This window comes from Lissotriton vulgaris, chromosome 1_1 (genome assembly GCF_964263255.1).
Source record: "Lissotriton vulgaris chromosome 1_1, aLisVul1.2, whole genome shotgun sequence".
Taxonomy (NCBI): Eukaryota; Metazoa; Chordata; class Amphibia; order Caudata; family Salamandridae; genus Lissotriton; species Lissotriton vulgaris.
This window is the reverse complement of record NC_141685.1, coordinates 1,840,380,628-1,840,524,806: the sequence shown is the minus strand read 5'-3', so window position 1 is coordinate 1,840,524,806 and position 144,179 is coordinate 1,840,380,628.

The following is a 144,179-nucleotide window of genomic DNA, read 5'->3' as shown; positions in this document are numbered from 1 at the left end:
CTCTTAATACCTTTCTTTCAGCAGGTGTAACATTAGCTAGGGGGGCCGTGGGTTCAATAGACTCTTCATTTGGATGTTCTTCCAGGGGTATTCTTTTACTTGAGTTTTTCTTTGAATTGTTGGTATAGAGAGTTTTTACGTGGGCTGTCCAAGTACTTGCATCAAGTGGGTTCTCTCTTTTGGAGGTTCCACGGGTTAGCTTATTTATGTATTGCCAAAACTCTTGGGTCTTGCTGGGGGCAAGCAGCTCAAAGGTCTTTCCCCATTTTCGCTCTGTTGCTTCACGTTTCACTTGCCAAACAACTTTTGCGTGAATCTTGGCCGCCTCTTTTAAGTCATTTCTTGCAGTCATCGATCTGGTTTCTCGATAGGCTCTACGTTTAGAGTTGAGTACTCTTGAGCATTTCTTAATTGCTGGTTGGAATCCCAGTTTGTAAGTGGAATTGTCATAGGGTCTTTGATTGTCGCTCCCTCGTGTTGGTGAGCGAAGTCATATGCGAGTGAGCCCCACTCTCCAATTCTACCCAGGTCATTACGGCCGGTCTGCCAACCTTTCCAGGATGATTTCCATGCGACAAACTTATGGGTCTGAAGCGGTCCCCATTTCATTCTTCTAAGGAGTCTGTGTAACTCATCTCCCTTGTGGCTCCAATACAGTGTAGAGTATACCGAATGCTCGCACTCATGGACAGCGCTATTGTAAGGGCGGCATGGTCGCTTTCAATCTGAAGTTGAACATTGTAGTTTGACATGTGATTTTGTAAGTGTTCGCTTAGTAAAATATGGTCAATTGTTGTCCAATTATTAAAGGTAGGAGGTATCAGTACTGTTAGGTTATTTTTTTTAGCTAGGCAGTGTGATGTTGCCAACTTACAGACTCGCATTAGGGCATTGAATCTTCTGGTGCTTCTGTTATGATGGTTTTCATCAATTGTTTGCCCTATATCGTGCATGTTAAAGTCGCCCAAGATAATTGAGTCCATGCCTGCATACTGTACCAGTAGAGTTTCAATCTCATTTAATAGGCGGGTCAGTTTGTCATTTGGGTCCGGCCCATGCCGGTTATAATAGACGTTGATGAGGAGAATTGGAGTCAGGCCATCAATCGTTATAAGGCCTTTCAAAATTACAGCCAGAAATATGTCTGAAGTGATCTGTATTGTTACGAAATATACTTTCTGTGCATGCTTGATATACGTTGAGATGCCCCCGGACGGTCTCTCAAAAATGTTAACCTTTTTTGCAGGGTTAAAGTATTCGGCGTACTTCCCTATTGGTGTAGAGGAGGTGGCCCATGTTTCCTGTACACAGATTATGTCTGCTCCAGCCATGAGTTCAACTGCACCTGGAATTTGCAAGGCTTTATGTATCCCGGTGATGTTTCAAGACACTATATTGATGATTAAATTGTTTGCAGTAGAGTTGTTATGGTGAGTGTGGCCAGTGTTGAAGTTTGTTGGTGCTAGATGGTCACCCAACTCATGAGCGGTACTGATATTACTCATAACAAACCCGTTATGCCGGGTATAGCCCGTGGTAATCTTTGTTGGTATCAGGTAATTATTCGGCAAATCGCCAATATTAATATTAGGAAGTAAAATTTAAGGCCTGCGCAAGCCAAGATCAATCTTTGCTACTCCGCCCCATAATTGAGCAGGAGGGATTACCTCCTTCTTTATGTTTAAAGATTTAGATTAGATTGCTACTCATCTGTATTGCTTGTGTGCCACCTATTGAGCCATGTAAGATGGATCCGGTGGCGGGTGGAGTTAGATGATTAATGATCATGTTTTTTCTTCCCTTCAAGTCTTCGTCTCCCTGTTGGTAATTTGGCCCTTTATTTTTCAGAATGTCTGGATATTTTGTAGGAAGAGGAGGCTTAATTTTTATGCCCCAATTGTCCAATTGTGTTGTATATCCCTTCAGTGCATTCGCCATATTCTCAGTTTATTTCTTTTTGTTCGCTAGGCCAAGGACCAGAAAAAGCCACCCTCTCAATGTCTGTTGATTTTATATTCTCCAGATCTGGAATGCTTTCGCAGAGTTTCAGGAGGTTCCCTCTATTGAGGATGTCCCAGCTCCCTTGCGAGATGTATTCAGGATATAGCAATACTATTGGGTTTTCGAGGTCTGGGCCAAACGACTGGACAGGATTAAGTGTATTGAAAGGAGCCGTAGGAGTTTCAAGAGGCACACATAAGTTCTGCGTGGGGTTGTCACCTAGGACCAATCCCCCCTCGGTCCAATTTGTATTTGCGATGCGGATATGTGAATCAATCCTAGAGGTGATAGTGCGGTCCGAGAGAAGTTGGCAGTCTTTATGACTGGCAGGGTATGCTCAGACATGAGTCCCTTGCTCACTTTGCCACTGGATTCAAGCAAGCCGGGCTGAAGACGGCTGGAATGCCAGAAACCGGTCCTCGGAAGCTTGTTTCCGGTCCAAAGAAGACATGGCTTGGCAGTTCGGGCTGGACTGTTCCCTTGAGGCACAGGGTCAGACTGATTTGCATATAGCCATGTCTGAACTGGGGTGGCAGAGTGGGCTAAAGAACGGTGATGGATTAAACCCAGATCTTTTGACTCAGCGTGAGTGTTTGATTGATTCAGATGCTCCGTCCATCACCACCCCCTTTTGTACTGCTTTTGGCCACCATAAGTGTGGCAGGGTATGCTCAGACGTGAGTCCCTTGCTCACTTTGCCACAGGATTCAAGCAAGCAAGCCGGGCTGAAGATGGCTGGAATGCCAGAAACGGGTCCTCGGAAGCTTGTTTCCGGTCCAAGGAAGACATGGCTTGGCAGTTCCGGCTGGACTGTTCCCATGAGGCACAGGGTCAGACTGATTTGCATATAGCCATGTCTGAACTGGGGTGTCAGAGTGGACTAAAGAACGGTGATGGATTAAACCCAGATCTTTTGACTGGGTGTGAGTGTTTGATTGATTCAGATGCTCCGTCCATCACCACCCCCTTTTGTACCGCTTTTGGCCACCATAAGTAAGGTAGGGTATGCTCAGACGTGAGTCCCTTGCTCACTTTGCCACTGGATTCAAGCAAGCCGGGTTGAAGACGGCTGGAATGCCAGAAACCGGTCCTCGGAAGGTTGTTTCCGGTCCAAGGAAGACATGGCTTGGCAGTTCGGGCTGGACTGTTCCCATGAGGCACAGGGTCAGACTGATTTGCATATAGCCATGTCTGAACTGGGGTGTCAGAGTGGGCTAAAGAACGGTGATGGATTAAACCCAGATCTTTTGACTGGGTGTGAGTGTTTGATTGATTCATATGTTCCATCCATCACCACCCCCTTTTGTACCACAGTCTTTATGACTTGCTTGAATAGTGTTTTCTCCCGTTGAGCGATAGATGTAGATTCCGTTTGGGGGTCCTTGTGGGAAATTATCTCCGCAGAGTCAAGTTTTTGCGTGATATCTTGTCCGGGTTCGTAGACTTGTGGGCCCTGTACGTAATTCAAGATGCCACTGGGCGCAAGAGATCATTCAAACGAAACTTTAATCGGATTTTCGCTTGAGGCGCATTGTAGGCTCTTGGGAGATATTACCATGGTAGATGTTCCATTTATTTGTGTGTCTCTATTTTGATCTGCAATGGTCAGACCCCGACCCTTCTGGTTCACACTGCTAGTAACGTTATTGTCCTTGTTCGTTGGCGCAAACCAATGCTCGATTTTCCCTTTTGTGTAATTTTTGTCTTTTTTTATTTTGTTTAACTTTTTCAGTTTTTTCTTGTTTTTCCTTGATGATTGTCACACTGAGGGAGATGGTTTTAAATCGTCCAGTTTTCCAGGACTATTATTAGTTATTTGATAAGATTGTGATTTTGACTGTAAGTTTAGGTTTGGAGCCGGAAAGTTGGCCTTCAATGGGCCTTTTGGCTAATTGATGTTATTGCTGGGAGTAACCTGGGTTCTCACTAGGCTGTCCTGGTTAGCCTTTGAACATTGGTTTAGATCCAAAATAGGCTGAGTGTCACTTGTAGTTGTTTTGTTTGTTGGATCTCCCCTTGGCCTTGAAGGTGCGTATGTGGCTTTTGTCATATTTTTCTCGTTGTGTATGTTCTTTGCTCTAGCTCTGTGCATTGAAATTTGAGGGGAGGAGCGAGTTGTATTACTCCTCCTTCTATTTGCCTCATGCTTGAGATCTATGACTAATGTGCTCATTACTTCCGGGAGTTTTCCCAAAGACTGCAGTATTGGAAAGCACCCGCAGTCATTAGGTTTCATCATTACCTCTGTGTCTGCCTGCGCTCTACATATTAAGGAGTTTAAATGTTCCAATTTTGAATCCACTCCGGAAATCAGGCTTGCTATGGACTGCAGAATGTTTATTTGAATGTCTAGTTTGTCCTCATGCATTATTGCAGCATTTCCCATTGATATCAAGGACTCGGTAATTAGTGCAAGGTGGTTTTCAATTCTTTGTGGAGCCAAGCATGTCATTCGTCCCACCTCAATAACGCTGCAACCTAATAATGAACATATAGAAGGTGTCCCTCTCTCTAACCGTTTTTCACCACTTTTGCCAATTGAAAATTTGGTTTGACTAGATAAGACAAATGTCACTAATCAGATCTTTAGTGTGCTTAACGGGAAGACCTGTAAGATCCTTAGCTGGAACATTGCAGGATTAAGATCTAAGGCTAAGGATGAAAATTGGTTGAGTTTTATCTCATCTTTTGATATCATTATATTACAGGAGACATGGGACACTGATAACAAATTTGAGCTAGATGGATTTATGCATTTTAATATTTTGGCTACGCCGAGTGTTTCGGGTAGAGCAAAAGGTGGCTTATCCACTTTTATTTCAGTTAACTTGAAAGGAAAAGCCAAACAGTTACAGTCTTGCTCCCCACATTTCTTGGTTGTAGAGTTATCAATGTCAAAATCACTTACTATTTTGTTGATTAATTTTTATAATTCTCCTGAATTTGTTAGTAATAACCAAGTTTTGATGTCACTTGATGAATTCTTGGAAAATTACAAATTAAGTAATCACGGTTATGAGATCATTTTGTTGGGAGATTTTAATATTCACCCTTGTAATATGAATTGTATGGTCAATGATAAGGAGGGCCCATCCAATGCACTCCCAGTACATTTTGAACACACAAAAGGAGGGGAGGGCTTGGAAAATCTTTTGGCCACCCATAACTTATATGAATCCAGCTGTTGCCCGCCAGGACCAAGACCATCAACATACAAAGGGAAAGACACAGGCTCAATCATATATTTTATTTTCACGTCCTTTATTTTGATTTATATTTTAAGTTATAGAGTTGTGGACTCTATTTTTAGCGATCACAATCCCGTGGTGTTAGAGGTTTCACAAGATGGACTGATTGATTTCAAAGATTCTAATGAACCAGGTATACAAAAAAGTGACAAATTTAACATCCACAGACAAGGGGAAAAGGTTGAAATGGTCTAATGTAACACCAATTAGCTTCTTACAAGAAGTCTTAACAAAAGCAGAAAAGGAAGTTGGTATTTGCCTAGACCCCCTTTCGACCAATACCACCATTGTACAGGCCTTCAATAGACGATGCCAACAAGTCAATAAGGACTTAACCCTGAAAACAAAAAGGGGGGGACAGAATGTTAGACGGTGGTTTGACTCTAATTGTTCAAGGGCTCATTTTGCCCTATTAAATGCACTAAAAGAGTCACCAAGAAATAAACCCGTAATTATCCAACTAAGGAAGGAGTATAAACAGGCCATTTGGAAAAGGAAGAAGGACATTAGGGAACAGGCAGGGCTGGACCTTCAATCACCAGAGGTCCTTCGGGATAGCTCCAAATTTTGGGAAGTCATTAATCACTCGTACTTCTCGGGAGCAGATAGCCACTCAGTAGAGTGTGTTATACCAGATGACCTGTGGTTATCCCACTTTGGTAACATCTATAAATATATCGCAACTAATCAACCACAGGATAAGTCCGACCATTTTAACACTGATCCAATTGAGGCCTTTCAAATAGATGAAATTGAAGATGCAATAAACGATACATCTATAAACAAAGCCCCGGGACCTGATGGGGTCCCGGCAGATTTGTACAAAGTAGCACCTACATTTTGGGCAAAGATTTTGACAAACGTGTTTAATGTTGCTAGAACAGGTACGATCCCACAGTCTTGGGCTACATCCATCATCGTACCCATTTTTAAAAAAGGTCTAAAGAGTGACCCTGCCTGTTACAGACCTATCTCCCTGATTGACTCTGCTGTTAAAATCTTGGGCAGAGTCATTTTAGGGAGACTAACATCTTGGCTGGAGGGCAGGGGAGTTCTATCTAATGCCCAATACGGCTTTAGGGCTAAAAGAAGCACATTGGATCAGTGTCTAAATTTATACCTGATAACTAGTAAATACACTGTAGTTAAAAAAGGGGCCTTATATATGGCTTTTATGGATCTCTCCTCAGCCTTTGACTTGGTCAACAGGTCAAGGCTGTGGGGGGTCCTTTTGGACATAGGTATTGAAAAATCCTTAGTAGGCTTCTTGGCTGATCTGCATCAGGGTTTGAAGGCCTCAGTCAGAGTCACCAGGGATGGCAGATGCACCAAACCTTTTAGCTCTGAGAGAGGAGTGAGGCAAGGACGTATCCTTGCCCCTCTCCTCTTCACACTGTATATAAACACATTGGAGCCGGTGCTTTCCGCCTTGGGGGCCGACGTTCCGCGTGCAGGAGAGACTAATATTCCGGTCATCCTGTACGCGGACGATGCGGTACTCTTGGCGAGAACAGGTGTTGCCCTTAACAAACTTTTGGCTTCTTTTGGGGATTTTATGACCTCTCTAGATTTAAAAATAAACACGTAAAAATCTCACGTTATGATCATGGGACTCAAGGGTAAAGGGAGGAAACCCATAACCCTGGATTGCACAGGAAAGGAGGTGCAGAGGGTCCCCTCTTTCACCTATTTGGGTGTCCTATTTGATGATAAAGGCACTTGGGGTCCCCAACATAAGGCCAAATCAAATGCAGTGAGTAGATCGGCAGGAGCCATCTTGAATTTTGCTAGAAAATTGGGTTCAAGACCGACGAGTGCGATCCTCAAAGTATACAATGCTAAGAGTATCGCGATCGCCAACTACGGGGCTTCAATCTGGGGATACACAAATCCTGTCCTTATCCAAAGGGCAGAGAACAGGTTTTTAAGATCATTACTTTCCGTTCCCCAGTCTACCCCCACTTTTACTATTCATTCAGAATTGGGGGTTGGGTATGTCTCAGACGTCATAAAATCTGCTCCTGTCATTTCCTGGTTAAAAACCTGGTTAAATGAAGAGATCTCTTTAAATCATAAAATTCTAGAAGATTGTTTAAATATGGATGGAGCACTTAAGATCCCATGGATGCAATATGTGAAACATATGTTAGCGCAGGTGGGACGTATCGACCTTTTTAATTCCCCCAAGAGCATACGGAAGGAGGATGTTAAAACAATCAAGGAATCACTGATGAACCTTTTTATAACAGAGCGAGAGGAAATTGAACTTAAGAAAATGACAGTAAGAAGGAACTTTATGCTCAAAACTGTCCCAGGTCCAGAACCTTACCTGGTATTTGTAAATAATCCATTCCACCGCTTTCTTTTAATTAGATTTCGTTTGAATTTAATACATTTTTTATTGGGCACCTACTATTGATGGGATACCCCTGATAATAACAAACCTTGTGATTGTGACAACTTTTCACCCCAGGACACTTTACATTTTATTATGTTCTGTGACCACTATGATAAAATCAGAAGGAAATATCTTGTTCCCATCCTTAGAGAGGCCCGCTTTCTACAAGTTAGGCCTGCACTCTTATTCCTGCAACTTTTGTGCAATGCACATGTCACTTTTCATGTTGCAATTTTTTTAGTAGCATGAGTACGCATTAACAAGAAGCGCAGCAAAAGCAATAATGGATTGATTATAAACGAAATTTCCTAAGTGTAACCTCAATAAGATTATAGATACATCGATGTTTTAAATGCTTTTACTGTATTTTTTAACTTTGTTGAATGTATACATCAATCGTTTATGCACATGTCACTTTACATCACTCTGATGATATGACTTATGAACTATTATGTATATATATGTAATTATTATTCTTGTGATTGTTTAACTTTTTGTATGTAATCTTTGAAATGTACCCTGTGTCTTTTTATGATTTTTTAAAAATCGAATAAAAGTGATTGATTGATTGAGTATCCAGCCTGGAGGCATTGGGAAATATATTAATTGATTTTCCATAGGCAATAGAATTACCTTGTTTTGGGCATTGTAGAAAATATTTCCTGATATCGTTGTTGCCTTTGGGGCTGTTGCTACTGCAAGTACTGATACTGTTATTATTTGTGTTTTTATTACAATCTGTTGTCCATTGTAACATGATTACATAGGCTTCCTGTTATACCTGGAGCCCCCTTTATAGTTGTGTTTGTGTTTTTAGTATCCGTCCTGGGAGCTGACCCAGAAACTGGGGTGGAGTTTATACATCCTTCTCCCGATTGTTTCCCATCATGTGGGGTCCTATCCTGTAGGGTTGTATCATATCTTGTGTTATCTTTACCCACAGGGTATAGCTTCCTGGCTTTTTGGTGTCTTGCGGACTTATGAGGGCGATAGTTGGGCTGGGGTTGTGTAAGACCTGCGTTCCTTGTCCGCATATTTATTCTGCACAAAGGATGTCTAGCAGTTGCCTAGTCTTTAAACTTAAAGAAGATGCAATGTCTAAATTTGGAAATGATATTTACAATATCTGCAGATCCTGTCCAATATGGGAAGGCGTGAAAAAGCAAGCTACTGCTGTCCGTTTGCAAGTGAGACAGTTATCCGGTGGTAAGGAAGTGCTGGTTTGAATCAAGGCAACAGAGATAGCGAGGTTGTGATAGCAGGAAAGTTTTTCTTGCAGGCACTATTCAGACCAACAGAAAAGGCTACGTAGGTACTTAAATAATTTTCCTCTAACTCACCCCTTGTCTCCGGACCTCCGGCCTCTCGCTCTTCCCTCCGACCTGACCAAACTCTGGGCCAGCTTGCTCGGATGCGTGTCAGAGATGGCGTCAAGATGGCGTGAGAGATGGTGCAAGGGTCCTGCAGCTTGAGGGCAGAAATGGTGCAAAAAAAACCCCGGCTCCCCTGCCCGAAACAAGACGCTCCACCAATGCCCTGCAATGCCACTGTGTGAGTCTACTGCCACTCCAACATAAAAAATGGAGGATTTGCCCTTCCCTGTGTGCGGTGGCGGGCTCAGTCTTAGTCCTAGTTGGCTCCTGGCCGCACTGTAAGGCACCTGTCTTGGCTTGGCACCTCCGGCTAGGCACCTCCACTGCGCCACGCTGTTCCATGGGTGGTTCCGTGCTGGGAAGTGCTCAGGCTCGCGGCTCTCCGCCACTTCTAAGCAGGGCCGGATTGGGATCACAATTCGGCCCGGGCACTGACGAAAAAAGTGGCCCACATTCAAGGGGCGTGCCCTTTCATGAAACACCATTTGCACAGACAAGGAATAAAAGTGGGAGGATACTGTTCTTGCACAGGACACAGGGCCAAGGTGACAATGGCCTACATGCTGAGCAACTAAAAAAAGATAGCAAGGCCCCTTTTTGGCACAAAATTATTCCAGCCCTCCAGCACAGGAGCACCTGAAAAGCAGCAAAGCCCCTGCTATTACTAACCTACTTAGCCCTCCCCAGACCTTCAGCTCAGGAGCACATGAACAGAGGTAAGGCCCCTGCAATTAGTAAATTAATCAACCCTCCAGGCCTCGGGAAAATGTCCTGGCAGGAGAGCACAAAACACAGCTTTCTGGGTCATCCAAGGTAGCCAGGTAGCCAGGTAGCCAGGGGGGAGGCTGAGTTGAAGCTGGTGCATGGGAAGTGCCTTCCCAGTGTGTTCTGGCAGTTTGAGTATTTACCATTTACTGTAGTATTACCCTTGTACCTGTCTATGGTACCCTTTTGTAACTTGCACACGTCACTTTTCTCTTGTAACACACTGTTTGCTACCTCTCACTTTTGTTTGCTTTAGATACTTGCACAAGTGCCACCATTGCCTACGTAACGTTTGTTCTTGTGCTGGAGTGTCTGCGATTAATTGCCGTATTATACCTCTACTTGTATTTTGTACGCTTTTGTAACCTGCACACATATCACTTTTTCCTCCTGTAATGTATCGTTTGCTCCTCTTGTATTTTGGTTGCTCACTATTGTCACTTTTGATTCATGTAACTTAACGTTTGCTTTTGAAATTTGCCCACTTATAATTTTCTCCTCATGTATTATTGCTGTTCCTAGTGTGAAGCGCTCTGACACCTTCGGGTAAAGTCCGCGCTATATAAAATCGCATAAATAAATAAATAAAACAAAAAAATTCCAAACATCACCAGACCCCCACAGCAAGACCTATTCTTCCTCGCCCACTATGCCCTGAATGTGAAGGGCTGTGGGCGAGGTGTTAAGACTAACACCGTTTCTGGGCTGCATGGGTGCCAGGGGGCCGAGGTGCAAATGGCTCAAAGGCCTGAGAAACACCTGGCCCCCAGGGAGGCCGATTATTTCAAACAATCACCCCTGCCCAGCCTCAGCTTGATTGCTTGGCAGGGTAGGGGTGAAGGAGAGGCCACAGCTGACAATCGCTGTCTGGCCGCACAGCGAGGCTGCTTTCATTTTCTGTGTCTCTGTCTCCGTGCACTCTGTGGGCCGGTTTTTTTCTCCCCTTTCCTAGTCCACTCTCTGTGGACTGGGACAGGGGAGAAAAAAAACGGCCCACAGAGGGCACTGAGGCACCGGCCCTTCGGCCCATGCCCGAATGCCTGCCTTGCCAATCCGCCCCTGCTTCTAAGGCACCGTCGTTTTCCTGGCATTTTCGGGCATTGCGGAGCTCTACTCCGAGGTTCAGCCCAGCCGCGCCGAACAGCCAGCCCAGCCACCACAGACCCGCAGACTCACAGACCTGCAGCCCGCCCACACGTCCACAGGCTGAACTGAACACACCGCCGCGGTAGCCTCCGATCTGGTTCGGCGGTTAGCGCCCACAGCGCCACACGTCCACAGGTTCACAGGTCCACAGATCCGGCAGTGGCCCAAGACCCGAAACGGAGCACTCTGCCACAGCAGCTGGCGGTCTGGCGGTCAGGTGGGTTATCGGGACCAGCAGGGGGAGCTCCACACCAGCGTAACGCATCTAGCAAGACTCCACGATTGACCTATTTCACTCTACTCACACTAGCATAGTGGGATGTTGTGCCTGTGTCAAATTCCTAGCCTACACTACATGTTTGTAGCCCAAATGGGTCGTTTGCATGTCCTTTATGTATACCGCTATGATGGCCATATGTGCTTCTGTGCATAACAGCTGTTAAACCACAGAGGCCAACCAGGTCGGTAGAATAGGGGATTGGTATGATGCCCTGCACGACATTAGTTGGATTTATTTGCACAATGCTGGTATTTCAGATGCTTTGATCTGTATGTTTTTTATTTATAATGAATTGGCTGGTTTTATCATGTTTAAATTGTGCTTTTATGATCTTTGTTGAGCTAAAAGAATTTTAGTGATGATGAAATGTAACACGGAAATCCAATGTTGTTTTATAGGAGAGGTAGGACTTACAAATGAATGAGGAGATTTTCACTACCATGACATGTGAAACTTAAAAAAACACATGTCCAACATTTAAAATACAATGCACCCAGCCCTTTTCGTGGTTTAGGGCTTACCACAGGGGTAACTTCTATGTATTATAAAGGAAGTGTTTAGGCCTGGCCTGGCAAAAGGTTTATATTTCCAGGTTTAATCAGCAGTTTAAAACTGAACACAGACAGTGATGGCAGACCTGAGGCATGTTTTAAAAGGCTACTTAAGTGGGTGGCAAAATAAGTGCTGCAGACCCACTAGTAGCATTTGATTCACAGATCCTGGGTTCATGTAATACCACATTACTAGGGACCTATAAGTACATTTAATGTGCCAATTGTTCGTAAGCCAAATTTATCAGTGGTAAAAGGCACAGAGTACTAAAGCCAATAAAAATTAAATACAGAAAGCTGGAGGGGTGATGGCATAAGGTTTCTGGGTGATCCTGCAGGAAGTGTCAAGTCCAACACAGGCTTAGTAATAGGGAAATTTGATCTAGGTCAAAGGATTCAGTAAAGGTACTATGAGCATTATTAGCAATAGCAATTTCACAGTCTGTAACATTACAAGCAATAAGACCAATGATATTTGTGTCTCAAATTTGGCTGTAGATTTCATTCGTAAACGAATGTCACAGATAAGGAATGTGCAAAGCTGCAGAATCTTTTTAAAAGTTTCATGAAATTCTACAAAAATTATATACAATTTTATAAAATTCAGTTACCTCCATGCCACATGGAATTTGAATGCAAGGGCATACCTCATATTCAAAGGTTACAAGAGATAATGGCAGGAGACTCCTTGTAAGCAGTTTTCTATACAATCCAGCTTCACTTGGGCGAATATTAGGCATAATTTTGAGAACTTCCTAAATATCACAAAGTCACTCAAAATTGGCATAATTTTTGCTTTCTCTTTAACAGAAATGAAAAAAATATTTGCAAATGCCTAGCACAAATATTCCCAATATTGCATTCTAAGCTCGCCCAGCATTTTGACCACATTTTCTGAAATTTCTTTTGGTTGCAGCTTTGGTAATGAATATCACAACATATCTATATATACACAAACTGTCCTCCATTCCCAATGCAGTTGTAAATTATAATCAAGGCTTTTATGATTTGCCAACTTGTCACTGTCTAGAACATGGATGTGTCACATTGTGACATCTGACCAGAACTTACCTTCAACTTTCTAAATAGAGAGAAATTATAAGAGTGATGATCATCTTCAGTTGCCATCTTGCAACTCCGAGGCAGCTTCTCCTTTAGGGCGGTGGAGCACAGCCTCCATGACACCAGCAGAAAATAAAAAAATAATAAAACATGTTTTATTTAAATCCCCTGGACCCGCGCCCAAGACTCTGACGAGTCTTGGGGGTGGGTCCAATGGGATGGCACTGCTGGTGGGGGAGTGATGGGCACTCGCATCACTGTGCATAAGGTGTTTGGTCGGCCGTCTCAGGCCGGTCAAACCCTTCATGCGCAATGAAGCTCTCTCCATTCCCAGCTGGGGCTGGAGAGAGCACGCACAAGCTCCTAGTCTGCCTGGGAGAGCAAGTTGCCGGCGCTCTGGCCAATCCCAAAGCTGCTCCTCATGCAAGAACAGCTTCAGGATTGGCCGCAGGGCATTCTGGGTGCCTTTGCCCAGGGTCAGAAGAAGGATGAGGTGATTCGTTGGTGGCGGTGGCAAGGTAAGTTTATTTTCGTTTTTCTTTCTTTTGTCTCCTAACCCTCCCCACCTCCCACATCCCTCCTCTGGCCCGGCTCACACCCCCACTTTGGTACAGGATGGGCCGCTACTGTTGCAACGTCTCCTGCATAAACAGGTAGATAGCAGGGTAAACGAGAGGTAGGTACCAAAACAAGAAGAAAAACACATCCACAAAAAGGCACCTTTAGAAAAACAAGAAAAAGGTCTCTCAAGTAAAAAACAATAACATAGGTAGTTACCATTAAGACTAAAACAAGCAACAAAAAAGCAAACAAGGGACAATAATACTATAAAGAAACAAGGTAATGCAGTGTGAAAAGCGCCTCTCCGACATGGGAATAGAGGGTCCAGCCCTGGAGTGGATAAAATCTTTTCTGGAAAACAGGAGTTTTCAGGTGCATTGCCCTCCTTATAAATCATCTCCTCGTAAGTTGAGGCATGGGGTTCCACAAGGCTCAAGTTTGAGCCCCACGCTGTTCAATATTTATATGGAGCCTTTGGCACATATCGTGGAATCCTATGGTGTGGATATCGTCACATACGCTGACGATACCCAATTAATAATTCAACTTGCCAACAACCAGCCTGAGGAAGCCATTAACTTTTCCAATTGTATGCGGGCTGTGGCTTGATGGATGAACAGCAACTGCCTTTGCCTAAATGGCGATAAAACCGAGTTGTTGGTGGTCGGTAAGTCCCCCTTCACCTGGTCGCAGGACTGGTGGCCGACGGAATTAGGGCCAATCCCCCGCTCAGCAGAGGTTGTTAGAAATTTGGGAATTATGATCGATGCGGAGCTTTCCTTCAAGCAACAGATTAATAAAATCACTGGAAAATGCTTTGGAATACTGAAAACTCTCCGCAAAGTTCTCGATCTGCTCCCCTTTGGTGCCAGGAAGAAACTTATCCACGCCCTAGTCACGCCACATCTGGATTATGGCAATGCCCTTCTCCTAGGCCTGAGTAAAAAAGGCATTCAACAACTACAATGTGTCCAAAATGCCGCTGCCCGCCTGGTACTTAACCTTCCACGCAGGGCATCCGGTAAGACGGCATTGCGTAAACTTCATTGGCTCCCTATTGAGGAGCGCATCAAATTTAAGGCACTATGTATGGCTCATCGTATTGCCCAGGGAAAAGGCCCAAACTATCTGCAAAGACTCCTCACCATCCATCGCCCCACTCGAAATCTCAGATCTGCCGGAGTGATGTTATTCCAACTTCCCCGTGTTCACAAGACCAGAATGGGAGGTAGTTCCTTCCGTTTCTTGGCTAGCAAACACTGGAATAGCCTCCCCTTGAACCTTCGGATGGAGCCCTCCGAAACAAGATTCAGACAATATTTAAAAACTTATCTCTTTCCCAAGTAAATAGTATCCTGGTACATTCTGCTTCATCTGGGAGTAGTAGCATTTCAGCGCGGGGACACACCGTCATAGGTGTAACCAGGCGCTTTAAAAATGGTTTTATTATTATTATTAATAAAGCGATTATCTCGACAAAGCCGACTCTGCAGTGCATTCAAGTTTTTACTAACTTTTATAGTGAGTTCTTGATGGCATTTAGTGGGGTGCCCATAGATGTAAGTTACTATCTTGATTTGACTCGCGAGCATGTACAAAATATTTGGTGTGTACAGAGCTCTTTTTCCGAGCTTTTTTTTCTTTGAAGTTCTCACCTCTGAAATTGTCAGAAAATTCAATCTCCTACTCTCAGTTCTCTGCAGCCCCTGGGGAAAACAGCAAGCAGCAAGTGAAGGACCTCCCACCCCATAGTTCCTAGGGCTTTGTGTTTGGCACCTCCAGATTGTGTTTCTGAGAATACGGTATTCAGGGGCAGATTAGTTTGCGCGTGAATATGTGGGTTCTACTGGCCCTTATTTCCAGTGTTTGATTCACAGGAAGAATCTGCTACTGTTTTTTGTGGTATCGGTAGTGAGTGCCTCATTATCTGCTCAGTCAATTAGCCTCTGTGGCACTTGTGTTGGGAGTGGGAGTAAATTGATGGGACTTGTTTCCTCAGTTTAATTCCTCATGGTATTCACTAGAGAATTTTGCTGTAGACTTTCCCTCTTTATGTTAGTTGGCTCTCTACTGGCAGGTCTGGCTTGAGCAGTTCAATTAGACTGCCATCATTCCTCCTGGTTGGATTTTCCTTGGGCGTTTGTCCCTGCTTTTCCTGGTCTAGTTGGCTTTGGGTGGGTTTCACCCTAACCTAGACCCCATGAGGGTCCTTCAGTTTTTCCTTCCTGTGTCATTCCTGTTGGTGTCTCTCCAGCTGATTCTGCCTCCTTTCTGGAAGGCGGATTCCTGACATCTATGGTTTTCATGATTGCCTCTCTCCATGTCCCAGTTCCTCTGTTTCACTATCCGGGACTTCCACTATCTGTTGCAGGGCCTGCGCTTTGGGCTGGCATTCACACTCAGGGTGTTATTCACGCTTTGGCTCTTTTGTAGTGGTATAGCTAAACCTTTGATCACATGGGGCTGTCCCTGCATTTGCCACCCCGCAATACTGAGGTGTGAGGGGTTCTTGGGGTGCAGGCAATTGTTGCCCCAAGACAGCAGGTAATAGCCACCCCTCTGCCTTCTTCTTACTATGTCACTGCTCAGTTGGTGGGTATTTTGCATTTACAGCTGTCCACCTCTACCATTCTCTGGATGGCTGGCTGGTTGCCTCCTGTTCTTTTTTCAAGCCCAGTTGGAGGTTCTTAGGATGACCGTGTTTTTGCTGGGGTACGGCTACTTCGTCAACTGGAGGAAGTCCCTAGTTCAGCCGTCGCAGGGTCCCCTCTTCATGGTGGTCTACTTCAGGATGGACTTTGGGGTGATCTCTGTGTCGGTAGAGCGTTGTGTTTGTCTCTGCTTCCTTTTCTCCTCCTGCCATATTTGCCCCTCGGCATCTGCAGGAATGTGGCTCCACAGTTTAGGGGTGCCGTCCTCTACAATCACCCCTTTTCCCTGTGGGGATGCCTATCTCCCCTAATTCACCATCTCCTATGGCTTCTGTAGCCATTGCTTAAGTGTGTGAGTTTCTGGTACCAATAATTCCTCAGATCCACAGGGGGCTCCAGTGATGTTTGGACCCTGCTGTTTTGTCCAGTGGTTTTGCATTGGTTCCTGTTCCTAGGCTGGTTCTCATGACCGATGCCTATGGGATGAAGGGGGTACCACTCTGGGAAATCCCACTGCTCTGGAGAGATGGACTTGGATGGGGTACTTCTGTGTTCCAATTGAGATGTGCTGGTCGCTGTCCTGATGGACTTTTTTTTATTTTTCTGCTTGCTGTTTTAGCACAGCGGTGTGTGTTCTGGCAGACAACCAGTTTGTCAGTTCCTATGTGCAACAGCAGGGTGGTATGTGCCCCTTCTTGTTTTTATTTTTCCCTGAGGTTTGTCCTCCTGGCAATTTTCCATCTGCTGGCTCACTGCAGTCTCTGTTCCAGGGAGGGTGTTTGGGCCTGCCATAGCCCTGAATCTGTTCTCTGTGATGTTACAATTGGATCAGATGTTTTTCAGTCCTTTTTTCTTCATTTCAGTCTCACTTGGCTGAATTTATTTCCGTCAGAGGTGCATGCCCTCCTTCCCCAATTTCTGCAGTCTTGTCCTGTCCATGAGAGCTTGGACAGTGGCTGTCCTGGCTGTTCCATGGCTGCCCAGGGTTCACCTTTATTGTTTTCTGCCTGTTCCACTTCTCCCTCTTGTGGTTTGGATGGTGGTACAGGACCTAGCACTGGTTTTGTAGCGTGCCGCTGATGGCTCAAGGCACCCTTGGTTCCCATGTCTTCTCCATCTATTGGTGTGACCACCTTGTGTTGTGCTGTTTCCTCCATCCCTGCCGTGCCTGCCACTGCTTCTTTTTGGACATGCTTTACCAGTTGAGGTTTGCGCTCTGGCACTTGTGTGGCAGACCCTCTTGGTGTGAGGGTGTTTGTTGGGTGTTATGGCCCTGGTCCAGCAGTCACAGCAGCCGTCTGCCATTGCGGCTTATTGATGTCAGTTGGTGGAAGTTTTACATCAGGTCTCCTGATGGGGTTTTGCAGCCTCTTTTTGTAATCCTACGGCAGTGTTGGAGTTCCTTCAGGGCGGTTTTCTGTAAGATTTGGCTGAGTCTGTTTGGCCTTTCACGGGGGCAGGTGTTCTGTCTGGCTTCCTGTGTCCGCTCTGTGGTTGCGCCCTTAAATTTTCTGGCATGTGGTTGTTTGCTCCTCAGTGCCTTTTTGGGTTGGCCTCTGGCTCAGCATGGTTTGCAGCTTATTCCGTTTGACAATTTGGGGTCGACTGGTTTCTATTTTTCCTTCAGCCTCTGGTGTGCTTCTTGTGATTGTTTTTCAGGTGCCAGGTGGAGGTGCTTGGGGCTCGTTCCTTTGTTTGTTTTATGGACTTGCTATTTGTCTCTTTTCCTTTGGATTCGCAGGTTGTCTTGCCTGCCTTTGGTCCTTGTCCTGTGTCTGGCGCTGAGGGGAGTTTTCATTCTCTTTGTGCCTCTATTTATTTGCTATGCCTGCTTTGTTTCCCTGGTTCAGAAGCTTTGTTTGTCTCTCATACTGTGACGGCGGCGGGGGGAGCGGCTCACGCTCTATGTACTTTATTCAATTGGTTTGAGTTGGCCTGTCCCATTCTGTTTCTAGGGCTGGCCTTCTTGTTCTGGCCTCTTTTTGATGGGAGTTTTACTGGGGGTGTTTCTGCCTTCTGGGTGGCTTTTCTGGGAGCTTCCATTCTGGACATTTGCCTTGTTACCACTTGGGTATTGCCTCGCCCTTTCATGACCCATGGCCATAAGCACTTGGGAGGAGATATGTTTTCTGATTTTGGGTCTGCTGTTTTGAGTTCTGTGGGTCCTCTAGCAGTGTAATGTGTGTGGGTCACGGCTTGGGTATGTACTCCTATGTAAGGACTGTGAGAGGAAGACAGGCTAGGAGGTAAGGCCTGGTTAATTACCGATAATATTCATTACTTCAATTCATGTCTTCTTCGTAATAAACCTGAGTTCCCTTTCACCGCTCCCTGTTGTTCAACTGATTTCTTTCTATGCTTTGTTATTTCAAGACGTCCTTTCCAGGAAGTGATGTATTTATACCTTTTGGTATGAGGTCATCTAGGATTGGGAAGGAAAAGTCAAGTTTGGTGACTAGTGCCCAGATGCATCAACCTTTTTAGGAAGTGCAAACGGTGCGATTCGCATAAATCGGCCTTTTGCACTTCCTAAATTGGTTACTGGGATGCATCAAGCATTTTTTGGAAATCGCTTTTTTTGCGAGTTCCAAAAAAATGCGATTGCTGTTAAGGAATCGCACATTTGCGATTCCTTAACAGCAATGCATCATCCCCAAAACATTTGCGATTTCCAAAATTGCAAATGCAAATTACCACGAAGTTGAACTTCGTGGTAATTTGCAAAAATGTTTAAAAACGCATGAAAATGCATTTTTTAAACGTGTACGTTACAGGCACACATGTCCTTAGGACATGTGTGTATGTAAGTCACATGTAAAAGTGCATTTCATGAGTGCAGGGGGGGGGTCCTTTGGACCCCCCTCTCCACCCTTGAAAGGTTTTGATGCATTCCGAAATGAAATTGCGAATTCGCAATTCCCATTCATTCCTATGGGCATTTCAGCCCATAGGAATGAATGGGAATATCGGATTCGCTATTTGGAACTCGCAATTTTATTGGAATTCGGTAAAAATTGCGATTTTTACCGAATTCCAATAAAATAGCGAATTTAATGATGCATTGCCATTTGCGAATCCTTAATTGCGATTCCTTATTTTTCGCAATTAAGGAATCGCAAATGACAACGTTGATGCATCTAGGGGTAGGTTCTGCATAATTGGAAATAAACTCAAATGTAAGGACTGTGGCGAGAAAGACATGGACTTGTAGTAATTATGATAAAAAAACGGTAAGTAACTGGTAAGTTCCGTGGGTCCTCTAGCAGTGTAATGTGTGTGGGTCACAGCTTGGGTATGTACTCATATGTAAGGACTGTGAGAGGAAGACAGACTAGGAGGTAATGCCTGGTTAATTACCGATAATATTCATTACTTCCATTCATGTCTTCTTCGTAATAAACCTGAGTTCCCTTCCACCGCTTCCTGTTGTTCAACTGATTTCTTTCTAGGCTTTGTTATTTCAGGACGTCCTTTCTAGGAAGTGATGTATTTATACCTTTTGGTATGAGGTCATCTAGGATTGGGAAGGAAAAGTCAAGTTTGGTGACTAGGTTCTGCATAGTTGGAAATAAACTCAAATGTAAGGACTGTGGCGAGAAAGACATGGACTTGTAGTAATTATGATAAAAAAAACGGTAAGTAACTGGCCATTCATGGCCATTATGGCAAAATCAACCTCCTTTTCTAGTTAAGCCCGCACTAGCACAAATGTATACATTGTTATGGCCTTATAGCAAGTATTAAAAAGGGAGGGACTGTGACAGGCATTCACTTACATCATATGGCTGAGATACCCGCCACCCCCTCTCAACACAATCCCCAAGGATGGGAAACCGGAAACAGTTCTGAAGTTTTTGGAAGACGGGAGGGAGTAACCCTCCCGGCCGTATTTATTAAAATATGAAACAAAATTAAAACATTAAATAAACAGTTTCATATTATGTACAATTTCATTACCACATTGCGATGTTTGGCTAACCTTAACAGATTCTCTAATACAAAGGTTCTCCTAGCCGAACTAACATCCTACAAAACATTTACTTGAAATTTTGAAATTGTACATCCTAACGTTTAAGGGCCAACGGCAAGGTCGTAACCGGTGTCAAGATCCCTAACCCAGAAATATCGCCCTCACTTGTGAGGGGCGGCCCAGAGGCGTACCTCAAGTGCAATTACCAATTTCCCTTGACTTGACGGGGGCCCCAATAAAACTCGACGCCACTTAGAGGTCGTACGAGGACTCGTGTGAGGTATCTAGAAGGTAGCGTAGACCCCCCCCCAAACCCCACACAACTTACCACATCTGCCGTCGCAGACGTCCAGGCCCCGGGAAATTCCCCAGGAGGGGGCTGTAACCCCTCCTACCCAGGAAGGGGCCTTGACCGCCTTTCCTTTTCTTTCGGCGACCCATCCTTAGAAGGGACCGCCTCCCCGTTGAGGGGCCAATGGCCACCTCCCCCGAGCGCTCCCATCCGTGCTGGGTGACGCCCACTCATAGGGATCTTCCAATTAGTGCTCACCGATCATGACCTTACCGCCCGACCAAAATAAATACGACAATGCTAACTAAATGACTAAACTAAAAAAGACAGTAGCAACTACACTTTTATTAAAAGCATGCTTACCGATGAACACTAAAGCAGAATTTCTTTATTTGCGAAACGTAACACAAATCGCCCATTCTTTATTACATACTCAAAATCATCACGATAATACCACAACCTGTAAACGAAAATCAGAGTTATCCATCAACTTTATTCAAAAACCACTTGCTGTCCTCAGGGGCTGGTGGGTGGGTCAAAATTGGCTCTTCGTTCCGTCTCGAGCTCACGTGCAGCGAGGAGGTGCAGCTTCAGAGCACAGGAACAAGAGGATGCCTTCTGATCTTGCTTCTCCTTTTATCCGTCTTCAGGGCGGGCGTAAACCCGCCCCGGCCTGCCCCAAGGGCGTGGCCAGCCGCGTCAGTGTCTAGGCCAACCCACTCTAGGGCGGGAAAAGGCGCGCCCCGGCTACGCCGCTTCGGGCATACCAGCCGAGACTCGCCTCCCGCCCAAGATGGCTTCCCGGGGGGATCGTGGTACTCCGCCATACGTTCGGGGGGACCGAGTGGTCGCCCCTTTCCATATGGCTGAGATACCCGCCACCCCCTCTCAACACAATCCCCAAGGATGGGAAACCGGAAACAGTTCTGAAGTTTTTGGAAGACGGGAGGGAGTAACCCTCCCGGCCGTATTTATTAAAATATGAAACAAAATTAAAACATTAAATAAACAGTTTCATATTATGTACAATTTCATTACCACATTGCGATGTTTGGCTAACCTTAACAGATTCTCTAATACAAAGGTTCTCCTAGCCGAACTAACATCCTACAAAACATTTACTTGAAATTTTGAAATTGTACATCCTAACGTTTAAGGGCCAACGGCAAGGTCGTAACCGGTGTCAAGATCCCTAACCCAGAAATATCGCCCTCACTTGTGAGGGGCGGCCCAGAGGCGTACCTCAAGTGCAATTACCAATTTCCCTTGACTTGACGGGGGCCCCAATAAAACTCGACGCCACTTAGAGGTCGTACGAGGACTCGTGTGAGGTATCTAGAAGGTAGCATAGACCCCCCCCCAAACCCCACACAACTTACCACATCTGCCGTCGCAGACGTCCTGGCCCCGGGAAATTCCCCAGGAGGGGGCTGTAACCCCTCCTACCCAGGAAGGGGCCTTGACCGCCTTTCCTTTTCTTTCGGCGACCCATCCTTAGAAGGGACCCCCTCCCCGCTGAGGGGCCAATGGCCACCTCCCCCGAGCGCTCCCATCCGTGCTGGGTGATGCCCACTCATAGGGATCTTCCAATTAGTGCTCACCGATCATGACCTTACCGCCACAGGCCGGATAGTTGACCGGCTATCCGGACCCCCCACAACACTCCTACCTAAAGGTCATGTCTTAAAGTCTTTAGCCAAGCTATCAAGTCTCCTATGAGTAACTCGTTCCCCACCCGGGACAAATGAACACCATCCCCCAAATACATACTGTCATCATTAATACACCCATGCGAAATAGAATGCAGTGTCTTGGAACGGAACAACCTACTCACTTTGTTATTAAGCTTTCTAACAGAATGATTTAAAGCAGGAACCGAAATAGCCCCCCGCCACACTTTTCGTGGGATCATATGGGACCACGCAATTGTGCACCCTGGAACTCTCCTCGCTAACCAACTTACAGTGGAAAGCATCGCCTCAAGAAGAAGTCGTCTACCAGTGGTGACCAAATCATTACCCCCAAGATGTACTATGACTACAGACGACGGTGACCTCGTCCGCCCTAGCAAACCCTCAAAAAATGATTGAAACTGGTCAATACAGAGACCGCCTCTTCCGTAGAAGGACACACTGTACCCGTATTCCCCAGCTACGTGAATCATATCACCTGCCTTGAATACGTCTGCGGCACGTCTCACGTATGAGTGGCCCACGACCCACACCTCCTTTTTCACAGCCGGTGATGTCTGACCGCTGGCCCGGTGTTGGGTCGACTGCAAAGCTCGCCCCGCCTCGTAGGCTTGCGCAACTGAAAACCAAACAAAAACAAGATGCGTGAGTACATTGTTACAGCTTCACAACATGTGCAACCGCACATACCTTTTATAACAATTGGAGGACCAACGCCCCACCCGTTTAACTTGTTCAACATTCAGACCCCTGGCTGTAGCTTCTGTAGCAGCCCCTATCCGAAAGGAATGGGTCCCAAACTCGCCGGGGTTCAAGCCCGCAGCGGCAATCGACATCGCAAGCACCCGCTGAAACTGAAACTTTGTCAGTGGGGTGGCGTCAGCGTGTCTCAACAAGGTCCCCCCCCATGATGCCACCCTTCGTGCTAAATAATCTTCTAGACACCTCACCGGGCACATGGAGGACCCGGGAATCCTGCGTATGATTACGCAGTCACCCATCCCACTTTGATCGGTCTTGGACCTGACAAATGAGACCGTCATTGTCTCCCCTCTGATTTGGACGTGCTCCTGGCACAATCCCCCTGTCACATCCTGCTTGTTCCTCGCCACTAGTTCGCTTACCCGCAGAGCCCCATGGAATGCCAGCGTAAAAGCGGCTCGGAATAACACTGTCTCAAACTGAGATGAACACGTAGCAGGGAGTCTGGATAACAACTGGGCCAGCCTATCCAAACCTATCGGGCGCCTCTCGTCTACTCTGCGACCCTCAAGGCGTTGCCACCCCCGTAGCGCTTTCTGTACAACGAAAGACGCTGTCGGGTCATGGATCCCATGAGCCCTAGCAACAAAGGAAATGGCAGCCCGATGCCTCTGAGCCGTGGCCACCGATTTCCCGACCCGATGTAAGGACATCAGAAAATTTACCACCCACTCCTCCTGGCCCCAAAGCTCCTCTCTATCAGTCCCCAAAAAGGCTAAATAGGACCGGAACGCCCCTTCATATGCCTTCCTCGTCCTGGGTGCTAAACTCTCTCCCACGAGGTTACGAAGTTCGGGGCACCGAGAGACCAGAGAGCTTCGGGAAAGGGTGCTGGCTCCGGGTCCGCTGTGGGAAGAAAACCCCAGAAAGCCTGCATACGAAAAGGAGACAGTGCATCAGCCGCCTGGTTCATTACCCCTGGGACATGTCTTGCTCTGAATAGCACATTCGATTGCATACACAGTAAAACAATTTCCTTGAGCAGTCTCAAAATCCATTTGCATCGTGCTGCCTGACTATTGATACACTCGACCACGGTCATATTGTCAGACCAAAATACCACAGAGTGATCTTTGAACCCTTCGGGCCAAGTTTTCAGGGCCACTAAAACGGGGAAAAGTTCCAGGAAAGCAATGTTACTTGTCAGTCCACTGTCATGCCACCATGTCGGCCACTTTTGTGCAGACCATCTTGTGCCAAAGATGGCACCGAAACCTATGCTCCCTGCCGAATCTGTCCACAGCCCCAGCTCCTCCGAGGACACGGCCGGTTTATTCCAGACGACTCGACCATTGAAATCCGCCAGAAATGCCAACCAAATGCGCATGTCCTGGCGGACCTCTGCCGAGAGCCTTGTGCGATGATGGCCCTCCTTCAGGCCGACCATGGCTTGAGCAATCGAACGGGAAAAGGGGCGGGCCATTGGTATAACCCTCAGGGCAAAATTCAACTGGCCAACTAACTGCTGTAATTGATGCAGCTTAACCTTAGGTCCACTTATACACATTTGAAGGGATGTCCTGAACTTTGACACCTTGTCAGCTGGTAAACGAAAACAACCTTCTCCGGAGTCTAACTCGATCCCCAGAAACTCGAGGCAAGTGGAAGGCCCCACAGTCTTACCTGGTGCCAATGGCACGCCAAACTGATTCATCAAGACACAAAATTGCGCCAAAGCCTGCCCACATTCCGGATCCCCGGCTGCCCCCAGGAACAAAAAATCATCAAGGTAATGCATCACACGTTGGAAACCCGTCTTCCTTGTGAAGACCCATTGTAGAAAACTACTGAATTTTTCGAAATAGGCACAAGATATAGAGCACCCCATCGGCATACACCTATCCATGTAATAATGACCCTGAAACATGAAACCTAGGAGACGCTGATCGTCTGGATGTACCGGGAGCAACCGGAACGCTGACTCGATATCAGATTTTGCCATCAGCGCCCCGGGCCCCAGGCGATTCAAAAGGGCTACGGCCTCATCGAAGGATGCGTACCGCACCGAACACACTTCCGGGTCTATCGCTTCGTTTACGGAAAGACCCCGTGGGGCTGACAAATTATGTATCAGCCGAAACTCACCCGGGTCCTTCTTTGGGACCACACCTAAAGGGGAACAAACAAAGTTAGGAACCGGTGGTACACTAAACGGACCGGCGACTCGACCTCGAGTAACCTCCTTCCTGATCTTATCCTGTACCACGGTCGTATGCTGGAAGACCGATAGCTGATTTTTACATTTCTCTGCACCTTGAAAGTCCCCCACTGGGATGCGGAAACCATAAGAAAACCCGTTCCGCAACACCCCAGCAGAAGTACGATCCGGGTATTCACTGAGCCAAGGAATCATTGCCAAGGTATCAATCGGGGTAGGTAAAGGCGCCCCTCGGACTATGTTAGACCTGTTTGGCGCCTCCTCTACCCCCGTTATCACCCGGTTTGGCTCTGCACGTGGACTCAGGATGGGATGATTGCCCACACCCACTACATTCGTGTCTAAATTTGCACGATCCCTGGGGCCTAGTACATTTACCCCTGTTGAAGTTCCAACAAACCCCCCTTTTTCCTGTATTGCCGGCAGGCCTCGAGTAATTGTCGGTACCCGCACCTGATCGAAAGGGCGTCCCCGCATACTGGCGGGAGGATTCGCCAACGTTACTCCCTACTAATGGCAATTTTAACATACCAGTATCCTTCATTTTGAACCATGACACAGAATCATAACAATCCCACGTTAAGTTTTTATCATGTTCTTTAGCCTTTCTAAACAGGTTATCATAGCAGAACCAATGATTACCCTCGTGTGATACCGAGTACCCCATGATTCGTGACTGATAAATCGGCAATTCGGGTAGCAGATCGGGCCTTCGTTCCCCCAAGATCGATGTAAAAACCCCCCACGCTTGGCCCCAATTGCCAATGTTTTCATTTACCTTAAAGGCGGCCATTTTTGCGCGCCAAACACTCGGATGCATGAGATCCTTCTGGCCCTTAACATGCTCCATCTCATAGTGATCAGTAAGCAACGAGAAGATGTTTACGTACTCCCCTGCCCATATCTTCTCTTTAATAGCCAAAGGAACATGCTGACCCAACTTCTCCCTACGAGAGGGTGCTGACTCATCCCTCGCAATCGGCAATGGCCGCTTACCTGAACCGGACGTTGTCTCTGCTACTGAACCCGTCCCCTGTGGCTTCTCTACTGCGGCAGCCGGCGTGGACACCTTCGCTGCCTCCCGTGACTCACGCAGTTGCTTCATCAGCTCCTGTGCGTCGACAGCCGTGGCGCCCTCGCTACCTTTTCCCAACCACGCTGCTAATTGTGCTGCCAGCTCGGGCGGCATATCTTCCCCGGACACGGGGGTGACCACAACGGGAATCGGATTCCCTTCCTCCGGCACGGGAGTGGGTGCCTCGAGCGGGGTACTGGGACCCGGGTTGTCTCCCCCAGCTGCTCCCCTCCTGGGCCTCTTGTTTTTCCCTCCCGGGGCTGCTCCCGCCAAAGGACGTTTCGGTCCCCCTTCCTCGTCTTTATCCATTCGCCTCTTTAGGTCGGTCACCTCTTTCATGAGAACGCGCAGCATCTGGTCAGTAGTCATGCGCTTTCCCGCCTTCTTCGGCATTCTCCGACAGAGTATCTGAAAAACAAACAAGAACGATTACAACGCTCAAAATTGGCTCTTCGTTCCGTCTCGAGCTCACGTGCAGCGAGGAGGTGCAGCTTCAGAGCACAGGAACAAGAGGATGCCTTCTGATCTTGCTTCTCCTTTTATCCGTCTTCAGGGCGGGCGTAAACCCGCCCCGGCCTGCCCCAAGGGCGTGGCCAGCCGCGTCAGTGTCTAGGCCAACCCACTCTAGGGCGGGAAAAGGCGCGCCCCGGCTACGCCGCTTCGGGCATACCAGCCGAGACTCGCCTCCCGCCCAAGATGGCTTCCCGGGGGGATCGTGGTACTCCGCCATACGTTCGGGGGGACCGAGTGGTCGCCCCTTTCCATTTGTCCATATTTAATGTCTTGTGAGACACGTAAATGGTTGCCTCGTGTGGTTTCCTACTAAGATAGTTCATAATCCCCAAGATGTGCTATTGGCTCCACCTTGAGTCTCTGTTAAGGTGCTATATTGTTTACATCTACTGTGTGACTCTCTTTACCCAGCTGGAATGTGAAGGAGTGCTAGTAGTCTATGCATTTTGGTTTATTCCATTAGAACTGGGTAGACCTTGTCTACTGTTACTGAATTCCCTTGGCTGAAACGAATGCAGATTCTCTCTGCAATAATAACTGCCCATGAAGGGCGTTCACCTGCCAGTCACTGCAAAAATGTTGCTCGCTACAGGAGTGCAGAAGGAAAGAACGTTAACTAGTATTCCGGAAGGGAATATTCCTTGACGCCACCTCTCACTCTCCTTCAATGATGCTATGTCCGAAAGGGACGAGACACTTCTGAGGAAAACAAACATCTGTTCTGTTCTTACGTGTACCGAGTCAACAGGATTGTCCAAAGGAAGTCAATACATTTTTGTGGGAAGACTGTTACTATTCAGAGCTAAGACTTCTTCCAGACTGCAGTCGAATGTCGGAGAAATTACACGGCGCTCCCTACGCCCTTGGCAGGGACATCAGTCATCTGGAATTCATCATTATGATATTCAGACGTGAAGTGACTATTCACCGTGTGTGATCCTGGACCTGTCTTTTCTACTTCGAGACAGAAATAGTACCGTACAATCGACCTCTGTGAACAACAGCAAATGCACCATTGACATGTTAGATGACGTGCACAAATGAATGAAAGGCGATCGTGGGGTTTACCTGACGCCAAGAGCTCAATGGCAAATAGCAGTTCTGTCTTGCAGCCACAGCGCACATTATGCCAAGAAGGAGGCATATGGCTGTGACAACGAATTAACACAGGCAAGGCAGAATAGTGAATGTTAATGGCCCTATCACTCTTCATGAAGACTCCACATCTGTGCCCCAGGCTTATTATAATAATTATACAAAACATAACAGAAAGAGCTTTACAAAAGAGTGTACAATATAAATACATCTGCACGTACATTATTCAGATTAGCATTCAATCTGTTAGCATGTTTGGCCTAAATAAATTCATAGAAATGAAAGTGTTGATTTTGGAATATAGAATATACAATGTTAAAAATGATCATTTCCCATGTGAAATAGATGGTTGTTGTAAACTAATTGGAGTGTGCGTATGTCTTAGTCCCCGGAGAAGAGCTCCGAACACTGGAACACACGCAGGTGCAGGGTGCTGGATGCGAGCCAAGCTGAGACTATCAGTGAAGCCTTCCCTGTCTCGGTGCATTGCATTAACTCACAGCAAATAATTTAGGAAATAACCGCCCGGATTTAATTTGAAGGAGAATCTACGGCACTACATAGCGGACACTTCAGGTTCTGAGACACCCTTCATGTCAGTTTCTGTAATGGCTTACTGCAGTCTAGAGATCCTAGAAAAATCGTCTGTTGTAAAACAAAACTGCGTTTCTTTTGCCAAGACCCCAGGGTAGAAGAAACCCCCCAAAACATTAGAATAACTTCTAACTGAAATGCAATTCTTTCTGAGGTCATGCATCCATTAACGTCGAATCCCCCCAGAAGTGACTTCATATGATATTTGACCCCGGTGACATCAAAGGAGGCGATGTCACATAATCTTTTGGCCATGATGGCATTTCTGGAGCTGCCTTCACTTAAGATAAGACCTATCATATTTGATAATGACATTGTCTATGTCAACCATAGGCATTTCATTTATTAATGTGCAGCTAGCCCCATCTCTTCTAAGTGCATGTAGTGTAGTGTCCTTTCATATGTGGGCATAAACCAATTTGCAGTGATTCTTCTCTCATCTGTATGAACTGATAACTCTTGCACTTATATGCCCAGCCCAGTACCCTACCTCTTTATATCTGGACTCCACTAACCTTGAACACTCTGCCACCTCTCATATTTCTACAGATAACCCACGCACGTGCTCCTAAAATGGTTCCAGCCACTATTCTTTACACACATAACCAGGCAACCAGGCACACTCAACATATGTAATACACCAAAGGAAATTCCTAACACAGGCATGGCCCAACACACAATCCTGAAACACAGAGTCAAAGATTTACATACCTTCAACAGAGAACTAGTTAAACTGGTCTAGACACACAGCAGGAAAAACTTTCAAAACAAACACTTATTTATTACACACTCAGAAGAGTTGGAGAAGTGTGGCTCACTGGTTAGAGCAGGCAGATCCTGAAGCAGAGGTCAGACCCGGGACCAGGGTTAAATTCCCGACGCGGCAGGGTCTTGAGCTCAAATGTCCAGGGACTCGATAATTCTCGCTGTTTACACTCTGCAACTCTGGGCATTAAGCTTGCTTAATCTCCACAACGGCCCCTCTGCCGGCGGGATGCCTGGCTTTCACCTTGGGGATGCCCTGTAGGGGCTATCTCACAGGGAAAAGCCAGGACGGGTTCCCAAGGCAAGCGCTGAGATGCCCCCCCCCCTTCTGATTCGAGCACTATATAAGAACATACAAAAAAAAAAAAAAAGAGGCACACATATCTTTCAAATACAAAAAGAGGCACATAAAACGCAGATCTCATATGCACACATACTTTACGAGCGGCAGCCCTGCATTTTCAGCTAACAATACTGAACACATGCATGCCAACAGACTCAATTCGGGCGGTTGACTCCGACTTTTTTTTAAAGAGATAAATGCAGTGGTCGAAGTGGGTGGGATCGGCAGGGCACGGCGTGCCCCTACTTCAAATCTAAGGATTCCGTTCCCCTGCTTTTTTATTTTGAAAATGCATCCCAGGACGCAAGAAATCACCATCGCCTATAAATAAGGCTCTGCGTTCCTGGCGTTCGAGGATGGGCGGCAGAGAAGTAACAGGACTCTGTCTTTTCCTTCTTGCCCAGAGAAGAAAAATACAGTTTCCACTTCTGCTTTGCCACTTCAGCTGCCACCCCCCCCCCACTCTTTCCTTCTTCCCTCTCCTTCTGTCTAGCAGTTCTTCTCTTACTGAAAATCTTGACTTCAAGAAAGGGTTCTCACTCTCTTTCCTCTCCTTTCTTTTATTTGCTCCCCTGTAAAATGGATCCAAAAAAAAAAAAAATGTTGCTGAAAATTTATTTTTCTGACATTTTAAATCCAAAGTGCAGCATCTGGAATAAAAGGTTAAAAATATGAAATATAACTAAAACAAGTAAGATAGAGTGGTAGCAAATTGGCTAGATTGATTTTATTCCCACCCAAACACATTTGCGCCACTTTTACAAAGTGTCCCAATGAAGCGCTATTTTTGTTTTCTTGTCTTTGTTTTCCCTGGGCTTGCAACTAGTGCACCAATCCTGGAGGTACTACAATGTGTGAATTGGAAAGCAAAATGTGTACTGCGGCTCTGCGTCAAGGGATGTGGTCTTTTTACCATACTGCTTACGTTTTGTAAGGATATAAGTAATGGATATTGAAATGGGACCATTCAGGGTCCTGTAGCCATGTCCTTAACTTTTCAGGCAAAAGCACTCACTGATTTTTGAATAGTTAGGGTAAAAACATTAAGGTAACCATGCTGTTTCTGCTTACATTTTACATGGTTTTCTAAATTGTGCATTCCCAATGAGTGGTTGCATTTTCCAGGATGTTGCTACTTTTTCTGTAGGGTGCATATTGCTCTTGCCTAGTGCATCATTTAAATTGAGCCCATCCAGGTGTTTATAGCCGGCAGCAATTGGGTTGTAGTTGAAGGCAGTGTGAGATTTTCTCAGTGGGGCAGTATGGTGTTCAGTAGGGGAGATGATGTGGCACTATGGCCAGAGCTGCTGAATTTGGAACTGGGTTCTTTCCTTGATAACCAGTCCACTAGACAACTCTCCTGAGGGAGCACATTCCCATGCTAGATCTTAGAAGGCTTTTCAGGACCTTAGAAGCCCTGGTGTCTTAGCACAAGCAGGTGGACCCTACCAGTGGCAAGTGTGGGTTAATCGTCAAGGTTTGTCCACCACAATCCATACTGAAGTTCACCTCCAGTCTTGCGGCAGGCCTATGAAGCAGCACAGCCTAGAACAATAGTGACTCTGTCACTGTGGTCACAGGACCCTTGAGAAGGGCCAGCTCTAAGGCAGTGCAACCGGTGTGACCGCACCGAGTGCTGACTTTGGAAGGAGGCATTATGTTTGCAAGTATATTAGGGTTTCAAAAGCATTTGCTGGTTGTCTTGTGCTTGAATTGCCTCTGCTTCAATAGAGGTTAATGGGGGGAAATTAATTCTCCAGATATGTTTCCTAAAATCCCCCACTTTCCTCTTATAAAATGTTGGCATGCATGTATAACATGCAAGGACCTGTAGTTCCAGATTACGAGTATGAACCTACAATTACCAGAAGTACGTACCATTAATTGTTGGTTAAATAACCAGGACTGAATACAATTCGGCATGTGACATAGCCTGAATATGTGGCAGCTATGCACCTACTCTTAAAGTGCCCAAAATAGGTGAGTTAAGAATATATCTTCCACACACACTTTCATGAGACCCTGCCATGCACAGCACGAGTGTTGCATCGCATAAGGAGCAGATTATCCTCAACAGTAGAAAGTCGCCCCGCACCGGACACAACGCTTCATCACCGGAAGGCACTGCATGCAGGCAGCGTAGCCAAGGGCCAGCGACGCCATCTCTGGCCTGCCCACATCATGCGACTAACAGAACTCAGAGAATCCCCGCTTTCCACAGGTCGTTTGTACGTGCTCAAATGAATTTAAAATACCTTATGTTGAAATAAAATTCATGCGTTGGTTCGGTTGCCCTCACAAGGTTGTTTGCAAGCACTTAAATTAATTCAAAATAGCTTATGGTATGTCAAAACACAAAAAGTGGCAAGAGCCAGCGAAGGGCCAGGCCAGGCAGGAAGGGAGGGAGATGGGCTCTGAGGGCTTGGGATGGTGCTGTGGAGTTAGGGACCCGGAACACAGGCTGCGAGTGGCCGTCAGCCAACGAGTTGGGAACGAGGTGGACGAGAGGAACGAGGTAACCAGTGAGAAGTCAAAAAGAAAGAGCGCATTTCTGCGACAGAAGATGTGGAAACAAAAAGTGTGCGTACCGTGTAACAAGCAACCAAGTAAAGAGGCCATTAGGCATGGGAGGATACAAATGACGACATGGCTGTACTAAGGAGGGACTAACAAGCCTCGTATTGATTATTAGGACAGCATTTACAAAGGACAAACACACAAGCCAATGAAAAATAAGGGCGGGGGAGTGGACAAAGTTTCTCTCTGTACTGAATTACCACAGATCTTTGCAGAGCAGCACTTGCGTGATGGCTCAGGCTTGACCTAAAAACTTATACTTGGAAAAATGGAAAGGTGGAAAATAAAAATAAAACTATTTACAATCATCTGAAATAAACATTAAAAACGGAGGGGGAATTGTTGAAAACTCGGGTAGGAGAGAGGCCTGTTATTTGAAAGGCATTACCTCCTGCCTTTCAGTAGCACTTTTTAACTCTTCCGTTTTCGTTTTTCACTGCTGTGTAGGGCATACATTTTTTTTTAGAGAAAACAGCAGGTCTGGGAGCACACCGCTGACCTATCAAGCAAGGGTCGCCACTGGCATTCTGGGTAATGCAGTCTCTGGTAGTTTGCCTCGTAGTAGTCTTATCGAGTGTTCCGCCAAGGTTGGCGCAAATGTGCTGATCTATAGACACCGGTGTTTCAGGTTCATTAACCTTCGTCAGTAGAGATTTCAGACTAGTTTTAGGGGTTTGCTGGATAGGTTGCCGAAATCATCTCAGGTCTGGTACCGCTCACTGGCGCGCAGGGCATTAACCACGAGCTCGTCAGCTCCATGACTCACGGGAGTCCATTTGAAGAAAACAGCAGGTCTGGGAGCACACCGCTGACCTATCAAGCAAGGGTCGCCCCTGGCATTCTGGGTAATGCAGTCTCTGGTAGTTTGCCTCGTAGTAGTCTTATCGAGTGTTCCGCCAAGGTTGGCGCAAATGTGCTGATCTCTAGACACCGGTGTTTCAGGTTCATTAACCTTCGTCAGTAGAGATTTCAGACTAGTTTTAGGGGTTTGCTGGATAGGTTGCCGAAATCATCTCAGGTCTGGTACCGCTCACTGGCGCGCAGGGCATCAACCACGAGCTCGTCAGCTCCATGACTCACGGGAGTCTATTTGAAGAAAACAGCAGGTCTGGGAGCACACCGCTGACCTATCAAGCAAGGGTCGCCCCTGGCATTCTGGGTAATGCAGTCTCTGGTAGTTTGCCTCGTAGTAGTCTTATCGAGTGTTCCGCCAAGGTTGGCGCAAATGTGCTGATCTCTAGACACCGGTGATTCAGGTTCATTAACCTTCGTCAGTAGAGATTTCAGACTAGTTTTAGGGGTTTGCTGGATAGGTTGCCGAAATCATCTCAGGTCTGGTACCGCTCACTGGCGCGCAGGGCATCAACCACGAGCTCGTCAGCTCCATGACTCACGGGAGTCCATTTGAAGAAAACAGCAGGTCTGGGAGCACACTGCTGACCTATCAAGCAAGGGTCGCCCCTGGCATTCTGGGTAATGCAGTCTCTGGTAGTTTGCCTCGTAGTAGTCTTATCGAGTGTTCCGCCAAGGTTGGCGCAAATGTGCTGATCTCTAGACACCGGTGTTTCAGGTTCATTAACCTTCGTCAGTAGAGATTTCAGACTAGTTTTAGGGGTTTGCTGGATAGGTTGCCGAAATCATCTCAGGTCTGGTACCGCTCACTGGCGCGCAGGGCATCAACCACGAGCTCGTCAGCTCCATGACTCACGGGAGTCCATTTGAAGAAAACAGCAGGTCTGGGAGCACACCGCTGACCTATCAAGCAAGGGTCGCCCCTGGCATTCTGGGTAATGCAGTCTCTGGTAGTTTGCCTCGTAGTAGTCTATCGAGTGTTCCGCCAAGGTTGGCGCAAATGTGCTGATCTCTAGACACCGGTGTTTCAGGTTCATTAACCTTCGTCAGTAGAGATTTCAGACTAGTTTTAGGGGTTTGCTGGATAGGTTGCCGAAATCATCTCAGGTCTGGTACCGCTCACTGGTGCGCAGGGCATCAACCACGAGCTCGTCAGCTCCATGACTCACGGGAGTCCATTTGAAGAAAACAGCAGGTCTGGGAGCACACCGCTGACCTATCAAGCAAGGGTCGCCCCTGGCATTCTGGGTAATGCAGTCTCTGGTAGTTTGCCTCGTAGTAGTCTTATCGAGTGTTCCGCCAAGGTTGGCGCAAATGTGCTGATCTCTAGACACCGGTGTTTCAGGTTCATTAACCTTCGTCAGTAGAGATTTCAGACTAGTTTTAGGGGTTTGCTGGATAGGTTGCCGAAATCATCTCAGGTCTGGTACCGCTCACTGGCGCGCAGGGCATCAACCACGAGCTCGTCAGCTCCATGACTCACGGGAGTCCATTTGAAGAAAACAGCAGGTCTGGGAGCACACCGCTGACCTATCAAGCAAGGGTCGCCCCTGGCATTCTGGGTAATGCAGTCTCTGGTAGTTTGCCTCGTAGTAGTCTTATCGAGTGTTCCGCCAAGGTTGGCGCAAATGTGCTGATCTCTAGACACCGGTGTTTCAGGTTCATTAACCTTCGTCAGTAGAGATTTCAGACTAGTTTTAGGGGTTTGCTGGATAGGTTGCCGAAATCATCTCAGGTCTGGTACCGCTCACTGGCGCGCAGGGCATCAACCACGAGCTCGTCAGCTCCATGACTCACGGGAGTCCATTTGAAGAAAACAGCAGGTCTGGGAGCACACCGCTGACCTATCAAGCAAGGGTCGCCCCTGGCATTCTGGGTAATGCAGTCTCTGGTAGTTTGCCTCGTAGTAGTCTTATCGAGTGTTCCGCCAAGGTTGGCGCAAATGTGCTGATCTCTAGACACCGGTGTTTCAGGTTCATTAACCTTCGTCAGTAGAGATTTCAGACTAGTTTTAGGGGTTTGCTGGATAGGTTGCCGAAATCATCTCAGGTCTGGTACCGCTCACTGGCACGCAGGGCATCAACCACGAGCTCATCAGCTCCATGACTCACGGGAGTCCATTTGAAGAAAACAGCAGGTCTGGGAGCACACCGCTGACCTATCAAGCAAGGGTCGCCCCTGGCATTCTGGGTAATGCAGTCTCTGGTAGTTTGCCTCGTAGTAGTCTTATCGAGTGTTCCGCCAAGGTTGGCGCAAATGTGCTGATCTCTAGACACCGGTGTTTCAGGTTCATTAACCTTCGTCAGTAGAGATTTCAGACTAGTTTTAGGGGTTTGCTGGATAGGTTGCCGAAATCATCTCAGGTCTGGTACCGCTCACTGGCGCGCAGGGCATCAACCACGAGCTCGTCAGCTCCATGACTCACGGGAGTCCATTTGAAGAAAACAGCAGGTCTGGGAGCACACCGCTGACCTATCAAGCAAGGGTCGCCCCTGGCATTCTGGGTAATGCAGTCTCTGGTAGTTTGCCTCGTAGTAGTCTTATCGAGTGTTCCGCCAAGGTTGGCGCAAATGTGCTGATCTCTAGACACCGGTGTTTCAGGTTCATTAACCTTCGTCAGTAGAGATTTCAGACTAGTTTTAGGGGTTTGCTGGATAGGTTGCCGAAATCATCTCAGGTCTGGTACCGCTCACTGGCGCGCAGGGCATCAACCACGAGCTCGTCAGCTCCATGACTCACGGGAGTCCATTTGAAGAAAACAGCAGGTCTGGGAGCACACCGCTGACCTATCAAGCAAGGGTCGCCCCTGGCATTCTGGGTAATGCAGTCTCTGGTAGTTTGCCTCGTAGTAGTATTATCGAGTGTTCCGCCAAGGTTGGCGCAAATGTGCTGATCTCTAGACACCGGTGTTTCAGGTTCATTAACCTTCGTCAGTAGAGATTTCAGACTAGTTTTAGGGGTTTGCTGGATAGGTTGCCGAAATCATCTCAGGTCTGGTACCGCTCACTGGCGCGCAGGGCATCAACCACAAGCTCGTCAGCTCCATGACTCACGGGAGTCCATTTGAAGAAAACAGCAGGTCTGGGAGCACACCGCTGACCTATCAAGCAAGGGTCGCCCCTGGCATTCTGGGTCATGCAGTCTCTGGTAGTTTGCCTCGTAGTAGTCTTATCGAGTGTTCCGCCAAGGTTGGCGCAAATGTGCTGATCTCTAGACACCGGTGATTCAGGTTCATTAACCTTCGTCAGTAGAGATTTCAGACTAGTTTTAGGGGTTTGCTGGATAGGTTGCCGAAATCATCTCAGGTCTGGTACCGCTCACTGGCGCGCAGGGCATCAACCACGAGCTCGTCAGCTCCATGACTCACGGGAGTCCATTTGAAGAAAACAGCAGGTCTGGGAGCACACCGCTGACCTATCAAGCAAGGGTCGCCCCTGGCATTTTGGGTAATGCAGTCTCTGGTAGTTTGCCTCGTAGTAGTCTTATCGAGTGTTCCGCCAAGGTTGGCGCAAATGTGCTGATCTCTAGACACCGGTGTTTCAGGTTCATTAACCTTCGTCAGTAGAGATTTCAGACTAGTTTTAGGGGTTTGCTGGATAGGTTGCCGAAATCATCTCAGGTCTGGTACCGCTCACTGGCGCGCAGGGCATCAACCACGAGCTCGTCAGCTCCATGACTCACGGGAGTCCATTTGAAGAAAACAGCAGGTCTGGGAGCACACCGCTGACCTATCAAGCAAGGGTCACCCCTGGCATTCTGGGTAATGCAGTCTCTGGTAGTTTGCCTCGTAGTAGTCTATCGAGTGTCCCGCCAAGGTTGGCGCAAATGTGCTGATCTCTAGACACCGGTGTTTCAGGTTCATTAACCTTAGTCAGTAGAGATTTCAGACTAGTTTTAGGGGTTTGCTGGATAGGTTGCCGAAATCATCTCAGGTCTGGTACCGCTCACTGGCGCGCAGGGCATCAACCACGAGCTCGTCAGCTCCATGACTCACGGGAGTCCATTTGAAGAAAACAGCAGGTCTGGGAGCACACCGCTGACCTATCAAGCAAGGGTCGCCCCTGGCATTCTGGGTAATGCAGTCTCTGGTAGTTTGCCTCGTAGTAGTCTTATCGAGTGTTCCGCCAAGGTTGGCGCAAATGTGCTGATCTCTAGACACCGGTGTTTCAGGTTCATTAACCTTCGTCAGTAGAGATTTCAGACTGGTTTTAGGGGTTTGCTGGATAGGTTGCCGAAATCATCTCAGGTCTGGTACCGCTCACTGGCGCGCAGGGCATCAACCACGAGCTCGTCAGCTCCATGACTCACGGGAGTCCATTTGAAGAAAACAGCAGGTCTGGGAGCACACCGCTGACCTATCAAGCAAGGGTCGCCCCTGGCATTCTGGGTAATGCAGTCTCTGGTAGTTTGCCTCGTAGTAGTCTTATCGAGTGTTCCGCCAAGGTTGGCGCAAATGTGCTGATCTCTAGACACCGGTGTTTCAGGTTCATTAACCTTCGTCAGTAGAGATTTCAGACTAGTTTTAGGGGTTTGCTGGATAGGTTGCCGAAATCATCTCAGGTCTGGTACCGCTCACTGGCGCGCAGGGCATCAACCACGAGCTCGTCAGCTCCATGACTCACGGGAGTCCATTTGAAGAAAACAGCAGGTCTGGGAGCACACCGCTGACCTATCAAGCAAGGGTCGCCCCTGGCATTCTGGGTAATGCAGTCTCTGGTAGTTTGCCTCGTAGTAGTCTTATCGAGTGTTCCGCCAAGGTTGGCGCAAATGTGCTGATCTCTAGACACCGGTGTTTCAGGTTCATTAACCTTCGTCAGTAGAGATTTCAGACTAGTTTTAGGGGTTTGCTGGATAGGTTGCCGAAATCATCTCAGGTCTGGTACCGCTCACTGGCGCGCAGGGCATCAACCACGAGCTCGTCAGCTCCATGACTCACGGGAGTCCATTTGAAGAAAACAGCAGGTCTGGGAGCACACCGCTGACCTATCAAGCAAGGGTCGCCCCTGGCATTCTGGGTAATGCAGTCTCTGGTAGTTTGCCTCGTAGTAGTCTTATCGAGTGTTCCGCCAAGGTTGGCGCAAATGTGCTGATCTCTAGACACCGGTGTTTCAGGTTCATTAACCTTCGTCAGTAGAGATTTCAGACTAGTTTTAGGGGTTTGCTGGATAGGTTGCCGAAATCATCTCAGGTCTGGTACCGCTCACTGGCGCGCAGGGCATCAACCACGAGCTCGTCAGCTCCATGACTCACGGGAGTCCATTTGAAGAAAACAGCAGGTCTGGGAGCACACCGCTGACCTATCAAGCAAGGGTCGCCCCTGGCATTCTGGGTAATGCAGTCTCTGGTAGTTTGCCTCGTAGTAGTCTTATCGAGTGTTCCGCCAAGGTTGGCGCAAATGTGCTGATCTCTAGACACCGGTGTTTCAGGTTCATTAACCTTCGTCAGTAGAGATTTCAGACTAGTTTTAGGGGTTTGCTGGATAGGTTGCCGAAATCATCTCAGGTCTGGTACCGCTCACTGGCGCGCAGGGCATCAACCACGAGCTCGTCAGCTCCATGACTCACGGGAGTCCATTTGAAGAAAACAGCAGGTCTGGGAGCACACCGCTGACCTATCAAGCAAGGGTCGCCCCTGGCATTCTGGGTAATGCAGTCTCTGGTAGTTTGCCTCGTAGTAGTCTTATCGAGTGTTCCGCCAAGGTTGGCGCAAATGTGCTGATCTCTAGACACCGGTGTTTCAGGTTCATTAACCTTCGTCAGTAGAGATTTCAGACTAGTTTTAGGGGTTTGCTGGATAGGTTGCCGAAATCATCTCAGGTCTGGTACCGCTCACTGGCGCGCAGGGCATCAACCACGAGCTCGTCAGCTCCATGACTCACGGGAGTCCATTTGAAGAAAACAGCAGGTCTGGGAGCACACCGCAGACCTATCAAGCAAGGGTCGCCCCTGGCATTCTGGGTAATGCAGTCTCTGGTAGTTTGCCTCGTAGTAGTCTTATCGAGTGTTCCGCCAAGGTTGGCGCAAATGTGCTGATCTCTAGACACCGGTGTTTCAGGTTCATTAACCTTCGTCAGTAGAGATTTCAGACTAGTTTTAGGGGTTTGCTGGATAGGTTGCCGAAATCATCTCAGGTCTGGTACCGCTCACTGGCGCGCAGGGCATCAACCACGAGCTCGTCAGCTCCATGACTCACAGGAGTCCATTTGAAGAAAACAGCAGGTCTGGGAGCACACCGCTGACCTATCAAGCAAGGGTCGCCCCTGGCATTCTGGGTAATGCAGTCTCTGGTAGTTTGCCTCGTAGTAGTCTTATCGAGTGTTCCGCCAAGGTTGGCGCAAATGTGCTGATCTCTAGACACCGGTGTTTCAGGTTCATTAACCTTCGTCAGTAGAGATTTCAGACTAGTTTTAGGGGTTTGCTGGATAGGTTGCCGAAATCATCTCAGGTCTGGTACCGCTCACTGGCGCGCAGGGCATCAACCACGAGCTCGTCAGCTCCATGACTCACGGGAGTCCATTTGAAGAAAACAGCAGGTCTGGGAGCACACCGCTGACCTATCAAGCAAGGGTCGCCCCTGGCATTCTGGGTAATGCAGTCTCTGGTAGTTTGCCTCGTAGTAGTCTTATCGAGTGTTCCGCCAAGGTTGGCGCAAATGTGCTGATCTCTAGACACCGGTGTTTCAGGTTCATTAACTTTCGTCAGTAGAGATTTCAGACTAGTTTTAGGGGTTTGCTGGATAGGTTGCCGAAATCATCTCAGGTCTGGTACCGCTCACTGGCGCGCAGGGCATCAACCACAAGCTCGTCAGCTCCATGACTCACGGGAGTCCATTTGAAGAAAACAGCAGGTCTGGGAGCACACCGCTGACCTATCAAGCAAGGGTCGCCCCTGGCATTCTGGGTAATGCAGTCTCTGGTAGTTTGCCTCGTAGTAGTCTTATCGAGTGTTCCGCCAAGGTTGGCGCAAATGTGCTGATCTCTAGACACCGGTGTTTCAGGTTCATTAACCTTCGTCAGTAGAGATTTCAGACTAGTTTTAGGGGTTTGCTGGATAGGTTGCCGAAATCATCTCAGGTCTGGTACCGCTCACTGGCGCGCAGGGCATCAACCACAAGCTCGTCAGCTCCATGACTCACGGGAGTCCATTTGAAGAAAACAGCAGGTCTGGGAGCACACCGCTGACCTATCAAGCAAGGGTCGCCCCGGGCATTCTGGGTAATGCAGTCTCTGGTAGTTTGCCTCGTAGTAGTCTTATCGAGTGTTCCGCCAAGGTTGGCGCAAATGTGCTGATCTCTAGACACCGGTGTTTCAGGTTCATTAACCTTCGTCAGTAGAGATTTCAGACTAGTTTTAGGGGTTTGCTGGATAGGTTGCCGAAATCATCTCAGGTCTGGTACCGCTCACTGGCGCGCAGGGCATCAACCACGAGCTCGTCAGCTCCATGACTCACGGGAGTCCATTTGAAGAAAACAGCAGGTCTGGGAGCACACCGCTGACCTATCAAGCAAGGGTCGCCCCTGGCATTCTGGGTAATGCAGTCTCTGGTAGTTTGCCTCGTAGTAGTCTTATCGAGTGTTCCGCCAAGGTTGGCGCAAATGTGCTGATCTCTAGACACCGGTGTTTCAGGTTCATTAACCTTCGTCAGTAGAGATTTCAGACTAGTTTTAGGGGTTTGCTGGATAGGTTGCCGAAATCATCTCAGGTCTGGTACCGCTCACTGGCGCGCAGGGCATCAACCACGAGCTCGTCAGCTCCATGACTCACGGGAGTCCATTTGAAGAAAACAGCAGGTCTGGGAGCACACCGCTGACCTATCAAGCAAGGGTCGCCCCTGGCATTCTGGGTAATGCAGTCTCTGGTACTTTGCCTCGTAGTAGTCTTATCGAGTGTTCCGCCAAGGTTGGCGCAAATGTGCTGATCTCTAGACACTGGTGTTTCAGGTTCATTAACCTTCGTCAGTAGAGATTTCAGACTAGTTTTAGGGGTTTGCTGGATAGGTTGCCGAAATCATCTCAGGTCTGGTACCGCTCACTGGCGCGCAGGACATCAACCACGAGCTCGTCAGCTCCATGACTCACGGGAGTCCATTTGAAGAAAACAGCAGGTCTGGGAGCACACCGCTGACCTATCAAGCAAGGGTCGCCCCTGGCATTCTGGGTAATGCAGTCTCTGGTAGTTTGCCTCGTAGTAGTCTTATCGAGTGTTCCGCCAAGGTTGGCGCAAATGTGCTGATCTCTAGACACCGGTGTTTCAGGTTCATTAACCTTCGTCAGTAGAGATTTCAGACTAGTTTTAGGGGTTTGCTGGATAGGTTGCCGAAATCATCTCAGGTCTGGTACCGCTCACTGGCGCGCAGGGCATCAACCACGAGCTTGTCAGCTCCATGACTCACGGGAGTCCATTTGAAGAAAACAGCAGGTCTGGGAGCACACCGCTGACCTATCAAGCAAGGGTCGCCCCTGGCATTCTGGGTAATGCAGTCTCTGGTAGTTTGCCTCGTAGTAGTCTTATCGAGTGTTCCGCCAAGGTTGGCGCAAATGTGCTGATCTCTAGACACCGGTGTTTCAGGTTCATTAACCTTCGTCAGTAGAGATTTCAGACTAGTTTTAGGGGTTTGCTGGATAGGTTGCCGAAATCATCTCAGGTCTGGTACCGCTCACTGGCGCGCAGGGCATCAACCACGAGCTCGTCAGCTCCATGACTTGCTGTTTTCTTCAAATGGACTCCCGTGAGTCATGGAGCTGACGAGCTCGTGGTTGATGCCCTGCGCGCCAGTGAGCGGTACCAGACCTGAGATGATTTCGGCAACCTATCCAGCAAACCCCTAAAACTAGTCTGTAATCTCTACTGACGAAGGTTAATGAACCTGAAACACCGGTGTCTAGAGATGAGCACATTTGCGCCAACCTTGGCGGAACACTCGATAACACTACTACGAGGCAAACTACCAGAGACTGCATTACCCAGAATGCCAGGGGCGACCCTTGCTTGATAGGTCAGTGGTGTGCTCCCAGACCTGCTGTTTTCTTCAAATGGACTCCCGTGAGTCATGGAGCTGACGAGCTCGTGGTTGATGCCCTGCGCGCCAGTGAGCGGTACCAGACCTGAGATGATTTCGGCAACCTATCCAGCAAACCCCTAAAACTAGTCTGTAATCTCTACTGACGAAGGTTAATGAACCTGAAACACCGGTGTCTAGAGATCAGCACATTTGCGCCAACCTTGGCGGAACACTCGATAACACTACTACGAGGCAAACTACCAGAGACTGCATTACCCAGAATGCCAGGGGCGACCCTTGCTTGATAGGTCAGTGGTGTGCTCCCAGACCTGCTGTTTTCTTCAAATGGACTCCCGTGAGTCATGGAGCTGACGAGCTCGTGGTTGATGCCCTGCGCGCCAGTGAGCGGTACCAGACCTGAGATGATTTCGGCAACCTATCCAGCAAACCCCTAAAACTAGTCTGTAATCTCTACTGACGAAGGTTAATGAACCTGAAACACCGGTGTCTAGAGATCAGCACATTTGCGCCAACCTTGGCGGAACACTCGATAACACTACTACGAGGCAAACTACCAGAGACTGCATTACCCAGAATGCCAGGGGCGACCCTTGCTTGATAGGTCAGTGGTGTGCTCCCAGACCTGCTGTTTTCTTCAAATGGACTCCCGTGAGTCATGGAGCTGACGAGCTCGTGGTTGATGCCCTGCGCGCCAGTGAGCGGTACCAGACCTGAGATGATTTCGGCAACCTATCCAGCAAACCCCTAAAACTAGTCTGTAATCTCTACTGACGAAGGTTAATGAACCTGAAACACCGGTGTCTAGAGATCAGCACATTTGCGCCAACCTTGGCGGAACACTCGATAACACTACTACGAGGCAAACTACCAGAGACTGCATTACCCAGAATGCCAGGGGCGACCCTTGCTTGATAGGTCAGTGGTGTGCTCCCAGACCTGCTGTTTTCTTCAAATGGACTCCCGTGAGTCATGGAGCTGACGAGCTCGTGGTTGATGCCCTGCGCGCCAGTGAGCGGTACCAGACCTGAGATGATTTCGGCAACCTATCCAGCAAACCCCTAAAACTAGTCTGTAATCTCTACTGACGAAGGTTAATGAACCTGAAACACCGGTGTCTAGAGATCAGCACATTTGCGCCAACCTTGGCCGAACACTCGATAACACTACTACGAGGCAAACTACCAGAGACTGCATTACCCAGAATGCCAGGGGCGACCCTTGCTTGATAGGTCAGTGGTGTGCTCCCAGACCTGCTGTTTTCTTCAAATGGACTCCCGTGAGTCATGGAGCTGACGAGCTCGTGGTTGATGCCCTGCGCGCCAGTGAGCGGTACCAGACCTGAGATGATTTCGGCAACCTATCCAGCAAACCCCTAAAACTAGTCTGTAATCTCTACTGACGAAGGTTAATGAACCTGAAACACCGGTGTCTAGAGATCAGCACATTTGCGCCAACCTTGGCGGAACACTCGATAACACTACTACGAGGCAAACTACCAGAGACTGCATTACCCAGAATGCCAGGGGCGACCCTTGCTTGATAGGTCAGTGGTGTGCTCCCAGACCTGCTGTTTTCTTCAAATGGACTCCCGTGAGTCATGGAGCTGACGAGCTCGTGGTTGATGCCCTGCGCGCCAGTGAGCGGTACCAGACCTGAGATGATTTCGGCAACCTATCCAGCAAACCCCTAAAACTAGTCTGTAATCTCTACTGACGAAGGTTAATGAACCTGAAACACCGGTGTCTAGAGATCAGCACATTTGCGCCATCCTTGGCGGAACACTCGATAACACTACTACGAGGCAAACTACCAGAGACTGCATTACCCAGAATGCCAGGGGCGACCCTTGCTTGATAGGTCAGTGGTGTGCTCCCAGACCTGCTGTTTTTTTCTATACATTTTTCTTTACCTTGGGGATATTGCTGGCTCCTAAACAGCAGAAAGTTTACCTTCTTGGAGATGGGACCCCAGTGCCTCGTTGCGCTCACATGTCTCCACAATGTTTAGGTCTTCCTTGACTGTAAAAAAAACAACTTCAAAGATACTACAAGCCATTTGAAGGCATTGATATGCTTGGATGCTGGCTTAGACAGGGTGCCTTTGATTTCTCTTTGCATTGCTCTGCCACATCCTTTGTGACTGACCTCTCAATCAAAGAAATTCCCACCTGTTGCCATGCCCCTGTACATCTGTAATTAATAGGAGGCTGCTGAAGGGCCACAGTAGGCCCAATGTGCAAATATCCATAGAAAACATAAGACAGACTTCTCAGAAGGGACAAATACATAGTGTTTCCAGTTTGTCTTGCTATCTCTGAGTTAGAAGTCGCAAGGATGACATTAGGGGTCACAAGGGTGAAGCCAGGAGTCACAAGTGCCCTAAATGAAGTCCATGCCTGCAATTAATTATCAAAGCATTATATGTATTAATATGCATCACTTATTCTCTTGTAAGCATGAGGTTTTTGGATGCCGCAAGAGAGCTCAAGTGTTAGACCTGGCATTATTTCCCTTGGTGTTTTGTCTTCAGACCTCTGGTTTTATGCTCACTTCGGTTTTGCAGGCTTTAGGACTCTGGGTACTTTCCTACTACTAACCAGTACTAAAGTGGAAGTGCTCTCTGCTTAACCCCTTGGCTGCTGGGGTAATTTTCCTGCTGTGCTGGGGGGCGGGGGGCGCGCACAGCACCCCGGTTTCTCATGACCAGCTGAGCTCGTCATGAGCTACGGTGCTCCTGTGCTCCTGGTACTTCAAATCTAAGGATTCCGTTCCCCTGCTTTTTTATTTTGAAAATGCATCCCAGGACGCAAGAAATCACCATCGCCTATAAATAAGGCTCTGCGTTCCTGGCGTTCGAGGATGGGCGGCAGAGAAGTAACAGGACTCTGCCTTTTCCTTCTTGCCCAGAGAAGAAAAATACAGTTTCCACTTCTGCTTTGCCACTTCAGCTGCCACCCCCCCCCCCACTCTTCCCTTCTTCCCTCTCCTTCTGTCTAGCAGTTCTTCTCTTACTGAAAATCTTGACTTCAAGAAAGGGTTCTCACTCTCTTTCCTCTCCTTTATTTTATTTGCTCCCCTGTAAAATGGATCCAAAAAAGAAAAAAAATGTTGCTGAAAATTTATTTTTTTGACATTTTAAATCCAAAGTGCAGCATCTGGAATAAAAGGTTAAACATATGAAATATAACTAAAACAAGTAAGATAAAGTGGTAGCAAATTGGCTAGATTGATTTTATTCCCACCCAAACACATTTGCGCCACTTTTACAAAGTGTCCCAATGAAGCGCTATTTTTGTTTTCTTGTCTTTGTTTTCCCTGGGCTTGCCACTAGTGCACCAATCCTGGAGGTACTACAATGTGTGAATTGGAAAGCAAAATGTGTACTGCGGCTCTGCGTCAAGGGATGTGGTCTTTTTACCATACTGCTTACGTTTTGTAAGGATATAAGTAATGGATATTGAAATGGGACCATTCAGGGTCCTGTAGCCATGTCCTTAACTTTTCAGGCAAAAGCACTCACTGATTTTTGAATAGTTAGGGTAAAAACATTAAGGTAACCATGTTGTTTCTGCTTACATTTTACATGGTTTTCTAAATTGTGCATTCCCAATGAGTGGTTGCATTTTCCAGGATGTTGCTACTTTTTCTGTAGGGTGCATATTGCTCTTGCCTAGTGCATCATTTAAATTGAGCCCATCCAGGTGTTTATAGCCGGCAGCAATTGGGTTGTAGTTGAAGGCAGTGTGAGATTTTCTCAGTGGGGCAGTATGGTGTTCAGTAGGGGAGATGATGTGGCACTATGGCCAGAGCTGCTGAATTTGGAACTGGGTTCTTTCCTTAACACCTTGGCTGCTAAGGGTTTTCCCGCTGGGCGCTAGCACTCATTTTTTCCCATTGTTCATGACAAGGTCAGCTCGTCATGAGCGCAGCGCAGGTAACACCCATGACGAGCTGGCCTTGTCATTAGCATGGAAGGGGTTAATAACCAGTCCACCAGACCACTCTCCTGAGGGAGCACATTCCCATGGTAGATCTTAGAAGGCTTTTCAGGACCTTAGAAGCCCTGGTGTCTTAGCACAAGCAGGTGGACCCTACCAGTGGCAAGTGTGGGTTAATCTTCAAGGTTTGTCCACCACAATCCATACTGAAGTTCACCTCCAGTCTTGCGGGCAGGCCTATGAAGCAGCACAGCCTAGAACAATAGTGACTCTGTCACTGTGGTCACAGGACCCTTGAGAAGGGCCAGCTCTAAGGCAGTGCAACCGGTGTGACCGCACCGAGTGCTGACTTTGGAAGGAGGCATTATGTTTGCAAGTATATTAGGGTTTCAAAAGCATTTGCTGGTTGTCTTGTGCTTGAATTGCCTCTGCTTCAATAGAGGTTAATGGGGGGAAATTAATTCTCCAGATATGTTTCCTAAAATCCCCCACTTTCCTCTTATAAAATGTTGGCATGCATGTATAACATGCAAGGACCTGTAGTTCCAGATTACGAGTATGAACCTACAATTACCAGAAGTACGTACCATTAATTGTTGGTTAAATAACCAGGACTGAATACAATTCGGCATGTGACATAGCCTGAATATGTGGCAGCTATGCACCTACTCTTAAAGTGCCCAAAATAGGTGAGTTAAGAATATATCTTCCACACACACTTTCATGAGACCCTGCCATGCACAGCACGAGTGTTGCATCGCATAAGGAGCAGATTATCCTCAACAGTAAAAAGTCGCCCCGCACCGGACACAACGCTTCATCACGGAAGGCACTGCATGCAGGCAGCGTAGCCCAGGGCCAGCCACGCCATCTCTGGCCTGCCCACATCATGCGACTAACAGAACTCAGAGAATCCCCGCTTTCCACAGGTCGTTTGTACGTGCTCAAATGAATTTAAAATACCTTATGTTGAAATAAAATTCGTGCGTTGGTTCGGTTGCCCTCACAAGGTTGTTTGCAAGCACTCAAATGAATTCAAAATAGCTTATGGTATGTCAAAACACAAAAAGTGGCAAGAGCCAGCGAAGGGCCAGGCCAGGCAGGAAGGGAGGGAGATGGGCTCTGAGGGCTTGGGATGGTGCTGTGGAGTTAGGGACCCGGAACACAGGCTGCGAGTAGCCGTCAGCCAACAAGTTGGGAACGAGGTGGACGGGAGGAACGAGGTAACCAGTGAGAAGTCAAAAAGAAAGAGCGCATTTCTGCGACAGAAGATGTGGAAACAAAAAGTGTGCGTACCGTGTAACAAGCAACCAAGTAAAGAGGCCATTAGCCATGGGAGGATACAAATGACGACATGGCTGTACTAAGGAGGGACTAACAAGCCTCGTATTGATTATTAGGACAGCATTTAAAAGGACAAACACACAAGCCAATGAAAAATAAGGGCGGGGGAGTGGACAAAGTTTCTCTCTGTACTGAATTACCGCAGATCTTTGCAGAGCAGCACTTGCGTGATGGCTCAGGCTTGACCTAAAAACTTATACTTGGAAAAATGGAAAGGTGGAAAATAAAAATGAAACTATTTACAATCATCTGAAATAAACATTAAAAACGGAGGGGGAATTGTTGAAAACTGGTGTAGGAGAGAGGCCTGTTATTTGAAAGGCATTACCTCCTGCCTTTCAGTAGCACTTTTCAACTCTTCCGTTTTCGTTTTTCACTGCTGTGTAGGGCATACCTTTTTTTTTTACCTTGGGGATATTGCTGGCTCCTAAACAGCAGAAAGTTTACCTTCTTGGAGATGGGACCCCAGTGCCTCGTTGCGCTCACATGTCTCCACAATGTTTAGGTCTTCCTTGACTGTAAAAAAAACAACTTCAAAGATACTACAAGCCATTTGAAGGCATTGATATGCTTGGATGCTGGCTTAGACAGGGTGCCTTTGATTTCTCTTTGCATTGCTCTGCCACATCCTTTGTGACTGACCTCTTGATCAAAGAAATTCCCACCTGTTGCCATGCCCCTGTACATCTGTAATTAATAGGAGGCTGCTGAAGGGCCACAGTAGGCCCAATGTGCAAATATCCATAGAAAACATAAGACAGACTTCTCAGAAGGGACAAATACATAGTGTTTCCAGTTTGTCTTGCTATCTCTGAGTTAGAAGTCGCAAGGATGACATTAGGGGTCACAAGGGTGAAGCCAGGAGTCACAAGTGCCCTAAATGAAGTCCATGCCTGCAATTAATTATCAAAGCATTATATGTATTAATATGCATCACTTATTCTCCTGTAAGCATGAGGTTTTTGGATGCCGCAAGAGAGCTCAAGTGTTAGACCTGGCATTATTTCCCTTGGTGTTTTGTCTTCAGACCTCTGGTTTTATGCTCACTTCGGTTTTGCAGGCTTTAGGACTCTGGGTACTTTCATACTACTAACCAGTACTAAAGTGGAAGTGCTCTCTGCTTAACCCCTTGGCTGCTGGGGTAATTTTCCTGCTGTGCTGGGGGGCGGGGGGCGTGCACAGCACCCTGGTTTCTCATGACCAGCTGAGCTCGTCATGAGCTACGGTACTCCTGTGCTCATGACGAGCTGAGCTCGTCACGGCCGCACCCATTTCAATAGAACGTTCAGCACAGCAGGGGAATTATCCCAGCCTGCGAGCGTTCTAATGGCCATGACGAGCTCAGTTTGTCATGAGCACTGGAGCACTGTATCTCATGACGAGCTGAGCTCGTCATGAGCATGCAAGGGGTTAAAACGAAAAATTGGCTTATCCACAATTGGTATAAATTAATTTACGTATAAGCCCCTAGTAAAGTGCACTACACATACCCAGGGTTTGTAAATTTAATGCAACCAGTCTGCCTGCGGCACTGATTGCACCATTGACTTCTGTAGCCCTGTAAACATCACTCAGGCCTGCCACTCCAGAACCTGTGTGTGCAGTTTTAAACCAACATCTTGACCTGGCAAGTTAACCCTCCTGAACACACAAACCTTCCTTTTTAGTGCATATATATCACCCCTAAGGTAGGCCATGGACAGCCCAAGGGCAGGGTGTAGTGTATTTAAGAAGTAGGACATGTACTTTTAAGTTTTACATGTCCTAGTTGTGAAAACTCTTACATTTGGTTTTCACTACAGAAAGGCCTATCTCTCTCAAAGGTTAACATTGGGATTACTGTATTACATCTTATAAGTGTAATTTCCTATTTCGAAGAGATGGATCAACCAAGTTTGGTATCTTTAGAATCATAATTTAAAAGGCTAACTGATAGTGAAATAAGATTTTAAATTGAAATTCAGAAAATGCCACTCTTAGATAGATATTATGCAAAGAAAGGGGAAAGGCCCCAAAGGACAGATACCGGGGAGGGATCACTGACACAATCTTGACAACCAAAATATCGTCTGGACAGAATATTGTCGCCAAAATATTGATGGACAAAATATCCTCTCCGTATCTACAAACAGGTAAGTACAATAATATCAAGGGCAAACTATTGTTGTATTAAATATAGCTTGTAAAAATATTGAATTTTTTAAATGTTAAAAGGAATATTAACTTAATTAAATATTCAATCTAATTAAGTAAAACACACTTAAAATTATTTTAAAAATACTGAAATTAATAACTAATATATGTAATCTCTTAAAACATTTTTACGTCACTGTTGGATAGCAGGAGGGTAAAATTTACTATTCTCACTCCAGCAAGTGGTACAGTAGGGAAAGCGTTGGATAGCGTAGGGGTAACATTTACTATTCCCACTCCAGCGAGTGGAACAGTAGGGAAAGTGTTGGATAGCGGGAAGGTAAAAGTTACTATTCCCACTCCAGTGAGTGGAACAGTAGGGAAAAAGTTGGATTGCGTTGGGGTACAAATTACTATTTCCACTCCGGAGAGTGCAACAGTAGGGAAAGAGTTGGATAGTGTGGGGCTAAAAATTACTATTCTCCCTCCAGAGAGTTCAACAGTAGGGAAAGTGTTGCATAGCGGGAGGGTAAGAATTACTATTCCAACTCCAGGGAGTGCAACAGTAGGGAAATCGTTGAATAGCATAGGGGTAAACATTACTATTCCCACTCCAGTGAGTGGAACAGTAGGGAAAGCGTTGGATAGCGTAGGGCTAAAAATTACTATTCCCACTCAAGAGAGTGCAACAGTAGGGAAAGCGTTGGATTGCGTAGAGGTAAACATTACTATTCCCACTCCAGTGAGTGCAACAGTAGGGAAAGCATTGGATAGCGTAGCGGTAAAGATTACTATTCACACTCCAGTGAGTGCAACAGTAGGGAAAGTAATGATTTAATATTTAAATAAGAATACAATAATAATCAATACCAATAAAAAAGTAATTACTGGTTACAGCATATTCAATAATTAATTAATTATAAATACTAATAAATATAATGTATTACAAATTAATTACTAATTAACAACCAATTCGTTTCCAATACATAAAATGTAATAAGTAATAGAAAAATTACCAATTAATAATTAATTAACAATACATTAGTTATCAATACTCAAAAATAATTTCAATATTTAACTTAATTACAATTAAATTACTTCCCACCCTATTCCCCTATACGCCCACAACCCAATACAGAACTAAAACACAAAATTAAATTAAAAATTATTAATAATTCCTAAAAATGAATATTTAATTTACTATAATTAAATTACTTCCCACCTTATTCCCCTATAAACCCACAACCCACTGCAGAATTAAATTACTCAAAAATTAAATAACATAAAATTCCTTACTTTAAAAAAATTAAACATACATTACAAACATAATTTACACTTTTAACACATATCCTAACATACACTTAAAATAAATAAATATTAAAAAATGTCAATATATTTTTTGCCTATATTATGTACTTTGATATTTTGACAGTCAATATTACTTACCTGCATATTGATATTATTAACCACTATATTATGTCCATTCGATCTTACGTCCATTCTATATTTTGAATTCGATATTCTGTACATTCTATATATTTTTCCCCATAATATGTCTAGTTACCACCAGGGAGGGCTGATAGATAGCACTTACTTACTTTGACCATTTGGTGTCTTCTGCCTGTCTCTGAATACACATCTGGGGTGGGAGACAGCAGGGCTTTCTGTATTCCCTCTAGACAGCCACACAAAGGGAGCTAAGGTGTGACTGATGGCCATCCACGTAAGGGTGGGCGTAAAATCTGTTCCGCGGGTGAATTTGCGGATTTTCCGCGATTTCGCGATCCGCGAATCTCGCGAAATTGCGGTAAAATCCGCAAATCAGCGGGGGCGAATTTTCAGCCAAGCAAGGGTTACAGCAGCAGGTGCAAAAGTTGAACCTAATTTCTTTGTAACCTTTTACAAAAGGGTTACAAACAAATTAACTTCAATTTGGACACCTGCTGCTAATTGCTTCCTGGCGCCTCATTGCCTACTTGCAACTATTCTCTGACGCTGCTCTGACCCTTGAAGCAGGGTCAGAGAATAGTTACAAGTAGGCCACGAGGCACCTGTCCAAGGAATTAAACCTCATCAGGAAGCACTTACAGATATAAAAAACAGGAAGAAGGGAGAGGATGGTAAATACACCCATTTTGAGTTGTCAGGAAGAGTTAAACTAAAAGAGACCTTTACAGCACAATTTTCATATGCATTTTGCTAAAAATAAAAAGCTGTATGTTCTGTAGGGGCAACTCAGGAATCTGGCCCTTCAGAGATCTGGCCTCTCTTTCTTTCTCTCGTTCTCTCTCTCCCTCTCTCTTTCCCTCTCTTTCTCTCTCTTTCTATCTATCTATCTATCTATCTATCTATCTATCTATCTATCTATCTATCTATCTATCTATCTATCTATCTATCTATCTATCTATCTATCTATCTATCTATCTATCTATCTATCTCTCTCCCTCTCCCATAAATGACTGCATGGGTAACTTCGCTATGCAAGCGGCTCGCGAAGACCCAAAAATCCCCGCGAACACGCAAAAAACCCAGCGAACACGCAAAAAACCCCGCGAACACGCAAAATAACAAAAATCCGCAAATTCGTACAAATTCGCGAATTTTGCGGATCGCAAATTCGCAAATCCGCAAATTCGCGGATCGCGAATTTGCAAAATTCGCCCATGCTTACATCCACGTCCTGATTGGCCATCCTGGGCAGAATGGGAGAGAGGGGTGAACACTTACACCTAAATGGACTCTGTCCTGTCCCCACACTCAGGATTTTATACCCACTCTACTGAGTCAGGAGCCATGGCAAGAAGGACAGGCACTCTGTTCATGGTTTAACAACTGTGCATCTCTGACTATGCGGAGCAGCGCCTACATCTTGTGGGTTTGACGACAATGCATCTCCGTCTTGCACAGATCGTAACTAATGCATTGCCTACATAAGAAGGGATTGACAACAATGTATTGCTTCCTCCACTCCTCGCATTTCAGACTCAAAGGCAAGGCACTGTTCTAGTGGGCCAAGTCTGGTCCCTGTATTGGACCTGTGCTCCATCATTCTTGGCCTGAACATTTGGATTTGACCCCGTCTAGTGTGACCAGATAACCCCGGCTGGCACTTTATGGTTTTAGGCACTACATTTCAGTTCATTCTTTAAAAATTCATAACTCCTGTTATGCTTATTTGATTTTTGTCTGTTTGATGTTGTTGTCTTCATTACTTTAAGCTCTATTTTTCTAACCAGAGTTATTATCTGTTTTGTGTGGTGCTTTCACTTTTTTATCGTTTGAAGTGTTGCACAAATGTCTCTTGAGTTAAGCCTGATTGCTCTGTGCAAAACTACAAGAGAGTGATCACAGGTTAATTTAGGATGCGTATCTGACTTACCCTGACAAGTTTGTGGTTCCTGCTTGGACAAGGTGCATACCTCTGCCAAAGAGAACCCTAATTTCTAACACTGAGTGTATGCTTGGAATAGATCATGTGGTGCTTGAGGGAGGCAAACCAAAGCAGACAGGGCAGCAATAACCCACATTGAGAGGAAGGGCAGAGGAAATAATGACCAAGTGGCACCACAAGACATAAAACCTGGCAAAACTACTAGCTTTGGCTTAAACATTTGAATGCATGAAAATATAGAAATGCACAAATTAGTACAAACTATTTGTGCCACATCTGAGTTCAACTTGCCTCTTTCTATACCTCCTATGTGCTTTGCTACATGATAGCAGCAATGCTAGTTTTGGGAGACACAATGCCAGCACTACAAGGCTGGAGAATAAAAACAAGGTGCAGACATATGAGGCATATAAACAGGTTTTAAAAGAGACATATCACCCATAGTCTGTATATTTGTGTTTGCATTAACTAGTACACACAAGCCAGACCTGCTGACTTTGCTAATGCTTGCTGTCAATGTATTTTATGTCTCTAGATTTTACATTTCTGTCTCTGGTTTAGCATGGGGAAAGCAAACACAAGGAGATGATGGACGGAGTGCTGAAACTTTTCAGACACTCACCCCCAGTCACAGATCTGGGTTGAATCCTTCATCGTTCTTTAGCTCACTTCGCCACCCCAGTTCAGACAGTCTGGTTGAATCCAGTGGCAAAGTGAGAGAGGGACCCATGTCTGGGCATACCCTGCCAGCTTAGGCAAACAAAGCAAATACAAGGAGATGATTAACGGAGAACTGAAACTTTTCAGACACTCACCCCCAGTCACAGATCTGGGTTGAATCCATCATCGTTCTTTAGCTCACTTCACCACCCCTGTTGAGACCCAGCTATATGCAAATCAGTCTTCACCCTGTGCCTCATGAGAACAATCCAGCCTGAACTACCAAGCCAGGTCTTTCCTGGACTGAAAACAAGCATCCTGGGACTGGTTTCAGGGTGACACCCCTCATCATTCAGACTAACTTGAATCCAGTGGTAAAGCCCTCACCCTGCACAGTCTGGCTGTCCATTCAGGGCAGCCTATTGTGAGATTACATCTTCTTCACACACATTCAAGTTCTAATAACTGGCCGGGCGAAGCTGGTGAGAAACTGTAATTCAGACTTCAGGAACTTTAGGTGATGTAAAGACTAGCTGGTCAAACTTCATTTTATCATGGCTGAGGCTCACTTTTCTGTATTTCTGCAAAATCATCAACATGTCTGCTTTTGACGCAGGTGTTGTTTGTTTTTATCTTTCCAAGAACCTGTGAAGTGTCAAGTCACTAAGGCATAGACATCAACAAGACACCTAATGCGACATCAGTCTTGAACAAATGCCTTGTTATCTCAATTTCAAGGTCATACAAGGACAATGGCCAAAATAGTGTTGTATGAACTGTCATATTTTCACCTTATTTTGCTGAAAGAATTAATCCTAGACTAGCATCTTCATGCTCATTGGTTACACCAGACATTCCTAAGGTGATGTTGGAAATGACATCTTAGATAAGATCTAGTATAAAAGGACTGGCACTTGACCACTAGTCAGGAGAAATTCATCACCTCAGATTTTTGCGCAAGATACTGCCAGAGAAGAATTGATTGCCAGAAATGCTGTAGTATTGCTCTTTTTACTGAAAGCTAATATCGAGCCAGTGCCAGGGAGGAGCTGACACTGATGCAACACTTGTTTACCTTTCCCTGAATACTGTTACTTACAGCATTTGCTTGTGAACAGGTATGCTGTGGGCTCATTGTCCCTAAGAAAATCTAGATGCAAGTTATGCTATTCAATGCTGTCTTACCCTAGTGCATAGAAGCAGGTTTTTGGGTGTCAGGTTTTTTAATGATAGTTTAAAGTATGGCAGAAATGTTCATTTTATTCTTGTTGTTCACAACATGTATTTGTGCTGTTTTAAATGTGTTTTGGGTGATTGCTTTAGTAGTGCTATACAACAGGGTGCACCTGTTGAACTAAACATGCTTAAAATTAAAGTGTCTTTTTCTTAGTGTCATTTGTGTGTGGTATTAGGACAAATAAAACGGGTATGCTTCCAATCTCCTAAGTGTCCCGGGAGCCCTGTGTAAAAATTGTTAGTAACTCAAAAGCATTGACACCACTTTAACTATGTATTGTATGGGGTTCTGCCAGGTTACAAAAACCTTTTTTTGACATTCAAGTGCTGTTGCATTAAACTAAGTTCATGCATGTCACCCATGGATGTGAAAACAAACCTTGTAGAGTCAGAGGGCCTGATTAGATCTCGGTGGATTTGTTCCCGCCATCATTTTTCCAACAGATTCTCCATTTACCAAATATGTGGTCCACCCTATCAATTTAGATGCTGGCGGGTCTACCAATGATAGTCCTTACAAGTACAGCCGTCTCCACCAAAATGTTTTTCCCGCATCAATGGTTCCACAGGGAAAAGAGACTGTTGGGGGGAGTACAGCCAATATTCCTGCCGGGCCAATCATGATGTGCCTATCCGTCTAAGTAAATGTGGTGGGTAAACCTCCACTCCTGAATTGGTGGTTTTGAAGGGATATAAGGTAGAAATGTACCTTTTATTCTTTTTACACTTCCGTTTCTATCATGAACCTGATCGTCCAAGTCCTACCTTTCCCTGCTGCTACCTGACCACGATGTAAATCAACCCCGTCATTGCTAGAATCGAAGGTAAGCTTCTTTTTTTCTTGTTTTCTTTTGAATTGTCCGTTTACATTTGCTATGGACATCACATTTTAACATTTCTCTTACAAGTAATTTTATCTCATGAGTAATGCATATGTGTGTAATGCTGTCATCTAAGAAATGTAAAAAAACACATTGGGATTATTCTTTTTTTCAAACTTGGCTCAAGCTTCTTTGATGATAATGGACACTTGCACAAAATTTGACATTATTTAAAATTCATAATGCATTCATACAGGTGACTTTGTTTGTTTTTTGTTCACTGTCAAAATATATACATAGGCATCACACTTTTTTTGAATAATTTAAAGTCAATATAACTTAGTAATTGCACTAGACAAGGCAAACTGTTTATTTAAATATAAATGACAAATCAATGTTCGTTCTAACATTATATGATTTTCTTTTTTATATATATGTAACATTTCTGTAGTTTAATACATTTTAATTTGCTTTCTTTAAGTGTAAAGCATATGTGCTTATTTTTTCACTCATTAAGTTTAAAAGAAAACGCCTGTATAAAAACTTAAAAATAAAAATGTCGACTGTTTGTTTTGGCGTAAGTGTCCATTATCAAGATGAATGCCTGCACCAAGATTTTTTTGGCCATTACATTTTTTTTTACTAATGTTTGAAAATATGTCTAAAACTTTTTGCATTTCCTGTCATAAATGTAAGTGAGCTTATGTATTTCACATTTTCATCATTAATATTTTTAATAATCAATGAAGTTTAAATAAATAATAATGTTAGGGCAAACTGTGTAAAATTAAACGTTCTTAATTTATAAATGAGATACTTCTCTCATTAACTTTCATTAAAAAAAGAGAGAACAAAAGGGTTTCACACAATAACACCCTATGGCTTTGTTGCCTATAACGTGCCTCCTATACATATTTTAAAGGGCAACCTTCTCAGGGTGGGGAATCTAAAGGGCACAGAGCTAGCACAGCAATGATGTTTCTTTGGAGTGGTAAGTTTAGCAGATAAGATGTGAATTTTGAAGGAGGGATATGGGTAGGAGGGGTAGTAGAGGATTCGCTTTGGGACAATGTTGTACGGGGCTGGGACAACCACTACCAGTCCTCTGGTGATGCTTGGTGCCAAGGAAATGCACTCTTCCCCACAGATCATTCTACCCCAAGAGACTTTTTATATGGATTCTCCTGAACTGGAGGAAAACAATTACCCAGGCCCTACTGAGTATTCACCTAGAATATGGGAATGCGCTTTATGTTGACATGGTCAACTATCTTTTTCATAAATTACAGTTTTTTTTAGAATGCTGCAGCCAGACTGGTTCACAACAAAACCAAGCACTGTTCGGCCCCAGTCTTCTTGAAAGAACTACACTGGCTGCCTTTCAGACAAAGAGCCAAGTTTAAGCTCTTATGCTATCTGCACGGAGCAGTGTATAAACTTGGGTCCAGAATACTGCAGCACAAATTGGAATTCTATGTCCCCTCTTGCGACCTTAGGTTAGGCAGCCATGCTTTAGCCAAAACCCAACACATCAAAAGAGTTAGAGTGGGGGGAGGCTCCTTTACTTAGCTAGCAGGTACCCAGTGGAACAACCTCTCATTAGAGCTTCGTCACACAAGCTTTTAAAGGAAGCTGAAGACATGTTTTTTTTCAGGACTTATTTGTGATACCCACTGATTATGGCTCCAGGCCCGAAGTCTTTTAGCATTTACCGTATTTTCACTCCAAACAGATTCTTCGTCTATCCTAGCACAGGGATGTCCCTTGGGATAAATGTTGCGCTTCACAAATACAAATACAAATACCTCTTCCAAATGTCCTCTTGTGTGTACAAGTTTATTGCTACATCATTTACTCTATCAACTATTCTGGCTCACATTTGCCATTTCTGAGCTATAGTTGTATTTTGTAAGCCTGGGCAAAGCACTATGCTACGCTTGCATAGTTTGCGAAGTTTGCGCTACTTTGCACTACGCAAATTGCACGTAGCACAGTGCAAACAAGCTTAGCGTAGCGTAGTGCTGCAGTCATTTTCTGCGTGCTTGCGGTCCTCAACGTCAAGCTGGCGACCACGAGCAAGCAAAATGACATTCCGGCGAGACTTCTTCCTCATACGCGATCAGCAACATCAAGTAGCCAATCGCGAGCGTGGAAAATAAACCTCCGGCGAGCTTCTCAATGCGGGGAGGTCAGGTTTCTCACTCTGAGTGGTCGAGTATGCTCGCGACCGCTCGCAATGAGAAACTACCAGTCCGCGTTGAGAAAGCTGCCACTCAAGTAGAAATCTACTTGAGCGGCAGAAAATGACCGCTTGCACTGTTCAAGATGCAATTTGCACTGATTGCATAGCGCAGACAGTGCACTATGCAGTTTCCCGTGCTATTCGTAGCTCGTTTAGTGCGAAGTGCACTTCGCGTAGCTATGCGTAGCACTACTTCGCAAACTACGCCCAGGGTTAGTATTTTGTACTTGGGCTCTAAACAATTGTGGCTCTACTCTAATCATTTCCACCATGACTGACAATTCTCCTTCAATAAAATGGGGATTTCTCTTCCTTCCGATTATTGAATAATACATTTAAATACATTTAATGACGCTTAAGATGATACATAAAAAAAGAAAAACGGAAAAAGAAACAGAAACAGAAACGGAGAAAGCAAAAAAATCTGACGTTCTAAGGAACAATTTTTTGCTTCAGTGGAATGGCAAATAATCATGGTCTGAAGTGAAGTGTATTTTATAGTGCAATATGAAAACATTTTGGCAAAAAACAACAGGTGTGTGATGTTAGCATCCATCCAAAAGCAACAGAAATAGCACAATGTTGAATGCATTCCGCGATTGAATCCCTTTGTTGGGAATCCGCCATAATTGATCTACAGGAAAGAGACATGTACTCCATACAGATTCAGTGACAGGGAAGAATATTTCTTTACCATAATTGATCTAAAGACTAAGACACCCGGGGGGTTAAATTGTAGGGAAGAGCTGGCAGTTCATCTAGGAAGAAAATTGTCCCCGTATTCTATGACTTCTGTGATTTCAATGTTCTATTCATGATTATGTGACATAATTTCGGTTTGCTAACAGATGGTTCTGAAAGTATTGATTTCTCTGCGTTATTATCTATTTGAAATTATTAATTGTCTACTTGACATTATTATTATCAATTTGGCAACCTTCACTGTAAATATTATGCACTGATATAGAAACCCACATAGGCATTCTTCTGAGCTTTTTCCAGTCCCTGTGTCAGTGCATTGGTTGTTATGCATTTGCCGATTCACTGCAGGATTTCTGAGTACCTGGGAGCAGGTCCGCATTAACCAATATGAAACTGGCGAAGCCGATTGACGGCTGCCAAGTCACATGGTAATCTGCCGAGGAGCGCCCGAACCCGCAATATCTGCATTGGTTTCGCCTCTTGGTAAATCTAAATATACACTGATATATGGCCTGAAATGTGATCATACTGACATTTAGCCTGCCCGGGGGAATTTCAGTATATGCCGATATATGGCGAGGAACATGCCGTCTGAAAACGCATCATAATTTAGTTTTGTGTAAATAGAATGCATTATAATTTTATTTTGTGTAAATAGAACAGACACATCGATGTGATTTCTATAATGAACTTTACAATCATTATATGCCCAGAGGACTGCTTTTTGGAACTGTACGTTACGTTCTGATTAAGACTAAACATGTAATTCATCAAAAACAAACGGGTGGGTTAGGGGTCCAAGGGAATATTTAACGACCTCAACACAGTTACAGCCCCCTTATCCAAATATGTATTACAACAAAAATAACTGTGGGTCTAAAAGAGAAAGGTGTCTATGTGTGTCTTGATGACTCTATGTGTGCCTTAAATTTAAGGCTTACAACCGGATATTAGCACAATGTGAGAGAATATCCATCAGTTACTTTTCCTGTACCGCCCTTTCATCATCTGGAACACTTCACAGAGTGGGGAGTCCATAAAGTAACCACCTCATAAGGTATAATGGTGAAATGGTTACCTACAGTGGTACTAGGACCCAAGTGATCGGTGGCTGGTGTGTATATGTAACTGAAAGCAGTGCATAGAAAGATTTGTGAAAAAAGAGAAGTGCTCTCGTTAAAATTGGAGAGTGAACGCAATAGTCACTTTATTCTGGAGCCGTCCACTTCCAAGAAAATAAAAACAAATGAGTGCAAATAGGTCAGTAGGTTAAACAAATGACTACTGACTAGATTTTCTGGTCGACATGTTTCTGCGGAAATTAAAGATCCAAGATGGTATCTACCGTTTCTTCAGGACCCATTAAGTATTTGCTACTGCTCAAAATAAAGAAATACAGTGAACACAGAAAATGATAGCAGTATCACCTGTTCACTCCTGGTAATCCTCCTGGTTAGATAGAAGATATCCAGATGTTGAAGTCACCAAGACACAAACAAAACATAGAGAAAAGGACAAGACAAGGCAGGATAACAAAACCAACATTAGTATAAGTTATCACAAGCTACAACTTTGTGTAAAGTGTTTTCTCTTTTTATGTATGGGTTACACTAAATCCATTTATTAGGAAAGTTTGACCTCAGGCTCACCTCAGATGCAAGAGGAACGTGCTGCTCCTCACCTGGCATGCAGCTCAGGATAATGGGGCACCGCTCTGTAGTATTAAACATTATTTAGTCATGATAAAGGCTCTATCAGTAGATCAGGTTAAAAAATGGACAGGAACCCATTTCTTCCATTAGGCTCTTTGTACATTAAACCATGTGTTTTTCTTGCCTAGGGAGCTCATTAATGTTGAAAATAATCCCCTCATCGCGGAGGGTCACATACACCCTCCATTGTAGAGGACTAAAAACGTGAGTCTAAGCGCGTGTGCTTAATGGTATATATGTATGTTCAATGACAAAACGCACTGTTGTGACTATGCGGTGCAGATCATATCTTTTTTACTTTGACAACAAAACCCAAAACTCTACCAAGTGTGTCAAAGGCTAGTACGCTCTTTCGATAGTGTCGTTCTCTTGATGCAAAACTGCTCTTTGATTAGCTTTACATCTAGAACGAGCTTAGCGTGGAAATTTGTAGTAGTCGTATTCTAAGCGCCAAACAGCGCTGTTGTGATACGCGGTGCTGATGAGCTCCTCTCTGCTTGTATGTCAGAACTGTCACACGCCTCAGTATTGAAAAAAACAAGTGCACCCTATTAGTGATGTCGTTCTCTCGCAGCAGAACTACTTTTAGAGGTCGCTCCTCGCCCTAATCGTTTTACCGCTGCAATAGTTAAAGGCGTCACTAGATTAGAATGAACAGGGAGACTATCGAGGGCAGTGGTTACCCTCCCCTCATTTTAAAAGTCTCTCAACTATTCAAGTATCCTACTGGACTCAAGGGCATTTCAATATGTGGCCGAAGCAGAAGAAAATCTCACTGTACCGCGTGCAATTTACCGCGATGTTAAAAAAGAGTTATGTCGCCTGCGAAAGAGCTCTATTCTCTAGCCTGTACTGACCTGTCCGTCGGTACTCCTGGCAGCCAACTGGGCTGTATGGGGAGGTATCGGAACGGAGTCCGAGACCATCGTTGTTTCCCCATGCCGTCATGTGATTGGATAAGGATGGCATCATTACTCCACGACAAAGAGTCATGGGAAATGTAGTTTCTGGGTCCGAACCAAGGGGTTTCATGTGAATCCGATAATTTAGGGATGTCAGATGTTATCGTCCATTACGACTTCCTACATTGCACAATAATATTGGGAAATGTAATATTGCAATGGTGTTCTATACATTAATATAATAATAAAACCCATGTCGAGTCATATATATCTGTTACCCGGGGTTTATCTGGTATTGCAATCTGCTATCTACTTAATCCAATCATACGGGAAAGTGTAGTCTAATGGTTTAATATTCTATTCAATTACATTGTACTACTGGGGGGCCTTTAAATTTGCTCCACTGACACCAACAATATATATGTTTTTTACTGTCTTTATTTTTAATCTTTATTTCTAATGCATCTATGGTGGCAGTTGGTACTATGCCTATTTGTTTGAAGCGTTACCCAAATAGAGGGAGTCTGCTACTACATAACCCCAAGAAGACCAAGAAGATAATAAGACTTTTAATGTGTTATACACTATTAACAGTATAACAACTCCAAATTAGATCTCATATAGTGCACTTGACAGTATCCCTAACTAATGATTCACTGTACTGAAGGTGGCATAAATGAACAATTTCAAAAGAATGAGGACATTTTCTGGATTTCTAGATTTACAGTGACATCCATGGAATATCCTCATTGAGGCCAGCCTTATCGCAGTTCAATTTGTATACCCACTTTTGCTCTATTCTGAACAGATGTTTGGACATGTCAGTTATGTGTGCTGGAATGGTTGGTTGTTCCAGTACGGTCCAGCCGAAGTCTGTGGGTTTGTGCTCTACTTGCAAGAAGTGGTTTGTTGACCTCTAAATTTTTCCGGAAAGTGAGACTCCACTTCTTCTTTTCTAAAAACGAAAATGATGATAGGAGTGATCAAAACACAGGGCTCAAGAGACCCTCCACATTCACCCCGCTTGCTAGTACTGTTCCAGCGAAAGTTATAACGTTTGAGGAAGCAGTACAACATGATATTCACAATCTGTTTCAACATACTCATAAACCCTTTATGAACATCCCTAAAGTGGAACAAGAGGCATTGAGAGAACTGATGAAAGATCAGTCAGTCACAATCAAACCAGCCGACAAAGGCGGAGCGACTGTCCTAATGGACACCACTGCATATAGGGAGGAGTGCTTAAGTCAACTTGGAAATACTCGCTCTTATCAACATCTGACAGAGGACCCTACATCAAGACTGTCCAAGACCATTGGGCACATTGTAGAGGAAGCTCTCGCTGAAGGGTGGATTACAGCTAATGAGGCCCTTTTTTTGCAAACTCCACATCCAGTAAGACCCTACTTCTATGTACTTCCCAAAATTCATAAAGTACAACGACCCCCCCTCCCCCCCCCCAGGTCGGCCAATAATTTCTGGCATTGGATCCTTACTGGAACCACTATCGACTTTTTTTGATACTTTTTTGAGACCTCTGGTCAAACTCATGCCAACTTATCACCAAGATACTAAAGATCTGCTCAGGTTATTACCGGAGATTGACTTTGACCCTACAGTAGATCTCCTTGTGTTCTTTGTTGTGGAGTCATTGTACACCTCCATCCCCCAGAATGAAACCCTGGAGGTGATTGAAGTACTATTGGGTGAACATGACTTTGATTCCATCACGCCTATCTCCTTGATAATGAATTTGGCAACAATAGCAATGAAAGAGAATTTCGTTGAATTTGAAGTTCAGTGCTATTTACAGACATCAGGGACCAGCATGGGCAGCATTTTTGCCCCCAGCCTGGCGAATCTGTACATGCACAAATTCGAGCAAGACCACGCTTTACACACCACAAATCCGTATCTAACATCAGTGCGGGTTTGAAAGAGGTACATCGACGACATCTTGGTCGTGTGGCGTGGTAATGTGCCTGATCGTCTGGCTTTTCATGATTGGTTAAACAATCGTAACAACTTTTTACGTTTTACAATGGGATATAATCAATACTCACTGGCTTTCCTTGATCTGCTGATTACCGTAACACCAGAAGGCCTCAAATCTGAGCTTTACAGGAAGCCCATGGCACGTAACTCGCTGGTAAAGAACAATAGTTGCCACCCCAAATCACTACGTGATAATCTGCCATTTGGGCAGTTTCTGCGTATTCAGCAGAATTGCTCCACCAAAGAAAGGTTCAACAAGCATGCCAAAGATCTCGAAGAACAACTTGGAGATAGAAGCTACCCTAGGAAATTAATCCGACGTTCAAAAAAGAGGGCAGCAAACAACAATCGAGAGGATTTATTGGAGCCAGCCCTACCAAAAGAGCAGAACCAACGGATGACCTCTGTCAACACCTTCAGTACAAGATCCAATGCGATACAGCGAATTATCAGGAAACATTGGAAGATCCTGAACACTGGAACTGAATCCCTTGAACAGCCCCTTTTGCATTCAAACGCGGTACTAGTCTCAAAGATCAATTGATTTATACTACACCACTGACAAGAGAGATACACCAAGTAGGTTCCCTTGTGGGAACTGCGCAGCTTGTCCACAAACCAAGCTCTCCACAAGCATTGATATAGGGAGTGGTCGCCCTTGGGAACAAAGGCAATTTACAAATTGCAATAGCAGTAACCTGATCTACCTTATCACCTGCCCCTGCCTCCTGAGATATGTCGGGATGACAACTCGGAAAATCAGAACCAGAATTTCTGAACATAAAAGCACGATAAGGTGCAAAAAAAAAGGCAACCCGATTAACAAACCACTTCTTGCAAGTAGGGCATAAACCCACAGACTTCGAAAGCACCGTACTGGAACAACCAACCATTCCAGCACACATAACTGACGTGTCCAAACATCTGTTCAGAATAGAGCAAAAGTGGGTATACAAATTGAACTGCAATAAGGCTGGCCTCAATGAGGATATTCCATGGATGTCACTGTAAATCTAGAAATCCAGAAAATGTCCTAATTCTTTTGAAATTGTTCATTTATGCCACCTTCAGTACAGTGAATCATGAGTTAGGGATACTGTCAAGTGCACTATATGAGATCCAATTTGGAGTTGTTAAACTGTTAATAGTGTATAACACATTAAAAGACTTATTATCTTCTTGGTCTTCTTGGGGTTATGTAGTAGCAGACTTCCTCTATTTGGGTAACGCTTCAAACAAATAGGCATAGTACCAACTGTCACCATAGACGCATTAGAAATGAAGATTACAAATAAAGACAGTAAAAAAAAGTATATTGTTGGTGTCAGTGGAGCAAATTTAACGGCCCCCCAGTAGTACAATGTCATTGGATAGAATATTAAACCATTAGACTACACTTTCCCGTATGATTGGACTAAGTAGATAGCAGATTGCGATACCAGATAACCCCCGGGTAACAGATATATATGACTCGACATGGGTTTTATTATTATATGAATGTATAGAACACCATTGCAATATTACATTTTACAATATTATTGTGCAATTAGGGTCGTAATGGACTATAACATCTGACATCCCTAAATTATCGGATTCACATGAAACCCCTTGGTTCGGACCCAGAAACTACATTTCCCATGACTCGTTGTCGTGGAGTAATGATGCCATCATTATCCAATCACATGACTGCATGGGGAAACAAAGATGGTCTCGGACTCCGTCCCGATACCTCCCCATACAGCCCAGTTGGCTGCCAGGAGTACAGATGGACAGGTCAGTACAGGCTAGAGATTAGAGCTCTTTCGCAGGCAACATAATTCTTTTTTAACATCGCGGTAAATTGCACGTGGTACAGTGAGATTTTCTTCTGCTTCAGCCACATATTGAAATGCCTTCGAGTCCAGTAGGATACTTGAATAGTTGAGAGACTTTTAAAATGAGGGGAGGGTAACCACTGCCCTCGATAGTCTCCCTGTTCATTCCAATCTAGTGACGCCTTTAACTATTGCAGCGGTAAAACGCTTAGGGCGACGAGCGACCTCTAAAAGCGGTTTGGCTGCAAGAGAACGACATCACTAATAGGGTGCGCTTGTTTTTTTCAATACTGAGGCCAGTGACAGTTCTGACATACAAGCAGAGAGGAGCTCATCAGCACCGCGTATCGCAACAGTGCTGTTTGGCGCTTAGAATACGACTACTACAAATTTCCACGCTACGCTCGTTCTAGATGTAAAGCTAATCAAAGAGCAATTTTGCATCAAGAGAACAACACTATCGAAAGAGTGTACTAGCCTTTGACACACTTGGTAGAGTTTTGGGTTTTGTCGTCAAAGTAGAAAAGATATGATCTGCACTGCATAGTCACAACAGTGCGGTTTGTCATTGAACATACGTATATACCATTAAGTACACGCGGTTAGAATCGCGTTTTTAGTCCTCTACAACGGAGGGTGTATGTGACCCTCCGCGATGAGGGGATTAATTTCAACATTAATGAGCTCCCTAGGCAGAGAAACACATGGTTTAATGTACAAAGAGCCTAATGGAAGAAATGGGTTCACTGTCCATTTTTTAACCTGATCTACTGATAGAGTCTTTATCTGTTCAGTGGTCGCGAAGATAATCATGACTAAATAATTTTTAATACTATAGAGCGGTGCACCATTATCCTGAGCTGCATGCCAGGTGAGGAGCAGCACGTTCCTCTTGCATCTGAGGTGAGCCTGAGGTCAAACTTTCTTAATAAACGGATTTAGTGTAACCCATACATAAAAAGAGAAAACACTTTACACAAAGTTGTAGCTTGTGATAACTTATACTAATGTTGGTTTTGTTATCCTGCCTTGTCTTGTCCTTTTCTCTATGTTTTGTTTGTGTCTTGGTGACTTCAACATCTGGATATCTTCTATCTAACCAGGAGGATTACCAGGAGTGAACAGGTGATACTGCTATCATTTTCTGTGTTCAATGTATTTCTTTATTTTGAGCAGTAGCAAATACTTAATGGGTCCTGAAGAAGCGGTAGATACCATCTTGGATCTTTAATTTCCGCAGAAACATGTCAAGCAGAAAATCTAGTCAGTAGTCATTTGTTTAACCTACTGACCTATTTGCACTCATTTGTTTTTATTTTCTTGGAAGTGGACGGCACCAGAATAAAGTGACTATTGCGTTCACTCTCCAATTTAACTAGAGCACTTCTCTTTTTTCACAAATCTTTCTATGCACTGCTTTCAGTTACATATACACACCAGCCACCAATCACTTGGGTCCTAGTACCACTGTAGGTAACCATTTCGCTATTATACCTTTTGAGGTGGTTACTTTATGGACTCCCCACTCTGTGAAGTGTTCCAGATGATGAAAGGGCGGTACAGGAAAAGTAACTGATGGATATTCTCTCACATTGTGCTAATATCCGGTTGTAAGCCTTACATTTAAGGCACACATAGAGTCATCAAGACACACATAGACACCTTTCTCTTTTAGATCCACAGTTATTTTTGTTGTAATATAAACATGTAATGCACCATGTTAAGATGGCCGCCAGTTGACATGCAGTATATGAAGGTTCCTCATCGTCATCAAGTTTGTTATCCTGGTGGCAATAATGAGTTTAAATGGCTTCCTCGCAGTGATCACAGTTGACACTGACGAAGGAAACTCTGAAACGCGTCTGTCTGGTGCTGTTGTCTGTTGAATAAAGATCTACTAAGCTACCCCAGTGGAGTGCTTGGCTTCTTTGGAAAACGAGGGAGGTTGTTTTCAGCATATGTAGATATATATATATATATATATTCACTGAAAAAACCATAGGTTTCAGCCACGTTATATTTAGGAATTAGCATTTAAAAAACCTTAGAAATTTACTGAAAAAAACATAGGTTTCACACACGTTATAGTTAGGAATTAGCATTCAAAAAACCTTAGAAATTCACTAAAAAAACCATAGGTTTCACACATGTTATCGTTAGCTGGACATTTCACACATACAAAACCATTGAAATTCCCCCGTAATAGTTAGTTCAGATAACTATAACTCGCGCACCCACAATGCACTGCTGATGACGTCACATATTACATCACTCATGACATGGTCAGTGACATCACTCATGACATCACTGAAGACATCTCAAATGACATCACTCATGACCTCACAGATGACATCATCCAGTGAATGTGTGTCTTTCTGAAACTTAAATTTGTTTTATATATGTATATCTAAAGGTCGATGGAAGAATAAATGTGTAAATAGGTGTCTAAATGGATGTTTAAAAAAAATGATTGTATAACTGACTTATTAAGTGTATCTTAGTCAATACATGTATTAGCGAGTAATGTTTAAATATGTAAATATCTGTATCAGTGTATCACTTTGTGTATAAGTGGCTGCATGCGTTGGTGACTAGCTACATGAGTGTCGATATGGTTTATTAGTTGGTTTTAAGAGTATCAGCATGAGTGTCTGTATGGTTTGGTGGGAGTATTGCTTACCGCATATATGCATGAATGGGTGACTCACTTTTTGTATGTGTTTTGAAGACAGCATGTGTGCAGGACTGTATGGGTGGATGAGTGTGTGTATGGGTGTGTTAGTGAGTGAATCACTGTCTCAATAGTATCTTTATGAGTAACTACATATGTTTTAAACTAGTATATGTGAGTATTGATGTATATATGTGAGAGCGAGAGATTGTAGGAGTTCCTGTATAAATAAGTAAGTGTTTTTCTATAAGTGATTGTTTAAGAGAGTAAGTATGGGTACGATTTTGTAGAAGTAAGTGTAGTAGTGGGTGTATAGCTGTATATGCAAGTAAATGAAGTTTGAAAGTTTATTTGCATGTGTGAGTATGTGTGTAAGTAACTCTATAGATGAGTGTCGGTGTATATTAAGATCTATAGGTGATGGGTACAAATGATGAGTAAGTACATGTATGAGTGCCTATATATAATTGTTAGTGAATGAATGGATGTGTATGTAGATTTTGGAATTACTGATTAGGTTGTTCTAACTGGTATTAGTATCTCCATTTATTTGAACATTTTAGTTTCTATTTTTGAATGTGTGTATGAAGGGTTATATTACGCTGAGAGGAGGTCTGCCACTCTTTCACAAGGATGATGTCATCAGTGAGGTTATCAGTGATGTCATTTGAGATGTCATCAGTGATGTCATGAGTGATGTCATTGACCATGTCATGAGTGATGTAATATGTGACGTCATCAGCAGTATATTGCGGGCGCGCAAGTTATAGTTAGCTGAACTAACTATAATGGGGGAATTTCAATGGTTTTGTATGAGTGAAATGTCCAGCTAACTATAACGTATGTGAAACCTATGTTTTTTTCAGTGTATGTCCAAGGTTTTTTAAATGCTAATACCTAACTATAACATGGCTGAAACCTATCGTTTTTTCAGTGAATTTCAAAGGTTTTGTAAATGATAATTTTTAAATGTATTAATTGTTATATTTTTTATACTGATTTACTAAATTATTTTAAATTATTTATTTTTACATATTTTATTTTTTAATTACAATACATGTTTCTAATATAAATTGATTTTTATTTAATATTGAAATTATAATATTTTTTTATGTAATATTTTTTTAAATTAATATATATTTTATATATCAGGCAATGATTTCCTATGGAAGTTACTGGTAAGTACAGTTAAATGTACTTTTCAGGAATAGTAGTGAGCTACATTGGGGAATGAATTCCTCTTCAATCCTGAGGTCCCCTGTGAGCCAACTAGCCCACAAGGTACCTCCAGTATGCACCAGGCAGCTGTGTTGCAGAGAAGTGTTCAAAGGGCACGCCCCCTTTTTTACAACACTTTGCAACACAGCTCCGTGGCGCTTACTGGAGAAACCTGTTGGACTAGTTGCCCCCTCGGGGACCTCTGGATTGAACAGGAATTAATTCCCCAAATTAAAACGTGCCTCAGGGCATGTTTGAACTCACATCATGCCCCTCCCCCTACCTTCACCCCTGTGCAAACGCGCCCTGTAGAGTGTTCTAAGTTGGGGGATTAAGTCCCCTTGCATACTGGGGGTCCCTGGAGGCCAACTAGCCCACTAGGAGCCTCCAGTATGCGCCAGGAGGCTGCGTTGCAGAGAGGTGTGTTGAGGCCACGCCCCTTTTTACACCTCTCTGCAACCCAGCCCCGGGCGCATTTGCAGAGGGGGAACTCATTCCCCTTGCATACTGGGGGTCCCTGGGGGCCAACTAGCCCACCAGGAATCTCCAGTATGCGCCAGGGGGCTGCATTGCAGAGAAGTGTAATGAGGCCACGCCCCTTTTTACACCTCTCTGCAACGCAGCCCCCGGGCGCGTTTGCAGAGGGGGAACAAATTCCCCTTGTATACTGGGGGTCCATGGGGGCCAACAAGCCCACCAGGAACCTCCAGTATGCGCCAGCGGGCTGCATTGCAGAGAGGTGTAATGAGGCCATGCCCCTTTTTACACCTCTCTGCAATGCAGCCAGTCTACCGAGTCACAAGATGGCTGCCAACACTTTCTGGTTTGGAGTGTTGACAGACAGTTGACAGCCAATCAGGATGCAGCTCGTGCTCGGAAAGGTACGCGTACGTACGCGTATGGTACGCGTACGGTAAGCGCCTTACACCATTTAACCAAAAGCATGATCTGCGAACCAAACTCTACCTTTTTGCCAAATTTAGTGTAATTCCGTTAAGCCGTTCGGGCTGTAGCCCTGGCTAAAGGTCGCATAGAAAATTGCATGGGGAAAACACGTTTTGGGACCCCCCTTTTTTCTCGGCCCCTGCTTCATGAATCACCCCCAAACTTTCAGGGAAGGAGCGGAGCGGAGAAGGCCATTTTCTTGGAGAAATTCTCGAAGATTCGTCTACCGGCGCTAAAGTTATTCCAGATAGAATGTTGCGGATTCCCTATGGAAACTAGGTCATAACTATAACTACCTACTGGCGACCGCCAGTAGGGAATATATATGGGTATTGTTAGTATCTATTTATTGTTTTTTTCAGTAAGTTTTTTTCTGTTTTACACCTTTATCTTTGCACCAATAGCACTTGACATGGCCAATCCATTATGAACTCATTTATATCATTCACATTAACTCATCATCTTTAGCGCCAGCAACACGGTATGATTTTGCTGCTTTTAGCATGGACAGATGAGATTCAGAATACTCAGCAGTGAAATTTTTTCTTGGTATTCTAGCATTCATGCAGATACACTTAATTTATGAAGTCTCTCACCTTTATTTATAGAATTCATCGCCTTGAAACTAATCTGCCAATCATGTAAAAACATGTAAATATATGATTTTAAATAGTATTTATTTGTATTACTATTTATTGCTGACTTTTTGCATAAACATCTTTTGCAATATTTGCACTACAGTAGTTTATATTGTTGCTGCTAAGATATGTGTTATTGTTGTTTACATTTTCATCTGCTTATTATAACTTTGCACTTTGTCTATTATGCATTTATGCTGCTATTCAAGGACCATTCGGGTCACATTTGACGAACTATTGCCGTGCGCTTTCCACCTAACGCATTTAAGCTGCTATACAAGGTGTTTTATTCATCTAGCTGATGACTGTTCTTAATATTGACATTTGTGAAATATTATGAATTCCTTGGATTCGCGTGTTAAAATGATTAAGTATTTTTTCACTTTTTATGGTCACATAGTGAGGAGAAAGAAAAAAATTGAGAAAAAGAAAAAAATGTATTTAAAACCTGCTTTGCACTGCTGACTTGTCATGTGATCAAGGGTACCAGCTACCTTAACGCGTCTTGCTGAGCACTAAGAGGAAGGGATAATACATCTTTTCTGCCTATACTTCATGCGGTTGGTGGTTCGTTGTTCTGATTTTGCCCGAGAGGTGAGAACAGAAGTGTTTGCATATATATATATATATATATATATATATATATATATATATATATATATATATATATATATATATATACATATATATATATATATATATATATATATATATATTCACTGAAAAAACCATAGGTTATAGACCATATATAGTTAGGAATTCACATTTACAAAACCTTATTTTACTCACACAAAACCATTGAAATTCCATATATAGTTAGTTGCACTAACTATATATCGCGCACCCGCAATCCACTGCTGATGATGTCACATATTACATCATTCATGACATGGTCAGTGACATCACTGATGACATCACTGATGACATCTCAAATGACATCACCGATGACATCTCAAATGACATCACTGATGACATCACTGATGACATCTCATTTGACATTACTGATCACATCACTGATGATATCATTCATGTGATAATACGATGAACCTCTTCAGACTCTAATATAACCTTAGATACAATCAGTGTAAACAGACACTCACAGACTGTCACTCATCCATGGAGTTACTCACACACCTAGTCAGTCATGCAAAGAATCAATCACACCTCCATTTCCTCAACTATACAGTTATACAAACTTTACTTATTCAAACATATACTAACACATATTTACTCTCTTATACAATCCCTGATACAAGTTCACAATGATCCATACAGCCAGGCACACATTCACTGGCTCTTATGCACAGTTATTTATATATGTCAACTCTCACATGTACTGTGTTTTACATATGCACTTACTTTGACATGTAGCACTGAGATATCCATTCACTCACCAATACACTCATGCACACAGTCAACCGCCCATACAGCTGTTTCCACATGCACTTTTGAAACCATACATCTAGTGAATCAACTGCTCACACATCTATGCACAGAGTCATACACCTCCCAGCCACCCACACACACACTCAGTCTCCCATACAAATACTTGGGCAACCAATCAATAACCCATATAGTTACTCATATAGCTACTTATCAACACATGCAACAGTTTACAGAACAACAGACATAATGATGCACAAATTAAGACAGTTTAGTCACTAACCCATGCACTCAGTGAGACACATTTAATCACTCACTCATACAGTCAGTCATGCACCTACTAAATCCTTCATCCAGACACTTATACATCCACTCATTCTTCAATATGTAAGACATATTTTAACTTTACAGAAACATACAGTCACTGGATGTTGTCATCAGTGATGTCATCAGTGATGTCATTTGAGATGTCATCAGTGATGTCATCAGTGATGTCACTGACCATGTCATGAATGATGTAATATGTGACATCATCAGCAGTGGATTGCGGGTGCGCGATATATAGTTAGTGCAACTAACTATATATGGAATTTCAATGGTTTTGTGTGAGTAAAATAAGGTTTTGTAAATGTGAATTCCTAACTATATATGGTCTATAACCTATGGTTTTTTCAGTGAATTTTCAAGGTTTTGTAAATGCTAATTCCTAACTATATATGGTCTATAGCCTATGGTTTTTTCAGTGAATATATATATATACATACATATATAAACATATATCATCTGTATATCTATATAAATACAAACATAAATGCATGCATACATATACTTATATGCATTTTAGGGTTGTTAGGGCGTTTTCGTGTGTATTATGTTGCTTTTTTAGGGCTTTTGGGTCAATTAAGTAGGGTTCCCGGAGCCTAGGGCTGAGGGGCCGGTTCAGTTTCGTGCGTATTGGTGTTGGCAAGGTTTTGAGGGATTTTGGCGGTTTTTGGTCGAGATTTGGCCGTTTTATGGCTTTTTTTTGTGTTTGCGGGGGGCGCGTATTCGGGTTGAAATTCGTCCCCGTTCCAGTGGATAGATCGGGCTGATTTTTGGTGAGATGTTAGGGAATCGCTGGAACTAGTGTCCAGCCAAGTTTGAAGCGGATCGGAGCAGTGGAAGTGCTTTAAAGAGCAATTTTTGTGCGGAGTAGCGAATTGCCATGTTATTCAATGGGAGTTTTTGGTGCGCATGGAGAAGGTGAATTTGGGGTGTTCCAGTTGCGCTAGAGGGACGGGGCTTGGGTGAGCTGTAGGGAGAGTGGATCGGCAGGTGTGCCGAATTTTTGGGATTTGTTGGCCGAAGGGAAGGGTGTGCTTGGGCAAAGTCGATTTGGTGAAAACGGTGCGTTATTTACATGAAAGTTGAAAAAACACTAATAAAAGCAAGGCTAAAAAGCCACCTCATTACAAACAGAATGGCTTTAACTTAAACGAGGGCGAGATCTATTGCATTTTCAATGCTTGTTTACTTTGGTTCCATCAAGAAGGCATTCAGATGTGTCACACATTTGCCATAAATTCTGAATGTTAGCACTCTAGTTGCACATTAGATCACTGTAGTAAAGCTACTGCTCACCAGGGACGTCTGCTGCTGGTATTCAAAGTGCATGTTTCAGTCTGCATGTCAGAATTCTTTTAATGAAATAGAAGAGGATTTGAGAAGTCACTCAAAATGATCCCTAATTTTTCTTTCTGAAGCACTAATCATACTTTCTATGGCAAAATTAACCCCCTCATGTTGTTCCTTTTTAAATTGAGTGTTTTCAGACTTACCACTTCATTCCAATCAAGATGGCTTCTGGTGTGCCATACTTTTGTCATAAGTAAGACTGTTAGCGCTCTAGTTGTTCTTTAGAACACTCTGGGACATTCTGTCATTGGGCTATACTTGGGGTACATCTGGGTGATATTTGGGCTACATTTAGGCTCTTTTGTCTCTGGTGGCCATCTTGGGAGACTATGTCAGAATTTTTTAATGAAATTGAAGAGGGTTTGAGAAGTCACTCAAAATGTGCCCTAATTTTTCTTTCTGCAGCACTAATCATAATTCATATGGCAAAATATACCCCCTCATTTTATGTTTTAAGAGTTACCACTTTATTCCAATCAAGATGGCTTCAGGTGTGCCATACCTTTGTAATAAGTAGGACTGTTAGCGCTCTAGTTGTTCTTTAGAACACTCTGGGACATTCTGTCATTGGGCTATACTTGGGCTACATCTGGGTGATATTTGGGCTACATTTGGGCTCTTTTGTCTCTGGTGGCCATTTTGGGAGACTGCATGTCAGAATTTTTTAATGAAATAGAAGAGGATTTGAAAAGTCACTCAAAATGTGCCCTAATTTTTCTTTCTGCAGCACTAATAATACCTTCTATTGCATAATATACCCCCTCATTTTGTTCCTTTTTAAATTAAATGTCTTAAGAGTTACCACTTTATTCCCATCACGATGGCTCCAGGTATGCTATACCTTTGTAATAAGTAGGACTGTTAGCGCTCTAGTTGTTCTTTAGAACACTCTGGGACATTCTGTCATTGGGCTATACTTGGGCTACATCTGGGTGATATTTGGGCTACATTTGGGCTCTTTTGTCTCTGGTGGCCATTTTGGGAGACTGCATGTCAGAATGTTTTAATGAAATAGAAAAGGATTTGAGAAGTCACTCAAAATGTGCCCTAATTTTTCATTCTGCAGCACTAATCATACTTTCTATGGCAAAATATACCCCCTCATGTTGTTTCTTTTTAAATTAAATGTTTTAAGAGTTACCACTTTATTCCAATCAAGATGGCTTCAGGTGTGCCATACCTTTGTAATAAGTAGGACTGTTAGCGCTCTAGTTGTTCTTTAGAACACTCTGGGACATTCTGTCATTGGGCTATACTTGGGCTACATCTGGGTGATATTTGGGCTACATTTGGGCTCTTCTGTCTCTGGTGGCCATTTTGGGAGACTGCATGTCAGAATGTTTTAATGAAATAGAAAAGGATTTGAGAAGTCACTCAAAATGTGCCCTAATTTTTCATTCTGCAGCACTAATCATACTTTCTATGGCAAAATATACCCCCTCATGTTGTTTCTTTTTAAATTAAATGTTTTAAGAGTTACCACTTTATTCCAATCAAGATGGCTTCAGGTGTGCCATACCTTTGTAATAAGTAGGACTGTTAGCGCTCTAGTTGTTCTTTAGAACACTCTAGGAGGCTGCAGTAGAACACAAAGGAATCAACTGACAGTCTCTGTCCTTGTTGGATGTACATGTTTTACTGAGAATGTCAGACTTCATTTTCACATGACTGAGAAAGATAATGTGAATTTACAGAAAATATGCTTTCAGTTTAGCTTATAGATCCCCTTCCAAACCACTGTGGGAAAATCATGAGATATTAGTTTTCTTTCAAACAATATTCATGGTATCACAGCAGAAGGTTTTTTCACATGGTAAAATCACCTTAGAACCCACCACAATTCCTAAAACGAGTATGGTACCATCAACAAATGATTTATAATGTAACTAAAGTCCTAAAACCCTCTATTAACTCCAATGCTTTTTAATGAGGTGCTATCATGTATATTGGTCCCAAGATGGCTGCCAACACTTCTTGGATGAAGTGCTGACAGCCAATCAGATCAGATGTGTGGTTAGGCTCCGCCCAGATATATATCTTGTTTTGAACCTAAATTACTCAATATCCACTGGAGCACATATATTGAGACCTAGCAAAGGCACATCGGGCTAACAGTCCCTACAATTTTGCCAAGTTTCGTGCAAATCCATTCAGCCGTTCGAGCTAAAAGTGAGGCCAACCGCCCTATGGAAATTAACATGGGAAAAACACGTTTTGGGACCCCCCTTTTTTCTCGGCCCCCCCTTGATGAAACCCCCCCAAATTTGTCAGGGGCTGCTCAGAAACAAAATGTTCCATTTTCCTGAAAATGTCAGCCAATTCCGTCCAAAAAAGCCAAAGTTATTAGACATAGAATTTTCAAAAATCCCATAGAGAAAAAATCCTAACTATATATACCTACTGGCGACCGCCAGTAGGTAATATATATATATATATATATATATATATATATATATATATATATATATATATATATCAAAAGCTTTTGTTAAGGTCACATGGCAATCGTGCACTCAGTGTGGAAGGAGACCCCACCCGATGCAATTTTGAAACAATATATTTACTTTGCTTTGCTGCATTCTTCTGTTACCTGCTGGGAATCGGCGCTCTTGCTTCCTTCGCGCCACTCTTCGGGGAACCCGCTTCGCGGGTCCCGCGTCGTGGGGAGACCTCAGTGCTCTATTGGACTTGGGCCATCGGAGGAGGAGATCATCACTGGGCACTGACAGGCAGGGCTGCGAGCGAGTAGCGGGTCTTGGACTCCAACTCCCAGGAGCACCCGCCAGCCCGCTTTACCGGCACCTGGGCCGCTCCCCCTGCTCGCCCCGCCCTCAAACATCTTTAAAACCTCCAGCCCTCTGACACAACCTGGGACGCTTTGCTGCATTCTTCTGTTACCTGCTGGGAATCGGCGCTCTTGCTTCCTTCGCGCCACTCCTTGCGGAACCCGCTTCGCGGGTCCCGCTTCGTGGGGAGACCGCAGTGCTCTATTGGACTTGGGCCATCGGAGGAGGAGATCATCATTGCGCACTGACAGGCAGGGCTGCGAGCGAGTAGCTGGTCCTGGACTCCAACTCCCAGGAGCACCCGCCAGCCCGCATTACCGGCACCTGAGCCGCTCTCCCTGCTCGCCCCGCCCTCAAACATCTTTAAAACCTCCAGCCCTCTGACACAACCTGTGACGCTTTGCTGCATTCTTCTGTTACCTGCTGGGAATCAACGCTCTTGCTTCCTTCGCGCCACTCCTCGCGGGTCCCGCTTCGTGGGGAGACCTCAGTGCTCTATTGGACTTGGGCCATTGGAGGAGGAGATCATCATTGGGCACTGACAGACAGGGCTGCGAGCGAGTAGCGGGTCCTGGACTCCAACTCTCAGGAGCACCCGCCAGCCCGCATTACCGGCACCTGGGCCGCTCTCCCTGCTCGCCCCGCCCTCAAACATCTTTAAAACCTCCAGCCCTCTGACACAACCTGGGACGCTTTGCTGCATTTTTCTGTTACCTGCTGGGAATCGGCGCTCTTGCTTCCTTCCCGCCACTCCTCGCGGAACCCGCTTCGTGGGGAGACCTAGGTGCTCTATTGGACTTGAGCCATCGGAGGAGGAGATCATCATTGGGCACTGACAGGCAGGGCTGCGAGCGAGTACCGATTCCTGGACTCCAACTCCCAGGAGCACCCGCCAGCCTGCATTACCGGCACCTGGGCCGCTCTCCCTGCTCGCCCCGCCCTCCAATTTAGTCCCTATAATTGCATTTGGCCATTTCCGCTGCGCTGGAGCATCCCGGGAGAAGCCCGGGTCAAGGGCGGGGCCGTCTGCGGCCGTCAAAGGACGAATAAGGACGGGACGGGCCACCCCCCGAACATTGGTACTCTTGCACTTATTGGTAAGATTGAAACCCCCTCCTGTAACGTACTTTTTTGTCATTGCTGTTTAAAGACAGCATCGTGCCTACCTTGTTGTGAACTATTTGTCCCAACGTACCAACATATAACTTTTTAAATTGACAATTATGGCTTCTCCAACGGGGATGAGTAAAAACATCACGGTAAAGACCTCAAAAGGGACAGTTACTGGCACGATTGATCATTTCTTTAAGCGCATTACTACTGTCCTGGAGAAAGAAATCGCTGATACTGAGAAGCGCCTATCCCTTGATCTATTAACGGGAAAGCACTCCTCCTTAGGTCAAGTAGCCCACGTACCATCCCCGGGTACGGAAAACTTAGCAGGAGGAGACCCCTCGCAGTTGGATGTAAGAGAGGAGGATGATGAACTGATTTGCCTTAGTGGAAATGTTTCCCCTCATAATTCCACATTGGGGACAGACACTACGGGCTTATCAATTTCCCCAAATGTATCCATCGCCTCCCCTCCTACGGTAATTCAGAGCGGGGAAACGAGTACAAATGGGAAAAAAAGGAAAAGAAGGGGTTCTTCCCCAAAAAAACGCCAGGTAAAACGCACAAACAAACCAACTCCGGCTATCCAAGTAAACTCGCAGCCAATAGAGATTGGTAATTTAGTTCACTCTAGCAACCCCCAGGCGCAGCCACATGGTTCAAATTTGGAGGGTGACCTTTTATCGAAATTAGAGATCATGGTTAGGTCTCTTCTACTTCCCCTATTTGAGAGAACAAGACTGATCAGTGCTAAACTGGATAAACTAGGCGATCAACTAGAAGGAAACAAAGCTGTCTTGGCTGAATTAGTAAAAACCCAGGTCTCAACAAGTACTGGAGGTCACGCTGAGACTTGTACTCTGACCACAGAACAACCCTCTACTAGTAACACTAATGCGAATACTGGGTTAGTAACGGGGAAAAAGAAAGTGGTGGTTAAACCCATAAAAACTCTGCCCAATAAAGAACCATCAACTCAATCAGCAAAAGGCCCCTTGAAACAAAAGGAGCCCGTAGGTGCTGATGAGAAAAGGGCAATTGATAATAACACCAAATCCATTAAAAATAGCTTAGAGAATGAGAACAGGGAACAGCCCCCACAGCGATCTCACAGACACACGTTTAGAAAAGTAGATCTACCACCCTAATCCGCCCCTTTTACCATCATCATGACAGGAGTACCTGAATTAGCAGAAGGGGTTAGGGAAAACCATTATGCCCTAAAAAATAAAATAATCCATTGGTTAGAACAAAATAGACGACTCCCTGCCCATGTAGACGGAGAAATCCTAACCGTAAGACGTGCAAACTGGGTAGGTTCTCGTCCAAAGGATAAGAAAGGGGATGTAGTAATAATAAATTTTAAGGACCACAGAACAGTCAGATGCATTGGGGACTGGTATGAAGCAAGAGGGGGGACTCTATCCCCACCCATTACGTTAGTTATTTTTATCCAAGAGACCCACCATCCTATCAAAAAGCTAACCCTGTAAGAAGGAATCCCTTTCAATGGAAAGAAGTTGGCCACCAACCCCATTTCCAAAACCCTTATAACTACCCAAGCTGGCCACTCTCGTTCAGGGGGCGTAATAATAATAGCTTCCCAGCACAACAGGGCTTTAACCTTCCCACCTTTAATCACTACTCAATGCTCTATGGGCTAGATGAAGTGGATTGACTTGCTACAAATACAAGTGGGGGCGAGGGACTGCTATTAAAACATACCTCCTCAGAAATTAGCGATAAAAAAAGCTCGGACACAATGATGGAGGAGCGAAACGAGGATATGTTATCACATGCTCACCCTCATGCAGTTTCCAATTTGATATCTCTGGGAGTAACCCTGGACTTAGAAAATTCTCCAGATACTACAATAAGCCCCCCAAGGGAGAAGATGCATCTGACAGCAGATAACTCTCCTCTAGAGGAGGCTCCCCTAAGTGAGGCACCGCACGTGCAGAAACGTGGAATGGTATCACTCCTGTTTTGGAACATAGCGGGCCTTCGCGCAAAGATTGATGAAGATAGTGCCCTAAATTTCTTTAACGAATACGGGGTTATCTGCTTACAGGAGACCTGGGCCATCACAGAACAACATCTGATGGGCTATAAAACCTACTTCTCCCCAGCGATAGCAGTTACCCATGGACGAGCAAAGGGTGGCCTGACCATATATATAGCAAACACTATATCAGAGTTAAAAATAACGGTCCTCCAAATTGAACCAAGTTATCAATTACTAATTCTCTCTTTTAGAAAAAAGAGAACTTCCTTTTGGTAAATTTCTATGACAATTTAGCGGGCAGTGAGGTGGAAAAAATAATTGGTGAGCTCCGCCAAAAGCTTGGTAAATGGATAAGTAAAATGAAATCTACGGGCATACCAACAATTATCTGGGGGGGAGATTTTAATCAGCCCCCTTGTCCAAAAATTAATACTAATATTTGTGGTCTAGCGGAAAATCAAGATGAGCAAATAGTACACTTTAACCATTCCACAATAGGAAACTATTTAAATGAAACCTTATCTGAATTAGGCCTAGTGATAATTAATGAGACACAAAACCCACAGGGATGTTTGGATCCAACTTATCTAGGGAGAGGATGTGAGTCGACTATAGATTACACCCTAGCCACTGCCACATCGGTAACCAAACTTAGTGGATTTAGAGTATTAGTAAATCCCCTAAGCGATCATGCTGCTTTGGGTGTGAATTTATCCTTAGAACAGGGCCAACTTTCACCACAGCTTATAATGGCAGCTCTTGCCCAAAATAATTTACATCTCTCTAAAATGAATGGTTACGCCCTGGGCTGGGAAAAGATAGACCCAGTAGAAATACCAGCTAAGGTGGTATGTGAGTCCTATCCGGCTATACTAAACTGCCTAGATACAAACATAGGGGAAGAGGAGGTACTCCAAAATTTCGACCTAATTTTGGAAAATGTTAAAAATAGTCTAACTGTAAATAGGAAAGGGAACAGGGAAATAAAAAAAGGATGGTTTAACCACAAGTGTACTGTGGCCCATAAAAGACTAAAAAGAGCACTTTCCAACAAACCCAGGAATCAGGAAGAAATAAGGTTACGGAGAAGGTTTTATAGAGTAGCCTGTAAGGAAAGAAAATTAGAACTGAAGCAAGACCTATGGAACCAGCTACATGAAAGTTCTCTGAATAAAAACAGCTAGACTTTCTGGAAAGTGATAAGAGCCCCGTTCCTAGTAGATAAAAAGAACCAACCAACAATAGAAGTGGCTATAGAGGGACCTGCATGGGTAAAACATTTTTCAAAATTTTTTGGTAAATACCCAGATTCAGAGCTTTCAGGGGGGGCAAACAGTAATGGTAATATCCAACAACCTAATTCCCTTCCAATCCCACTAGAGTTTTCACTAATTGAAGTTAATAATGCATTAACGGCTAGCAAAAGCACCAAAGCCCCTGGCCCAGATGGGGTACCAGTGGATTTTTTTAAATATAAACCAGATTTGTGGACCCCAATAGTAAAAAGGGTATTTGATTCTGCTATGATGTGTGGCCTCCCCAAATCCTGGACCCAATCCATTATGCTTCTCATCTTTAAGAAGGGTGAAAGACATGATGTCACTTGCTACCGTCCAATCTCACTCCTGGATTGGTTGGGGAAAGTACTGAGCAGAGTGGTTCTACAGCGTTTACAGGAGTGGGTTGAGGACAGGGAGCTTCTTTCGTACATCCAATTCAGCTTTAGGGAGGGCTTTGGAACAACGGAGCAAGCCCTTAATCTGTCATTAATGATAGGGAAATATGTCTCAGCAAAGCAGGGCAGGCTGTATATGGTCTACGTCGACCTGTCGGCGGCGTTTGATTGTGTTTCCCATTCAAAACTATGGTCTATCCTTACTGAGATGGGGATGGACCAGGCTCTTGTAACCTTTTTAAGAGAGCTTTACTCAAATGCCTCTGTTAGAGTGCGTTTTGGAGTGAACGGCGAATTAACTGATTTATTCCCGGTGGAGCGTGGAGTCAGGCAGGGCTGTGTCCTGGCTCCCTTTCTTTTCTCCCTCTATACAAACGCTCTTGAGGTTGAGATGCTGAGGTGGGGTCAGGACGTTCCTCGAGTAAAACATCGGCCGATTCCCGCTTTATTATACGCGGATGACGCCGTGATTCTCGCACGCACTCCGCGTGAATTACAGAAGGCACCAGACAGGTACGCAAGGTTTATGGGCAGTCTGGATCTCCGCATAAACGTAAAAAAGACCTACGTTATGGTGGCGGGTAGAAAGAAGAAAGGGGGAAAAGGTATATTCCTTGACAATGAAAGGATCGAAACAACTGTCCAATACCCATACCTTGGAATCATGATGGACAAAAGGCTAAACTGGAAACCAGCCGTAGAAGCACGAAAGCATCAGTTCCTGAGAGCAACTGCTGCTCTCAAAAACTTCTCGCAAAAACTAGGAAGGAGACCGCCAGTAGAACTGCTCCATATTTACAAAGTCAATCGACCGCACTTTATGGGGCAGGCCTTTGGGGACATAAAAACACTAAATCTCCACAGGTGGCACAGAACTCTTTCCTAAGATTCTTGCAGGCAACCCCCAAATGTGCATCCATCTATGCCTGCCATATGGAGCTAGGTGTCCCATACATAATGGATTTGGCCAAAATACAGCCGCTCTTGCTCTGGCGACGTATTTGGATTGCGACGAAAAACACCCTATCTAAACAGATAGTAACAGACTGCATGTCACTGGACCATGTGGGAAAGATTGAATGGCTCATGTACATAAAGATTTTTCTGACAGACCTAGGGCTGAGTAAATATTATTTCACACCTGAACAAATTTGTGAAATAACTAGAAAATAACAAAAAAAAAGGGCCTTTGGGCCATGTGGAAGAGATGCGACTTTGCACAGTGGCAAGAAAACCGTCAGCCCAACATTCTTTGGCAGTTATGACCACCCTAGAAATTGAGCCGTACTTGACATATGTCCAGATACAATTTGAACGCTTCCTACTAACAAGGTTCAGAATGAACATTTTTCATAGACTGGTGGCCTTTCCGATAAAAAACAGTTGGGAAGAGTGTCTAACAGTGTGTTCATGCGACAATATATCAGAACAATCCACCATCCATACTGTTCTGTTTTGCAAATTCTACTGTGTACATCGTAAACTTTGGCTAATCCCTCTCCTAAGAAAAATGGGTGTGAGAAGATGTCGTCCCGCCATGTTGTGTCTACAATTTATAGAAACTGAACTAGTCTGTAAATACATAGTGACTTTTTTAAAATGTATTTTTAAACATAGGGTAAATCTTTGACTAAAATCCACTTGTATATGTTAGAAAATGTGAGTTATCTCAAATGAGTAGGGAAAAGACTATCCTTTTTATGCTGTAAAACTAATAACTTGTTGAATGTGTATATTATGATATACTTGTTGAAAATTCTTTTATGGTTTTTTTATCTAAAAATCGAATAAAGAAAGATTTACTTACTTACTTACTTACTATAATATGTTTATTGCAATTAGAAATATATAAAGGTTTGAAATATTTTAGATTATCGCCTGCTGTCATATACACTTAAAATGTATTTATATATACTTTTGAGACATACATAAAAATGAGGGAATGGTATATATATATATATATATATATATATATATATATATATATATATATATATATATATATATATATATATATATTTATATCTCTCTATATATATATATATATATATTACAAAACCTTAATTTACTTGCACAAAACCATAGAAATTCGCATATATAGTTAGATGCAATAACTATATATCGCGCACCCGCAATCCACTGCTGATGATGTCACATATTACATCATTAATGACATGGTCAGTGACATCACTGATGACATCACTGATGACATCTCAAATTACATCACTGATGACATCACTGATGACATCTCAAATGACAACATCCAGTGACTGTATGTTTCTGAAAAGTCAAAATATGTCTTACATATCGAAGAATGAGTGGATGTATAAGTGTCTGGATGAAGGATTTAGTAGGTGCATGACTGACTGTATGAGAGAGTGATTAAATGCGTCTCACTGAGTGCATGGGTTAGTGACTAAACTGTCTTAATTTGTGCATCATTATATCTGTTGTTCTATGAAGTGCTGCATGTGTTAATCAGCAGCTATATGAGTAACTATATGGGTTATTGATTGGTTGCCTAAGTATTTCTATGGGAGAGTAAGTGTGTGTGTGGGGGTGGCTGGGAGGTGTGTGACTCTGTGTATACATGTGTGAACAGTTGATTCACTCGATTTATGGGTTCAAAACTGCATGTTGAAACAGCTGTATGGGTGGTTGACTGTGTACGAGTGTATTGGTGAGTGAATGGATATCTCAGTGCTACATGTCAAAGTAAGTAAATATGTAAAACACAGTACATGTGAGAGTTCACATATATAAATTACTGTGTATAGGAGCCAGTGAATGTGTGAGTGGCTGAATGGATCATTGAAAACTTGTATCAGGAATTGTATAAGAGAGTAAATATGTGTTAGTATATGTTTGAATAAGTAAGGTGTGTATAACTGTATAGTTGATGAAATGGAGGTGTGATTGATTCAGTGCATGCCTGACTAGGTGTGTGAGTAACTCCATGGATGAGTGACAGTCTGTTAGTGTCTGTTTACTCTGAGTGTATCTAAGGTTATATTAGAGTCTGAAGAGGTTGATCGTATTATCACATGATTGATGTCATCAGTGATGTTGTCAGTGATGTCATTTGAGTTGTCATCAGTGATGTCATCAGTGATGAAATCAGTGATGTCATTTGAGATGTCATCAGTGATGTCATCAGTGATGTCATTTGAGATGTCATCAGTGATGTCATCAGGTATGTCACTGACCATGTCATTAATGATGTAATATGTGACATCATCAGCAGTGTATTGCGGGTGCGCGATATATAGTTATTGCATCTAACTATATATGCGAATTTCTATGGTTTTGTGCGAGTAAATTAAGGTTTTGTAAATGCTAACCCCTAACTATATATGGCCTAAAACCTATGTTTTTTTTCAGTGAATTTCAATGGTTTTTTAATAGCAAATATCAAAAGCTGTCAAATGTGAAGTACGTGATAGGTAAAAACATTTTTGTATTTATGCACGCTGATGTACTTTGAACGCTGCCCCCCCCCCCTCGCTTTTCTCTTAGCAGTACTCTCTCTTTGCAGATAGTGAAGGGTAGTTAACGCAGGCCTTTGCCCCCGTTCTAATCCGTCGTGTCTGCTTCTCTCTCCATTTGATTGATTGTTATCCAAGCATTTACTGTTTTAGAATTGGTTCTCTTTGGTTCATTCTCTATTTACAAACAAGCACACAGTCGCAATACTCTGTTTAGTCTTTGCAGATAGTGAAAAATCGTTTTAAAAAACAAAAGGAATCGAGCAAAATCAGTAGGCCACTAATGGGATCTCTTTTTGACCTAGCTAAAATAGAAACATTAAAAACAACCCCTCATGAGAAATACGAAACTAGTGAGATGAACTGAGCTCCACACGATGATGGCTGCAAGACAGCTCGGCTCCGCCACCCACCCCACCCAAAATAACGACAAACCCTATGCAAATATTATAAATATATACAACACACCAGCAAAGTAGCAAGGTAAAACATTTTATTAAATAACTATTTACATAACTATTTTATACTTTTAGTTGCCCGATCCGGCTAGCTCAATCGATCGAGCATGAGACTCATGCACTCTGATCTCCTTTGCCGCAGTCAAGCATCAATAGTAAAATTCTAATACATGAGTGTTCGTTCATGGTTTTGGTCCCTGAGTTGCTTCGATTTCACTGCCTTGCACAAATGGCATAAGTCCTGGATGTTGGGTGCCATACTTCAGAGTTCTGAGCTGCGCTTGTAACACTGTCTAAACCTTATTTGCACCTGCTGCAGCTTCACTATTCTCAAAGTAAGTGGGGGCCGTTTGTGGACCTGACTGCATTTGAAAACAATGTGATACGGTACCTCCCTAAACCGCTTGACGGAGGCCTCCGAGGGGCGGTGTCATGGCACGGACTCAGAGAAGACGCTTGGCTCTGACCCCCTCCCCAAGTCTTATAGCCCTGGTGTAGCCTGAGATCGCACCCGACATAGGCGGCCGGCTCCCGAGGTCAAGCTGTCTTTGACGTTTTGTAGCCTTTCCAATTCTATCCTTAGACGGCATTGTCTAATTCCCAAATAATCTGCAGTTGAATCTGTGGTGAAATATAATAAAAAATGTTATTAACCACTATTACCAAACAGTAAATCAATAACAGTAAGAACTAGATTCGACAATGCTATAAAAAAAAAAAGTATGCAAAAGGGTGCAGGGGGTATCACTTTGACACCCTCTGACACCCTCAAAACAGGCACAGGTGCCATGTGGCAAGCAAACCAGCCCTAAGGGCAGGTCTGCCTTTCACATGACATAGGTGTGCGAGCACACATGTGCATGCACACCGGAATCGGTATTTTACCATGAAGTTTGATTTCATGCTAAAATACCGATTCGTTAAGGTCTTTGGGACTCAGAAGACTCCCCCCTACATAACAAATTAACAGAATCGGTAAAATTACTGATTCAGTATTTTACCGAACAAATAATTTTTCCGATTCTATAAATGTAGATTTACCTACACGTGGCCTTGGATTTAAGCCCCTACATACCGATTTGCCATTTAACGATCGGAAACGGCCAAAAACGGCCGTAACCGGTCGGTAAATGGCCTGAAACGACCACCTACATCTGGCCCTAAGTGTGCATGCATTTGATTTCAAACAAAGTTTTAAAACATTTTATGTGAAACAATAATACACCTAGTGCCAGATGTAGGTAAATCACATTTACCGATTTTGAAATACCGAATATTACCGAATTTTACCGATTCAGTATTTCAAAATCAGTAAATGGGATGTAAGTACCAACATCTGATTTATTACCGATTCCTTAAAAATTCGGTATTTACCGATTCGGTAAATACCGAATCGGTATTTGCTATTGAATCCTATGGGCCTTGAAGCCCATAGGATTCAATTCAAATACCGATTCAGTATTTACCGAATCGGTAAATGCCGAATTTGTCAAGGGTGCAGGGGGTATCACTTTGACACCATCTAGCACCCCCAAAACGGGCATGTGTGCAATGTGGCACACAGACATGCCCAAAGGACACGTCTGTCTGTCACATGGCATATGTGTACATGCACAGATGTGGATGTACACAGGAATCGGTATTTTACCATGGATTTGTATTCCATGGTAAAATACCGATTCTGAAAGCCATGTGCCACTGGAAAATTGGCTACCCACATTTCAATCTTGCATTTTCGGTAAAATTACCGAATCGGTAAAATTACTGATTCGATAAAATTACAGAAAACGCAACATTTAAGGGCAAATTAATTAATTTTACACATTGGGGCGTATTTACAAGGGCCTTACACTACAAGGAAAATGACTTCAAATGACCAGACACACATGGGGACACACATGGGGACGTATTTACAAGGCCCTTGAACCGGGGGAAGTGACTTGAAATTGCTAAGCACACATAGGAGAGTATCTACAATGCCCGTGCAACACTTATGCATCATTTTTTACATGTACACCGTAACATTAACAACACAATTACATCATATATCTGTTCCGCAAAAGCGACACATTGCAGGAGTCACATCATTTTACCATCAAAAACAATTTCACTCTTCCATTCTGAACCTTGTCCCACAATCCGTTTGACCTGAAACGATTACACAAATAAAACATTTGTGACTTTTAAATTTCCGGAGAAGTATAATTCACCAATACCTTAAGAAACATGGAAGTGGTGAAAAAAGCCAAGCTTGACGTTACGGCAGCCACGAGGTAGCTAGGCTCCGCCACCCCCCCACTGCTCCAATCATGTCTGTCCCACCGCCCGCCACGCCCATTAACGGTAACATGAAATAGATACAAATCAGCAGATACCTACCCCCATTCCGGAAACTCCCGAAGTGCAACAGGGCCACGGTTACGCCCATCCGGAAGATGAGGCCTCGACACGTGCAGGGCAGCCGTGGGGTGGATGGCCCGAAATGTACTGGTCTCCCGATTCCCTTCTTCTGCCGCCTTGCAGGCCACGGGGGGGATATGTTGCCTCTGCCTCCGACCCCCCCCTCTTATCGCCTGGTCCGGACATCATGAATATCAACGCCAGGTGTCGGCGTGGGGTGCGCTGGGAGGGAGAGGCGGCGCGAATGCGCCTCTCCCACCCCCCCAGGTGGGGGCTCCTCAGCTGCACCCCCAACGACCACTCACCCAACAAAAGGGTCGTCGCATAAGGTGGACCAGGAGAGGAGCCGAGGCCGGCGGTATCTTCCTCTTTTTTCAATAATGGCTGGGACCATACTGGGGGGGGATGTCTTGCACATGCCACCCCCCCTCTCCCCTCGTATCTCCTGGTCTGGCCCCGGCTTGATATGAGCTCCCCGTTCGGTCCTGAAGCGGCGCCCTGCAGGCCACTGGGGGGTATGTCTTGCCTCTGCCTCCAACCCCCCCCCTCTTATCGCCTGGTCCGGACATCACTGATATCAACGCCAGGTGTCGGCGTGGGGTGCGCTGGGAGGGAGAGGCTGCGCGAACGAGCCTCTCCCACCCCCACAGGTGGGGGCCCCTCAGCTGCACCCCCAACGCTCCACTCACCCAACAAAAGGGTTCCTCCACTCTTGCGATGCAGTGGCGCTGCACTCACCCGACAAAAGGTCTCGTCCACTATTGCGAGGCAATGATGCTCCGCTCACCCAGCGGGGGTCTCGTCCACTGTTGCGGTGCAACAACGCTTCTAGTTTCCTGTGACCAGAAACGTTCTCCTCAACTTTGAAGATTCTATAAGAGCCACGGGGGCCCCCGACCCCCGATGGGGAATGACTGCCATGATCACCCACGGAACGACCACGACGTAGCCGCGGAACGTCGGCGCGCTCATGCCGGCGCCGGCCTCAGTCTTGAAATCACCAAAATCCTGCAAGACTACCAACTTGATCAGTTCCGGTGGGACACCAGTATGACCCGGTAGGAGAGATTGTTTCCTCCCACCCCACTTTCACTGATGGTTCATTTCACCAGTCCCCTCTGCTACCCTTCAACGAAAACTTTTGGACTGCCGAAAGAGGTCCCGGTCCAACCACGAGTTGGTGGAGACATTTTGACTATACTTAGACCTTCCTGACCTCACCCAAAATGGCGCCGGTACAAATGAAACTCTCAACTCCTTGTTGTGCCCCGATTGCTCAGCCTTGATATCATGAGATATGTATGCAGTTTTTAGCACATGAATTGATATGGGATAAGACTGATTATATGTTCGGACAATGAATTGATCCAGGATGAGTATTGATTATACGTTCGAACAATGAATTGACATGGAACGGGTACTGATTACACGTTCGAACAATGAATTGATATGAACTTCTAATGCATCATTAATTACTGTATTTATTATTGAAGGTTCGAATTGTCGACACTTTTGGTACTTGCTCACAATGAATTATCGATATGATTTTGTTGCACTTGTCGCACTTTTTACTATGAAATCAACCACTTACTCTGTTATGTTTTCCACAAATAAATACCCCCCCCCCCCCATTTTCAGTTCCAGCCTGCTCCGTGGCCGGCCCACGGGGTTGTAAGCCCGTATTTGGGCACCAACATTTTTATTAAAGGTTTTTGAAAAAGCAAACGTAGTTGTAACACGTAGATTGGTAAGTTTCAAAGAAATGGGCACTGTTTCCGATTTTTTTTTTTTTTTTAAAAAGCAGGTGAAATGAAGCAGCTCAATTAGTTAAGAGTTAAAAAGTGTAGTACGCAGAAACATTGAAAATATGAATGGTCCAGGTTTGTTGTGTGTTTTTCATTTTTCTACAGCATAAAGCAATCGATAAAGATCCTGGTATTTAGCCTCTACTTTATATGCTACCTGTATCAGGGAAGTAGTTTTAAATGCCCCTAAGCCACCCCGAACGAATGTAACCTGGCCCCCCTAGTACAAACGAAAACGACTTAGTACCACTGTAGGTTATCTCTCTTCCTCAAAAATGACAAAAATTACTTTCTAGAACGTTTTGGACATTGATGATTTTCATATGATCTATTTATTAAAGTAATACTCATCTCTCCGCATGAAATTAATTTTCCACATGCTACACAAGTCAATCTCATCTGCCTAAAGTTCTTTTACAGATTTGGGACCGTTTCCCTTGCCTCTGACTCACTTATTGCTAAGTCATTGGTGGATGTTTTTGCCGGTCGGGGATTATCCACCAAATCTCGAAGTTGTGCTTTAGAATAATTAAGAGAGTGCCACCTCTCCATGTGCCGATGCATGGTATGATTACCATAGCTATATTTTTTTTCGGTCCCTCTCGAGAGTTTTTTTTTTGCAGATGAGGCAGCTGGCATTAACTTTCTTTTCATGAGAAGGAAAAGAAAAAATTGCCAGATAAAATTCACTTTCACATGGGACGTTCTTGGCATTTCTTTCAGAAACTTTTACATCACTGTGTCATTTCTTTGTCTATCCTGGTTAAAGAAATGTCATGTAAATAGTTGTTTAAAAAGTTTTTTTTAACGTGTTTAATTTGTTGGAGCGTTGTATATATTTATAAGTTATTAAAGTGTTATAATCCTACAACTTTGTTGGAGTGCTATATATTTTTAATGTGACACATAATTGTGAAGACTTTGATGTACAAAAAGGCATCCCTGGAATCTTCCGCTTCAGGCTTGGACCCACACACCCTCACAGTGAGAACCCCCTCCCCAAGCACAATACAGGATGGTTATCAGATAGTAGGAACGCGTGTGGTGTGACGGATCTCATCGGGTGGGGGCCTTGATCTACTTAACTCCTTTGAAGAGGGGTGATTCTCTACAGCTGGGGCCATAAACTACATCTGCAGGGCTAGGTGATAGCCTGGGACCGGCCTGGACCATCGGACACAGAGGAAGAGGAGTGTCAGAGGGTGCGGTAGTGAATAGGGTGGGCACAGGGTGTGATTCTCAGGGAAGAGCAGCGCAAATGGGGGGAGGTTTATGGCCCATGCATGAGAGAGAGAGCGGGGGTGACCAGTGCGTGGGGGAGATGCTTGCGAGGGTGGGGAGCCATGCTGAGGATCGGCGGCGTTCAGAGAGTGGGTCTGGTCAAGGCATCTAAAATGGCTGCCGTGCTCAACAAAAGTGTGGCATTGCAAAAAAGGCAAGATGGCGCAGACAATGTTTATCAATAAGGATTAATTTATAACAATTATTTTTAACAAAATATTTACTCGCAGTGACAAAATGGCGGTCAACAGCTCCTGATTTCCATCAAATCGAACGTTAACAGAAGTCAAGCGGCAAAAAAAAAAACGCTCACGCACAGCCGCTGGAAGTCATGTATCAACATATATGAGCCTCCTCAGCCACCCTCAGAAAACATAAGGGGTCAGGATACGTCTCCCGTACCCCCTTATACCTAGTAATTTAATTAAATCGAAACACAAAATGGCAAATTCACGTTTCGCTACCAGTTTGCGACCCGATTCGCGAACCGAGAAGCGCTCTTACCGCGAAAAATCAAATTTTTATTATTTGCCCCACGGGACCCTTTAATAACCCCAACATCATTCCTAGGGGGTCAAAAAGGATCTACCTTGCCCCCTTTCATTAAATTCCCCCTTCGTTTTTCTCCTCCTCTTGTCTCTCGATCCTACCGAGAGACAAGATGGCGGCCGCAACGGACTGTTTAGAATGTTGACAGACACAGGAGAGCCAATCAGCTTCGCTACGCAAAGCTCCGTTACGCGAAAAGTACGCGATCTTGTGCGCTATCTAGGATGCTGTCACAGATATATCTGTTTTTTTAAACGTTAATTTCTCAAAATCCACTGGAGCACATATATTGAGACCCAGCAAAGGCACATTGGGCTAACAATCCCTATAATTTTGCCAAGTTTCGTGTAAATCCATTCAGCCGTTCGAGCTAAAAGTGAGGCCAAAGGCCCTATGGAAAAATGAATGGGAAAAACGCGTTTTGGGACCCCCCTTTTTTCTCGGCCCCCTCTTGATGGAACCCCCCCAAAATTTTCAGGGGCTGCTCAGAAACAAAATGTGCCATTCTCCTGAAAATTTCAGCCGATTCCGCCCACAAACGCCAAAGTTATTAGACATAGAATTTTCAAAAGTTCCATAGAGAAAAAATCCTAACTATATATACCTACTGGCGACCGCCAGCAGGTAATATATATATATATATATATATATATATATATATATATATATATATATATATATAGTTAGGATTTTTTCTCTATGGGACTTCTGAAAATTCTATGTCTAATAACTTTGGCGTTTGTGGACGGAATCGGCTGAAAATTTCAGGAAAATGGCACATTTTGATTCTGAGCAGCCCCTGAAAATTTGGTGGAGTTTCGTCAAGGGGGGGCTGAGAAAAAAGGGGGGTCCCAAAACGCGTTTTTCCCATGTTAATTTCCATAGGGCGGTTGGACTCACTTTTAGCTCGAACGGCTGAATGGATTTGCACGAAACTTGGCAAAATTGTAGGGACTGTTAGCCCGATGTGCCTTTGCTAGGTCTCAATATATGTGCTCCAGTAGTTTTTGAGAAATTAACGTTCAAACCAAGATATATATCTGTAACAGCGCTCTGGGCAGCGATCTGGTCCGCTTACTTTTCGCTTATCGGAACTTTGCGCGCAGAAAGCTGATTGGCTCTCCGGTGTCTGTCAACATTCTAAACAGTCCGGAGCGGACGCCATCTTGTCTCTCGGTAGGATCGAGAGAGAAGAAGAGGTGGAAAACGAAAGGGGAATTTAATGAAAGGGGGCAAGGTATCCCCCTCTTGACCCCCTAGGAATGTTGTTGGGGTTATTAAAGGGTCCCGTGGGGAAAATAAAAAAAAAATGATTTTTCACGGTAGAAGCGCGGCCGCGAACTGGTAGCGAAACGGGAATTCGCCATTTTGTGCTTCGTTAATTAAATTACTAGTTATAAGTGGGTGCGGGAGACGTATCCTAATCCCCTTTGTTTCCTGAGGGTGGCTGAGGAGGCTGATATATGTTGATACATCTCTTCCAGCGGCTGTGCGTGAGCTTTTTTTTTTTTTGCTGCGTGACAGTCCGGAGCGGCCGCCATCTTGTCTCTCGGTAGGATCGAGAGAGAAGAAGAGGTGAAAAACGAAGGGGGAATTTATTGAAAGGGGGCAAGGTATACCCCTCTTGACCCCCTAGGAATGTTGTTGGGGTTATTAAAGGGTCCCGTGGGGAAAATAAAAAAAAAATAATTTTTCACGGTAGAAGCGCTTCACGGGCCGCGAACTGGGCCGCAAACTGGTAGCGAAACGGGAATTCGCCATTTTGTGCTTCGTTTTAATTGTTTAGAGACAAAAATTATCGTCGCACATCGGCCACAATGCATGAATATCGCTGAAAAGTCAGCGATATTCATGCATTATCCAGCAAATGCTCTTAGCCATGTTATCCACCTTCCATTGGATAACATGGCTAAAAACCGCTCTGTGCGTGAGCTTTTTTTTTTTTTTTTTTTTTTTTGCTGCGTGACGTTTGTTAACGTTCGATTCGATGGAAATCAGGAAGTGTTGAACACCATTTTGTCACTGCGAGTAAATATTTTGTTATAAATGAATCCTTATTGATAAACATTGTCTGCGCCATCTTGCGTTTTTGTCCAATGCCACAATTTTGTCGTGCACGGCAGCCATTTTAGATGCCTTGACCAGGGCCACTCTCTGCACGCCGTCGATTCTCAGCATGGCTCCCCACCCTCGCACGCATCTCCCCCACGCAATGGTCACCCCCGCTCTCTCTCTCATGCATGGGCCATATACTTCCCCCATCTGCGCTGCTGTTCTCTGAGAATCACACCCTGTGCCCGCCCGACACCTCCCTTTCACCCTATTCACTACCGCACCCTCTGACACTCCTCTTCCTCTGTGTCCGATTGTCCAGGCCGGACCTAGGCTATCACCTAGCCCTGCGGATGTAGTGTATGGCTCCAGCTGTAGAGTATCCAGACATGCCAACCTTCCCGATTCAGGTGTGAGACTACTGATTTCAGTGCTAGTCTTTCGTTTCCCGATTCCTGCAAGGAAAAACCCGGGGGCATATTTCCAACAAGTAGCGGTAATTTTTGTCTCTAACTTGTTTAGAGACAATAATTATCGCCGCACTTCGGCGAATTTTATCGCACATAAACCTTGCTATTAGCAAGGTTTATCGCAAATACGATAAAAAATGGCCGCAATGCATGAATATCGCTGAAAAGTCAGCGATATTCATGCATTAGTCAGCAAATGCTCTTAGCCATGTTATCCACTTCCCATTGAACAAGCGCATGGTCTTTTAAAGATTTGTGAAGTACTCGGGGCGGGGGGGGCACTGGCAGCAATTTGCAGGCCAGGCAGTGTTCAACACGTGCATCACCCTTTCTCTGCCTGCTATTGCGCTCCATGCTTCGGAAAGGTAAGAAAAAGAACGTGCATTTGAGTTTGAAATATCCGATCTTGTAGCAGTACACTTGCAAAGCCCACACATGACAATAACCCGATTCAAGGCCCCATTCACCCGATTTTTAAAAAAAAATATAGTACTCCAAGACAGTTACATTTTAAAACTTTATTAATATTTAAATATAACGAACGCAACAAAAACTGTAAATATATTTAACCATTTTTTGAAATTAACCAGAACTATAACGATAACAACAACAACAACAATAATATAACTTTTATGCCTAAATTACGGAAACATTTAGCTAATCTGCTAAAGGGGGGAGTCGCCATTTCTTTACAATAATCAATAATGAAAAATCCACATCAATAGGGTTGCCCGTTTTGTCGATGCAGCAGTATAGTGCAATATACACAGCACCTGGGGTGTCAAGAGTGAACAGGTCTTTCTTTGTTCCTTAAGATGTTATCTCCGAGAATGCTGATGCATTGGTGTCTGTACACTTCTTTGTCAATTCTGTCAAGATGATAACTGCTTTATAAACAGACGATATCTTTGTTTCGTCATTAGTGTTAAGTGTGTCTGAAACTACAGTGCCCTTCTGTTTTTTTTTCTTCAGGCTCTACAGAGTTTTGTGTGTTGTTCTTTTGAGCGACAATTATTCCAGAGGTTTCAGGTTCACTTGTTTTGTTCTGCAGTGAGTTAACAGCTTTAGAGAGTTCATGTTTATTTGCTATGTCCTGCTGTTCGTGAACTGCTTCAGAGACGTCAGCCTCATTTTTTATGTTTCAGTAGATCCTGGACCTGCCCGGCCGCGCCCAAAATGGCGCCGGTGTAAATGGGACTCGTAACTGCTTGTTCTGTACTGGTTGCCCAACCTTGATATCACGAGATACATATGCAGTTTTGAAGCACATGGCGGAGGCTTGTCTGCTGTAGTGGGGCGCCCCTTTATCGTTTCAGTCGCCATTCCGCCCGCTTTTGCTACACTGTGCCTCATCCGCCATTCAGCTGTTTACCGCCCGCTCTTACGGCTACAGCGTCTCGCTCACCATGTAGTTGAGTTGCTCCCACTCTTGCGGTGCAGCGGTAGGCGGCTTCCACAGGACTCTTAAAATGGCGGCCGGCTCTTCGGATTTGGGCCTGGTCCAGTAAAATGGCCCTGGGACACCTTGGAACTCGGATGCTTGTCTGCCAGGGCTTGGGTTCCATTCTCGAAAGCGTCCCCTCAGCCTTGAAGATTGTACAAAAGTCTTGGGGGCCCTCGACTCCCGCAGGCTTCCGGTGGGGAGCGGCTGCCATGATTGCTTGCGGAATGGCCACGACGGAGCTACGAGATGGTGGTGCTCTCATGGTGACGCCAGCTTCAGTCTGAAACATCCAGAAACAAGGTGGGGCTTTCATCGTTTGGGGAAAAAAAATGTTTTAATCCAATGAAAAGTGTTAATTTTAGGTCACATGACCTAGTCTTACATAATTAGGAAAAGAAAAGTAAAATGAACCAATGAAAAGTTTTATTAACAAGTCACATGACCTGTTATGCTTACGTTACGCGCTGCGCGGCGCGCTCTGGATCGTTTCCGGGAAGCTGCGCCTTGCGCACCGGAGCACATCCGGGTGCGCTAACGCGTCGCGTCATATGACGCATTACGCGACAATGCAGGTGCAGAATATAGTCAAAATGTCTCCACCAACCATAGGGTTTGCCGTTATTTTGGGCGGTGTGGGTGGCGGAGTCGAGCTGTTTTGCAGCCCTCATGGTGTGGAGCTCAATTCATTTCACTATTTTCGTATTTCTCATGAAGGGTTATTCCTAATGTTTGTATTTTACCGAGGTTAAAAAGAGATCGAATTAGTGGTCTACTGATTTTGCTCGATTACTTTTATTTTTTTACACGATTTTTCACTATTTGCAAAGACTAAACAGAGTATTGCGACTTTGTGCTTGTTTGTAAATAGAGAATGATCCAAAGAGAACCAATTGTAAAACAGTAAATGCTTGGATAACAATCAATCAAATGGAGAGACAAGCAGGCACGACGGATTACAACGGGGGCAAAGGCCTGCGTTAACTACCGTTCACTATCTGCAAAGAGAGAGTACTACTAAGAGAAAAGAGGGGAGTGGGGGGGGGGGGGCAGCGTTCAAAGCACATCAGCGTGAATAAACACGAAAACGTTTTTACCTATCACGTACTTGACATTTTAAAGCTTTTCATATTTGCTATCAAAAAACCAATGAAATTCACAGAAAAAACCATAGGGTATAGTGGATATATAGTTAGGAATTTGCATTTACAAAACCTTGAAAATTCAATGAAAAAACCATTGGTTTTAGGCCATATATAGTTAGGGATTTGCATTTACAAAACCTTATTTTACTCGCATAAAACCATTGAAATTCCATATATAGTTATAAGCGCTAACTATATATCGCGCACCCGCAATCCACTGCTGATGATGTCACATATTACATCATTCATGACATGGTTAGTGACATCACTGATGACATCACTGATGACATCTCAAATGACATCACTGATGACATCACTGATTACAACATCCAGTGACTGTATGTTTCTGTAAAGTTAAAATATGTTTTACATATTGAAGAATGAGTGGATATATAAGTGTCTGGATGATGGATTTACTAGGTGCATGACTGACTGACTGATTGAGTGAGTGATTAAATGTGTCTCACTGAGTGCATGGGTTAGTGACTAAACTGTTTTAATTTGTGCATCATTATATCTGTTGTTCTACAAAGTGCTGCATATGTTGATCAGTAGCTATATGAGTAACTGTATGGGTTATTGATTGGCTGTCCAAGTATTTGTATGGGAAACTGAGTGTGTGTGTATGGGTGGCTGGAAGGTGTGTGACTCTGTACATAGATGTGTGAGTAGTTGATTCACTATATGTATAGATTCAAAAGTGCATGTGCAAACAGCTGTATGGGCGGTTGACTGTGCATGAGTGTATTAGTGAGTGAATGGATATCTCAGTGCTACATGTCAAATTAAGTACATATGTAAAACACAGTACATGTGAGAGTTGACATCTATAAATAACTGTGCATAAGAGCCAGTGAATGTGTGAGTGGCTGTATGGATCATTGTGAACATGTATCAGAGATTGCATAAGAGAGTAAAGTAAATATGTGTTAGTATATGTTTGAATAAGTAAGGTGTGTATAACTGTATAGTTGAGAAAATGGAAGTGTGATTGATTTTTGGCAAAACTGACTAGGTGTGTGAGTAACTCCATGGATGAGTGACAGTCTGTGACTGTCTGTTTACACTGATTGTATCTAAGGTTATATTAGAGTCTGAAGAGGTTCATGGTATTATCACATGAATGATATCATCAGTGATGTTATCAGTCATGTCAAATGAGATGTTTTCAGTGATGTCATCAGTGATGTCATTTGAGATGTCATCAGTGATGTCATCAGTGATGTCACTAACCATGTCATGAATGATGTAATATGTGACATCATCAGCAGTGGATTGCGGGTGCGCGATATATAGTTAGCGCTTATAACTATATATGGAATTTCAATGGTTTTATGCGAGTAAAATAAGGTTTTGTAAATGCAAATCCCTAACTATATATGGCCTAAAACCAATGGTTTTTTCATTGAATTTTCAAGGTTTTGTAAATGCAAATTCCTAACTATATATCCACTATAACCTATGGTTTTTTCTGTGAATATATATATATATATATATATATATATATATATATATATATATATATATACCAGAATGCTGTGGGAGCACCACGCCCATTCAGGCAGGTGCCTGTGATTAAAAACAGAGCTAATTTTCATTGCTCCAATCTGCCACTGAAGAAAGGACTTTGGTTCCTGAAACGCGTCTGGTGGATGCTTTTATCTGAGCAAAGCGAGTGCTGGCAAGCTGTTTGGCAAATAAATGAAACAAACGATTTGGGCTATATATATTACCTACTGGCGGTCAGTAAGTAGTAATAGTTAGGACCAAGTTTCCATAGGAAATCCGCAACATTCTATTTGGAATAACTTTGGCGCCAGTGGACGAATCTTAGCGAAATTTTTTAAACTTATGGCCTGTTCCGGTCCGCTCCTATCCTGAACGTCTCGGGGTGATTCGTCAAGCGGGGATGAGAAAAAAGGGGTCCCAAAACGTGTTTTCCCCATGTAATTTTCCATAGGGATCTTTAGCCAGGGCTACAGCCCGAACTGCTGAACGGAATTACACCAAATTTGGCAGAGAGGTAGGCCTTTTGGTTAAATGGTGTAAATCTGTACAGTAGTTGCTGAGAAAATCAAAAGTAAAATCACATATATATCTATGTCCGCGGTGGATCCGCGCATCCTGAGCGCACCCTGAGCGCACCATAATGATCACAAGCTGCATGCTAATTGGCTGTCAACTGTCTGTCAACACTCCAAACCAGGAAGTGTTGGCAGACAATTTGTGCCTCAGTAGAAGCGAGGCTGTAGAAATCATTGGAACAAGTGTGCAAAACTTATAAAGGGGGCTGGGTAGAATTACCCTGACCCTCTAGACCTGCTTAGGGGTCCCACATTGGCAAAATAAGTGCAGGGTGCGTGAATCCTGCCGTAAAAAGAGCCTTCTTTAATAATTGGCCAAATCTTGGGGCAAACATAATAAATATTAGGGGGGCCCAGAGGGGCCACCCAGCCCTGGAGACCGTCACCCCTGGGCTACAAAATAAATGGTGGGGGGGGCTCAACCTCCACCCCCCAGAAAAATACATGGGTAGGGAGGCTCAAAGGCCCCCCCAGCCCAGGAACGCTACCCGCCGGCTCTTTGTAAAAAATGGTCGGGGGCTCAATGGCCTCCCTAAGCCCTGGGGACCACCACCCCCTGGGGCGAATGCGATCCACCATATTGAAAAAATGCGCATTTGGAATCCAACAACATATACATATGAGGTCGTGCCAGCTACTAGTTTGGTATGCGACTGATATGCTGTACCAAGCCGCGCAGTAACGTAGCGGGTTGTGGGTTTATAGGGGAAGAGGGTGGGAAGTAATTTAATTATACTAAATTAATTATTTCTTTTTTTAGGAATTATTAATTAATTCTAATTATTTGTTAATACATTTTTATTATTTGGTAATTTATTTTGATTAATTGATTAATTGATATTTATGTTCTGTAGCGGGTGGTGGGTTTATAGGGGAATAGGGTGGGTAGAAATTTTATTATAATAAATTAATTATTATTCTTTTAGGAATTATAAATACATTTTAATTAAGAGGTAATTAATTTTTTATTAATTGATAATTTATTTTAACTAATTGATTAATTGATTATTATGTTAAGTGTATTTTTTTATTATTGGTGTTTGTTGTGCGTTAATAGGGGGAATAGTGTGTTAAGTAATTGATATGTAATTAAGTAGTTATTACAATTATAGTTGGGTATTGATAATACATTTTTTAATATTAATTATTAATTGGCAAAACTTGTTAATAATTATTTATGAGTATTTGTACATAGTGTAGATTAATTTAATAAATATTTTTTTTAATATTTTAAAATATTTATTTATTTATAAGTATGTTATTTTTAACTACTACGCTTTCCAACACTTTCTCTACTGTTGCACTCTCTGGAGTGGTAATAGTAATTTTTACCCTACCCTATCCAACACTTTCTCTACTGTTGCACTCTCTGGAGTGGGAATAGTAACGTTTACCCCTATGCTATCCAACACTTTCCCTACTGTTGCACTCTCTGGAGTGGGAATAGTCATTTTTACTCCCACGCTATCCAACACTTTCCCTACTGTCGCACTACCTGGAGCTGGAATAGTCATTGTTACCCCTACGCTATCCAACACTTTCCCTACTGTTCCACTCTCTGGAGTTGGAATAGTAAATTTTACCTCTACGCTATCCAATAGTTCCCTACTGTTGCACTCTCTGGAGTGGGAATAGTCATTTTTACCCCTATGCTATGCAACACTTTCCCTACTGTTGTACTCTCTGGATTGGTAATAGTAATTTTTACCCCTACGCTATCCAACATTTTCCCTACTGTGTCACTTTCTGGAGTTGGAATAGTAATTTTTACCCCTATGCTATCCAACATTTTCCCTACTGTTGCACTCTCTGGAGTTGGATTAGTATTTTTTACCCCTACGCTATCCAATACCTTCCCTACTGTTGCACTCTCTGGAGTGGGAATAGTAATTTTTACCCCTATGCTATCCAACACTGTCCCTACTGTTGCTCTCTCTGGATTGGGAATAGTAATTTTTACCCCTACGCTATCCAACACTTTCCCTACTGTTGCACTCTCTGGAGTGGGAATAGTAACTTTTACCCCTACGCTATCCAACAATGTCCATACTGTTGTACTCTCTGGAGTGGGAATAGTAATTTTTACTCCTACGCTATCCAACACTTTCCCTACTGTTGCACTCTATGGAGTTGTAATAGTAATTTTTACCCCTACGCTATCCAATACTTTCCCTCCTGTTGGACTCTCTGGATTGGGAAAAGTAACTTTTACCCCTACTCTATCCAACAATTTCCCTACTGTTGCACTCTCTGGAGTGGGAATAGTAATTTTTACTCCTACGCTATCTAACACTTTCCTTCTGTTGCACTCTCTGGAGTTGGAATAGTCAGTTTTACCCCTACGCTATCCTACACTTTCCCTACTGTTGCACTCCCTGGAGTTGGAATTGTAATTTTTACCCCTATGCTATCCAATACTTTTCCTACTGTTGCACTCTCTGGAGTGGGAATAGTCATTTTTACCCCTACGCTATCCAACACTTTCCCTACTGTTGCACTCTCTAGAGTTGGATTAGTAATTTTTACCCCTACGCTATCCAATACGTTCCCTACTGTTGCACTCTGGAGTGGGAATAGTAATTTTTACCCCTACGCTATCCAACACTTTCCCTACTGTTGCACTCTCTGGAGTGGTAATAGTAATTTTTACCCCTACGCTATCCAACACTTTCCCTACAGTTGCACTCTCTGGAGTTGGAATAGTAATTTTTACCCCTACGCTATCCAACATGTTCCTTACTGTTTTTTTGGGGGGGGAGTTGGAATAGTATTTTATTCCCTCTGTTACTTAACATATTTTGTATTGTTTTAGTTATTGTAGTATATAATTAATTTCAAAAATATTAAAAGTTAATTTAATTCTTAATTAGTTTTGCATAATAATTTAATTTTTATTTATGTTATTTTATGTGTATAGATGAATTTGTAATTTATAATATTTGTAATTATTTATAAGTTAATGTATATGTTTAATTAATATTTTTTATTAAATGATGTATATTACATATTAATTTTAAATAATATAAATAATTTTTACTATGTTTATTATATTTTTAAGTATTTTTAATTTTTTTTTTTAAAGTTTTATTTACAAAAACTACATATTTTTAAAAACTATATTTTTGACTTCAATATTTTTTTTCTCGATATTTTTGTACTTACCGTGTTGTAGATAGGATGTCGATATTGTTGACATCGATATTATTGCTCCAATTTTTTTGTATCTCGATATTTGGGGTTTCGATATTTTGTCAGACATTCCACCTTTTTATTGCCAGGGTCACATATCCAGTGACGTCTGTGGTGGATGCGTGTGGCGTCAGTGTAAACCAGCCCTCAGGGAATAGTTGCTGCTATCATCAACTACAACAGTAATCATTGGATCACACACAGACATTCAATAAAGAAAGAATCAATAGTTTGTGCTGCAGTAAGGTAGGGACAGTAGATGTGAAATAATACAGAAAAATATTCTTTCATAAAAGAAAGACAACTTGTGGTATACTGAAATGCAATTAATAGATCTGAAATAATACACAAAAAGATTGTATCATAAAGTGTCCTTCAGTTCTAGTGCACTCAGATAGCCGCATTAAAATCATTCAGCATGTCAACAACCAGTGATGATGTGTGCTGTAGATGGGCGGGCCGTACTAGGATTAATATATGTTGCCATCAACACAACATCATATGCAATAGCAACTCAATCTAAATTTTGAACACTGGTATCTACAGTGTAGGCCAGAGAGAGCAGTCAGCAAGGCCCACAGCTATGTAAGGTGGAATTCAGATACACAGTTTGTCATACGCGAAGCAACAGAAAGCACGTCTGGAGCCTGTAATAATATGTATGCAAGGTGTAGACAGAGCGCACTGGAGCAATTTCTTTTCCTACAGAACTGCGTCATCTACAAGACCAACTCAATCTGAATTGTGAACACTGCTATCTGTAGTGTTAATTATAGACAGTACTCACACAAACAATCATGAATACGCTCTCTCACTTCCTCTTCACAAAAGACAACAACATAAATTGCTGAAAAATCAGCAATAAATAAAACAAAACAATTCAAATACCATTTCTGCTTTCTACAAGTGTAGACTATTCAGTGTTCCTTTGCACTTGCAAAATAAATAAGGTCATTGTAGTAAACCTATAAGTAATTTCAAAATATGTCTTCACGCATGTCTACTAAAAAGATAATATATGTATATTCCAATAGACGTTGTAGTTACTTCACTACTGGATTCTAGAAATAAACAATCAGCACTCAATCTGAATTGTGAACACTTCTGTCTGCATTGTAGGCCAGACTCACTATTCATTAATGCCTAACAGCAATGTACCGTTCAATTCGAAAGCATGGACTCGGTTGCAGCAGATCAGAGGGGGTAAACAGAAATATTAAAACTTAAACTTCTGGCATCCTCAATCAAAGAATCAAGACCCTGTTTCACTGTTCGAACCTGCTGTTCCACGGTGTACTGCACTGACTAGTGTCAACCAAGCACAATAATCATGTGCAGCAGTTATCTACGCAAGCACAGAGTCTGATGCACCTCAACGGAGGGAGTTCTATTAAAACCAAGCAGCAAGCAATATAAGACATCTTCCACTGTGGAATCAAGACACCATTCCACTGTTGGGACCTAAAGTTGCTTGCACCTGGTCAAAGGGAGTACCTTCATCTCCACTCTCAGATGAAGTTCTAACATCCTCCATTGTGGGATCAAGACGCCATTCCACTGGTACCTAGGGTTGGTTGCACCTGGTCAAAGGCGGTACACAGAAATTATCACAGACTTTAACTTCTGACATTCTCAATCATAGAATCAAAACCCTGTTTCGCTGTTCAGACCTGCTGTACAGCATTGCACTTTCAAGTTCATGCATAGCAATCACTTCTTCATTTTCCAGTACTGGCCGTCCAAGTAGATCGTGACTACATGGACCACTAGTTTCACTATCTTGAGAACTTTCATTACTTATTTCAGCTGTAATAGTCTTTTTCTGTTCAACTTCATCATTCAACATTTCTAAATATATAGCAGAAATTGTACATGCAATGCTACCTTTACATGTATTACAAGAATCTTCGTAACAGTCACAGTCTCCAAGTAATTCACTTTCACTACACCATGGTTTAAACAGTTGCAGAAGTGCTGAATAGCAAAATTGTAGCATGTCTAAAGTTTCACAACTAATTTTCTTGTGGTTTTTACGATTACTCTTTGCATGTTTTACTAAACAGCCATGACATCCAACTACTGCATATTTTCCTTCTTTTAAATTCTGTTTAACATTTCTTTTCAAGCTGTAATGTTGAAGTACTTCACACAGACAAAGCTGTTCCAGATGTTGACTCCTTTTCGATTAGTATGTGTCCAACATATTAGTTTTAAGATTGTCTGTACTGTCTATTTCATTTACTGCTAATTCTTCAATTTCTTCAAATGATTTCAACACACTATTTTGTGTGCAGGCAAGACCTAAACGTACCCAAATTATCCTTGTGACTTTGAATTTAAACTTGAAGAACACAAGCAGTCTGAAAATTCATGCAATCCAATTCCTCGGTGGCAAAGCATTTTCAAAGAAAAGCTGTACAAATCTTTACTAAGGCTTTTCTCTTGTGCTATTACTTCTCACACTTATTTCATCTCTATTTTTTCTGATTTTGTTATGTACGATGTAACATAACATGCAACAGCAAATGAGTTATCTGCAACATACTGAATATCCATGTTCGCATTCCACATTTTTAAAATGACTGGTTTGTAATCATTGATATACTTTTACACTTCTGTTCTTTTTAACTTGTAGTTATTTTTTGGAGATTTTTTAGTTATTGTGTGCATTACAAAAGAAAAAAAGGATTTACTCTTCCTTTACAAATGACTGGACAGGAAAAACCAAACCGACATCTGGTGTAAAATGTTCCTTTAGACTTGGATTTTCTTCTGCAATACTTTCAACAACTGTGACTTTGGAAACGTAAAACTTGCTATCTCAAGCTTCTATCTCCTTCTTCTCTTGGTATCTCACATGTCACATACTATTCAATGAAAAACAATACTGTTTCATTAGAATCATTTCCAAATGTAGGTTCATCCTTGATCCATAGTAGCATATGTATATGAGGTGCACCTCTTGCTTGACACTCCTTTTTCCAAACCAAAGGAAATCAGTAACCTCTCCAAGAGGTGTATTCTTTTTATTGCAGATAAAAGAAATCATAGTTTGAAAACTATCATTAAAATATCTGCACACATTTACAGGATCCAATGAACAGAGTTCAACACAAGTCTTTATGTCAACATTTTTTATATTGGAATTTGCTTCTCTTAGAAACTCAAGCAAATCTTCCGATGCATACTCTGCACAGCTAAGTGTGACAAACCATGTTGGTGTCCCTAGGTTACGTAACATACACTTGAGTTCTTCATGACAACAATACCAGTACTCATTTGTTCCACGTTGACATGCCATTAAATTGATTAAGTGTCCTTCTAAATATTCATCTGTTTCTTGAACTTTCTTCACTAATTCCTTGCAGAAAGAACTTATTGATGAACTTTAGTTTTAAGTATGTGGTTCACTGCATACGACAGAGAAGACTGATCACTTTCAAACAAAAGGTGAAATATGTATGAAATGCACTGTCAAAATCTAGGATCTTCAGAATATAATCTGAAATTTCAAGTGGTCAAATTGAGAAAGTGGACAAGCCAAGGACTGAAGATATTTATGAACATTACACAATATATCCTTTCCATTCAGAAAAAGTAATAGGAAGCAGCATTGAGTTATTTGAAATGAAAAAAGCACAGGAAACTCCAGTGAGTGTATGGGAGAAAAGCTAGGAAGGTAATTATTTTCCACAGCTGTTGCCTACAGGGGAAGTTGGACGGTATCATGATCGACCTGTACAGATTACTGCTTCAGAATATCGGTCAACACGATTCATCTTCTGAACTTATATCCTGTTCATTCACATTTACAGATTTGTAATAAATATTGTTCTCTATCAAAAATAAGGTAGCCTTTTCAACTTTATCAACACCCACAAATTCTTGCAATATTTTTCTACTTTTTGTTACTACTCCATTTACTAGAATGACTACTGCCTAATTTTCCTCTTTCACTCCAGCAATAGTTTCAATATTTTTCTTAAAATCCAAAGGTAAGTACACCGCTCTTTCTTCAAACCTCTTAGCAGGTCTGTTGATGGCAGTTTACCTGTTTTAGGTGCCATCCAAATTATAGTTTGATAGAATGAACACATTGACTTAGAATAGACTCATATGCATTCAATTCTGTCAGTTCCTCTGGAATAGTGGTTGACTCCTAGTTCTGATGCTGACATTGTGCAAGCCCTTCCGCCAGGCTATCTTGTCTATCACCTGGATAGACCGGAGGGGCGAGGAGGTGGCCTCGCTATTCTATATAGGGACTTGTTTGTATGTAGTGCTCAGAATGGCTCAATTCTGGACTGTGAGAGCTGCTACTTTGCTTTGCGGATATCCCCTACAGTCTCGATATCAGGTTTACTGATCTACCGACCCCGGGCGGTTTGGGTGACTTTTGAGTTTCCTAACGGAATCAGTGATGACACTGGCCTCATCCACGGCTAATTTCATGGTGCTGGGAGATCTCAATCTCCATTTCGACGACCCCGCTGATCTACTAGCCCAAGATCTGCAAGACGATTTGAAAGCCTGCGAGCTGGTCTTAATTAACTCTGGGGCTACACATGAAAAGGGTGACCTCCTTGACCCAATGTTTTCCAACATTCCTCGTCTTACGGCTAGGCCCGCCTATCCCCTCCCGTGGTCTGATAATTTTTTGGTATCAGCTCTCTGGCACGTTGATTCACGACCTTCAAGTGCCAAGCAGGCTTACCTGGTGGACAGAGCCTGGTCCAGACTATCGATTAATGACTGGACCTCCAAGTTGGCTGATATGCCTCTTCCTTGTGAGCCGGACCCAATTAAGGGAGATGCCAATATTAACCACTGGCTATCCGCCTCCTTAGATGCCCTCATTCCAAAAAAGAGAGTCCAAAAGAGGGAGAAAAGAGTAGGATCTGCCCCATGGTACTCTGCCGATCTCTGGGACCTTAGGAAGGGATGTAAAAAGCTGGAGAGGGTGTGGAGGAAGAAATGGGAGATATCCAGGAGAGACGAATATCGTGTTGCGATGAGGGGCTATAAGTCTGCTCTTAGACAGGCAAAAGCCCAATTTTTTGAAGAGCGGATAAAATCTGCCGCTAGCTCCTCTAGACAGAGTTTTAAAGTGGTTAAAGAACTTCTTAAAGTTCCTGAGCCTGCAGTCATTTACGACAAACAGAAATGCACGGAGCTAGCAGAGTTCTTCCACACTAAAATTGAGAAGATCTTATACACCCTGCCCCAGCTCCTACCGCCTCAGGATATGTCGAACATAGGAATACAGGCTAGTGAGACAGCCATTCATCTAGACTCTTTTGGCCCAGTGTCAGTGACTGAAGCTTCTAAAGCCTTAGCATCTCTGAAAAGCGGCTCCCCCATGGATCCTGCCCCTATGAAGTTCCTCAAACAAGCAGCAGCTTCCATCGTGGCTCCCGTGACAGACTTATTGAACGCTTCTTTTGGCCGGGGTCTGGTGTCACCATCCTGGAAGACAGCGGTTGTAAAGGCACTGTTAAAGAAGCCTAATTTGGACTCCTCGGACCTGGCTAACTTTAGGCCCATCTCCTTGTTGCCGGGACTCAGCAAAATTGCTGAACGGTTGGTCAACCAACAACTGTCGGGCTTTCTGGAGTCCAACGGATTGCTTCGAGCTTCGCAAACCGGTTTCCGTCCAGGTCAGGGTACCGACACTGCCCTCTTGGCAGTCATTGACGATTCCAGACGCATTCTGGATTCAGGAGGGTCAGTGGCAGTGATCCTCCTGGACCTCAGTGCGGCGTTCGACACCGTGAACCATCAGGTGTTGATTCAGCGGCTGGCTAAGGTAGGGGTGTCAGGGGTCGCCCTGCAGTGGCTGAGGTAATTTCTTACCGGACGAACATACCAGGTCTGGGAAGGCGGTGAGCGTTCCAAATCGATCTCCCTCCAGTGTGGAGGGCCACAGGGCTCCGCTCTTAGCCCAACATTATTTTATGTCTACATGGCCCCCCTGGAGGATATAGTCGCCCGTATGACATCAAGATCGTCAGTTATGCGGACGACACGCAGTTGGTGGTTTCTCTATCCCAACTGGCTGAGAATCCTGACATACTGCACTCCTGTCTGTCAGACGTTCACACCTGGATGGAAGAATCAGCCCTTAAGCTGAACGGCTCAAAGACTGAAATAATGCTGTTAGGGAATAAAATCTCTCTTCTCCCTTTGACCAGCTGGCCGAGTTGTATGGGAGACCTCCCGGACCCTAAAGAGGCGATTAAGAGCCTGGGAGTCTGGCTAGAGCAAGATTTGTCATTTCAGACCCAAGCTAAGGAAACTGCTGGAGTGTGCTTCGCCCTGTTACGGTCCGCTCGTAAAATTTTCCCCCTCTTACCTGTAACATCTAGGAAGCTGTTGATCCAGGGCCTGATCACATCCAGATTGGACTACAGTAATGCCATTTTTCTGGGTGCGCCTGAATCCACTTTTAAGAAACTCCAGCAAGTCCAAAATGCGGCGGCAAGGCTGCTCATAGACATTCCTAGGATGCAGTCAGCTAGACTGGCCTTAAAAGCGCTGCACTGGCTTCCAGTGCGGGAAAGAGTCGTATTCAAAGCACTCTGTATAGCCCATAAAATTTTTCTGGGGAAAGGCCCCCCATCCTAAGAATTTAGCAGTCCCATATAAAGCGAGCAGAACGTTGCGCTCCGATCAAAAATACCTTCTTTTAGTTCCCAGAGTTAAGAGGGTCCACACTGGCGGGAGAAGATTCTCAGTTCACACGGCGAGGTTGTGGAACTCTCTCCCCTTAAAATTACGCGCCGAGCCCTGTATACTGCGGTTTTGCAAATGTCTTAAAACTCATCTGTTTCCTGCTTGAGTGCATCAACCTGGCCGTTCTTACTATCTGATGGTGTCTGGATAAAGCGCTGGAATGCCCAAGGGTAACTGCGCGCTATATAAAATTTTAATAATAATAATAATAATAATAATAATAGCTTCTAATTCTAAGTTATTATGTACTGCTCTCAAAGGCATTTTGTTCACTTTTAATTTGTTGTTACAATATTTACATATATGTTAATCACTACCTAACTCAAATTGACCTTCCACAAACAAGTAAATTGCAAATTCTAATTAGTTTGTTAGACTCCACCCAGAAGATAGCGGGCAAGGTAGTTCTGGGCAGGATCCTACAGTGGGTTGATGACAATCAAGTACTGTCAGACTTCCAGGCTGGTTTTAGATCCGGAACGGGTACCATCGAACAGACATTCCGCTTACTAATGTTATACTGGAAAGTGGTCGTATTGGGCAAGGGCAGTCTGTATCTCGCATTTATAGACCTACGGACTGCCTTTGACCTGGTCCCACGCGTCCAGCTGTGGAGTGTCTTAGAGGGTTTGGGTATTCCCTCCTACCTTCTTAGCATGCTTACCAAGTTCCATGCGAGTAACTTTGCACAGATCAGGTGGGGAGATCAGGGCCAAAAAACAGCACGTATTCCTGTAAATAGGGGAGTCCGCCAGGGTTGTGTGCTAGCCCCCACCCTGTTTTCTCTCTATATTAATGGGGTGGTGGAGCATCTCCTTAAACATCCAACAGATGCACCTTCCCTGGCTGGCAGAAAAATCCCTACTCTCCTATTTGCAGATGACACCCTCCTGATCTTAAAGACTCCAAAAGGCCTCCAATCCTTACTCTCCAGCTTTAAGCTATTCTGTGACTTGAGGGGTCTTGCCATTAATGTAGGTAAAACTAAATTTCTGGTTTTAAACCCCCCAAGGAAAACTGTCACTCCACCCACCTTGGACTCAGCCCCTCTCGAAAGGGTAAAAGAGTTCGATTATTTAGGTATCCGCCTCTCCGACTCTATGAACTGGCAGGCCCACCATCAAAAGATTTCCCTGTCACATAAGAGGTTAACAGGAGCCCTATTGAAGGAACAACGTGCTTCGTCCCTCAAACTAATTGGTGCTGTACTTGACATCTATAGGGCAAGGGTGGTGAGTGCAGCTCTGTATGGGTCTGAATTGTGGGGCGTGCAGAACGCAGACTGCCTGAGGAGCCTAGAAAACAAATTTCACAAAGACCTTATGAGGCTACCGCATAGCACCCCTTCCCTTCCACTTTTATTAGATGCGGGCACACGCCCAATAAAAGATCAGGCGAGGCTACGTCCCCTTCTTTTGTGGGCACGAATATGGAGGGTACCAGAATTATCCAGTTATGCTGAAGGCTTGAAGGAACTCCTCATTACATCTGGCTGTCCCAAGGTCCGCTGGCTTAGAGAAGTTAAGCGGTTTCTCTATGACCTAGGACTTGAAGACGCCTGGGCTAATAGATCTGCCCCCCCAAAAGAGATACTTAAGAAGCTATACTGGTCCTGGGTGGCAAATGAGCGAAACATTAACTCCAAACTATGTAGATCTACTGCAGAATTTTTGATGGTTAAGGAGCTACCACTTAGAGAACCTTATCTAGATATGCTCCACAAATCTTGGGACAGGGCATTATACTTTAAATTTAGGGTGGGTGTCTTGCCACTAGGACAGTTAACAGCAACTTGGAAATCATTGCTACAATCTAGTCCATATTGCCCTTTTTGTGATAACAGACAAGAGACAGTACCCCACCTAATGTTCGAATGCCCAGCCGCGTGTGGCTGAAACCGTTATGTAGGAACCTTGCCACTAGATCTCACTTGGAAGCGTTACAAATACTAAGATCTGATGCCCGCCCCCTGTTTGCTTGCTGTTTGGCGAAATTCCTGGGTTGGGCCTGGCGGATTAGATCCGCCAGACAATTGAGTCTCCAATAATATGTACTGTATTGCACTATTGTTCTCCTTTTTGCTGCTATCAAAATTTCTCCACTAATGAGTGTTTCCCCTAATCGCATTGTGTGGGTTTTGTCCTTTTAACATTTTTTATTGTAGAATATAATACCAAAATGTACTGTTCTTTTATTCCCTTATACTGTAATGCCAGTACTGTGTTTTTATATTTCTTGTACTGGAATGCTTTTATGATATGACTAAAATATCGAAATAAAGCTTCTTCTACTACTAATATAACATTTTAATAATAATAATAATAATATTAATAATAATAGCTTCTAATTCTAAGTTATTATGTACTGCTCTAAAAGGCATTTTGTTCACTTTTAATTTGTTGTTACAATATTTACATATATGTTAATCACTACCTAACTCAAATTGACCTTCCACAAACAAGTAAATTGCAAATTCTACCCACTTACCATAGTGCTCCTTTTCACTTTTCAAATACACAATCAACATTCCTACATTGACTTTTATAATGAGTACGTCGACAACAAACACAAACATAGTTTCGTATTTCAGATCACACTACATAAAACTTTCCAATTTCCTCTTCAAACTGATCAGTTCTAATCACGTTCCCATCTCCTCCAACATCTGTTATTGTCAAACTTTCACGTTCTATGTACTGCTTCTCTGAACCAAAATATCGCATTTCAATATCATCACACTTTTTTTGAACAACTAATAAAGAAGCATATAAAAGACTTGTACTCAGTTCACTTAAAAATAATGCAGGACTTTTTACATGGTACACTTTCCTTACAAACTTCTGCTTTCTGAATGGCATACTGCTAACATCCTCAAATGATGAAAAACACTTTTACAAACATTACTTGAAAGACAAGCCAGAGAATGCCCCTAATTCTCAGTATGTTTTCTTACATGACATGGATCTAGTCCTTGTAACAACTTAACCTTCTGTTTATTACTTTCTTCTCAAAATCACAATGAATAACTTCTCTTTTAAATTGAAAGCACTATCCACTAAACTTTCAATACCCTGCTTCCCTTTGATTTGAAACACTTTCCTTTTATATGTTACCATTGAATTCTGAATCTCTCTAGATTGAAAAAGTCTCTGACGAATTTCATGAAACTGCTTTTGTCTCCGAGTAACAGATACTATTTATTTATCATGTTTCATTTTCCTGGTATTTGAAATTGAACTCTGCTTCACCTTACTTTAAAAATTATTCTATTTCCTCTCGTGTGATCTTTTTACCATTATATGTTTGTAATATTTCCTTCACAAACTATCTTGTACTTATAGTAGAACAAAACTGTTTCTGTACTACTAACATTTTTTTCTAATTGAAGATTTTGCCTTTTGCTGAAATATATATTTTTCTTCTTTTCTTTTTTTTAACTTCTTTTTGGCATTTCCAAATTTTAATCCAAATGAAATAATTCTCTGAAAAACAAAAAATAGACTCAATTATTTTCCACATTTATTCACTATGTTAAAATAATAACATACAATTACAAAACTTCCATTACCGTCTTCCACAAGTAGTGCCATAGAACATACAGCATGTATTTATTTAATTATTTACATACACCTTTGCAATTTATATGTAACTGCACTACCTCGTACTTTTTACCTCGCCGCCGCACCCACCACTCCACAGCACTCTCTCTGCAAAACAACTTTATTGATAGTATTTTTTAAAATTTTAATCTATGTACTTAGGATGATATTATCAACCAAACAGACAACACAAAAAATACCATTATTAGCCTACAATTTTATCTAAAACTTCTCAAACATAACACTGCACCCTGGGCTTTAAGTGGGGGGATATCTGTGGGAGTCTGAGCACCAGCACTTTTTTTTTGGGGGGGGGGGGGCCTTGAAGCAGGTCTTTAAGGGGATCTATATTTGGGCCTTGCAAACCTCAACCGTTTTTTGTTCCTTTATTGCACTGCAGTGAGACTGCGAGAGCATAAACATTACTCACTACTTAGAAGTACAGACATCATGCAAGGTGATTTGCATTGTAGGAGAAGGGAAATCCTTTAAAAAGACACATTTTCTCTCAAGATTTCCCTTCTTTTTTCGCAATGCATGAGCAACATCATCTTGGGGTAATTAGCAAACAATCCACCAGGTTTGCATCGCCCATTGCTCAGGACTCTCTCAGACAGCTTCCTGGATGCACACACACATCCGCACCCGAGTACTTCACAGGTCTTCAAAAGATTATTTTTTGGTAAAGAAGACTATGTTCTTTTTCACCCCTTTTTACAGCCCCTACATCCCCACTCTGCCTATTGCTGAAAGAATTAGGCTCCCCCGAAAGTTCGCTCTGGTTGCGCCCCTGGAAACGACCACAAGCAAGCAACTCCAGCACAAACCTGCTCTGACCTTACACACTCTCTTGTTTTAGTGCTACGAAAACACACACTTTGCCTGGCTCACTTAGTTCTCACACCCCCTCTTTATTGTGAACATAAAAGCTTTCCAATAAATTTTATATTACTATACTGTGCTTTACATGGCAATATTGAAGGGTTCTCACCACCCCAAATTAGCTCTCTGGTATACTTTCTCAAATGTAAGAAGTACAGGTATTCAGTATCTGTCAGTCATGGCCACTTTAAAACAGTGTACCTATATACAACTCGACAAAATATTATGTTTCTAAATTAACGTCTTACACTTAAAAGCTCCTTCACATTTCTTTTGCTAGATGTACCTTTGTGTAAAACACCACCAGAGAAGGGTGTTGAAGTATACTCCACAAAGAGCAACTCAAAGCTTTGTTATTATTTATAAAAAAAATCTGCCTGTCAATACTTTTTGCAAGCCTTTTCGAACCCTTAAGTGGCTGGGTGGATGAGTATAATACTTCATATTTAGGATCGGGGGTGGACGATGCACGCAAATAAGAAAGTATAGTTGAACAAAGGGTGAGTGGATGCATGGCTAGATGGTATCAATGCATAGATACTTAGATGGATGTGTAAATGTATGGATAGATGGAAGGATGAATGAATGCAGGGACCGATACGGGTGGGCTGATAGATGCTTAGGATTGGTTCTAGGACAGATGTATCTATGGATATATTGGTGTATGGCTGCATGAATGGCACAGTGCTTACAATAGGCGATGGGGCTCATAGATGCTTAAGATAAGTGCAGAAACAGATGTATGTATGTATATAGGTAGGAATGTATGCATCAATTAAAAGATGGTTGGATGGCGCAGTGCTTAGGATGGGTGGATGCTGGGCTTTAATTGGGCAGGGTCTGAGGACCGGCATTTACTTTCAGGGAGCCTCCGAATGGGTCTCTATCGGGCTCTATTTTCGGTACCGGTACTTGCAAACATAGTCAATTTTTTTGCACTGCAGTGAGAGCATGCACATCGATCTACGCATGCTTATTTTGCTCACTACTGAGAACTGGAGACTTCACGCTTGGTTACCCACGTTGTAGAAGTAAGGGAAATCCTTCAAAGAATTTTTTTTAAGAACGTAGGATAATTGGAGAGGATTTTCTAAAGCACGCAATGATACTTATCTTGATTTAGACCACGGCCCAACTTGCATAGCCCACACCCCTTTAAGAGCTTTGCCCCCCCTTTTAGTGCACCCCCACTTTTTTCTCCCACTGTGAACCCTAACAACACCATAGTAACATAGAAACAGTATAATCGTCTATTGAATTCTACAATGCACCAAGTTTCATAATTTTCCATCAACACTATCAGCCTACTACCACAGTACAAGAGTGTCTATCAGCACAACGATTTCTTATCCGCAGAAATGTTGTGTAATTTATGTAGCTGTCTGCTGGAACACTCATCACCAAAAGGTATTAAAACATGGGAATTTGCCAGAAAAAGATACACCATACCATAAAGCAATTCATAAATGGGCACACTGCCACTGCACCACCCTCTTCCCCATCCTTCCTTAGCCTTACAAAATCAAAGAAAGAGCCACACCAAACCTAGTAGACACACTATAGCAATACAGGAACTTAATTTCAACAACTGGCTGATGGAACGCTCATGAGCAAAGCATATTAAAACATGCACATTTGTGGATAAAACACATACCATGCCGTAGGGCACTTTATAAGCGCTCCCAGTGGTACTACATCACCTTCAGTAGCTCGACATCTGCCGTTACTAAATTCTGTGTTTTAATTAGGCGTGGGCGGAAAATCCGTTCCGCTCGCGGATTTTGCGGATTTTCGGGAAATCCGCAATCCGCGAGATTTGCGAATTTCCCGCAAAATCCGCAAATCCGCGAGCAGCGGATTTTGCTCGCACTGCTCGCACTGTTCGCGTGAGTTCGCGCCCCGCGAATAAGTGCAAAATTGCAGAAATACGATCTTAGCAAAACTGAAAGTAACTACTTACCAGGTTCAAAAGTTCAGGCTCATCATTAGTAGCCATTTCCTGGAGTGCTTCCTGAGGGGCCCCTCCAGAGTTCAGTTGCCAGTTGAAACTATTATGTGACCCTGCTCTGAACCTCAGAATAGTTACACATATGCCACAAAGGTCCTGAATTACAGCTAAGGGAGACAAGCAGGAGCCAGGCTGGAAGTTAAAATCCATTAATCAGCCCCTAATTCATTATTGTCAGTTGGGGCAGGGCAGGTGTTGTAACTAATTTTGCAACAATGAAAGCACTTAGCAAGTGCAAAAGATCACTAATCAGGGCGCACTAAGGAAGCAGGTGCCAGCTAAAAAAATATTCTGTGACACATGAATCAGCCCCAAATTAATTCAGGTCACTTGAGGCAGGGAAGGTGTGCTTTGCTTTGCCGAAAATAATGTACACTGGACAACCAGAGGGTGTGGTGATGAAACAGAGGGTGGCATGGGTGGGCCAGAGGGTGGCATGAGTAGTCAGAGAGTGGCAGTGGTGACAGAGAGTGGCAGTGATGAAGAAGAGTGTCCCAAACAGGCTGGACACGTAGAAACAACAAGTTCGCGAAACTTGCGACCCGACAGGTAAGTTCGCAATTTGCGAAAGTGTACAAAACCCTCGCGAACTGGCAGAAACACGGGCGAACACAAAAAAAAAAAAAACGCAAATTCGCGGGAATTCGCGGATTTTGCGGATTGCGAATCCGCAAATCCGCAAAATTCGCGAACGCGAGATCCGCAAAATTCGCTCATGCTTAGTTTTAATCAGCAAGATAACCGCCTCCCCCACACCCAACCCCGCCCTTCCTTAACCGTAGGAAATCAAACAGAAACTCCCACAATTCCTAGTAGTGCCACTATACCCATACACAAGCTTAATTTTAACATGTGTGTGCCGGAACGCTCATCAGCAAAAGCTATTAAAACCTGCAATTTTGCAACTTAAACATACACCATACCATAAGATGGTCTATAAATAGTCACAGTACCAGTACACCACCTCAACACTCGCCCTTGCTTATCTTTACACAACAAAAGAAAGAGCCCAAGCAAACGTAGAAGCTCCACTATAGCCATACAGAGGCTTAACCCCTTTGCTGCGTCGAACGTTCAGCACCCAGTGCTGAATGTTCGAATAACGAGCGCTGGCCCGTCGGCCAACGGTCGTGCGCAGCACTGGCAAGGTAGTGCTTGCGATGACCGTTGGCCGACGGCAGCGCTTAAAGGGTTAATTTCCACAGATGTCTCCCAAACGCGCATTAGCAAAACTTATTAAAACATGCAAATTTGCAGGTAAAACATATCCCATACCATACAGTGCTTTATAAGTGCTCCCAGTGGTACCATATCGCATGCCCACATTACCAATGTCCGTCTTCTAATCAGCAACATACACACCTCCCCCCCCATGCCCTTGCTTAACCTTACGAAATCATATAACGTGCCCCAGCACCTCTGTTACTACCAGTATAGCCATACATAGACTTAATGTCAAGAGGTGTCTGCCTAAACGCTCACCAGCAAAAGCTATTAAAACCTGCTATTTTGTAACTCAAACATTCACCGTACCATAAGACGGTTTATAAATAGTCACAGTACCACTACACCACCTCAACACCCACTTTGCTTAACTTTACACAATAAAACAAGGAGCCCAAGCAAACGTAGAAGCGCCACTAAAGCCATACAGACACTTAATTTCGACAGATGTCTCTCGAAACGCTCATCAGTGAAACATATTAAAATATTGAAATTTGCTACTAAACATATCCCATGCCATAGCATTTTAAAAGTGTTCCCAGTGGTACTATATCACCTTTAGTAGCTCGACATCTGCACGTTACTATATTCTGTGTTTCAATAAGCAACATAACCACCTCCCCCACACCCACCCCGCACTTGGTTAACCGTACAAAATCAAACAGAAATTCCCACCATTCCCAGTAGCGCCACTATACCCATATACAACGTTAATTTTAACACGTGTCTGCCGGAACACTTATGAGCAAAAAGTATTCAAACATCCAAATTGGAGGGTAAAACATAAGCCATCCCATAGCACAGTTTATAAATGGGCCGAGTCGAACTATATCCCCTTTACTAGCAAGACATCTATATGTTACGAAAATCGTTTAAACATTATGTAGAGTGTATAGCAGTGGATGGGGAGAGTAAACAAAGTTTGAATTTCCAAACTTTTTATACAAAGTCATACAGAAAATATACTCCACATTTTAATTTCTTTTTTATCTCTCACACCACTTCTATTCCATAAGAACAGACAATAATTAATATGTTTGCTACCATATATTTTAGTATATCAACCTTTTCATTATTTACCAGTAAGAAACTACAAAAACTATTAATTATACCCAAATGCAAACCAGAAACCATGTTCATATTATATCTCAACCTAGGATCACATGATTCAAACTATGCGTACTTATAAAAGGAACCTATCACTTTTCCTATCTCCATCTCCTCTCCATGTAATCTCCAAACTCTGTAGACGTCCTCATACTACAACAACCTACCTTGACTTACATTCAAATCTACCAACTCAGTGTCAAAAATGAGATCACAACCTGCCCACATAACCTTTCTGGGTTTATTTTTATCACTTTTAACTTAATAACACATACATCTCCTACCACCACCCCCATCCCACTATTTCCACAAAAAGTATAATTTGCAAATGTGCGACGTTTTGTTTATCTCCCCGAATACATTACAAACCTAAATTAACGCTGTACCTCATTTTAAAAACCATACAGTCCTATAAAGATGGCAAACTACACTTCTTCTTTGTGAAAAATTCCTAAACATACGTAAAGTACTTAGTTAACAACAGCTCAAGTGTTATGCATATTTTATAACCAATATCAAACGCAACACTTTACTAACACTATATTTCTTTGAAATAAAAAATACTTTCAAATTTAAAAACTTCACCTCAAATACGTAATCAAGAATGGGACCGGGAATGCCACAATTTCTCTGTCGCTCCGAACATAAATACATGTAAAGAACAAATCAGAATACTTCATTTCTTCAACAACATTCCAAAACGTATCTCCATTGGTTAATTCTGGATTTTTGATACGAAAAGCTACTTAATATTCCGCACCACATACAGGTCACAAGTTCAACCTATTTTATCACCACACTTTCTGGAACATTCTACGACACCTGCAAGTTAAAAGTTCATAAATTGTTTTTGTAACCTAACGATATACTTTTACAACATTTTATTGAACATTTAACGGCATGTGCAGGTTAAAAGTTCATAATAGGGGTCAGTAGTTTATCCACATTATCCCCAACTCCAGCAGCAACTCAGCTTACAGCCCCAGCGCCATCAGACCCGTAGGAGTCAGTGCTTTTTACTTTCCAAATACCAAATTCATTTCATACACACAAATTTACCTTCGCACTCCCTATATAACACCCCCTAAGCACCATACACAAGTTACAATGTTCAAAACAAAAGTTCTTCCGAGTAGCTATAACTACATGCTGACACTACTTGGACAGATGTGGCACAGTGGCCAGAGCACATGACTTCACAGCATATGACACACAGTTTGGGCTCACGTGTTCATCCCTGAGTCCGGCAGCAGCTCAACTTAGCAGCATTAAAGTCTAGACACTACCTCACATATTTTCCGTACCCCAGGACTTTCAGACCGGTTCGTCTTGGTAGTTATACGCACATGCTGACATTACTTCCACAGCTGTAGTGCAGCAGCCATGGCACATGACTTCACAGCATAAGACACACAATTCTTCCTTTAATCCCCGAGTCCTGCACTAGCTCATCTTAGCAGCATCAGACTCCAGGCAATACCTCACTTAATTTTTGTAACCTAGTACTTTCAGACCGGTAGGTATGAGTAGTTCACTTCGCACCCCCTGTATAGCACACCCTAATCACCCCACAGAGGTTACAGTGCTCCTACCCTCCTCTGTCCTACTTTTTTGGCCCTTTTTTCCCTTACCCACTTCAGCGGAATCACAAAATGGTGGCCAACACTTCCTAGTTCCATGAGACTCTAAGCAATACCTCACATATTTTCGGTACCCAGGGTTTTCACACGAGTACGGGTCAGTAGTTCATCCTAGTAGGTGTAAACACATGCTGACAGTACTTCCACAAGTATAGCGCACAGCATAAGGCACACAGTTTGGGCTCACACTTTAATCCCTGAGTCCCGCACCACCTCATCTTGCCAGCAACAGACTCTAGGAAATACCACTTAATTTCCATAACCCACCTCTTTCACACCAGCAAGGGTGAATACTTTGCTTTGCACCCTCTCTATAACACACCCTTAACACCGCACAGAGGTTACAGTTCTCCTACCCTCCTATTTGCCACTTTTTTCACCCTTTTTCCCCTTACTCGCTTCAACAGAATCAAAATTGGCGGCCAACACTTCCTAGTTACAACCGCTCGCAGCCATTAAGCAGCAAGCTCATGCTCGTAACGCCTCAGCCAATCAGATGGCAACATTCCCAAATATCAATATCTGTAAATTTAGATATTTCTCAAAAACTACTGAACGAATTTACACCAAATAAACGAAAGCATGCTTACTAGACCAAGACCCTTCTCCCTGCCAAATTTGAGGTAATTCCGTTCACCCGTTCGACCTAAAGCCTTGTCTAAAGTTTCCTATTGAATTAACATTGAAATAAAATGTTTTGGGACCCCCATTTTCTCGGCCCCCCTTGACGAATCACCCCCAACATTTCACCATAGAAGCTGATATCAACAAAAAATTAGTTTTGAAAATGTTACGAGGAATCGTCAATCGGCGCAAAAGTTATTGGGAATAGAATGTTGCGATTTTCCTATGGTAACTAGATCCTAACTATAACTACCTACTGGTGACCGCCAGTAGCTATATATATCTATATATATATTACCTACTGGCAGTAGGTAGTTATAGTTGGAACCTATTTTCCATAGGAAATCCTCAATATTCTATTCCCAATACCTTTGGCGCCGGTTGACAAATCTTCTTAAAATTTTCAAAACTCGTGGGGTGCTCCGGTCCTCTCCTATCCTGGAAGTTCTGGTGTTATTAGTCAGGTGGGGGCAGAGAAAAAGGGGGTCCCAAAATGTGTTTTCCCGAGCTACAGCCTGAACTGCTGAACGGAATTACACCAAACTTGGCAAAAAGGTATCCCTTGGTTCAGAGTTGTGCCTTTTTGTTAAATGGTGTTAATCCGTTTAGTAGTTGCTGAGAAAATCAAAAATAAAATCATATATATATCTATGGCCGCGGTGATTCCTCGTACCCTAAGCGCACTCTGCCGAGCACGAGCTGTATGCTAATTGGCTGTCAACACTCCAAATCAGGAAGTGTTGGCAGCCATCTTGTGCCTCGGTAGAACCAAGACACAAGAAACGTAAGAAAAAAAACACAAAAAACACGAAAAAGTGGCAGGGTAGAAACACCCCGACCCCTAGGCCTGCTTAGGGGTCCCACAAGGACCCCCAGGGCCCCAAAAATGTTTTATTTTTTTATAGATCGGCAAAATCCACGCAAGGTGCGCCGATAAAAAAATACGAAGCACGGGCTCCCGTACTTCATTGCAAATTAGCCCACGGGGTCAAATCCTGGGGGCATGCTGAAAAAAAGTGTGGGGGTGTTGTAATTTAGCAGCAATTAGGTTAAGCATTAGCAGACAACATCCTGTATTTAGCGACTATCTTGTCTTTTTTGTGGAATCCATTATGTATTTCTGTCAGCCGTTTTGTTTGCCATGTGCTACCATGAGCTCGCCATGTGCTCTGTCCTATCTTCCTGTTAACTGCTCACAAAATCTGCCTAGAGACGAGATATATTTAGCCTCTTCTGCTTTGCACATGCTCAGTTGAGCTTACAGCTGTCCTCAATTTGTAACTGTCAGGATATGCTTGCCAAAAACATCCACTGTTAGCTCATCCCACTTGTTGACTGTGCATTTTCTGTATGACCATATATGTACCTAAAACCATAATTTTGTACTTGTACCACCTTCATTTGAGCCCATGTGTAGGTATAAAAGGACCAAGCTCTTTCCATTCAGTGTGCTACTTCATACATTACAGAAGTTTGCTGTGTGAATGTAGTTCCACCTCATGAGATTTAATAAACGTTGTACTTTCTATTCCAGTTTCTGTGCCAACTTCTATTCTATGGTCTGAGGACTCTGTGTAGAGAAGGGAGAACCCCTAGCACTGGTAGGCCTTGCTGAGGCCCACCACCACAAATTGGTGCTTCCATCGCAGGGCTCTTTGGTGACTCGGATGCCGGAGGTACTGGTCGATACGAAGGATTGGAATCTCACTTTGGACGCGATCGCTGCCTGAGGAGACCCGAGTCTTGGCACCCACGGTGTTTTTCCTTTCTTTCTGATCTGACCATCCAGGTGGCGCCAGTCCTCGACTGAGATCTCTTCTGTTGATTCGCCATGCAGTGACCATTTTGTCGATTTGAGCACTTGGCAGTTGGAACCTGGACACAATTTGATTGGTAAGAACCATTCTGTGGCACTTGCTGTTGGTTTTGATGCCTTTGATTGGTAAGGTTGTTTAGTAACACTTACTGCGGCTTTTGTTTGTAAGATTGGCCAATATTAGTATTTGTTTGATAATTATATATGCATTGCAATTCATATAGGCAGGTAATGAGGAGATTTTTCTCTATCCAAATTTGTTTGAACGGCACAACGTACGAAGAGTACCTTAAGCGCGACTTTGATTATAATACTGTATATTCTGACTATTTTTGGCATGCCTGTTTCCAGCACACTTCGTAGGATGTGTTGCTTTTGTAGTGGTACCAGTTTGAAACTCGACGAAGCACAACCAGCCCCCCTGAGCGGACGCCTAATAGAGACATGTATATTAAGTATGGTATTTCTTCCATAATTTACAGCACGTTATGGAACAAATGCACTCGTAAAGATCCTGAGTTGTGTTGGCCTATGCATGGGTCATTTGATTTGCGAAAGATTGTTTAAGCGAAAGGCTAGGCAAGATATCTTTGACTGTGTGCGAATGTGAGAGAAAGAAGTGCGTGAGCGAATGAAGCGTCAGCAAGCCTTGATTGAAAAAGAACAACATAAGACCATTCATGCGAAAACATTGGAAATGAAAAATAGGGAAATAAAAGAAATTAAAGAGAGGGAAGATAGTGAGCGTCATTTACAGGTAAATGGCCAATACGCTGTTCATAGACCTCTTTATCCTATTCTTAATAAACCCCAAGATGATTCTCTCTTATTAGATCGTTGTCCACCTCCGTATACTCTTCCTTCTGCTCCTTATGAGTCAGATGACGACTCTCCTACAGACCAGGACAAAGCTAGAGAAACTCGCTCAATGTTATCTGCGAAACATGCGTCTCAGATTAGATCTGCTGTGCGTAAAGCCGTTCGTAGTACTGCCACTGCTCCTGAACTTTTAGATAGTAGAAAAGGTTGGCAGGAAAGGGAGCAAATATATTTTACCAATACATTTGCCGCAGAGGTTATCGAACGGTTTGGTAAAAATGGAGCCCAATGATGTAGCAGTTGATTGTAAATAACATCGTGAAGGTCTTTTTGTCTTCTCCCAGGTGTCTGACACGATCAGACGCTTGGTTAAAGTGCGTGTTGAAGCAGCCCGTTTGCGAGAGGAGAAAAAGGCAGCAGATGCAGCTGCACAAACATTCCAAATCAGCATGGCACGATCGTCTACTCCTGAAACAGATAAGAATGTTGTAATTAATGTGAAACCCATGCAGGAAGCCACGCCTCTAATTGTTAATCCTAAAGTAATGGGTACAAGTGATGATAAGACTTCTATTGATGCAAAAGTTTATTTTATTTATAATTGGGTTTCCACTCCTTAGACTAGAGCAGATGTTATGGCCCTTAAAAATGCTTTGCCTGATCCATGAAAGAATCCAGCAGCCTTTTATGAGGTAGGTGAGGATGCCATTAGCTCTTGTACTCTGACTTTGCCTGATATTAATTTGTTTTTTGGACTAATATTAACACCTGATATGTGGAGAACTGTGGGTAAAATTGATGATCGTGTAACATTTGGAGCATTGTTGAAAGATTTAGAGTCAGATGAAGATAGAGAACCTGCACAGAAACCGGGCCAGTTAATTCTATTTCTCACTACAGCTAAATTAGCTAAGTTAAAAATGATTATTACCCATAGAAAGATAGATTGGACTGTATTAGCGTTGTGTAAGCAAAAGGCAGACGAATCAGTTTCAGATTTCATTACACGCTTTGAGGAAGCATTCCACGATTTCAGTGGCCAGTCATTGACAGATGACACGGGTAGGCATCTGTTTGTCGATAAATATGTCGGAAACCTTTTGCCACGAATAGCTAGTCACCTGAAGGCCAGTGAGAGTTCATGGACTACCTCTTCTCCAGTTTCTCTCCTAACTATGGCTCAGTATTATGAATGACAAGAATTAGAAGCTAAGAGTAATGAGGATAAAAAGACTAAAGAGTTGAAAATGAAGGTTATGTTGGCCCAAGTTTATGGCCCACCTTCTGGAGGTAATGATAGAGGTGGACGTGGATCTTATGGTTCGTCCTTACCTTCCTATACTCGTTCGAATTTGTCTGTTGATCAGTGTGCGTACTGCAAGAAATTTGGACTTTGGCTTTCTGATTGTCCAGTACTGCATGCTCAGCAGTGTTCACGTGGTCGGGGACAAACGAGAAAACGCTCAGGATATTCAGGGCCTAGAGGAAGCACGAATGATCGCGCTAGGTTTGATGCAAATACACGTGGGCAGGATGAGTTTAACACTTTTGATAGAAGGAACCAATATCAAATGTCCGATAATGTGCCGTCTGATTTACAAGATTCTGCTTATGCATAGGATTGCCTAGGATTGGGTAAGGAACCAGTTGAATTTCCAGTAGATCAGAGGGGTCCGTATGTTACAGCACATGTTTTGGGTTCTACTGATCAGTTTCTGGTTGATACAGGAGCTACTAGTACCGCCTTGTTTAAACAACTGGTTCCTAGGGCTCCCCTGCATGGCTTAGCTATTACATCAATAGGTTTCGATGGAACACCTTCCATTATCCCACTGTCGCAACCACTTGCATACCATGTTGATAAGTTTACTGCTCCATGTCCGTTTTGCTATCTCCAAATACACCAGATAATATTGCGGGTCTTGATATGCTTAATTATTTCAGGGCCACAATACTATGCTCTCTGCAAGGAATTTGGGTTATTTTGAATGACAACTACCCTGTGATTGAGAGATCTTGTATTGTTAAAGAGGACATTGCATTAGCTTAACTCCCTAGGACTTTGTGGGCTACTTCAGACACCAATGTAGGGCAAATGGGTATTCCGCCAGTGTATATTAGTGTCAAGGAGGTGCTTCTTTGCCAAGACTGCCTCAGTATAAAATTTCTAAAGAAGGAGAAGAAGCACTTACATGAATTGTTCATGATTTGATTAAAGTGGGGGTTGTGGAAGAAGTTCCTTACAATGTTTGCAATAGTCCTATCCTTCCCATTTTGAAAAAAGATACTGACACCAGGATTTATAGATTCATCATTGATTTAAGAGAAGTCAACAAGATTGTAGTACCGCAGTACCCTGTGGTTTCTGACATAACTGGTAGGTTGCAGTCCTATGGAATATAGGGCTGTCTCCCAGGGCACTGGGTGTGTGCTGTGCTATCCAGCTAGTGTTCCAATAAACAAAATTATATTCAATATTTGCTGCAAAATTTCATTTATTCTTTCAATATCTCCTTATTCAATGTTCCAATCACATTTTGTTTTCCTTGTGTGTCATCCTGAAAATGCTTTCTTGTTGTGCATCACAAGTATATTCCTCTGTCCAATGCATTTCGGCGACATATTCTCCTTCATCAGGGAAACATTCTAAAATATAAACATACCATTTTTACCATTTAATCTAAAGCAGTGTCCACAGTACACGTTATAATACGTTCTATACTTTTCAACTTAATAACTGCGCCTATGTATTGGCTACATTCATGCATGACTATGCTCATATTTACTTATGAAAAGACTCCCCACCTTTGGCTGTCGTTATCAATGAATGTATTATCTGATGTGAAGTTACACTGTAATCACTCTGATTTTGTAAATAATTTTCGATCGTACGCTATGCCCATATTACTAAACCCTACGTTTTTGCGCCATGCATTATGCTATTATTACATGTAACTCATAATGGATGCTACCCACGTCGGAGTTACTCCTTTGTTCGTCTACGCGCCTTGTTTAGTGCTATCGTTATCTATGACTCATTATCCGTAGGTCTTATATCCTCATCGCTATTGCTGGTGTGATATAAAAGCGGTTTCCTTATGGGATGGCTTTTATGTTATCCTCCCATCGTTTATATGCCATTTTGTACTGCAATGTCATTCGTGCGGGTTCATGTGTTTATAAGCTCACCTTAGCTGCAATCGTTATCGCTGGACGCTCCTTTCTGTGTCTTCTATTTGGGGATTACACGCTGTAAGCTTCCCGTGGTTCTTTCTGATTCTATACTACATTACGTGACATTACGTGCATACGTTAGTTGTTATCATGTGACCTGACCTTTTTTTTGTGTTGTGCTTTATTGATCTATCGCGCGTACGTTAACAGACTAGCCTAGTTTCTTCTATAGGGTAAATGAGCCGGTGTTAACAGTCATTAATTATGCAGTTCCTGTAGGATGTATACATTCAATGACCTCATTACTTAGTGGTTGCTTATTGAGCCTATGAGCTAGTGCATATATACCAATCGTTACACGATTACTATGAAACAAATACGTTGAGCTACATCAATTTGTATAAAAATACGTATAGTAAGAGATGTTATGCTTCATTGTCCATATATGCATATGTTACAAATAACAGGTAAATTCAACCCTTTCATTCAGGCCGTTCGGTTTAAGTGAATTTAAAAAATAAATCCAATGGTTTTCTCTCTTTAACAAATTCTTCTTATTGTCCGTTCCTTCTTTTTGTGGAACTTCCTCTAGAATACAGACTCTTAATTGGCTGATGTGGTGTTTAGCCTCTACAAAATGGGCCGCTACCATTGATTTTAAAGCCTTCGTTCATATGTTACTCTTGTGTTAGTTTAAACGTGTTTTTAGTTTCCTATCCGTGTGTCCAACATATACTGAGCCACACGGGCACTTCAGCATGTAAATTATATTCATTGAATCACATGTTGCGTTGACTTTTAAGTTGATATTATGTCCTTTCATGGGGTGTGTAATCTGATTACCTCTGATGATATTATTGCAATTGTTGCAATTTAGACACGGTGTGGTACCCCGGTATGTGGACTTTGCAATATCTTCTGTAGGTTGTTTTAAGAGTTCACCTACGTTTTTGGCTAGGGTATAAGCGAACAAAGGTTCATTGGTGAATATACCTTTGAATTCCTGTTCCAGTTTCAATAATGGCCAATGTCTTTTAACGATTGACTTAAATTGGGTGCTCATGTTGGAATATTTACTGACACATGTTATTCGTTGTTCCGTTTGGTGAGTTCTGATATTCAATAGCTCTTCTTGAGTTTTGACGTTAGTCCTGCTTAGGGCCTGCTTTATGATGTTGTCTGGGTATCCTCACTCTTGAAACCGTCTTGCCATAAATGTCATTTGGTGGTGTTGTTGATCAGGTTCCGAGACTACTCTTTTCACCCTAAGAAATTGAGAGCAGGGGAGGTGTCTCTTCAGTGATGGAGGATGGTAACTTTCAAATCTTAAAAGATTGTTTCTGTCCATTTGTTTTCTATACAGATTAGTTGCAAATCCCTTGTTGGTATTGGTGATCTCTACGTCCAGAAATTGGATGCTATCATCTTTGATTTGCCAAGTAAATTGAATACTTTCATCTTTCATATTTAAAGTCTCCACTTCGTTCAATAGGGATTCTCTGTTGCCACTCCAAATTACAAACATATCATCAATGAATCGAACATACATTCCTGTGTGTGTTTTTTCCATGTGACGTTTTCATATATGTGTTCCTCTTCAAATACTGTCATATAGAGATTCGAGTATGCTGGTGCAGCGCAATTTCCCATGGAAGTTCCGCTTTTTTGTATGAACCATCTGTTCTCATAGGTAAAATAGCTGTGCATCAATGTGAACTCCATAAGCTCCATTAAAAACACTTGCAAGTCTTGTGTATAATCGCTTTGTAGCAATGCTTTTTCTATCGCTTCTAAGCCTTGTTTATGTGGTATTGAAGTGTAAAGTGCCTTTACATCTATGGTGGCAAATGTTATGGGCTGGTCTTTTTTTTTCTTTAACTCCTTTAATTTGTTGAGGAAATCCGTGGTGTCTTTTATATATGACCTAGTTTTGATGACCAAAGGCTGTAAATATCTATCCAGAAATTTTCTCATTGGTTCATGTAGACTTTTTTTTGTGGATACGATCGGACGACATGGTGTTTTTTTAAAATCCTTATGCACCTTAGGTGTCATGTACAACATGGGGCTTGCTGGATGATCCTGTGTTAAGTATTTTTTTGTTCTGTAATTAATGACCCCTCTATCTAGTACTTTTTGTAGAATAGTTTGTACTGATTTTTGATCTCCAGGGTCGGATTGAAGTTTATTTCCATATATGTGTTTTCATCTTTCAAATGTTTGGTAACTTCTGAATGATAGTATGATTTGTTTAGAATTACCAACGCTCCCCCTTTATCTGCTTTCTGACAGATACTTTTTTCATTGCTTGCTATATTGATTTATTTATTTTTTGATATTTCTAAAGTGCAAACAAAGGCCCGTGGGCATCTCGGCGCTAAGTATCTGAGATATTTACCCTAAGAGGAAGGAGCGGGATCTATTGATTAAAAAGCCAGGTCTTCAGTTGCTTACGAAAAGACCAGAGAGATGGACTAGCTTTGATCACGTGGGGCAGAGTATTCCACAACTTTGGAGCCCACACCAGGAATCTTCTGTCACCCCATGAAACAGTTTTAGTGCGGGGAACCACAAGATCGATTGAACAGGAAGAACGTAGTGTTCTAGACGGGCGGTAGGGAATCAAATTGTGGATGAGATGGGCCGGTCCTAGATTATGCAAAGCATTATACACAATGCATAGAGTCTTAAACTTTATTCTATTTTTGATGGATAGCCAATGCAGCTCTCTGATGGTATTCGAGGCAGATTGATGTTTGGGAATTTTTCCCAAAAGCCTGGCAGCTGAGTTCTGTATTATTTGCAGTTCGTTTAGGACTCCTTCTTGTGCATTGAGGAATAAAACATTGCAATAGTCCAGAGTGGACATGACTAGGGAAGTGACCAGAGTTTTACCAGCTTTGTCTGGAAGAAAAGGGAGAATTTTTTTAATGAGTTTCAGTTTAAAAAAGGCTGAGGAAGTGATCTGGTTGGCATGTGGGTGAAAAGTGAGGCGGTCATCAAAAATGACACCCAGATTCCTCACCTTGCTAACAGGCTCGGGAGGGGGGCCTAATGAAGATGGCCACCAATTGGACGACCACTCCGGAGTTAGCGGTCCAAAGATGACTACTTCCGTCTTATCGGAGTTTAACTTTAAACAATTGGAGGCCATCCAACTCCCAATTGCTACCATGCCTGATTTAAGATCAGCCGCTATTTTATAGCCATTGTTCTTAATGGCTAGGACCAGCTGTGTGTCATCTGCATAGGATGTAAGGCTCATCCCATAAGCCCGAATGACATTGGCTAAGTCCAACACGTAGATGTTAAAAAGTGTCGGACTTAGGGATGAGCCTTGAGGTACTCCACATGGCAGAGACAAGGTGGACGAGTGAAAGGGTCCCATTGTGACTACCTGGGTTCTATCAGACATAAAGGAGGCCAGAAGTTTGCTGGCAGTCCTTTGAACACCCATGTTTTCGACACGGTCGATCAGAGTAGCATGATCGGCCGTGTCGAAGGCTGCTGATAAATCAAGCAGTATCAAGACTGCTGTGCCCCCAGCGTCATGGATGAGTCTGATGTCATCCGCTGCTTTAATCAAAGCCGTCTCGTCCCATGGAATTGGCGGAAGCCAAACTGGGTTTCATCAAGTAAATGATGTTGCTCTAAAAAGGCGGAGAGCTGTTTGTTCAGAGCTTTTTCTGCTATTTTAGCCAAAACTGTTAGGCTGGCGATAGGCCGGTAGCTCTTAGGTTCATCCATATCAAGGTGTGGTTTCTTTAGGAGTGGTTTTATAAGGGTTTTTTTTAACTTTCAGGGTAGATACCTGTGCTAAACATAGCATTGCATATGGAAGAAATAGCAGGAAGAACGACTTCTATGACTGGTAGTAGAACTTTGAATGGACATGGATCAAGTGCTGAACCTGATCTGATGGTGGATATTATATCCATGACCTGAGAACTGGAAATTTCTGCGAATTGAATGAGAATGGGTCCAGTATATGTATCGGCCAATATGTTAGAAGGACTTTTGTCTTTTTTGGCAAAGGCAGAATAAATATTGTTAACTTTACTAAAGAAGAAACTGGCTAATGCATCACAAAGGGATTGTGAGGGAAGTGGAGTCAGATTGGGAGTGTAGCCAGCTAACTGCTTGGCGGTCTCATACGGGGTTTTATTTGAGTTTTTGGCTATCTCAATTCTGTAACTAAAGAATATTTTCTTGGCCTCATCAATCATAATTTTATATTTGGCAACCGTTTCTTTATATTTTATTTTGGCCTCCTCTGAGTAGTCTTTCCGCCAGTGCCTCTCCCTTTGCCTGCACTGTTGTTTTTGTTTTCTTAAGGCTGCAGAATACCAAGGGGCCGATGGAGTGGATCTGTTACGGGATCGTTGTTTGACCGGAACCAGCGAGGATGCCGCCGAGCCCACCCACTCATAGAATTGAGTGGTGGCGATATTAGGGTCGGGTGATAGAGAAGGAGTGGAAGTGATTAAAGAAGTTTCCAGGCTGGAGCTATCAATGTCGTTCCACGCCTGGAAAGCTTGATGGGTATTGAGGGGGATTAAGGGAGCAGCTATATGATGAGGGGTTTGTGACGCCATGATAACATGATGGTCTGACCAAGTGACAGGGAGAATTTGAGAGACATGTAAATTATGTGCATTGGTGAAGATACCGTCCAGTGTATGGCCACCATCATGCGTGGGTGATTTGACCAGTAGGGGTAAACCGAAAGTGGTCATGTCCCCTAGGAACACAGCAGTGTCTTTGTCCTCCATTTTATCAAAGTGGAAATTAAAATCACCGAGGACAGTGAAGGAACTGTTGAGAGCGGATGATTCCAAAATGGACCTAAGATCGGAAATAAACCCAGTTCTTGATCCCGGACGATACAAAAGGATCCCTTTAAATTATCAGAGGGGGTCAACTTGACCGAGAATTGCAGGGCTTCACAGGATGGTAGAGGGATCGTGTTGGTTCTAACAGTGAACGAGTCACGTACAATAAAGGCGATCCCACCACCTTTCCTGCGTGGTCTATCCAGTCTGTGGATGGAAAATCCTTTAGGGACTGCAATTACTATATCTGGCTCGGACGAACTGTCCATCCAGGTTTCTGTCATAAATAGCATATCTAAGTTGTTGTCCTCCATCAAGTCAGCTATGTCCTATAGACTTGAGTACTCCAAATTCTTTGCTTGTAATGTTTGTGAATTTGCATTTCTTTCTTGTATTTAGTTGGTGTATATCTTTTTTACACAACTGTTCAAAAAGGTCGATTGTCATATGACTAACCGGTGGCATGTACGTGCTTGGTGCTTTCAAACCTTTTAATTGGTCAGTTTGATCTTTCTGGGTTTCTACAATAACGTTGTCGAAGAAATGTCTCCATCGTATTTTTCTAGTCAATTTAAAGAGGCTAACCTCAAGTTCCAACGTGTTAGTATGAGCAGTAGGCACATATGGTGTTCCTTTTTGTAAAACATTGATCTGTTGTGGACTTAACTTGCAGTCTGATATGTTTAATACAAGGTTATTCTGATCATCTAAGTTTGTTGCTTCTTGGTTTTGTCCTTCTTTGCAGTCACATTTCTGGTTTGTGGTTGTCCCTTTCCTCTTTCTTTTACCAAGTCCCCTCTGGGGTCTTCGTTTTCTCCAGGGCCTCTCTCTAAAAAAGGCCTCGTAGTTGATGTGCTTGCTGTTTCCTGTGAGGTAGGTCCTTTCTGAGAACTCACCCTATCGTGGGGTTTTTTATCACTATCCGTTGATGATATGTCGGTCTGTGATGTGTATACTTCAGTCTGTCTTCTTCTCGCATTTATTTCCGCCCACGTATAAACTTCTTCCAGCTTATAATCAAGTGTGTCTCTCCTATATTTTCGAAGTTTTCTTTCATTAACCTCTTGCGTGTGTTTCAACAACTGGTTATTGATATCTTCCATTATTTTCGTGAGCTCCTCTGGTGTCACCATTTTGTCTAGCTCCTGGGTGGTTTTATTTATATCAGTCTTCAATTCTTCTAGAATTTTATATAGCTCCTCTATTATTTAAAGAATTAGATCCAAGCTACATTTATTGCGAATTGCGAACCATTTTTCCGTAAATGGTTTGGAGTTTTTGCACAATGAAGGTCTTAGGGATATTCGGAGGCCTCTCGGAATCCTTTGTGCCTTATGATATTTGATCATAGTGTTGGCGTGTAACCTTTGAATGATTTCCTTTCGTGTAAGGTATAGTAGATGTTTAATCTGTTGTTCCTTGCTCTTTGTGAAAGTGTGTTCCATGGACTCTGATTGTATCAAAGAGTAAATCCGTTCACTGGCTTCAATTGTATATGCAAAAGTATCTGCTCTGCTCTCCGTGGTGAGCGTTATTTCTCCGAATTGCATGTTTATGTCTTTTGTGGGTGTGCTCTGTCCAAGAGGTGGGTAAATTGCAATGTGGCATAGGCTTGGGGCGTGCACAACCTCTTAATCCTCAAAATTATTAAATTGTTTCCGTGCTGCCTAGGAATCACTCCCGCCCGGAGTGTGGTCATTAAATCTGGTAGGTTGCAGTCCTATGGAATATAGGGCTGTCTCCCAGGGCATTGGGTGTGTGCTGGGCTATCCAGCTAATGTTCCAATAAACAAAATTATATTAAATATTTGCTGCAAAATTTCATTTATTCTTTCAATATCTCCTTATTCAATGTTCCAATCACATTTTGTTTTCCTTGTGTGTCATCCTGAAAATGCTTTCTTGTTGCGCATCACAAGTATATTCCTCTCTCCAATGCATTTCGGCGACATATTCGCCTTCATCAGGGAAACATTCAAAAATATAAACATACCATTTTTACCATTTAATCTAAAGCAGTGTCCATAGTGTAGTGTAGTTCCTATTTTCCCAATAGGCTCTGCGCATTGGAATAACATAAACAGCAGTGTAGACGTAGGACTGAGGTCTTTTAGGTCTCTACTGACTATGTTAAACTTAATTTAGGTTTGCCCTCTAGCTCAGAGGTCACTAGAAACGTTCTCGAATGAATAGGGAGAGGTTAACTTCCCTGATTTAGACAAGAAGGGATTCAGCTTCTGACAACCGCATAAACATGACAACTTTGCTCCCTCAGAATAAAGAGTGTATCTCTAGAGTTGTGTGAAAACAATAGACGGCTATTTCACTCAGTCAATCGTGCATACTTAGTTTTACCAGAGTGCGGAGAAATAGAGAGACGGGCGTTTTCAATAAAAAGGTGTTATTTTATTGAGCAGTCTTCTTTCTCATGCAAGAGAAATGAATTGCCACAATTGCAATACATATTATGAAATAATACTGTAAAAGCATAGATATGGTTTCTTAGCCATATGATAGTTAAAAGAGATAAAATACATATACATACATAAAACCATTGACTAACGTACTCAACTAGTGCTTCTAACTACGCCTACACCGATGTACCTGACCTAAGCCTAATACTTGGGAAGGAGTAAGTAAATAGCAGTTTAAGTTAAGTTGGTTAAGATTGTTTTTGCAAAGGATCTGAATCAAGAATTCTCTTTAAGGGTTTAGTGAGCTCCGTACCTTAGTAATAGAATGTGGGAGGTCTGGTATCTCTTTCTTCAGGACTCGATCTCCCAGCAACCCGCAAGGGTGACTCGGGAACACCAGAGCTGGATTTTCTCAGCGTGAGAAAAAGTAGCTTCTCCAGCGCGTCAAAGGGGAGGGGCGGCTTCCGTGGGCTCTCGCATCAACTGGGCTCTCGGGCAAGTAGATAGCCACTCTGCTCCAAACCACTGTGTGTTTGCTTAAGGCAACCGTTGGTATTTTATACCTGAAAGGTGCCGGGTTTGACGTAAGGTTGGACATAAGATGTCACTAAGAACTAACAGTTCTTGCTGGACTCCAGGAGTTCTTGTTCAAATCAAAACAAAAGCAGGGGGGGTATTTCCCGGGCTGCTGGAGGCTTGGTTTGTTTAAAGAACGCGTTGTGCTTTCTAGGATTCGATGGGAGTAGCTGTGCTGTGCTTTGGACTGCATGGGCTATTACTGAATATGGATATGATTCTTATGCCTCTGTAAGGATATTATTGATTATAACCGCACAAGGGCATGAATCGGGCAACAATAGTACACGTTATAATACATTCTATACTTTTCAACTTAATAGTGCGCCTATGTATTGGCTACATTCATGCATGACTATGCTCATATTTACTTATGAAAAGGCTCCCCACCTTTGGCTGTCGTTATCAATGAATGTATTATCTAATGTGAAGTTACACTGTAATCACACTGATTTTGTAAATAATTTTCGATTGTACGTTATGCCCATATTACTAAACTCTGCGTTTTTGTGCCGTGCGGTATGCTATTACTCCATGTAACTCATAATGGATACTACCCACATCAGAGTTACTCCTTTGTTCGTCTACGCGCCATGTTTACTGCTATAGTTATCTACAACTCATTATCCGTAGGTCTTATATCCTCATCGCTACTGCTGGTGTGATATAAAAGCGGTTTCCTCATGGGATGGCTTTTATGTTATCCTTCCATCGTTTATATGGCATGTTGTACTGCAATGTCATTTGTGCGGGTTCCTGTGTTTATAAGCTCACCTTAGCTGCAATCGTTATCGCTGGACGCTCCTTTCTGTGTCTTCTATTCGGCGATTACGCGCTGTAAGCTTCCTGTGGTTCTTTCTGCTTCTATACTACGTTACGTGACATTACGTGCATACGTTAGTTGTTATCATGTGACCTGACCTTTTTTTTGTGTTGTGCTTTATTGATCTATCGGGCGTACGTTAACAGACTAGCCTAGTTTCTTCTATAGGGTAAATGAGCCCGTGTTAACAGTCATTAACTATGCAGTTCCTGTAAGATGTATACATTCAATGACTTCATTACTTAGTGGTTGCTTATTAAGCCTATGAGCTAGTGCATATATACCAATCGTTACACGATTACTATGAAACAAATACGTTGAGCTACATCAATTTGTATAAAAATACGTATAGTAAGAGATGTTATGCTTCATTGTCCATATATGCATATGTTACAAATAACAGGTAAATTCAACCCTTTCATTCAGGCCTTTCGGTTTAAGTGAATCTAAAAAATAAATCCACTGGTTTTCTCTCTTTAACAAATTCTTCTTATTGTCCATCCCTTCTTTTTGTGGAACTTCCTCCAGAATACAGACTCTTAATTGGCTGATGTGGTGTTTTGCCTCTACAAAATGGGCCGCTACTGTTGATTTTAAACCCTTCGTTCGTATGTTACTCTTGTGTTCGTTTAATCGTGTTTTTAGGTTCCTTTCTGTGTGTCCAACATATACTGAGCCACACGGGCACTTCAGCATGTAAATGATATTCATTGAATCACATGTTGCGTTGACTTTTAAGTTGATAGTATGTCCTTTCATGGGGTGTGTAATCTGATTGCCTCTGGTGATATTATTGCAATTGTTTCAATTTAGACACGGTGTGGTACCCCGGTATGTGGACTTTGCAATATCTTCTTTAGGTTGTTTTAAGAGTTCACGTACGTTTTTGGCTCGGGTATAAGCGAACAAAGGTTCATTGGTGAATATACCTTTGAATTCCTGTTCCAGTTTCAATAATGGCCAATGTCTTTTAATGATTGACCTAAATTGGCTGCTCATGTTGGAATATTTACTGACACATGTTATTCGTTGTTCCGTTTGGTGAGTTCTGATATTCAATAGCTCTTCTCGAGTTTTAACGTTAGTCCTGCTTAGGGCCTGCTTTATGATGTGTTCTGGGTATCCTCTCTCCTGAAACCGTCTTGCCATTCATGTCATTTGGTGGTGTTGTTGATCAGGTTCCGAGACTACTCTTTTCACCCTAAGAAATTGAGAGTAGGGGAGGTGTCTCTTCAGTGATGGAGGATGGTAACTTTCAAATCTTAAAAGATTGTTTCTGTCTGTTTGTTTTCTATACAGATTAGTTGCAAATCCCTCGTTGGTATTGGTGATCTCTACGTTCAGAAATTGGATGCAATCATCTTGGATTTGCCAAGTAAATTGAATCCTTTCATCTTTCATATTTAACGTCTCCACTTCGTTCAATAGGGATTCTCTGTTGCCACTCCAAATTACAAATACATCATCAATGAATCGAACATACATTTCTGTGGGTCTTTTCCATGTGACGTTTTCATATATGTGTTTCTCTTCAAATGCTGTCATATAGAGATTCGCGTATGCAGATGCAGCGCAATTTCCCATGGAAGCTCCACTTTTTTGTATGAACCATCTGTTCTCATAGGTAAAATAGCTGTGCATCAATGTGAACTGCATGAGCTCCATTAAAAACACTTGCAAGTCTTGTGTATAATTGCTTTGTAGCAATGCTTTTTCTATCGCTTCTAAGCCTTGTTTATGTGGGATTGAAGTGTAAAGTGCCTTTACATCTATGGTGGCAAATGTTATGGGCTGGTCTTTGTTTCTCTTTAACTCCTTTAATTTGTTGAGGAAATCCGTGGTGTCTTTTATATACGACTTAGTTTGATGACCAAAAGCTGTAAATATCTATCCAGAAATTACCCTATTGGTTCATGTAGATTTTTTTTGTGGATACGATCGGACGACATGGTGTTTTTTTTAAATTCTTATGCACCTTAGGTGTCACGTATAACGTGGGGCTTGCTGGATGATCCTGTGTTAAGTATTTTTTTGTTCTGTAATTAATGACCCCTCTATCTAGTGCTTTTTGTAGAATAGTTTGTAATGTTTTTTTGATCTCCAGGGTCGGATTGAAGTTTATTTCCATATATGTGTTTTCATCTTCCAAATGTTTGGTAACTTCTGAATGATAGTATGATTTGTTTAGAATTACTACCGCTCCCCCATTATCTGCTTTCTGACAGATAATTTTTTCATTGCTTGCTATACACTTGAGTACTCCTTTCTGACATAACGACATTACTTACCCTGGTCCCTCCAACAGCAACTACATTTTCTGTAATCAATTTGGAATGCTTTCTTCTCAATTCCTATTCATCCTGATAGCCGATATTTGCTCGGTTTCACTCTGAATAATCAATCATAAAGATTTTGTAGAGTTCCTCAAGGGTACGCTGAGTGTACGAGTATTTATAGTCAAGCCTTAAAACGACAACTCGATTGCTTTGTCTGAAGGAGTGGCTCTCATACAATATGTTGATGACATCTTGTTGGCGGCTGATACGCCTGAGCAGTGTGAAACATTTACTTTGTCTTTGCTTTCTTTTCTTGCTACACACCATCAGAAAGTGTCACGAAAGAAATTACAATATTGTAGACTGAAGGTAACCTACTTATTTCACCTTCTGTCTAAGGAGGGCCGTGCATTTACACCAGATCGCATTCAAGCAATTTTAGACACCCCAGTACCTTCCTCACAGAAAGATGTCTGTGCGTTCATTGATTTGACTTCATTTTGTATGCAATGGATATTGGCCTTTTCACATATTGTTAAACCCCTGCTAGGGTTTTTCCTAAAAACACTCCGATCCCTCTTCCATGGAAAGATGAATGCCAAAACGCTTTTCGTCAGTGAAGACAAGCTCTTTGCTCTGCACCAGTGTTAGGTACACCAGATTCACAAAGGCTTTTAAACTCTATGTACATGAGAAAGATGGTTGAGCATTCTCAGTTTTAGGACAGGCACACAGGGACAAGCAGCGTCCCTGCGCATACTTTTCAGCTGTCCTTGATCCTGTTGCTCGTGTGTTGCCTGGGTGCTTCCATTCAGTTGCAGCGACAGCTGTGTCCATACGTCAAGGTGAAGGTATAGTTTTGTCACACAAACTGTTGGTGCTAGTACCTCATGCAGTAGATGCCCTTTTGAATCAGACTAAGACACAACACTTAACTTCTGCTCGCCTGACAGGATATGAATTGGCACTGTTAGCAACTCAAATTACCTTGAAGAGGTGTGCGACACTGAACCCAGCCACTTTGCTGCCATATCCTGCGACTTAGTCTCAGTCAAAGGAGCCTCACAATTGTATATTCCTTACTGAGGAACAGACAAAGGGTCGCTTCAATTTGCAAGATACGCCCCTTCCAGATGTAGATGGGGAACTGTGGGTTGATGGGTCCTGTTTGAAGTTACCAAATGGCACGACTTCAGCTGCCTATGCAATTACCTTGCTTGAGACAGTAGTGGAAACAGCTTGCATACCTGAGAAGTTGGCTCAAGCAGCTGGACTAATAGCTTTGACACAAGCGTGTGAACTTAGCAATGACTTGTGTGTGAACATTTACACCGATAGCCGCTATGCTTTTGGAGTGGTTCATGATTTTGGCCTACTCTGGAAGGAAAGAGACTTTCTTACATCCCACGGGATGCAGATAATGCACGGAGAATTAGTACATATTCTCTTGACTGCACTTACATACCCAAAGAAAGTTGCTATTATAAAGTGTAGTGCACACAAGAAATCATTGACAAAATAGGACAAGCAATGTCTTTGCAGATCGCGTTTCTCGTGAGACTGCGATGCAGTACAGCACTACATCCATGTACATAGTGAAGTCTCAAGCTGAGCCTTGGCATGACGCTAGAGAGCAAGTATTGGATATACAGAGGTCTGCCTCTGTGGAAGAACTTGAGCAATGGTATAAAGAAGGAATGTTAGACGATGAGGGTTGTTGGCGTTTCAAAGAAATGAATAAGTGGAAATTGCCTGCAGCCTATTTACAACCTATGGTTCAAATGGCACATGGGCTGGCACATGTTGGAGCTCTAGCGATAACTAAATTGCTTTCGCAAGTTTGGGAGCATCCTGAAATTGCCAGCACAGATAAAAGAGTAGTACAGTCCTGTTTGATCTATTGGCAGTATAATCCTGGAAAAGGGACACAGACTCCTACAGGAGTGTTTGCTACACCAACCGCACCTTTTGAAGTTTTGCAGATGGATTACCTCCACCTTGAACACTGCAATAATCTGAAATACGTTCTAGTGGTGGTATGTGCCTTCAGTAAATGTATAGAGGCATACCCTCCAAAGGATAATACAGCTCTCACTACAGCTATGGTGCTTTTAAAGGAGTTTTTCCCTTGATATGGTGTTTGTAAGCTTTTGTGGAAAGACAACAGAACTCATTTTATTGGGCAAGTTGTTGAGCATGTCCGGAAAGGATTAGGGATCAAACAGAAATTCCATACATTCTTCTACCCACAATCAGCAGGATTAGTAGAGAGGTACAACGCTACTTTGAAATTGAAGTTGGCGAAAACACTTGCTTCCACGTCTCTGAAGTGGCCAGATGCATTACCCTTGGTATTGTTGTCCATAAGATCTGTGCCACATTCACGATCTCGTCTCACCCCCGTACAAAGTGGTCTTTGGGAGACCAATGAATATTTGGGGAGTTCCTAAGACACGCCCCATGCATGATGTTCCTTGTGTTCTGATGAATGATTATTTGGCACAGTTAACCGACAGTTTGATCTCTATTCATCAACAGGTTCGGGAAGCGCTTCCTGACAGATCTACAGGTGAGGCCCATGAACTCCGTCCTGGCGACTATGTGATGGTCAAGGTCTTCAACAGATCAAACAGCTTGGATCCGAGGTGGCGAGGTCCAGAGCAAGTGCTTCTTGTGACAAGGACAGCAGTTCAAGTGACGAACAAGAAGAACTGTGTCCATAGCACGCCTGCCTTGGTGGAACCTGCTGTGCTGACCGACCATTGAGAGATTCTGGAGACGGAAAAAGGTCAAGCTATCTCACCTGACAAATCTAAGGAAGTCTTCCCTGACCACACAATTCTTGGAGCGTTGCAATACCACTTGAGACCGAGGTAAGAATCTGCAGTGTTGAAAAAGACTGGTTGAGCTACCGCCCTGGGTTAGTGAAATGGAGAGCCGATGTTGGAAAGGGGGGATCAGCCCTGCGTTAGTGTAGTGACACCCGTCTTGGCCTGTGGTGAAGAAATCAGCGGCTGCCCAAGGGATAAGAGCTCCAAAGATTGTTTTCACAGAATTTCAGAAAGATCAATTATCACTTTTGCTGAAATGAATTAAAAAAAAATCATGTGTGCTGTAGGGTTTGTTGCTGCTCTGGTGGTTATGGCAATAATCACCTCCTGGTTTGTTGAGAAAGTGGCTCCTGCTCAACATCATTTTGTTGCCACTACTACAGTACCAATGGAACTCTACTACTTCACCCTTCCCTATCATGAGTAGAAGCATCGACAATCCTACTTAAATAACACATTCATCCAGATGTTGCATCATACACACAATGCTACAAATGCTACCAACTGTTGGGTGTGTGGAATGATACCTGCACACCAAAAGAAAGGAGGAACACATTTATTCCTCTACCGTTTTCCCATAATGGTTCTTGTGAAGCTTGGTATGCTCTTTTGTTTGCTTTCAGAAAGCCTTCAGTAGGAGGAATTATCTTTGGTCTGAATAAAGTATGCTATCAAGTTGAAGATGGTTATCCTCAAGCTAAAGGAACTAAATGGGAATGGTAAGAATACCAACCGGGCAATATTTTGACACCACATGTCTTCACGAATATGGGGACTATCAAAGACAATGGACCTTTTATAATTTATGTGACCAAAGCTAAAGTTGAACTGTGTATAAGTAGTGTTGGGAGAATTTCAGTAAGACGGAGTGAATGTATTTTGACATTGACTACTGAAGGTGCTAATAACAGCAGTTTTATGTCTTCACATAATACTTATTTTGTATGTGGTAATAAAGGATACTATCAATTACCTGTTGGGTGGTCCGGGGTATGGTACATATCATTTTTGTTACCACCTGTGTTCTTGGCCCCTCCATCATATCACCTGAATTTAAAGTTATATAATGACAGTTCCAAGAATAGATATAAATGAACAATAAGTGTAGATGAAGTTGACCAAACAGATACCACTTTGCAACAATATGTCGATTTCAATTTGGGTTTGTAATTCTTTGTGGGTGGAGCATTGAATAGTAGAAAGATAAGGCGATTAACGCGTGTTGTGGAAGCTGTTACCAATCAAACAGCTATGGCACTTGGGAACATTACAGAGGAACTACAAATTGTGAGGATTGTAGCTCTCCAAAATAGAATGGTGTTAGACGTGATTTTGGCTGATCGTGGTGGTGCATGTCGCTTCATCAGTAGTAGTTGTGTGTTTATACCGGATCACTCACCTTCAGTATATGATGCAATCTCAAAACTGCATAAGATTGCTGCAGAAATTCACCCAGAGACTGGTACATGGACTTTTTCGACCTGGTTCTTGACACTATTTGCTACTTGGGGCTGGAAATTACTGACTATTTTATGTATACTGTTGGAGATATTATTTACATGCTGTGTTTGTATACAATGTGGTCCTATGCTTTGCTCCATGTGCATCACTGCTTGCACACCTGCCAAGAGAAATATTGCAGAAATGAAAGCACAACAAATGCTTAACAAAGAGATCACTGAGATTATGAGCATCAATGTACAGGATGCATATCTAGATTACCCCAGACAAACAAATGTCTTCAGCTAATGGTGAACGGGTCGTCTGTTGTAATTTGGCAGCAATTAGATTAAGCATTAGCAGAACATCCTTTTGAGGAATCCATTTTGTATTTCTGTCAACCATTTTGTTTGCCATGTGCTACCATGTGCTCTGTCCTACCTTCCTGTTAACTGCTCATGAAATCTGCCAAGATACAAGATATATTTAGCCTCTTCTGCTTCGCACATGCTCAGTTGAGCTTACAGCTGTCCTCAATTTGTAACTGTCAGGATGTTCTTGCCAAAACAGCCACTGTTAGCTCCTCCCACTTGTTGACTGTGCATTTTCTGTATGACCATATATGTACCTAAAACCAGCATTTTGTGCTTGTACCGCCTTCATTTGATCCCCTGTGTGGGTATAAAAGGACCAAACTCCTTCCATTCAGTGTGCTACTTCATACATCACTGAAGGGTGCTGTGTACATGTAGTTCCACCTCATGAGGTTTAATAAACTTTGTACTTTCTATTCCAGTTTCTGTGCCAACTTCTATTCTATGGTCTGAGGATACTGTGCAGAGAAGGGACAACCTCTAGCACTGGTAGGCTTTGCTGATGCCCACCACCACAGGGGTCCAATCCCTCCACACTGCCCTGGGGACTGCCACCCCCAGGCTTGTTAAAGTAATATTGGGGGGCCTCTAAGGCCCCCCAAGCCCTGGGGACCACCACCCCCAGGGGCTTAACTAAATTTTGATTGTGGGGAGCACACTGCCCCCTGCAGCCCCAAGAACCGCCACCCCAGGGGCTTTTTTGAAAAAAAAAGACCCTGTGTGGGGGGCTCAAGCCCCCCCACATGCCCCAGGGGCCACCAACTCCCCGGGGCTCTAAATATTTAAATCTGGGGGTCCGTGATGGACCCCCAGCCCTGGGGACCACCACCTCCATGGCTTTGCAGTTTGTGTGAGGGGGGCCCCCCTCCTGGAGCCTTGTCGGCCCTGGAGCACCACAGAGCTGCATTGCAGAGTGTTCTAAAAGGGGGCCTCGCCTCTGAACACCTCTCTGCAACGCAGCCCCATGGCGCATACTGAAGGTACCTGGTGTGCTAGTTGGCTCCCAGGGACCCTCAGGATTGAAGAGGAAATATTTCCCTAACTTAAAAAACGCCACAGGGTGTGTTTGCATACATCACCTCAGGCCGGTCCCTTCCCTTCACCACTGTGTAAATGCGCCCTGTAGCCGTTCTAAGTTGAGAGATTAAGTCCCCTTGAATCCTAAGGGTCCCTAGGGTCAAACTAGCCCCCTAGGTACCTCCAGAAAGAGCCACAGAGCTGCGTTGCAGAGAGGTGTAAAATGGGGCGTGGCCTCTGAACACCTGGAGGAGGAATTAATTTTCCAACTTAAAACGCGCCACTGGGCCTGTTTGCAGACATGTCACCTCAGTTCACGCCCCCTTCCTTCACCATTGTGCAAACGCGCCCCTAAATTGAAGAAATAATTCTCTTTCAATACTGAGGGTCCCTGAGGGCCAACTAGCCCAACAGGTATCAACAGGATGCGCCAGGGAGCTGCGTTGCAGACAGGTGTTCAGGGTACAGGGTGATTTTGCAACAAGGCTTCTTTCTGCTCTTATGTTTGTTCTTTCTGCACGTTTTCCTTCTTCATGCACTTTTTTCATCTTTGAGGACTTCTGTTGCTTCTTTCTGCATTTCTTTTTTTTCTTTCTGTGTGCTTTTTCTACTTTCTTCACATGTCCTATCTCTGTAGGTATAGTCAGAAATTAGCATTTAAAAAACCTTTGAAATTCACTGAAAAAAACATAGGTTTCAGGCAGGTTATAGTTAGGAATTAGCATTTAAAAAACCTTAGAAATTCACTGAAAAAACCATAGGTTTCAGGGACGTTATAGTTAGCTGGACATTTCACTCGTACAAAACCATAGAAATTCTCCTGTTATAGTTATTTCAGCTAACTATAACTTGCGCGCCCGCAATGCACTGCTGATGACATTAAATACTACATCACTCATGACATGGTCAGTGATATCACCCATGACATCACTGATGACATCTCAAATGACATCACTGATGACATCGTCCTTGTGACAGAGTGGCAGACCTCCTCTCACTCTAATATACTCTTTGTTACACACATTCAAAAATAGAAAATAAAAGTTTCAAAAAAATGGACAGACCAATATCAGTAACAACAACCTATTCAGTAATTGCAAGATCTACATACACATCCACTCATTTACCAACAGTCTGATATATTCACTCATACATGTACTCATTCATCATATGTACTCATACACCTATACATCCTGTTACACAATGCCACTCATTCATAGAGTTACTCACACACATAGTCAATCTTGCTAATAAAGAATCGAATATCCATTTACTTGCATTTACAGTTATACACACACCACTACACTTACTTCTAAAGTAAAGTACACATACTTACTCTCTTAAACACATACATATTTATAAAGGAACTCTTCCAATCTCTCACTCTCACAAATACTCACTTATATACACCAATACTTACATATACTAGTTTAAAACATATGTAGTTACTCATAAGTACACTATTGAGAGAGTCATTCACTCACTAACACACCCATGGACACACTCATCCACCCATACAGATCTGAACACATGCTGCCTTCAACACATACAAACAGTGAGTCACTCATTCATGCGTCTATGCGCTAAGTAATACCCCAACCGAACCATACAGACACTCAGACATTCATACTGATACTCAAAAAACCTACTAATAACCCATATAGACACTCATGTAGCTACTCACCAACACATGCTGCCACTTATACACAAAGAGAGAGACTGATACAGATATTTACATATTTAAACATTACTCGCTAACCCATGTATTCACTAAGATACACTTAATAAGTCAGTTATACAATCAATTTTGCAACAAAAAAATATACACTTATTTACCCATTTATTCTTCCATCTACCTTCAGATATACATATAAAAAATATTTAATTTTCAGAAAGACACATTCACTGGATGATGTCATCAGTGATGTCATTTGAGATGTCATCAGTGATGTCATGAGTGATGTCACTGACCATGTCATGAGTGATAAAATATTTGCATTGCGGGCACGCGAGTTATAGTTAGCTGAACTAACTATAACGAGGGAATTTCTATGGTTTTGTACGAGTGAAATGCCCAGCTAACTATAACACCCCTGAAACCTATGGTTTTTTCAGTGAATATACATATATATATATATATATATATATATATATATATATGTTCGAAAGGGCTGACAGCTTGCATCCACGCCGCAGCCACACAAAGAGACTCGCACTCCAGGGTCTGTGTTTAAAGATGTTTTAATGGCGACGCGTTTCGACCAAACGGTCTTCTTCCAAAGCCAACCAAAATAAAGTGTATTCACCATTTTATGCACAAAGTGTTTCACATACTTTTCAAGAAATAAAGGTAGGACTGCTCCATTATCAAGAACTACAATTAGTAAGAACTACCATGGAGGTAGACGACAGACTCTGCCACAAACGTTTTTTCAATGCATGAGTTAAATAATACTTTGACACATTTGCTGGATAACAATGCAAAATAATGAAATTTAAATTAAAATAAATTAAATTCAGTCACTGTATTGTAAAATGTAATTATGCACAATGCAGTGTAAAGTAAAATTCCCCATTGCATATTAAGCAAACACAGTCTCATCATTGTTGCAGAAAACCAAGCATGTCAAACAGGTTGCTAACAAGTTTAAGTATGCACCGTTCGTGGCTGATATAGTAATATTACGTTTACTTGGCATTGTAAGCCACATCCTCACGGCCAAGTGGTCTTATATTCAACAACATAAAATAATTAAGCGTCACGGCCGAGTGGCCAAATCAAAATGCCAATATTCCCCCAAATTGGTTGTCTGGGTTGTTCATAACAGATCAGGCAGCCGGACCTACTCTCCAACTAAGGTAAGAACAG